The 144,179-nt window shown below is 39.7% G+C and overlaps 1 protein-coding gene across 1 annotated transcript; it reads right to left on the minus strand.

Moving 5' to 3' along the window:
* Positions 1-7,776: 7,776 nt before the first annotated feature.
* On the minus strand, positions 7,777-117,299 carry MOS7 (nuclear pore complex protein-like protein). Its single transcript, XM_089438230.1, has 10 exons — positions 116,752-117,299; positions 114,767-114,918; positions 77,148-77,276; positions 76,701-76,845; positions 47,121-47,182; positions 46,562-46,796; positions 9,083-9,919; positions 8,701-8,808; positions 8,363-8,612; positions 7,777-8,214 (listed from the first exon to the last, which is right to left on the minus strand). Exons 1-10 carry the CDS (start codon positions 117,013-117,015, stop codon positions 7,946-7,948), a joined length of 2,451 nt encoding a protein of 816 aa, XP_089294356.1. The 5' UTR covers positions 117,016-117,299; the 3' UTR covers positions 7,777-7,945.
* Between the last annotated feature and the right edge of the window lie 26,880 nt (positions 117,300-144,179).

The following is a 144,179-nucleotide window of genomic DNA, read 5'->3' on the forward strand; positions in this document are numbered from 1 at the left end:
CTTAAACAGGAAAATTTAAAAAAATATATATATGCAAATATCCTAGTCAACAATCTATATTATTGACGTGGCACTGACTGGGCATACCTACATGGCAGGGTGACTGTGCATGTGATTGTTTGACCTCCGACGAATGGTGTGTTGCCAAGTGGCATGATGTTATTAGAGCTTATTTGGAGGAGTTTGATTAGTTAGTTGGTGGCAAACCACATGCTACCTCATGGCCCAGTGAGGGGCCCTCACATGGCAGCCTGAGGGCCACCAAAAATCGGGTTAAGGTCTGAGCAACATCGGGCGGGGGTCAAACCCGCGACCTCCAAGTCGAAAGTCCAAGCCATTGCCAATACGCCATACGAGTAGTGCTTATAAACTATGGTCATTGGCATATATTTAAAGTTTATGTGTCTCGCCATCCGGAAAAAGGGTCAGCCCACGGGGGCCAACCCTTAGGCGTGTGCCATTCATCACGACCACGACAGAGTGGGAATAGGCCAGCCCTTGGGCGCGTGCCACCCAACATGACCAGCATCGAAGAAAAGTGGGGGCCCAGCTCACGGGGGAGGGCCATTGGCCTTAGCCCCGAGCACGTGGCCACCCACATGTCCAAAATGTTCAGTTTTAAGGCCTTATAGGGAATTTAATCCATCTGACAATTTCGTCCGAAATTAGGCGAAATCGGCACTCGGTTAGCGGAATTGGGGGAAATTTGTAGGATGGTGCCAGATTTTGGGGAAATTGAAGTGTGATTAGCATAAAGACTTGGGGAAGTCATAACTTCTTCAGTTTTTTACCAAATCAGGAGAAGAAAGAGGTTAGACAAATATTTTTGGGCATTCTGGAGCCATTGGAACAGGTTTCATAGCTATTTGAGCATTGTAAACTGATGTATTAACATTTTTTATCATAATAGAGAGAGCCAAGCCATTAGAAATTGGACCAAGGAGAGCTAGCCCAGGCAAGGTGAACTCCATCATGTGTTGTGATATTGTTTTGGTGATGTTCATGTTTGTTATATGTTGTTGTTCAATCATTTGTTTATGTTAATTTGTACATGAAATTTACATAAAAACACTCAAAAACTCATGTTAAACTTGCAATTAACATCATGAATCCTTAAGCACTTTTACATATTCTGAAGAGTAATTTAGCACAGCAAAACTAATTTTCCCATTTATATCATCGACCAAAAACACAACTATTTGAGGACAAGAATACTTTACCTATAAAATTTTATGTCCAAAGTTTTAAAATATGTTATATAAGACAATAAACCATTAAGACAATAAGTTTCAAGAAAAAACAATATATAACACAATAATATGAAGAAATAATTGATAAAGATTCTACGCAGGTAGTCTTGGATGATGCTTTTTAGGGAACTCCTTTTATGGGTGGTGAAAAGGGGATACTTCATCTTTCTACTCTCCATAATGTATCTTTTAATGATGGAGTTGGCCAACAATCAGGTAACTTGTTTTAATTGATGGCACTCAAATTGGTATTAATGTTGGCTTAAACACATGGAGTAACTCGCATACAAATATGTGAGGATTTAGTTCATGTAATTTAATGGATGAGACAAGAATCAACCCTAAAAAATTTCATGTTTATCCTTTTATACTTTATGTCATGTCTTCATTGTTAACCTTCACTCATATTTCATTTGCACATGTCTACATGGATAGAAATAAGTCGACAAATGGCATATCAAAAGTAGGGTTAGAGTTGGACAAAGAATTTGGAATGGCATTGAGAATCATCAAGGACAAAAATATAAAGTCGTCCTTGGCTTGATTATAGATTCAGGTAATCAAAGGGTCCTACCACAATGTCGACCTTTGATTTTGTGGTCAAACCCTCTAATGACACAAATCCACAATCGAGTTAAACTCCTTGGATATAAATTTTACTAACTTTTAAAATCATTTTCTGATTTTATCATGCAAATAATGGATGAAACAAATATGGAATGATAGCTCACACATTCTAGATGAAAAAAAAATAGTAATTTTGGGAAATTATGAGGGGGAAACATTTCTTTTCATGGAAAGGGATAATGACATTATGTATGCAAGTTTTTAAAGGTGTTATAAGGGGCCTAATACATATCTTATTTTGTATACATACTTTATGAGGCGAACAAGAATACTTTAAAACACTTAGAAACTAATTCAAATTTTATAAATAAAATTACACGACTTTTTTCCTTCAAAAAAAAAGTAGATGTGTGTTTACAAACTTTATTGTATACAATCAAGATAATGCTTAGAACATTAAATTTTAAGATTTAATTTTTAATATTTTAAATTGATTTTCACTTGGTATCAAATTTGAACCAAAATTTGTGAAGTATTTGAATTTAATCGAGTTAGTTTGTTAAGTTGTGATGTGGCTATGTTGTGATGTTAGCCATTGTTCCAATGGTTTTCTCTAATTTAAATAAACAATGACCAATGGAACAACATAGAGGCATTCCATATCCCCAACATGAAGGGGAAATTCTACTCGATAAGAAAAAATAACCTATCATTTTGGACTTGAAAAAGTCACTTAGTTGACTAGTTTGTAATTTAAGCAATCGTTGTGATACATAATGACTTTTTTTCTACAAAGTAATTTATTTTCATTAATTAGCATTTCAAATCACTTAGTTGACTAGTTTAAATACAAGCAATTGTTGTTCATTGCGAACTTTTGGATATTTAGAGTAATTTTTTTTTGCTTAGATTAACACTTCAAATTAAATTCAAAGTGCAACTAGATTTCTTACAACAAAAAAATTGGTTCTTTGAAAGCTAACCTCACAACATTAAGATTTGTCACACTATCATTCGTTATGTCAAAGGGTTATAATCATTGAAACCCATTCCCTAATCCATTCTACACAGCATAGAATAAAGCATGTTTTCCAAAATGATCCAAAAGTGACATTAAATTCTAGAATGAATTTGTCTCAATAGTTCCACTTTTGTAAAGGATGCACAAAGAGTATATACTATGAACACGTGATTATAAGAAATTGAAATTCCATTCATTGCGGCTTAAAAATAAGACTAGCTAAGGAAAAGGTTCAGTTGCTAGTTACATTGAACCAAAAAATACAGATTTCTAAGTTGTGCATATTTATGGAAAACCAGGGACATATTGACCAATAATTGATAATCCACCCTCTAAATCTACAAATGCATGCATATAAAAAAAATCAAGAACAAGTGTAGAAAGAAGAAATCAATTCTAAAATTTGTATTGCCTCTTTTATATGGCAGAAAATTCATAAACCACTCTAAAAGTAGAAATGTATGCATGTGTTACAGTGAGTGTAAAGCTTGATAAACTAGCTTAAGTGGTTGAGTGCTTTGAGATTCATATAATATGTCTCTTGGTCAATTCCCCTTGTCCATTGTCTTTGTCACGTACCCCACTCAATGTTCGCACTAGTCTAGACATCATAATTATCATTAATGGGTTGCATTAGGTACAATCTATGAAATGTGAGAAGTGCCCAAAGATTTCTGCAGAAGGTTTTCCTTGGGAATTAATATAGATAATACTTGTAAGCATAGAAAGCTAAAAAAACTTATAGAATTTATATTTCCTTTCCTCACTTTTAGAATAGTGTTACAAATAGCATGAGCTTTGAGCCTCGTATCTATATCATGATTTCGTTATTCAACAAATATAAAATCAAATTACCCTATTAACTAAAAACAAAAACCTAATTGAAACATTTTCTCTCTCGCACAATTCTTTAATGAAACATTTTCACTCTCCTGCAAATCTGTAATAAGTAGTTAGAACACTTCCTTGCACTTAAATATGATATAAAAGGGAATTGGATGAAAAGCATCAAACAATGTGAGATACAATAACAAAGGGGTGAAAATGCGTACCAAGATATAGTCACATGTAGGTTACTCCACATAAAATGTGTACATGTATGTGGCCTTCACTCCAAAAGTATAAACTAAAGAATAAGACCATTTCTAGATCTGCGTAATCTTTATGTTTGGTTTTATACATGGCATCGCCTTAAACGGATAGGTATAGCTTAGGGTTTATTTTTGTAAGATGTAGAGGAAAAAACTTTAGAAGTACAAGCTTGAAGTGATATCCGTGGTGAACAATTATGATCAATCACATATCACTTATAAAAAATTATGGAAATTAGATCAAATAATACTATTTATCCAAGCTGTTAAGAACTGATTACGTGAAGACTTCGAAGCTACGGGTTAATTGGATTTTTTGAATGGGAATGAATGATGTTGCAAAGTTTTTGAAAGATAGGCACGTCTAGAAATGAGCACAAGTCTTCATAATGACTTGAAAGTTTACCCGAGAAAGTTTACCCAAATTTTTGGGAAATAGATTAGAAAGTTCACCCAAATTTTTGGGAAATAGATCAGGAACAGCGATAATATATATTTAATAAACAAAAAATGGAAAAAAGTGGAGAACATGTTCACCATTAATACCTATTAATATAAATAAGGATTTAATAGTAATCCAAATAAAATGGTTATTAGTAGGATTTAACCATATACAGTTAATTGTTGCAAATATATCCTTAATAAGATAAGAAGAAATATAATGGTGCACACACATTTAACATCTTGATTTAATTGTAAAAACCAGAAAAATAAATATTTGCACCTCTTATTTTTGTACAAAATATTTGCACCTTTTATTTTTGTACAATCTTTTTACAATGTTACAATACAATATAAATCCTCAATCCATTAACCCTAGATTAAAATAAAACCATAGTTTCTTGATTGGAAGTACACCATCCTAAATCCATCTTAACTTTGGATTTATTAAGTGTTGAGAGAGATCAAATTTCTCATGGTGCAAACCTCTTTTTTTAGTGCAAAACTTGCGGAAATGTTATCACCTCGAGAGATTTGATCCCTCTCGGTGCTTAATAGATCCGTAGTTAAGATAGATCTAGGTTGGTATATATATATATATATATATATATAAAGGTTGATAGTTAAGATAGTCTACTTGAAGCCTTGTTATTAAACTGTAAAACCTAATAAGCTCCTCTTCTATACCATAAAACCCAATAAGAATATATATCTTTGTCTTTGAAAGAGTCAAGGATATTAACTACCATTCATTTAATTTAATTTGTAATCTTATCATTTGATCTCCTAAATAAAACTCGATAACAATTGTATATAAATTTTGTTATTATGAACATCTAAGAGACATTTCAAGTGAATTTTCATGCGGAGGTTAAAACTAATGGTTGACAGAGTCTAAACTAAGAAACTCTAATAAATTTTAATGCGAACAAAAAATATAAACAAAATGTAGAACTGCATGTACCAAATTTTATTTTTTTTCGTGCTCGTGTTTCACTTCAGACTCGACGTTAAAATTTCAAACATATAAAATAAAATGAATAAAACACAGAACAACTTTAAAAATTCTAATTTTTGAAGGTTATGTAACAAAGTGAGCAAGCTTTTTCTTCCCAAGTTTTACATGCATCTACAAAAGCTATAAAGTCTTGTAGTGTGCCTTTATTGAGTGGTTTTCTTTACCAAATTGGATATGAAAATTGTTCAAGCTTGTGATATTTTTTGTGGAAGTTGGGATTTATTTTGATCTAGCTAAAAGTTTTTATTGCAATGAATGTCTCACATTAATGAAGAATACCTTTAAATGGGCTACATTAGAAAAGAATATCATGGGCAAAACCATGGTTTGATAAAACATGAGCCCAAAAACCTCCATCCATAAATTTACTATTTTATCTCAATTTTATTTTAATTATTAACTATTAATTTTTTATCTTTATTTTTTAATTTAAATTTTAGTTTTTTAATGTACTGAAGAATACCTTTAAACGGGCTACATTAGAAAAGAATATCATGGGCAAAACCATGGTTTGATAAAACATGAGCCCAGAAACCTCCATCCATAAATTTACTATTTTATCTCAATTTTATTTTATTTTTTTTATTTTTTTATTTAAATTTTAGTTTTTTTAATGTAATTTGACCATTAGAATAAAAATACCATGGTCAAAACCATGCGCTACAAAACCTAGACCCAAAAATCATCAGTAAATTTACTATTTTATCTCAACTTTATTTTAATTATTAATAATTATTTTTTATTTATTTATTTTAATTTTTTAATTTAATTTTTTATGTAATTTAACCAAGTAAAAATGTTTACATAACATATATATACTTATAAGCCCAACATTTTAAAAATATCCACATATTTAACTTCTACACATCTAACACCTATACATCTAGCGTCTAATGTCTACACATCTACCCCATACTGGGCAGTAGAGTGCCTCTCGGCGTGATCACCATGGACCACACAACCATGTGCTTTGAAACTATCAAAAAGAAGAAAAAAAACACCAAGAAAAAAACGCTCAATAAAAACCTCCATAAAAACCTATCGATGATTTTCACTCGACCAACCGCTTTAAGCCTTCAAACAAAGGCTATTGTCCCCCTTGTGACTCCCTCATTATGTCTAGTGCAACAAATCACCCATGGAACTATCATGCAAGGAATATAGCAGATACCCAAAATTATTAACATAAAACTATATGCATCAAATTAATATTATAGCAATTTTTCTTCTAGCCGTATAACCAAACCCTTCAACCTCTAGCCCAGAAGTGAGGGTAAGATATTCCCCATGCCTCAAACTTAATAACAATTGGCTCACGAAGAGAAAGACATGTTACAAGAATTTGAACCCGAGAGGCTAGCATAACACATCTCCTTCCTAACCACCTAAGTCAGTCCCAACTGGAACTCAAATTGAAAGACATGGAAATGGACTTTGATCTACTTATGCGTGTATGGGTCACAATATCATTTAATATAATGTCTTTGGGTGAAACCACATGTTCAACTGCTAACTCAAGTTGAATTGAAGACTTCCCACTAGTGAAAAACTCCTTACCCATCACCAATGGATCCAACCCCTTGGCCTAATTTTTTCCTTATAATTGTACTCAATATATTTTATTATGAAAGGGTTTAGATTTTGACTAGATCAACAAGGAAAGGCCCAATTTACCTATAATTTAGAATAATTTCAAAATCAAACTGGACTCTGAAAATTTAAGCCAACATGAGACCATTGAAAAGATGAAAAACAAAGGTATTCACCCGACTTAAGAGGTGACAACCATTAAAATAAAAGATCTCATAACCTCTGGAAAATGAAACAAAAGCCATTAAATTTGCAAATCAATGACCCAGCTAGGGCTCGATGAATGCAAATCATGCAAATATATCGATTCACAAGGGTACACCCCTCATACAGAGCTGGGAAATATAACAACGGCCATTAAACTTGCAAATCAATAAATCAACTAGGACTCGATGAGTGCAAGCCAAGCAAATGCAAATATTCATAAGGGTAGATCGATCGTAGTTGGCAGTGTGTGGGCTCCAATGGGTTACCGTGACATTGTAGCCTCGTAGAAATATGAACAATTGAGGGCATGTGGAATGTCATGGGGATGACATTAGGAGTGGCTGACCCTCACCAAAAGTTCCCGCAAAGCTTCTAAAGCTCGTTGAACTGCTTGACATGCTCTTGGTAAGTTTTCTGCAAGTTCCAAAGCTTCCAGAACATAGAGAACCTTAAAAATGGGTTTCCCCAACTTCTTAGGTGCAGTTCCTGTGCAACTAGAGGAATTGGCTATTATCTTTCGCCACCATGATCCAGTATATTGCATTTTAATGCATCAAGTCTTCAAGCATGATTATGAAAATTTCAGTGACATTTGTAATGCAATAAAAGACCATTCCATACTCTTCCTATTTTATACAAAATATTGTACAATTTCCAGAGCAGCTTTAGGTACCATATCCAATATTATAATGATACCACCACTTAGGCGAGTATTGGTTCATTACAAACATGATATAAATGAATCATTATATAGACCTTGCTAGCCTCCCATACTTTCTCGTCTCTTAACAGCATCTTCCACAAGTTTCACCTTTCTGGTTGAGTCATCAACAATTTGGGAAAGCTTTTCAACAGCTGTTTTCAAGCGTGACATTTGAGTGTCTGGCATAGGCAGCTTCCTTCTCCCAACTGTTTGGATTGGTGATTTCTTCAAATGTGACTGGGATACTAGCATATATCGTTCAGAGCGTGCATTTAAAACATCGATAGCTGAATGCAGGTAATTCAAGTCCTCGCTGTTTATCATATCTGTTATGAAATGTAGAGATAATAAATGATCAAATTGAGTAGGAAAAGGTGTATAATTTACCAGGATCAACAATTAGGTTGTCACATAAACAGATTTACATTATATGGAAGGATTTCCCCTGTTTCTATAACAACAAATAAAACATACCAATCTGAGATTTGAAATCACGCTCTGCAGCTGTAAGAGGTGCTTCCTTCACTCCTGGTAAGTTGCTAAACTTCTTGAGGCGTTCCTCTAGCTGTCTGTTTACCTCAACAGCCTTCACGGTTCGCTCTCTTAGGTAGTTTTCATTCTTTTGAGCACCATGGAGCTTCTCCTTCACTTCCTGCAAACGCAATTGCTGATCATCGACAACTTTGTTTAGCCGAAGGCCATGATACTTGAGTTCCACATACACCTGGAAAGATCAACATAACAAGTCAATCACTTGCAATATACTCTTCAATTTTCAAATAGTAACAGAAAGTATCTTATTAGCCAGTTACCTTATGTGCATATTCAACGTATTTTTCATGGAGTAGTTTGTAATGATCATGAAGAATAGAGCGGCCTTCAATAGAGTCAGCAGTCAAAGACCGGCCTGATGATGAAACCTATTTAAACAAAAACATGACCTCATATTAACAAAAATCATCAGAGGTATTACCTAGCAGTTGAAAAACATAAATTTAACAGATTTTTTTTATCAAGATTTTGAACATAACAAAGAGCACACAAAGAGAAGATGTCAGGAAACACAGAAAGACTACAACAAAACTGGCATGCAAGTTGCTACAGATACGGAAGCACTGCAAATCATAAATCTGGTCCATAAAATGAACACTGGCTTGACAAATATGGAGCAGCACATGCTAAGATGCAACTTACTTGAGGAATAGGAATGTCTTTTGGCCCAAGCAAAAGTTCTTTACTCATAATCTCCATACTTCCCATTTCAGAAGCTTCTAGGCTCTGATCATTTTCTTTAGAGCAGTCGATTTGAAGAGGGTGCAACTCTCTCTGAGTCTTCATCTCTATTACAGCACACTCGCAAGCAGAGGTAAGCGCTAAGAGCCACGATTTACCAAATGAATCTAGGACGGTAGTGACACCAAGCAATGGTGTAGGGATAGAATCTTCAGTTGGACATGTATCCAACACAGGAAATACAGAAGGAGCTTTACCAGCAGAACTTCTATCTGCAGTCAGGTCAGAGAATGGAAGCCAATGCAACAGTATAGCATCTATGCCCCCTCCATGGTAGCAGTAGAGTCTTTCTGGAATAATAGGATCAGTTAAAAGGGAAAGTGGTGCAACTTCTAGTACAGTTTTTGGCAGGGCAAAGTCAACCACAGACAACTGCAGCAAAGGAGGTGGGTGCCATGACCAAGAATTGTCCATTACCTTGTTTTTCCTATCAGATGTTTCTACACTCGAAGTGCTATCATCTAAAGTATTTCCTAACTTTGCCTCCACAACCATGGCAACTGAGAGCAAGTTGCCATCATTGTCTACTTGTAATCGAGGTGAACTCCCAAAATTCCAAACAGGTTGCAACTCATCTGCAAGAGCAAAAATTCGCATTTGGCCATCACTCAGGCCAATTGCTAAAATGCTATCCTTACTGACTGTGTTGTACAGAAAACTGACTGCACGCACATGCTGTTCTTTAGTTTCATCACTGCCACTGCTTGCATTGCCACCTAACATAATAGAAAGAGGCCCCTGCACAGCCATAATAAAATTGTTTCAGATAAATCAAAAAATGACAATGAGAGGTGCATAATTTTTTAAATAAACCATGCAAAGTGACTTCGGCCAAAACAAATCTTCATGTCACAGACACACATCACTAAATAGTACTTAACAAATTTTAACATCTCAAGATTATAGTATATTCGACTCCAGTGCTGAATTCTCATTGATATTAGAAGATATTACATATGGTAACCAGCTCTGTATTAGTCTTCACTAAAAATGCCAAATTATGGAATAAAACATTGGGATAAAAACGTTTACAAATGCATTGATACAGAAAACCTGAGAATTAAGATTCTTTAAAAATGTGGAATATTATTATAATAGATTTAGACTGAAATTAATTTTAGTATACTATGTTACCTACTATAATTTAAAAGTTGGAATTGCCCAAGGGTCAGCCTAGACTTGGATTAGAATCGGTCAATGACTCAGTTTATGAACTGCTTTACAAATACATGAAATATGAAAATTTTTATAAAATTGCAATACATATTCATGTACATCAATACAAACTCAAAACTCAAACCATTTGAGACCGGATATGCAAAGTCCGCTCATGTATGTACCATGTAAGGAAGAATATAGAAAAACGGCATCAACTGTAATACATGTCAAGAACAAAATGCATAAACAGTGAGACTTTAAATGGCCACTGGTATCCAGAAAACAACATGCTACAAGCTACTATATATCAATTATCACATGATAAATCATCAAACTCATAACCACCACTAGGAATGGGACCCTCATCATGAAATATAGGATCATCCTCTAGATCGAACCCAACAAACTCGTCAAGGACATTGTACTAGTAAATAGTGTGGCTAGTGCCTACCATGCCTAGAGCTACTAGTGGATCATCATCCAAATTCATCAACCCCAAATCATTGTTAGCTTTTGGGTTGCTCCAAGAGTGTTTACACCATGCTAAGGTGCCTTCATGTGATGTGGTGTAAATGATGAAACCATAGCCTCTTAGTTGCATCATAGACATTTTGGTTGATGACATTTGGAGAGTTTTCTATATGTGGTTTCTTAAACTTGAACTTGATGCTAGATATGGCACAATCCTTGATAAGGTAGTTATCTTATATGCCATTCATGTATTCTATATGGTGTGCATGTTAAGGAGGATGGTTGCTTGCATGGGTATTGGATGTACCTTGGAGGAAGAGTGTTTGGCCCTCCAACTTTTTCAACCCAACTTTGTTATATTAAAAAAATTTAATACAAATGTCTAGGGCTCCCGTACAAGGGATCATGACCCTCACACAATCATTGATACAAGAATACAACTAGGATTTGGTGTCACTCATTTGACAACCAATCTATCCTGAACAAAGTACAATTGACCTACTTGTTGATGTAGTCGACTCCTTAGCTCCTTTCAGTCCATGTACCTTGAACACAATTATTGGTCTTTCAACTCCCAATCTGCCTCTATTAATGATCACAGTCCTTTAGGTCACTAAACACGACTCCCAACAATATTGCCCTCTAGTTGCTACTTATTCCATCAAATCATCAACACATAGGATCTTCTATTAGTTGTTCACAACTTCGTTTGTGAACAGCTCTTTGGCTACCCACTTTTGTCTTCCTCTACTATTACAATGAAGACAAGTCAATGGCACGAAGGTTTCCCACTCTCATTGAACATGTCCTTCTCTTGTACAGTGAACTAGGGCTTGTTTACTAGCCCTGTCCACTCCTTCACATTAAGGGATCAACCACTAGGCCAACCAATCTGCCTCTACTAACAAACTTGAAGTCATTATCAAGTCTTGCACTTAGGGCTCCTTTCGGAGACCTACTAAAATCCTCCAAACATCTCTTAAGATGCCCAATCAAATTTGTCCCAACTAGACCATCACCTAGCAACAACATCAAACTATGGAACTTACATACCTCAAGGAAAGGATGTCATATCTTCTATTGTACTTGGCTCTGAGCATGCACCATGTCTAAGGTATTTCGACCCTGGTTAGGGCACCAGACCAGCCCTCTGTCTAGGCCTAAATACCTCTGCAAAATCTGCATTGTACCTTCTTAACTAGCCCACCTTTCCTTCATTATTGATCGGCATTCTCCCAACCATATGCTTGCTCGATTGGTCCTCCAAAAACAGACTTTCGGCCTCCCAAACAAGCCACTACAAGGTTCGACCCTCCTTGCAATTAACTCAGAAAGTCTCGGCCCTTGCTCCTAGAAGAATACAGACCAATCATATGACTAAATTTGCTCCCTTTCCACTTCGGCCTGCTCCCAATCCAAAATTGGCTTAGACAGTCTCAAGAATACACCAAAACAAATCTCCTTTCTTCATTTGCTAAGCTCCTTTGATCTGCAGCCCAAATGAGAAGTATCTCCAATGATGTGTGCTCTTGTGATGTGCCTAGATTGAATGACAAGGTCTCATATTTATATGATTTTATGGATGTAACAAACAGCCCTTAAGGGGCACCTCTACAAGCCTAGTCGACTTGCTCTTGGTGTCACTTTAGCCCACAAATGCACATAAATAATTCTTTTTTCCCATCTGATCCCTTAATCCATGGATGCCTTAGGATATGAGTGTTCCACTTACCTCCATGACCAAACCTCCAAAATACCTCATGGATTCACACCCATAACTTTGGGTGCAAATCCCACAGCTTGGGTACTCCTACCCACAAAGCCCATGTGGGTCAAATTCCTCCACAAGCATGTACCCTAGGGTTTGGAGTACCTCCCAAGCTACCAATCTCAACACTCCCTCTTAGCGAGGGAGGTACTTCCACCACTAGGAAGTAACTCGTCATCATTATCATTGATGGTGACACTAGCCCAACTCCTAGTGTTCACTACTGCAGCAAACCCTGTGGCATGAATCTCGCCTTTCTTGGGCGTATCACTGCCATAAGTAGCCTCCTACTTCTTCTTCTCCTGAAATGCTTTCAGGCCATCCCATTGTTCCTTCTTGCCAGTTGTAGAAGCACTATTGCTTCCTACTAACCACACGCTCTTCTTGGGCTCCACATTCTCCCTCTAAACCAACAAGCCTTCGTTAGAACATGGCTCTCTCTGAGCCTCTAGAACCTGGACCTGCTCCTACTTCTTCTTCTCATGATCTATAGGCTTTCCCATCAGTCTATAGACACCATGCTCCCTAACTCCAATGAATACTCCACAAAGTTAGAGACTTTAGGCCTAAGCTTCGCTTTCCCATCCTAGAAAATCACGTCAAACCCCTTCTGCTCGATCAGTGAGATGGACAATATGTTATATCTGAGCTCTAGTACATACAGTACATCCTTAACTTGCATCAACTGGCCTGAATTTGTTCTTAATGGCATGACACATGATCCACTAATCTCTTTCTGACTCTTGTTGCCCACCATCATGTGCAACTTCGAGTCCCACTCAGCTAGAGTCTCAAACACATCACGTGAACCTGTCATATGCTTCGACACACCACTGTCCATGTACCATGCAGTCTCATCGATGGCACCCTCAAAGAAATGAGAAATCGGAGCAAAATCTTCACTCTCCAATCTTCTAGAGAGATCATCTATCTCAGTACAAGTGGCGACACCTGCAACCTCATTCCCCTTCTTCTCATTATCTCCCTACTTCTTCGAACACTTTGTCAAATAAAAACCATACTCGCCACAACCGAAACACTTCAGCTTACTCAAGTCCTTCTTTTGCTTACACTTTATTCTCGCTGCAAGAGCCACATCATCATCAGAAGCCTTCTTCATCGAATGAAGATCCTCGTCTTGTAATTCTTCCTAAATGAAGTCAACCTACAACATGTTCCAATCTGGTAGGCTTCTCTCTAGCAACGATCCCTTTGATGAAGGGCTTCCATTCCAGGGTAAACCCCTGATGAAGATCCTCGTCTTGTAATTCTTCCTAAATGAAGTCAACCCACAATATGTTCCAATTTGGTAGCTTCTCTCTAGCAATGATCCCTTTGATGACAGGCTTCCATTCCGGGGTAAACCCCTTTAAAGCAATCGTCACCTTCTCAGAATCTGAAACAATCTCTCTGATGGTGGCAAGCTCATCTCGAACATGAGACAATCTTGTCAAATATGATGCCACTCCTTCACCATCCATCATCTTGGTGGCCTTCAACTTATCCTTTAATACCAACAGTCAGTTCTCGTTTTATTCTAGAACAGATCCTGAAGAGTTTTCCACATCTCATGGGCAGTGTTCTTCCCGCACAGATGAGGTATCAAAGAATCCTTGACACCATCTAGGATGAGTTAGCTTGGCCTTCTTATCTATCTCTTCGTACACTTCCAGATCTTTAGGGTCAGTCAGTTTCTTGATTTCTTTCTCGGCAAAGTCCCAAATCCTGTTCACCATCAAAACCAACTTAATCATTTCTTTCCACCAACTATAGTTAGACAATCCTTCCAACCTATCCTCATATCACAGACCAACCAACTACTTCGCCTTTGCTATTAGTCCTTCAACAACAATGGAACCAACTCCCTCTTGACCTGTACTCATTATGCACACTCTGATTCACTAGCCCTTCAAAGTAGCTTTGATTCCATGTTGAATTTCCACGTCACTAGAGAATCTAGGTTTGGGTCTTACAATCTCTAACACAACCAACTCAAATGCCACAACAATGTTGAGAAATCCATAGAGTGGCACTTACATGATTTCTCTTGTTATGACATTATCGTGTGATGTTTTTCATTATTATAATTTGTTCTTTTGAATTATCTTTTCTTATCAACAAGACTAATGCCAACCAACGAATAGAAAAGAACACAAGATGTAGGCATGTTTCCAGGGCAAAACCCCACCGTAGGGGAAAACCCAGTCAAAATTCTTCCTTCAGTAGATTCAAGATGAGACGACCAAGACCCTTACAACTTAGACTCGAGATTACCTCCATCCATCAAGTCAACCTTGTCATTCTTTAGTTCTATTGCTCCTTTAGCAGTCATTCTTCTTCACACTTTGATCCTTGCAATGGCACCGAACTTGTATCTTGAGATAGCAATGATCTCTTAACCATCCTTGTGTGATAGCACCGAATTTACTCACTGAGATAGCACTGAAAGTTGTCCACTATGATAACATCGAAGTTTATCCATCAGCATCAAAACCTTATCACTGTGATAGCACTAGCATCAAGACTTCATTACTGTGATAGCACTGACATACTGAAGAACCGAGACTTCATCACTATGATAACACCGAGACATTCACTGTGGTAGCATCGACATATATCCACTGTAATATCACCATAATGTATTCACAATATTAGCACCGAAATTGTCTATGAATTATTATCCGAATTCGTCACTGTAATAGGACCGAATTCTATCTCTAAAATTGTCGAGTTGTTGTACAGTGTACTGTAATTTGAGCAAAGGTCATACGCCTATATAGAGTTGTTTCCATATTGAAATGAGCTGACATGAGCATATGAAGAGATGTGTCACTGTATTAAGCCGACATGAGATTATTGAGGGAGGCCGACTTGATGACGAGTCCTTCGACAGCAAGGAGACTTTGATGGATAGAGGAGTCTTCAAACAAAATTGACTTTGACAATAACCTAAAGCCTACAGTGGAGGCTTGACCTATAACAATTGACCCAACCATGAAACCCATGCTTTAACAAGTCAATTAAAATAATAATAAAATTCTTTTTGCTTTCTTTTGACAAATATATTACATTTTGACTTCAAGTACAATTATGAAGATTCAACCTAGTTACATTCTTCAACACTCCCTCTTAACTAGGGAGGTATTCATATTCGCATATAACCATAGAGGTACATGGAAGATCTCAAAACACATCATCTACAAAGAAGTTTAGGCACCGCAATGCCATGGACTAGATTCCTAACCAAGGCAATCTATCTAGGGGGGACTAAGATGGACTCAAGCTTTCAGCCTCTCTAGGTACCATTAGGCCGACTTACTAACGGTCAACCCAGGGATCCAAATGTGTATCCGAGGTCAAAGTTCTATGACCAACACCACCCTCCCAACTTCGAGACCTAAACATCAACACAAAGTGTCGGCCAGATGTCCTCCCAGGAAATGCTTCACTCACAAAGCCTCAACAGTCCAATCCGGCAAATTAAGGATAACAAATCTCTCCCGATCAAACTAATCAGTAACCAGCATGCTATCAAAACCTTCGAGAGATTTCCCAGTACAAACACAACCCCAATAAATAATATATTTTCACATGTTCATAAACCAATACAAACCTTCAGGGTCTTTCGTACAACTAGATGTTGCTTCTCAATTTTATCATCGTAGGCCATCAACCGAATCTTTGATAGAAGATTCCTCAATCATATACTTTCCTTTCCTACTTCTCATGCAGCAACATATTCTTTAATCAAATCCTGCTTTTCTTCCTTCAACGGTGCTTCAAATGTATTCTCCAATTTCCTCTTTCCATCATGACTATGCCCTCCCTCTTAATCTCAGGGAGATCTCTTTTATCCAGGCTCCCTCTTAACCCAGGGAGATCAACTTCCACTTATTGGAGAATCTTTCATGGCGTCCATCCTTCTTATTAGAGTCATTAATATGTCATACTTATCACATCAACTTTACTTACGATCATCTTCACCATCTTTGAAGATGATGTACCTGCACAACTTAGATAGCAAGTAAAACTATAGAAGCATGAAGTTAGCCATATCAGAATCTTATAATAACGGAAGCATTAGACTTTACAAACATAGTCAGCAAGAGACTATATTTCAACTTCTTGCTCGGGTTTAGTTAAACCCTAAATTACATTAACAACTCAAAATATTAAACTTATCTAGGGTTTCAATGACAAGTTATTTCATATAGAAAACCCTAGAAACAATTCAAACAAGTAATGTGTCTAACAACCATCAGAATTCATATGTTAGACTCCTCACTAGGATTTCATACATGTCCTAGATTTCATATATGAGCTTCAACAATCAAAATTGGTCACAGCTTAATCAACAACATAACTAGCTTCTACTAGGGTTTGATGTACACCCTAGATTTCTCATTTACACAATCTCAACAATCACTATATAGATAGATTTCAGATTGTCATATCACACATACTAGAGAATTTAACTACTACTAGGGTTTAGCTGCAAAACCCTAGATTTCCCAAACAGCATCATCCTAGAATATCAAATTCAAACAAGGGCTTAGATTAAACACTAAGACTTATGACCATCAATAATTAGGTCAACACACATATCTAGGAATTCATTATCATGCATAAGCATATCATATGTCAGACAACATTAATACATTAGACATATACCGACCTAGACCAAGCTAGGGATTCAACCAATGGACACATATATACCTAGGGTTTCATTCCTAGGAATAATAACGGTTTTGCTTATAGACCCAACCAAACCCTAAAGATCTAAGGTTTCATAACATAGTAAAGCAAACCCTACTATACCAAAACTCCAAAGGTTTGGGATATTAGACACCATCATCCAACCCTAACAAGTTAAGGTTTTCATGATCATATTGAACACCCCAAACATGACATTGTCATTAGAAACTTCAAATAGCATTTCCTAATAACCCTACACAAGCTAGAGTTTCACATATTAACATTAGTATATCCTTAATTTAGGGTTTTCTAGAGAACCTGTCTAGGGTTCTATAAGAACAATCAAGGATGTAAAGAGGGTAGATTTATCAAGTGATGAATCAACCTAAACAAGAATCTTTATGATTCAAGACAGCTAGACATAACGATGTTAGTAATGTAATGCAAACCTCAAAAATAAGATGACCATACTTTTAAGAGAATCTTGTAAGGTGTATAGTCTAAGACATACTTGGAGATGTTCCTTGGCAGGCCTTGTAAGAATTCCTTGAAGTGTTCTCTTTGTATTAAGCCATCATATTTTATACCTGTAGTACATACTTACAAGCACAACATGTGATGCCAAGAACATGATTTAATTTCTCAAGTTAGATCTTCTACATGATCAGGGAGGATGGAATCCTATGATATCGGAGATCGAGTTGTTCATTCTTTCAATCAACAGTATGTCTTTTTACTTTACATCCTAGATTACTTTCAATCAACAGTAAACTCTAGAAAACAGTAATATGAGGTTTTTTGTATGATATCTAGGGAGTACTATCTTTATCCTAGTTTAGCTATAAACAAGGACCATATGAACCATTTAAGATTAGATACTTTGAAAATTTATGAACATACGTACCTTGAATTTACACACCTTTGATTTCATTAGACTTGTTGCAAGTGCATTTTATTACGTGACAATACTTACTTGATTTCCTTGAGTTGGTACCTTGTACTTGAGCTCGTACAAGATTTGTATTTTCTTCTTCAGTTCTTAGTCCTTGCAATCATAGATACCTTAGATCATTTGTAAGTCTTCGTAGGTAGCTATATCGAGTTCCGTTTCTTCAATGAAAGAATGTACTTCTTTATTGCTTTGACCTTATCAATGCTTCCGCACTTAGTGCTTCAACTATAAACAATTCACTGAGCCTGAATCCTTCCTCTGAAATCTATGGTGAAGTAACTGCTGAGATTTTTCAACAAACTTGATCACCCAATCTCTGAGATGAACCAAAATGTATCATTGTACTTCCTTTTGAGATTATACGAATTAGTCTCTCTGAAATTTATCGAGCTTCTTGACTGTGATTTTACCGACTCTCACTCTCTGAATTAGGTTTGAATTTGTCACCTTGAGATATTCTGAAATCCTCCTTCTTCCGCTGACTTGATCTTCAATACACACAGAACCTTTCACTAAGAATACTTCAAAGATTGTATAAGTGGTCTTCAAATTGCCTTTGACCATGACCATAGCTCTGAACCATGTTGAGAAATCCAAAGAGTGGCAGTTACACAATTTCTCTTATTATGACATTATCTTGTGATGTTTTTCATTATTATTATTTGTTCTTTAGAATTATCTTTTCTTATCATCAAAACTAATGCCAAGCAACAAATAGAAGAGAACACAAGATGTAGGCACACTGCCAAGGCAAAACCCCACTCTAGGGGAAAACCCAGTCAAAATTCTTCCTTCAGTAGATTCAAGATGAGACGACCAAGACCCTTACAACATAGACTCGAGACTACCTCCATCCATCAAGTCCACCGTGTCACTCTTTAGTTATATTTCTCCTATAGCAGTCATTCTTCTTCACACTTTGATCCTTGCAGTGGCCTCAAACTTGTATCTTGAGATAGCAATGATCTTTCAACCATCCTTGCGTGATAGCACCGAATTTACTCACTGAGATAGCACTGAAAGTTGTCCACTATGATAACATCGAAGTTTATCCATTAGCATCAAAACCTTATCATTGTGATAGCACTAGCATCGAGACTTCATTACTGTGATAGCACTGAGACACTGAAGTACTGAGACTTCATCACTGTGATAACACCGAGACATTCACTGTGGTAGCACCGAGATATATCCATTGTAATATCACCGTAATGTATTGACTATATTAGCACCGAAATTGTCTCTGAATTATTATTCGAACTTGTCTCTGTAATAGGACTGAAATCTATCTCTGAAATTGTTGCGCTGATGTACTGTAATTTGAGCGAAGGTCATACTCCTATATATAGTTGTTTCCATATTGAAATGAGCCGCCATGAGCATATGAAGAGATGTGTCACTGTATTAGGCCGACATGAGATTATTGAGGGAAGCCGACTTGATGATGAGTCCTTCGACAGCAAGGAGACTTTGATGGATAGAGGAGTCTTCAAACAAAATTGAATTTGACAATAACATAAAGCCTACAATTGAGGCTTGACCTCTAACAATTGACCCAAACATGAAACCCATGCTTTAACAAGTCAATTAAAATAAGCTTTCTTTTGACAAATATATTACATTTTGACTTCAAGTACAATTATGAAGACCGAACCTAGTTATATTCTTCAACAAACAAGACTACTTTGCACAGCAGAATAAACACAACAATAAATCAACTAGTACACAATAGACGACATTTTAACTTTTTCAACCCAATTTGTTATATTAACAAACTTTAATACAATTGTTTAGGGCTCACCTACCAGTGATCATGATTCATGACCCTCACACAATCACTAATACAAGAATACAACTAGGGTTTGGTGTCAACCCGTTGACAACTAATCTACCCTGAACAGAGTACAACTGACCTACTTGTTGATGTAGTCACCTCCTCAGCTCCTTTCAGTGCACATACCCTGAACACAATTGTTGGTCCTTCAACTCCAATCTGCAGCTCTTTGATCTACCTCTATCAATGATTAGAAGTCCTTTAGGTCACTAAACACAACAACAAACAATACTGCCCTCTAGCTACTCCTTAGTCCATCAAGTCATCAGCACATAAGGTCTTCTAGTTGTTCACAAGTTCATTTGTGAACAACTCTTTGGCTGCCCACTTTTGCCTTCCTCTATTGCTACAATCATAGTATTCAAAACCAGAACCGGTGACCAGACTGGTCCCCTTAATAAAACTGGGTTTCAAACTGAAACCATTCAAACCAGGACTAGTTAGATCCCAATGAGCTAGTTTTTAAAAAACACATGAAATAATTAAATTTTTAATGAAAAAAACTATTTTTAAGATTTAAACTATGATTCCAAACCAATAGAGCCAAAATATGCAAAGGTTGCTCATATATATACCATGTAAAGGTGAAAATATCAAAATGGCACCGAGTGCAATACATATCAGCAACCAAATATATATTAAATGAGGCTCTAAATGGCCTCTAGAGTCCAAAACAAAGCCTACAAGCTATGGTACCACTGGCCTACTACAAGTCTACATATTATAATATTAGTGATCAACATCATCACTTGAAACTTCTCGTCATGATCAAACTCAGTTGGTTGAGCCTCGACTCTCAAACTTTGCAACTGCTTGAGTCACAAACTTCTTTATTGGTTGAGTGACTTGAGTCTCAAACTTTTGAAGGTATTTTGCCCTAATATGCCTTATTACTTCATTTGGTGTTTTACATGGCTTTACATGGCCTCCTATCCCAACCAAGTGTTGCCTGAACTTGTTAATACCCCCTCCTTCAATAAATTTTTGGCAATATTTGCAGATCATTTTGCCATCAATCATATCACAATGAGCCCATGCAATATCCTTGGCTTTTGGAGGCATGGTGGCTACTACTTAGTTCAAATTCTTTATTGTTCCACTACTCCAGCAAAAACTCAACAATCTCCAAGCTCACAATGAAGCTCATAAAAACTCCAAATGAGATGTGTAAGGCAAATGAGAGGGGAGACCTCCTTTATTGGCTTGAAGGGGTTATTTTTGGAGGGAAACAACCCTTAGCTTCCCTCAAAGCCACCTCAAAAGCCAAAAAAATTGTGTTCAGTGGGTCTGCGACTAGACAAGCAGCGAACCAGTCGGTTTAAGATGAAATCGGCTCATTTATGGGAAAGCTAGCCAATTTATGCTTGGTTTGACTAAAAAGTCAGCGAGGAGGGTTGTTAGACCCGATTTTTCTACCAATCGGTGGGCTTTGATTAATGAACCAGCCGGTTTGACTGGTTTACGATTCAAACCGGTCAATTTTGAATACTATGGCTACAACGAAGGCAAGTCAAAGGCACAAAGGCCTCCCACTCTCACTAAAGATGTCCTTTTCTTCAACAATGAATTAGGGCTTGTTTACTCGCCCTCTTTGTCTGCCACTTCTTCACTTCAAGGGATCAACCACTAGGCCAACCAATCTGCCTCTCCTAGCAAACTCAAGTCCTACACTTAGGGCTCCTTTTGGACACCTACTATAGTCCTCCAAACAGCTCTTAAGATGCCCAATCAAATTTGTCCTGACTAGACCATCACCTAGCAACAACATCAAACTATGGAACATACATACCTCAAGAAAAGGACGTCATATCTACCACTGTACTTGGCTCTAAGCATGCACCAGGACTGAGGAATTTTGACCCTAGCCAAGGCATCAATCCAGCCCTCCACCTAGGCCTCAATACCTTGGCAAAATTTGCATTGTACCTTCCTAACAGCCCGCCTTTCCTTCCTTATTGCTTGGCCTTCTCTCAGCCATATGCCTACTCATTTGGTCCTCCAAAACCAGGCTTTCGGCCTCCCAAACAAGCCACTATAGGGCTTGGCCCTCCCTGCAATTAACTCAGAAAGTCTCAACCCCTGTTCCTAGAAGAATACAGCCCAATCATATGCCCAGATTTGCTCCCTTTGCACTTCGGCCTGCTCCCAATCCAAATTCGGCTTAGGCGATCTCAAGAATACACCAAAATAGGTCTCCTTTCTTCCTTCATTAAGCTCTTTGATATGCATCCCAAATGAGAAGTATCTCCAATGATGTGTGCTCTTGTGATGTGCCTAGATCGAATGACAAGGTCTCATATTTATATGGTCTCATGGGTGTAACAAATAACCCTTAAAGGGCACCTCTACAAGCCTAGCCAACTTGCTCTTGGTGTCACTTTAGCCCACACATGCACATAAAGAATTATTTTCGCCTATTCAATCCCTTCATCCATGGATGCCTTAGGATTAGTAGGTCCCTTTTAGGGTGTTCCACTTGCCTCCATGACCAAATATTTAAAATACCTCAAGTGTTCACACCCACAACTTTGGGTGCAAAATCCACAGCATGGGTACTCTTTCCCACAAAGCCCGTGCGGGTCAAATTCCTCGACCTCCGTGTACCTTAGGGTTTGGAGTACCTCCCAAGCTACCTATCTCAACAATTCAACCTCTGCAGATAAATCAATCTCCCTTTTGTCACTAAGAATCTAGAAATCACTCTGAAGAATCCATCTCCAACAAATCAATCTCAATCACTATTGATCCCTACTGTTGGTGTCTCCCACGCTATCATTGTTCCCTTGTTGTCACCGCAAAGTTGTTACTCGAAATGTGTTCTCCAAAAGCCCCATCAATCTCCTCTTATAAACTCTCTTTGACGAATCATTAGCCACGATCTAACTCCAATCGATGGCTAAAGATCATATCAACTTCTAAAAAAACTTTTCTAGAAGTCTCTAGAGAAAAATCGATTTGTCTCAATTAACCCCGATTAATTAACCCATTTCCCTAAGATAGACTTAAGAAAATAATTAAAACTGGTTAATTAATTTAATTAAAACAATTTCACTTGGAAACTTTTTCTAAGTATTGGAGATAATTAATCCACTATGTTCCTTAGTCTGATAGACACCATTTAACACTAGAACACCTATCCAAGCTACAAAAACTAGCATATTGAAGGAGACAGATCCAAATGAGCCAAGGTAGATCAATGGATAGATCTAGGGCTTGATCAATTGGATAACTCCAAGTTTATCATTATATATGAAATTCCTCAGTTGGGCCATTATCCCAAGATGGGAGTACAATTAGTTGAGGTGTTGCTATATGAATGGGTCAATGAAGCATCCTTATCCACCGACTATCAATCACATCCCATAACATCATCAATCTATTAAAACTAGTGGAACCCTTGTCTGCATAATAAGCATGAATGGTCTCTTTGGCCCTATCCATGGCCTCATACAAATAAGCCATTGCAAGCTTATCTTGATTCTCCATTACCAATCTCAAAACATTTCCTATAGGTTAACTAATTAAGCACACTTCTTCTACTCCTTGCCAAAAGGTGTCAGTGTACACCATTTTTGCAATGGCTCTCCCATCTTGTCTCATGTTGTATCTACAATCACACGACTCATTAGAAACAAACATTTGCTTCAACTCAAACTAAGATTGAAGAAAAGACTGAATAGTAATGAAGTTGGTGGCAAAATGTGTGATTAAAGGATGCCGCCACTCCCTATTTTTGGTGCATCTCCTCATGAGGCTAAGAATAAGAGCATGGTTATATATGAACTTGGGAATGCCCCTAGTAATATCAATCACCTTCTTGATGAAGGAGAATTTCCCCATATCCTCAAGCATCAAATCAATACAATGTGTTGCACATGGAGTCCAAAAAAATGAGCAATGTCTATCCACAAGCATCTTGCCAGCAACCATATAATTAGTTGCATTATATGTTATGACTTGCACCACCTTTTGCACACCAATCTCCTGGACGAACCCATCTAATAACTCACTTATCAATGTTGCATCTTTTATATGTGTTGATGCATCCACTGATTTAATAGACATGGAACCTTTAGGGCAATGTACCAAGAAATTTAGAAAGGTCCTACCATTCCTATCTGTCCAGCCATCAGACATCACTATGCATGCAGAGACCTCCCATGACTGCTTCAACTCCAATCTAGAATTGATGTCCATCTTCTCTGCTTGAAGGATTGGCCCCCACAACTCCTCAAATGTAGCACTTTTTTACACTGGCCCACAATAGCAATAGCATCACACATTGGCTGCCAAAATGGATTTTTTTGGGTGATGCTGAGAGGTAAGTCACTCCAATACAGACACCTCCCCATAACTCCATCTTCTTGCTTCACTTTTTTTTAACTACGGACTTTATTGAAGGTTGTTCTCCACATCTGTTTCATGGAACAAAAATGATGACCTCCCAGTAAAATCAGCAGGTGAAGTTGTGGAGCCCCTTCCCACTACCCTCGAGCTTAATCTTGAAAGCAAATAGCCCTAAAGATTTGCCTGCATGTTCGACCTTATCTGAAGTTGCCTCTTCTTTCATTTTGTCTTTATTCTCGATTGCTTCATATGCAGCTCTTATAAGTTCAGAGCTAGAATTCTTACAAAGCCCAACATCATGTCCAGGGATTCTATCCAAGATGGTATTTCAATTGGTTAACCCCTCCTGTCATCTTGTCCCAGCACATTTTGCAAAAGATATTGCCAATTTGCCCACTATCAAGTTCCCCATACTGCCAAAATGGGTCTGAGGGATTTGGCACATTTGTAGTGAAAGTGTGGAAGTGTTTAATGGACAGCTTCAAAATTCAGTCCAAAGGCACCAAAAAGACAAAAAAAATGGCATTAAACCCCCACTACACAAAAAATAACATCCTCATTTTAAAAAATCAAATTTTTACTATATTATTTGCAATGAAAAATGGCAATAAGAGGCTGCATCAGAAAGTTAAAAAGAAAAATGAAGCTTGTTCTCCAAATATAGAGAAAACCCTTGCATTGGTTCATGGGCATGATATTAAAATTGGCAACTAGGGCCAAACTCCATGTTAGACATCTTATTTATGGCAACTGATATTTTTCTTGGATCCTTCTCATCGAGAGGTGTAGGATTGATCTAAAGATCATCCAATTCCGATAAGTATTCATGGAGATATGAATTTATTTGTGTTATGGGACAATTCGTCATGGTCGGCCAGCGACCAAATAACCCACACATGTGTTCAACATTGTAGTATAAAAGGAGGTGACTTGATAGTCATTTCTACACACTTCACTCTTGATTTCTCTCCAATTGTTCTGGGTTTTAGTGGCAAGAGAAATCTAGAGATGAATCCCTAAATGGAGGAGGAAAGGAGGCTAATCTAGCTGTCCTAGCCGCAGTCCTAGAGAGAAGATCACTGCTTCTCTACGCTGCCCTAATAGGAGATCAAACCACAGTTATGAAAGGGACCTATACGCTGACCTAAAGGAGATGTCCTTACCTTTAACGCAGTCATGGAAGGAGTGTTAACGCAACTATGGAGGACGCTAAACAAGCTGCCCTAGCCGCAGTCCTGAAGCCTACCTAGCCGCAATCATATGATGCCCTAGCCGCAGGCCACTTCAAGTGACCGAATTGATGGATGGAGGGCCAAGTCTAGGGCCGAGAGGGCAGGCTACTAGGCCAAGTAGAGGGAAGCTAAACGCTGGAATTTGAGTGGTTGTTTGGGCACGTTGAGGAGGCTGAAAGCTACAGCAAGCTAGGCCGCAAGCCATAACAAGTTGTTGGACTTATTCCATGGCTGCGTTGAGAGGATAATGTGGCATGGGAGGAGCCTCTTCAAGGCTGGCTGCTAGAGGGCTAGTCTTGCTGTGTTTTGGGTGCAGTCACAGCAGCAACAATGGGACAGCAGCATGATGGGACAGCAGCAATGACATGTGGCAGCAAAAGCACATTGGGACAGCAGTAGCAATGCTAAACAGTGGGACAACAGCATGGTGCTGCAAGGGACAGCAGCATGGTAAGTGGTACAGCAGGTCATGGTGCTTGTTGGAGCTTGGTACTTGGGACAGCAAGCTATGACATGGCACAACAATGCTAAACAGTGAGACAGCAGAATGGTGTTGCAAGGGACAGCAGCATGGTAAGTGGTACAGCAGGTCATGGTGCTTGTTGGAGCTTGGTACTTGGGGCAGCAAGCTATGACATGGCACAACAATGCTAAACAGTGAGACAGCAGCATGGTAAGTGGTACAACAGGTCATGGTGCTTGTTGGAGCTTGGTACGTGGGACAGCAAGCTATGACATGGCACGGCAATGCTAAACAGTGGGACAGCAGCAAATGCAATCATGGTGGAGCATGGTAGATGGGACAGCAAGGACATGGTGCTTGCATGGGACAACAAGCAATCATGGTGTAGCAGTATCATGTGTGCAGCATGGTAATGAGGTCCAGCATAGTGATGATGGGTGCAGCATGATGCAGCACAGTGAGGTGCAGCATGATGACGAGGTGCAACACTATGATGGGTGATGGAGTCACCTGGGAGAATCAGTTGAAGCAGCATGTCTTCAACTGAGTTCAGTGACCTCATGTATCAGTATCATCCTCTTAGATATGATCTATGCTCTTATTTAAGATAAGTCAAAGTGTTAACTTCTGTTGTAAATGTAGTCTCTCTCTCTCTCTCTCTCTCTCTCTCTCTCTCTCTCTATGTTGAACTATTGAAGAACATATAAGAAGAATTGATCAAGGGTTTCCCCACATTGAGGTTTGTCCCTGGCTAGCACCACATCTTGTGTCCTCTTGTCTTGGCTTGTCTTCTGTGATCTATGTTTATGTTCTATCTGCAATTTACTTTAATGTTGATGTGATTGCTAAGATATTGAGCTAACTGTAAAATTGAAATAAATTGCTCTAAACATAGAACATACCTAAAATTAACACATGAAAATCATAGTAAATGACAAAAAAACAAAGGAAAATGTTGGTAGGCAAAGAGGCAAGCAAGCATAAACCTGAATCTATGAAAAATATCATTAACATAGGGGTATTTAAGAACATACCAGTGAATGGAAGAAATGAAATTTGTCTGAGTCCTCACTAATCTTAAATCTTGGATCCATAAAAAAAATTTGGTTGGTGATGATAATGTTTGTTTGATCATCGATCCCTCCTTGAAATTCACCACAAAGCTCCTCCCCTTCCAACTCCAAGACCAACAGAGAAAAATGACAAATAAAAACCCAAAATATCCTTTTCAAAGCAGTGGACCTGCACGCCCAGCGATATTTTGTATGGTTCCACGATTTTTTGGCAAATTTTCAGCAATATTTTGAAAATATTGCAATATTTTTTGTGCAGTTTTTCGTTGCCTCGAAAATATCGTGATCAATGTTGCGGGGGAGTGCCCCCTTGAACCCGCTCCCGAGCCGCTCCCGCCCGGAGCGCGGATTGGGAGCGAAACTAGAGAACAAAAAAAATGTTTTAAGAAATTTTTTTGTTATATAAAGGCTTGGAGGGCTTTTTTAAGTCATTGTGACTTGAGAGAGTTGAAGGAGAGCCAAGGAGCGAGGGGCGAGCGCCGAGGAGCAAGGAGCAAGCCTGTTGAGGTAGGTTAGTAACTTATTAATTTAGTAGGTTAGTAACTTAGAAACTTATTTCTAGAATGATGAATCTAAATAAATAAAATTAATAAATAGTAAATACATTTTTAATTTTCTCATTCCCATTCCCATTCCCATTAAATTTTGCAGATTCAAAACTACAAATTTCAAACATCATGGACCTGGTTATATTTCTTGGCATTTTCTTCTTCTTGGTTCTTTTTCTGGTTATTATGGCGCTGGAGAGTAGGGAAAGGAGGGGTCAAAATGAAGAGTGGGATGAAAAAGGAGGACAGAGTGGATTTGATGAAAACCCCGGTGAGGAGTTGGAGGAGGGTGAACATGATTCAACAACTGAAAAAAACTAAACAAGACCAAACCCCATTGTGGAAATATGTTAACAGGCCTAAAGCAGGGAAAGGGGGTGGAACCACTAAATTTCAATGCCCCCATTGCAACAATAATTACACAGGTTCATACACCCGTGCCATAAAACACCTCTGCGGGAAAAGGCCATGGGATGGAGATAAACAAATAGGAATCAAAACCTGTGCCACTGTGTCAGCAGCAGATAGAGCCAAATACATAAGGGAAGAGGAGGAAGCCCAATACAAATCTAAAAAATCAAGGGGTTTCTTTGAACCAAGCTCACAATCACAAGCACAAAGAACTCCTTCATCATCCTCCCAAGGCAATGGATATGGAGGCATAGGGTCACCAGCTTTAAGGCGTAGAACCATATCAGATTTCCTTGATGAGGGGTGTAGGAATGATGTGAATTCAAAAGTTTACAGGTTTCTCTATGCATGTGGGATACCATTAAATGTTCTTCGCTCACCTTATTGGCACGAAATGGTTTCTGCCATAAATGATGCCCCTAAAGGATACAAGAGCCCTGGGTATGACAAGGCAAGAACCGTTGGACTTGATCATGAAAAAGCAAAAATATCACATTCTTTGAATAGAATGACAAGTTCTTGGACTGACCATGGGGTGTCCATTATATTTGATGGATGGACAAATTTAAAAGGCAAGCCATTGATAAGTGTCCTTGTTGTGTCTGTTAGTGGTGCCATCTTTCTAAATGCATATGATTACTCAGAGAAGTTCAAGACCGGCATCAACACTGCAGAAGCATTACTTGAAACAATTGAACGTATTGGGCCATACAATGTCATCCAAGTCATCACTGATAATGCTCCTAATTGTAAGTCAGCGGGAGCAATTATTGAGGATAAATACCCCAACATATTTTGGTCTGGGTGTTTGGTTCACACATTGAACCTTTTGATGCATGATGTTGTTAAGAACAAAAATGAACAATACAAATGGATTGGTGATTTGTACAAGAAAGGCAAACAAATGATAAAATTTATTACAAATCATAGCAATACCCATGGCCTTTTCCACAGTCACTCAAGATTGGAGTTGTTGAAGATTGTGAGGACTAGATTTGGTAGTTATTACCTCACCTTCAGGCGCCTTTTGAAGGTAAGAGAGTCATTGGCTAGCATGGTATCAAGTCCACACTGGCAGGTATTAAAGGAAAGGGCTACAAATGCAGCTGACAGGCGAGGTTTTGAACTGGTGGAGGAGGCCGCTCTTGATGGTATGTTTTGGGCAAGTGTGAGGCAAGTATTGGATTTCACCAAGCCCATTTATCATATGATTCGGTTTGCAGATACAGATAAACCAGTGATTGGCGAGGTGTATGAGCAGATGGATACCATGTTGGGGCAAATAAAAGATATTGTTCATAACAATGATCCTGACTTGTACAAACTGATTCACGATTGTGTGTGTGTACGGTGGAATAAACTTAATCTTCCACTACATTGCTTGGTGTATATCCTTACGCCAAAATACCACTCTACATCTTGGTTGGGCCAATGTTAAATTATGGTATGTTCTATTCTTATAACATTTTACTTCTTTTTCTTATTATATTCCACCGATTAGCAATCACATGTACATAAAGTAAAGTGCAGATAGAACATTAAACGATCGACAGAAAACAAGCCAAGACAAGAGACACAAGATGTGGCGGCTAGCCAGGGACAAACCCCACAATGTGTGGGGAAACCCTTTGATCAAATCTTCTTTTATCTTCAATAATTCAGCAGAGAGAAATAGTACAATAAATCTGATTCATATCAGCAGTAGCAAACCCTAGATCAATAGCATCAACATTAGCGGCTTCATTATCAAACTAGGGCAGATCATATCTCACAAACCGACAGTCGGATTGACTTCATTCCACCACCAAAAGTTTCGGCTTCCAGAGGAGGTTCAGATGAACCTACAGCGCAGTTCAGATGAGGAGATCTTCTAGGCCACGCAAGTCAATCTTTACTTCTGCAATTGCAGCTTCAGTTTCAGCAGTTTCCGGCTTCAAACTAGGGCAGTCGATATCTTGCAAACCGTTCGTCGGATTGACTTCATTCCACCACCAAAAGTTGCGGCTTTCAAAGGAGGTTCAGATGAACCTACAGCATAGTTCCAAAGAGGAGATATTCTAGGCCACGCAAGTCAATCTTTACTTCTGCAGTTGCAGCTTCAAATTCAATAGTTTCCGGCTTCACATGTGTGAGAGAGAGACCCATTTCAGCGCAGTAGAGAAGAGACTCATTTCTGCGTAGTAGAGAGAGAGAGAGATGTGATGATATGAGTGAGTCCAAATGAGGAAAAGTCCTCTTATATTTATACACAACGTTGGTGGGTGAATAGATGCGACTGTTGGGCTTCTGAGCCTACATGAGTTGTAGGTCGACTTGATAATAATTCCATAATCAAAATAAATTCATATCTCCATGAATACTTATCGGAATCGGATGATATTTATATCAATCTTACACCTCTCGACGAGAGGAATCTAATAAAAATATTATCAGCCATGAATAAGATGACCCACATGAAGTTTTTCCCTGGTTGCCAATTTTAACACTCCCTCTCAACCATGGAGAACTTCATCTGCAATCTGTCTATCGGTCGTTACTATTCATCCATCAAATGCACTGCCCTGTACAGCCTGACCCTTGCCCTGGTCTACTCTATTCTGCCTGTTCTGCTTTGTCTTGTTCTGCCCTGCACTGATCTGTACTGTTTTGCTCTGTTCTGCTCTGCTCTTGCATTGTTCTGTTGTGCTCTGCTTTTGTCTGAATTATGAAGAAGAAGAAATGATTGAGGATGTATCATATTGACTCAAAGTCAGTCTCAGAGTATGTACCACTGGTCCCAGACCAGTCTCAACCAACCCAAAGTCAGCGTCATAGTGAGTACAACTCCAATGGTCCCAGACCAATATCATCCTCCACTGACTCAAAGTCAGTCTCAGAGTATGTACCACTGATCCCAGACCAGTCTCAACCGACCCGAAGTCAGTGTCATAGTATGGTACAACTCCTACCACTAGTCCCAGACCAGTATCATTGATCCCAGATCAATGGAGGTCATCCTAGCGTAGGGAGTACGGTAGTTACAATGATGCGTCCATCGGTACTACTATGGTCCCTAACTTCATTTCCTTGCTCATTGATCAGATGAGAGGTACTTCCCATGAGTCCCAGATTGCATGGGTAGGATGCCTCGACAGGAGAATTAATCAATCCTGTCCTCACAGGAGAACACATCAATCCTGCTACAATTGCCATGGAGAACACATCAATCCAGGCCTCACAGGAGAACACATCAATCCTGCTACAATTGCCATGGAGAACACATCAATCCAGGCCTCACAGGAGAACACATCAATCCTGCTACAATCTGTCTTACATCGGGTAGAGATTTGTAATGAAGGTGGGCAAACCTCTGATGCCAAAGTTCAGACTAAAGAGTTGTGTCACAAGACATGACACCTAGTGGACTTCCATCAACCTGATATAATGAATCAACACTAAACCCAAGAGTAAAGGCATCTTTAACATTTTTTTCCATATACGTACCTTGCCATCGCTGAAGGTTACCTTGTAGCCTTTGTCTTTCGTTGCTGAGATGGACATTAGGTTCTTTTTGAGGTCAGGTGCATTTAATACATCCTGAAATTTCTAGCCTTCTTGAATGCTTGTCCTCTTCCTTAATTCCCAGCTCTCCTCTTACCTTGTTTCTTCTTGAATGCATCTAGCCATTAATTCCTTGAAACCAGGAATTACATTATAGTTCAAAAGAGTAGTCCTGAACACATACCATTCAGATGGTAATCCTCCGAGAGTTGTGAGTGCCATTTCTCTGTCAGTAATGGTTTCCCCAATAGATAGGAGATCGTTCTTGATCTCGGTGATTCTTAAGAAGTATGCTTGCATACTTTCATCTTTACCCTTCTTGATTTCCCTCAACTTATTTCTAAGAAAGAAAACTTGATTTGCATCATTAACTTTAAATAAACTCACCAGTCTGTCGTAGATTTCCTTGGAGGTGTCTAGATCAGAGATGTAGGCCACCAAGCGCTTGTCAATAGAGTCCCGGATGATCTTCTTTGTTTTGACTTCTCCATTTTTCCATTTGTTCCAGGCAGCAGCAGATGCATTTGATGAAGGCTCAACAATATTGCCTCTTACATGGTCCAGCACTCCTTGATCTTCAAGGGTTAGATCGATAGACATCTTCCATCCGTGATAGTCAGCTTTCTCACGGAGCTTGTCTTTGGCAGGAAAGAGTGTTGAGGACCCCATAGTTCTTTTAGGATAGCCTTGCCAATCTTCTCTTCAATGATTGCTCTTGCTCTTGCTCGGGCTTTGTCTTCACCTCAGCTCTGATCCCATGTTAAATTATGGTATGTTCTATTCTTATAACATTTTACTTCTTTTTCTTATTATATTCCACCGATTAGCAATCACATGTACATAAAGTAAAGTGCAGATAGAACATTAAACGATCGACAGAAAACAAGCCAAGACAAGAGACACAAGATGTGGCGGCTAGCCAGGGACAAACCCCACAATGTGTGGGGAAACCCTTTGATCAAATCTTCTTTTATCTTCAATAATTCAGCAGAGAGAAATAGTACAATAAATCTGATTCATATCAGCAGTAGCAAACCCTAGATCAATAGCATCAGCATTAGCGGCTTCATTATCAAACTAGGGCAGATCATATCTCACAAACCGACAGTCGGATTGACTTCATTCCACCACCAAAAGTTTCGGCTTCCAGAGGAGGTTCAGATGAACCTACAGCGCAGTTCAGATGAGGAGATCTTCTAGGCCACGCAAGTCAATCTTTACTTCTGCAGTTGCAGCTTCAGTTTCAGCAGTTTCAGGCTTCAAACTAGGGCAGTCGATATCTTGCAAACCGTTCGTCGGATTGACTTCATTCCACCACCAAAAGTTGCGGCTTTCAAAGGAGGTTCAGATGAACCTACAGCATAGTTCCAAAGAGGAGATATTCTAGGCCACGCAAGTCAATCTTTACTTCTGCAGTTGCAGCTTCAAATTCAATAGTTTCCGGCTTCACATGTGTGAGAGAGAGACCCATTTCAGCGCAGTAGAGAAGAGACTCATTTCTGCGTAGTAGAGAGAGAGAGAGATGTGATGATATGAGTGAGTCCAAATGAGGAAAAGTCCTCTTATATTTATACACAACGTTGGTGGGTGAATAGATGCGACTGTTGGGCTTCTGAGCCTACATGAATTGTAGGTCGACTTGATAATAATTCCATAATCAAAATAAATTCATATCTCCATGAATACTTATCGGAATCGGATGATATTTATATCAATCTTACACCTCTCGACGAGAGGAATCTAATAAAAATATTATCAGCCATGAATAAAATGACCCACATGAAGTTTTTCCCTGGTTGCCAATTTTAACAGCCAACCTGCACTAGGGGGTGGGGTTAGGACCAAACCCCATTTAGATGAAGAGGTAACTAGAGGATATTTGGATGCATTAGAAAAGTTGATACCTGACAGGGAGGAATCTGCTAGTGTCCGCCTTGAAATAGGCAGATACTTTAGTGGCACTGGTTTGTTTGGTACCTTCCATGCAATGGAAGACAGAGACAGATTTGATACTCTCACATGGTGGGAATCATATGGCGGCCAGGGACTTTTGCCAAAATTGGCAAAAAAAGTTCTATCACAGGTTGTAAATACTTCTTCTACAAAGATGTGTTGGAGCACCTATAGCTTCATACATTATGTGAAAAGAAACAGACTCAATGAAAACCTAGCAGAAAGCTTGGTTTATGTGCACTACAACTTGAGGTTGTTGAGTCATTACTGTGATCGGGCTTATGAGGATCCAACATATAAAATTTGGGACAACCACCCAGAGGATGACAATTTGGAGGATGGCACTATACATCTTGAAGAACTGGAAGAGGAACTTATAAGGGATGAAGATGAAGCAGCTGCAGCAGCCATGCCCCCTCCACCATCCAGTAGCAATGCTCGAGTTCCAAGTCTTGTTCCTTTGTTGTCGCCACCTCCATCTACACCCTCACATAGAGGGCATGTGCCTTCTAGTTCTGGTCGTCGATCTGTGCGGGAGACTCCTAGAAGACCATCACAGCCTGCTCATACAGTGGACTCTCGTGGCAAGGGCCACATGCAGTAGTAGATAATAGATTTACAGTTTACTTGTCTTTTCTAGTTTCTATTAGTTTTCATAACTATTGAGTCTTGAGTCCTTGACTCTTGACTCTTTCATATCATAATGATATTTTTTGTAAACAATATATGATTGTGACAATGAAAGTTTGAAGTTTGAAGTTGGTAATTATAACTCATTAGTAATGATTGTGAATTATGAATATGATGCTTCATGAAAGACTAAAGTTGTTTCATTTCATTTCATAATTCATTCTATAACATTTCATTTCATGTTAACAGTTAGAAACTTAGATATTATTTCTTGTAATGGTTAAAATTAGCTTACAAGTACAACTTTGGTGATCAATGATGATAAATGTTATATATTGAATTTTCAATTTTGAAAGCTTGAAGTTGAAACTTTAAGATTGAATTTGATGAATCATGATTCACGAGACTCAATATGTTGCAGTTGTAATATGTATGTTACTAACTTGTGGACGTGGTTGATGTAGATTATAACTTCTAGATGATTGATGTGATATGGTTCAATGATCAATCTATGTTTTTTATGTTTTTTATATCTAATTCATCATTTTACATGTTTTTGTTGACATATATGTATCAAAATATAAAAAACTATATATATTTTAAAAAAATTGCTCTGGGATTCGCTCCCAAACCGGGAGCTTCTGAAAAGGTCGCTCCCGCTCCCTACTTTCGCTCCTGCTCCCAAGTAACATTGATTGTGATATTGGCGAAATTTCATGAAATTTTGCAGATATTTTCAACACTGGGCAAAATCACGGTTCAATATATTGCAAATGAATGGTCAAATATTGAAGTTCGCATCAGTAAACAACTACATGCAATTTAGCTCACATGTCTAAATAGTGATATTTTGCAAAATATACAATTTTTCAACCTCTAAATTTGGTGGTTTTCTAGGCAGATCTTCATCAAAGCTCAACTCATGAGCTTTAGATTGAAGAATCAGAGATGCTATCAATTTATGCACTAGTTCATGTTCCCTACTAATATAATTCCCAAGACATAAGATTGATGAAATATATAAGAGCAAATCAGATCTAAAGGTGGTTATGTCCATGAGTTATATATGTTGAAAACACTGAGAGGGGTGAATCAGTATTTCTCTTCAATTAGTATTTTTAACATCACAGAGCATTAATTATCATTAACATTAGATCAACATAAATCAAAATCACATGAACAATAAACAACACCATTCAACAATGCACAAACATCAAGATAGTAGACAACATATTTTTAGGTGGAGACCCTTCCGGGGGAAAAACATCGAACGGTTCTTAATATTTTTCTTCAAAAGAATTTACATCAAGATTTACAGCTCCAACTGAAGGAGGCTCCAACCCCCTGGTTTACAGGCCATAGCCTAAAGGACACTCCAACGCCCTGGTTTACAGGTTCCAACGACCTGTTTACTAACAGCAACTAGAAGGACGCTCCATCACCCTATGCAGGCTCCAACTTGCCCTAGCACCACCCTGCCACCCTAATCAGTGAGCAGACCATGTTTTATATATTTTTCAGACTGGATCCACCTATGCTCAATATCAATACAAAATGAACTGCAAGACAACTTTTATGCCAACTTTTGTTCTAATCAAATACCAAACCCTAGCAGCATCAAATCTCTGCTCAAACCCTAGTTGTAGCATATCAATAATTCAGTAGCATACATAAAACCATTTCAACACTGTCACACTTTTGCTTGTCAGTCCTGCAACCATTTTTTCATTTAATCTGCATACTTACTTCATGTCCCAAACTTGTACATCATCTAGCTCATAACCTTTGCTGACTCAATACATCAATAGCATGCTTTGATAAGTCAAGAATGAAACCCTGGGTGCTTAATTCCAACCTCTGAATGTCAACAACACACTCCTTCAACAACTAATAATCAATGAGGCTCCTTGACGCTGTCACTGCACTGTTTCTGGTTGCTTATTGGAACAATGTCAAAATCTGCTAAACACATCCAGGTTCGCATAGCCATGGCCACTCACATAGTTGATCAAGCACTAGCTATATATCACAGTCCTCATGCTAATACAACAGCTCAATACCTCTGCACTAAATTCAACAATAACACAACAGCACAGCAATAATGCATATACTGCTCTGCTTACTGCTCAGTGTCAATACCAATGTTGTAATTCAGATGAAACCAGTGTTCCACGGGGTCGCGTCCCCCCACCTAGGGGTCGAGTTTCCTAGCTCCCTCGCGCTCTGGGGACTTGGGGACGAGAGGGGGACGTTTCCCCACGCTCCCAAAAAACAGGGTACGGGAGGAAACTTGAAAGGGGTCGTTTCCTCCAATTGGGGTCCTTTCCTAGGCGAAAGGGGCCTTAAGGGGTCTTGAGGGGTCGTTTCCCTAGGAAAAAATCGCAATTTTTTTTTATGAAACAAAAAAATCATAATTTTTAATATTTGTTGACCGACCGGGAAGGGTTTACATTATGTTCATTTCACATTTCATTTTCAGTTTGCTCCTTCGTTGAACTGAACACTGCCGCCATCGCCAAGCAGCGTCCTGTCTGCTCCTTCGTTGAACGAAACGTTGTCGCTGATGTATCAGACTTGACTTTTATATTATTCAATATTCAATGTTCATAGTTGGAAGTGGAACATCAATATGGTTTAAAGTTTAAAGTTTTAAAGTTTTAAACATTTATAATTATAAAATTTATTTTCATTATGCAGTGTTAGTAAGTTAGTAGACTAGTAGTTACACTGTACAGTTACAAAATTACATGTATGATCAATGTTACTTGGGAGCGGGAGCGAAAACAGGAGCGGGAGCGACCATTTTCAGAAGCTCCCGGTTTGGGAGCGAATCCGGGAGCGATTTTTTAAAAATATATATATTTTTTATATTTTTTAATTTTTGATACATATATGTCAACAAAAACATGTAGAATGATGAAATAGACATAAAAAAACATAAGTTGATCATTGAACCATATCACATCAATCATCTAGAAATTATAATCGTCATCAACCATGTCCACAAGTTAGTAAAATACATATTACAACTGCAACATATTGAGTCTTATAAATCATGATTCATCAAATTCAATATTAAAGTTTCAACTTCAAGCTTTCAGAATTGAAAATTCAATAACATTTATCATCATTGATCACCAAAGTTGTACTTGTAAGCTAAGTTTAACCATTACAAGAAGTAATATCGAAGATATTTCTAAGTCCTAACTTCTAACTGTTAACATGATATGAAATGTTAAAAATTTATAAAATGAAACATGAATAATGAGATGAAATGAAACAACTTTAGTCTTTCACAAAGCATCATATTCATAATTCACAATCATTACCAATGAGTTATAATTGCCAAGGCCCAACTTCAAACTTCAAATTTTCATTGTCACAGTGATATAATGTTTACAAAAAATATCATAATGATATGAAAGAGTCAAGAGTCAAGAGTCAAGGACTCAAAACTCAACAATTATGAAAACTAAAGTCTAATAGAAACTAAAAAAGACAAGTAAACTGTAAATCTACATGTGGCCCTTGCCACGAGAGTCTCCAGGAGTATAAGCAGGTCGTGGTGGTCTTCTACGAGTCTCCCGCACAGACCGACGACCAGAACTAGAACCTCCACGCGAGGGTGTAGATGGAGGTGGCAACAGCAAAGGAACAAGACTCGGACCTCGAGCACTGCTACTGGATGGTGGAGGTGGCATGGTTGCTGCTTCATTTTCATCCCTTACAAGTTCCTCTTCTAGTTCTTCAATATGTACAATGCCATCCTCCAAATTGTCATCCTCTGGATGATTGTCCCAAATTTTATATGTGGGATCCTCATTAGCCCGATCACAGTAATGACTCAACAACCTCAAGTTGTAGTGCACATAAACCAAGCTTTCTGCTCAGTTTTCATTGAGTCTGTTTCTTTTCACATTATGTATATAACTGTAGGTGCTCCAACACCTCTCTGCAGAAGAAGAATTTACAACCTGTGAAAGAACTTTTTTTGCCAATTTTGGCAAAAGTCCGTGGCCGCCATATGTTTCCCACCATGTGAGAGAATCAAATTTATCTTTGTCGTCCATTGCATGGAAGTTACCATACAAACCAGTGCCACTGAAGTATCTGCCTATTTCAAGGCGCACAGCTGCACATTCCTCCCTGTCAGGCACCAACTTTTCTAATGCTTCCAGATATCCTTTAGTTACCTCTTGATCTAAATGGGGTTTGGTCCTAACCCCACCCCCTGCTGCAGGTTGGCCCAACCAAGATGTAGAGTAGTATTTTGGCGTAAGGATATACGCCAAGCAATGTAGTGGAAGGTTAAGCCTATTCCACCGTTCACACACACAATCATGAATCAGTTTGTACAAGTTGAGATCTCTATTATGAACAATGTCTTTTATTTCCCCCAACATGGTATCCATTTGCTCATACACCTCGCCAATCATTGGTTTGTCTGTATCTGCAAACCGAATCATGTGATAAATTGGCTTGGTGAAATCCAATACCTGCCTCACAGTTGTCCAAAACTGCCCATCAAGAGCGGCCTCCTCCACCATTTCAAAACCTGCCATGTCAGCTACATTTGTAGCCCTTTCCTTTAACACCTGCCAATGTGGACTTGATACCATGCTAGCTAATGCCTCTCTTACCTTCAAAAGGCGCCTGAAGGTGAGGTAATAGCTACCAAATCTAGTCCTCGCAATCTTCAGCAACTCCAATCTCGAGTGACTGTGGAAAAGGCCATGGGTATTGCTATCATTTGTAATAAATTTTATCATTTGTTTTCCTTTCTTGTACAAATTACCAATCCATTGGTATTGTTCATTTTTGTTTTTGACAATATCATGCAACAGAAGGTTCAATGTGTGAACCAAACATCCAGACCAAAATATGTTCGGGTATTTATCCTCAATAATTGCTCCCGCTGCCTTACAATTAGGAGCATTATCAGTGATGACTTGGATGACATTGTATGGGCCAATATGCTCAATTGTTTCAAGTAATGCTTCTGCAATGTTGATGGCGGTCTTGAACTTGTCTGAGTAATCATGTGCAGCTAGAAAGATGGGACCACTAACAGACACAGCAAGAACACTTATCAATGGCTTGCCTTTTACATTTGTCCATCCATCAGATACAATGGACACCCCATTGTCAGTCCAAGAACTTGTCATCTTATTCAAAGAATGTGATATTTTTGCTTTTTCATGATCAAGGCCAACAGTTCTTGCCTTGTCATACCCAGGGCTCTTGTATCCTTTAGGGGCATCATTTATGGCAGAAACCATTTCGTGCCAATAAGGTGAGCGTAGAACATTGAATGGTATCCCACATGCATAGAGAAACCTGTAAACTTTTGAATCCACATCATTCCTACACCCCTCATCGAGGAAATCTGATATGGTTCTACGCCTTAAAGATGATGACCCTATGCCTCCATGTCCATATCCACTGCCTTGGGAGGATGCTGAAGGAGTTCTTTGTGATTGTGAGCTTGGTTCAAAGAAACCCCTTGATCTTTTTGTTCTGTATTGGGCTTCCTCCTCTTCCCTTATGTATTTGGCTCTATCTGCTGTTGACACCGCTGCACAAGTTTTGATTCCTATTTGTTTCTCTCCATCCCATGGCCTTTTCCCGCAGAGGTGTCTTCTAGCACGGGTGTATGAACCTGTGTAATCAGTGTTGCAATGGGGGCAATGAAATTTAGTGGTTCCACCCCCTCTCCCTGTTTCAGCCCTGTGAACATATTTCCACAATGGAGTTTGGTCTTGTTTAGTTTTTTGAGGGTCATGTTCACCCTCCTCCACCTCCTCCTCACTGGGGTTTTCACCCATTTGACTTTCTCCGGCTTCTTCATCCCCCTCTTCAGTTTGGGGCCCCCTCCGTTTCCTACTCTCCAGCACCATAATAACCATAAAAGGGACCAAGAAGAGGAAAATGCCAATAAATATCGCCAGGTCCATGGTGTTTGATGTTTGTAGGGTTTTGATTCTTGAATCTGCAAATTAATTTAATTTATTGGGATTAATTAATTTAATTTATTAATTTAATTTAAATACATGATCTTTAAACAGTTAAACTCAAACAACTAAATTAAATCAACTAAATTAACTACCTAACCAGCTAAACTAACTAGATTACTAAGTTACTTACCTCTGCAGGCTTGCTCCTCACTCCTTGGCACTTGCTCCTCGCTCCTCAGCACTTGCTCTTCGCTCCTTTGCTCTTGCTCCAGCTCCAATCCTTGCTCAATGAAGTTATAATGAATGTTTTTTGGCCCATTGGGCTTATAAAACAAAAAAAAAATTCTAAATTTTTTTATTTTTTCGGGTCCGGCGAATTTTTTTTCCGCCGAACCGCTCCCGGAGCGATTTTTAATGTCCGGGAGCGATCAGGGAGCGATCGCTCCCCGATCGCTCCCGGGCATTAAAAATCGCTCCGAGAGCCCGGAGCGATCGCTCCCTGTGTCGCTCCCTAACAGACCAGGGAGCGTAAATTTTTTTAAGGGAGCGCGGTCCCGAAAATCGCTCCCGTCCGGGAGCGATTTTGGGAGTGCGGTCCCGAAAATCGCTCCCGTCCGGGAGCGATTTTGGGAGTGCGCTCTCGAGCCGCTCCCGCCCGGAGCGCGCTTCGGGAGCGGGTTCGAAGGCCGGGGGGGGGGGGGGGGGGCGCTCCCCCGCAACATGGTGTATGATGTATGATTATAATTTATATGATAATGATATGAATGATCATGCTTTTTGTTTTAAATTTGTTTCAGTTATATGATTCATCGATTTATATTTTATATTTACAAGTTTTTAAGATCCCGACATCCCCCCACGTTTCCTAAAAATTGGTGGGGAGCTTTTGCATAGGCTGCTCCTGCATATCCCCGCTCCCTCGCCTCCTCGTCCCCGATACTTGGTGGAACATTGGATGAAACCCTAGCTCAACATCCAGCCGAGGTCAACAGCACATAAAAACCTAGCAGTGGCTTCTCAACAATACTCTGACCAAAGGCATTCAGTTGTACATGACAGTAGCCTCACATTCTCATCAATACATTACACTGTCCTGCAATTTAACTTTGCATTCTTGAATACACCTATTTTTAATCAATTCTGAGCACTCAAAACTCTGTTTACAATTCTAGCCAAATAGTATTCACAAATATCTTCCTTCAGCCTGATTCTAGAAATGAGCAGATGAAGAATCTTCCTCACTGTGTTCTTACTACTTTTTGTTGCCTTTGATAAATTGTCTTTTATAGTCCCTTATTGCTACAGCTCAACAATGTGTAACAGAATACATACCTTTGACAGTGATACTAGAGACTGTCACTAATCAACAGTGTTTTACTACCTTGCTGATCTGAAGTAATGTGCTTGGAGATGTCCTTATCTTAGTCATCTTGCTTCAAGATTAGCTGTAACTATTAGCCTTCTGCTCTTATACAAATGCTTCTGCCCTTATATGTCTCAAGACTCTGCTGTACAAGAGAGATTCAAAAGATACCTTATGACAATGATCTGGTCCTGTGCAAATTAGAACTTAGATTTAACACTGTCACTGTCTAGAATTTCATCTGCTAATCAACCAAGGAAATTATACCCTTATACCGGGTCAGGTCAGAGTCAAATGCTTCAAAATTTCTACTTCAAACAGCTTCTACGGGATATGCCCATGCTAGCCTCGGTCAATTCAATAGTGGTGGACATAGGTCCTGTCAGTTTAGGCACTGAGTTCTTGTCTCTGGACAGGATACTTACTAATTTCAAGGCCAGCTGAAAGTTCTCCAGTCTTAAGTCATATTCCGCAATGAATCCGCACTCACAAGAACAGATTTTGATCTGTGCCAGCCAGAAGAGAAGATGTACAGGAACTTGAGACACAGAGATTATCCCTTTATCAAGCCGTGAGACAGCCCAAAAAAATTGTAGTATACATCATAGTTATGGATAGACTTTGGCTTGAGGTGTTCTGTTTTGCACCTTTAATAGTCATCAACCATGTAACACAGATAGACAAGTAACTTCGCTCTGTGCACAGAATAAACCTTCGAACAATGCTTCAGAAATCCACCTTGAAATACTTGCTGCTTGCTGATCTCTGTTTAAGGCCGGATTAGGAGCCTCAGGGTCTGCACATTTTTCTCTAGGAGTGCCTTTGAAAATTGCATGAGTAACTTCAGAAAATGATCTTGGGTCTTCCTCAGGAGGTCCGAACTTTCCTGCCTCATAACTAACTCGAATGTGCCTTACACGAAACAGAAATTACCTCAGAGCATGCTATGTAACCCAGTAAAAATCCAAAAACAAAAGAGTAAATTTTGGCGTGCCAAGAGCTCTCTCCAAAAGGATTGCTCCTTGGTTACACATGACTGCACTTAGGCCGCAGTGGTCATTTATTTTGATCAGTGTTTTTGTACACATCCCAGAAGAGGAGCAAATCACCTTACCAAAAGAAAAACCAACAGTAATTACATCCACAAGCTACCTCAGATTCAACCTGGTATGTATGATTGTTCTAGGCGGCAGAGATACAGAATTCCCTTGCCTCAGAATCAGTGAAGAGCCTCAGAAGAACCAGCGAAAATCACAGAAAAGATGTATCAAAAAAATTTCCAAGAACTGGCCTCACTCCCTTAGATCTGTGGGACTGAACTGGGCCTCAGAGTTAATGCAAAAGATTAGGCGTTGAAGGCTTGAAGCTTGATTCTTTGTGGAGGATACCGAGCTCTTTATATAGTAGTTGAAGGGTCACAATAGGGGAGCCGACCTGTGCTTTGGAGGAGCCGACTTCTCAAACTTAATTTTGAATTTTTTATTATGGAACCAAGATTATTTTAATTTTGAAATCATTTGGAGCCAAGAATTCACTCCAATTTTGGGACAAATTTTTTACTTTTTGAGGGAGTTTTAAATTTTACAATTTCAATTCCAAATGGAGACAAAAACCCCTCCTTTAATTAATTTGAATTTTAAATTCTGGCCCCTCAATAAAACACTTTAGCCACAAAACATATGACTTGATTTTTTATGAAATCTCCCTCCTAATTTCATGATTTGAGCATATTAGTCAAGTCAAGACTCAATGATAAACCGCCACATCATCTCCTTTTGGGGATGTTGACCACTAGTTGGGGCTCTGATCTTCTGAAGGGCATATCGTGCAAACCATAAGGAGCCACGAGGCGTGCCATATACCGTTGGAATCGGCACAACAAGGAGCACCATATGACAATGATCCTGACTTCAAAAACCTTGATATCCATGGTCATTTCTGTCTTCAAAGGCGGGGCTTCTAGGGCTGCTCAGGGCATCTTGACCATTGTAGCTTTAATCAATGCAATCCAGATTCCAGACAAATATTAAGAGCGTTCAAGGATTGACGTTGTCATCAATGACAACACCATTCAACAATATATTTGTATCTTTGGTATGAATATCAAATTGAGAATGGGTTAAACTCTAAGTTGCACTGAAATGGATACAGCAAATTTTCAAAAAATCTGGATACGAATCTAGAGTCTATATTTAAAAATACATATTCATCATCATGAATTCTACATAAACAAATTATCATCATCAATTCAGTATAAACATTGTCATCATCATCATCAATGATTATTATAACATTCAAGTTGGCACCTTTGATTAAAATGTCAATACCCACTCACAGTTTAAAGGAATATGAGATTGTTTTCAGAGTCACATCATACTTCATGAAATTATATATTTTTCTAATGAATTTGACAGCACTAACACAGAGGCAACATAGTGAATTTGACTTTGTAAATAGTATGTTGCACAGTATCTTGGTCTAGACTCTAAAGGAGTCATGACATAGAAATATTGTTTAGTATCACCGAATATAATGTAAATTTAATCATTGTAAATAACAGCATCTACACATTATAAATTGGACTGTATTCCAGTAGCTACAACAGGAGATGCTCTGAAATTCATAGAAAGAAGTAAGCTGGATTTATTTATTCACAACCTAAGATCATATGACCAAGAATCAAGATGCCACAATTTAAGCAATTAAGTATTGTGAAGTATGATACTAGTAAATGCTGAGAAATTTAACCTAATGCAAAGAAACTGCTTCCACCAGCCAACTTTGCAGGTAATAACTTTCCTTCTTGATTTCATACATACCTTAGAGTTTCCATTCCAAATTCCAGGTTTCCATCCTTTTGATCTGGCATTATTGAAAACTTGTAGGAAAATACCTCTATCATGTCATGAATCCTTTTTCAAGATAAATGTTCACTTTCAGAAGAGTTGTAATCAGTGGATATAAGGTTTGCAAAGAATTCAGCTGGATTTACATGCTCTGGACAAACAAACCTGGAATATATTCTTGCAGTAAAGTGCCTAGAACATTGAAAACCTGGAAACATATCCATATTTTCTGGAAACATATCCAAATTTTCTGGAAACGGATCAAATTTTCTTGAAACTCATTTGAAATGTTTCCAATCTCAGGCTGGCCGTTTCCTAAAAAGTGAAACATGGCGGAAACATTTCCATGTTGTTTCCAAGTCATTTCGTACGCGTTTCCGTATCTGAAACATAGAACGGCGTTTTTGGGAGTTAGGAGCAGTGTTTCTGATATCCTAGCTTAAACCATTTCTACTATCTTCTTGCAATGTCTCTCATTGCATAATCTTTAATAGTATATCTTGTGACTCTTGTTGTGAAGCAATAGGAGGTAGCACTAGGGTCCCAACCCTAGAAAAGACATGGAGAGGAGAGTTAGCCTTGTTCTTCTGTGATCCATGATGGGTAATATTGTAGCCTTGTTCTTGTGTGATGAGCTAGGGCAAGATCACAGAGTGCTAGATGAGTGGCCTTACTTCATGAGTACAAGAATTTTGAGGTATTGTATCCTTGGTGTTCCATGGAGGTTTTGATGCTTGTGTTAATGCAACAATTGAAGACCTAGGGTATGAGGACTCAAATCCTAGGATGGACATGAAGACTTAAAGGCTAGCAATAGAGTTGTCCTATAACTCTTGAACTTGTGTGATGTAAGTTGGCTATGATTTATACCAGTGTTGTTAAAAGCGCGATTAAATCGCACTTTTTTCAAAAAAGCGCGCTTTTTTCCCTAAACCGATTTAATCGCGCTTTTTATGGGAAAAAAGCGCCTAAAAAATTTTTTGCCGCTTTTTTCGAAAAAAGCGCGCTTTTTTCGTAAAAAAGCTCAGGGGTCCCTGGCAGCGCGATTTATAATGAAAAATGAAAAAAAATGAATATTTTTGTACCAAACGCTTTTTTCCCGCTTTTTTCCGCTTTTTTCCCGCTTTTTTCCGCTTTTTTCCCGCTTTTTCCGATTTTTTCCGCTTCATTCCCGGCGCCGATTTAATCCCGCTCGCGCTTTTAACAACATTGATTTATACACCCCAACAAAGGCAACAGCACCAGTGTGGAGACCTAGAGCATGGTAAGATGGTTTGCCTGAAGAATCTGGAGCTTCATGTGATGTCATGCTTGATAGAGATTGGTGAGATGCCTTGCTGAAGCAAGTAGTTGTCATATGATATGATGATGTACTTGGAGAGCATTGAGGACAAGTCCTAGCTTGTGATAAACTAGTCGACCATATGTACCAGCTTATCACACACTATTGGTATGTATCTGTACTTCATTCTTATGTTAATATGGTTAATATGTATTATGAACTGTACAATGCTGCAATAATTTTCTGCATTTGCAGATCTGATTTACAGCTAATTTCTCAGAAGATTTGAGTACCTAGTCATGCTAGTTTACAATGCTAATTTAATACAACAGTAGGCAGATTTACTTGGTTGAATTGACAAGTAAACAGAAGCTAACAGGGAATATTTGTAGCTGGTGCAAATAGGACATAATAAGATCAAATTCAGGTCTAGTTTGTACTTAGGGATGTGCCCTTAAGGGCTGGGAATCATCTCCAATGATTGTATATGATTGGATGTTTGTCTCCTTGAGCTGCCTAGTTGATTGGTTGATGGGGAAATGATTTATTTACTGTTGTAATTGATAAACCAGATTCATCCCCAAGACTGAAAGTTAATTAAGAAACAGATTCAAGAAACCCTGAGAAAGTAGGGTTGAAATATGAGTTGAAAAAAAAGGCCAATAATTCATAGGAAGCCCTCAACTCATGGATTTCTTACAGGTTTAGCTTGCCAAATATAGCATTTTCAATCTACTTGAAACAATTTCAAAAGAATAAAAAAGGACCAAACCAGTCATTATCAACACAATTTAAATGAAGTGCTACATGTAACTGTTACTGTATGTGATCTTTTATGAGATAAATAGGGAATGGTATACCTGTAATGAAACAGAAGCATCGAATGGAGCATACGGACGAGCCTTTAGGCCTAGTGAAGCACTTTTTTCTCGTGTTAGATCATTGGCTGAATTAACTAATTCTGGAAATATTGATTCTAACCAAGCAACAGCAAGGCTGACATTGTTTGCATCCTTGGAACCAATAGAATTAGACTGTAGACCCAACATATAAGCATCTTTATAAATATCTTCAATAGTTGAACTGTTGTAGATGCTGTGCAATGACAAAAAACAGCTGATTTAATACATGCTTGACTTCCACAGGTTGAACAGTCCCATCAAGTTTCATATATTTATCTAACATCAAAGTTGTGCTTGATCCATAATCTCAAACAGAATCATAACAAAATGTAGAGTTCATTGACAATGGTAGTCTCAATATATTGCAGAACGCAATCAATCTAGCCAAACCCCTACTTTTACAGGACTACAACATCAAGTCAGGCACCAGCATACACCATGAAGAGATTCTATATACATTTAAAAATAACTTGTCAACCTTATGCATTCAAAGAATGTGTATGACTATGAAACATACCTTCCAAAAGGGACTACTGGACAAAGAGCATAAACAGAGCAATTGCTAAAAAGAACAAACACCTGCAGCAGAGAACAAAGCACTATAAGCTCTAGAAGATACAATTTCTACTCAGCTTGGAAAGACAGCAAAAACAGAAACTGAATATCAGGTGAAATTTCAAAACTATTCATAAAAATGTTCTTTAGAACAAAAAGGAGAAGGTTAAATTGAGCTAAAAATACCAAAAATAAAGGTAAACTACAAAATACTTTATAGCTATTATTTGTGGATTGAAGAAAAGAGGACAGCACTTTCGTGTCTGAAATGTTCAATCATAATTTGGGAAAAGAAATGCCAATAAGGATCTAAATTAACATCTTATTAGAAAAGAATGTTATTGGGATCAAATAAAACCTATCAGTGATTTGTTCATAATTAGAGAACAACTATATCCCAGTCCCAAACAGCTTTCGTGGACCTATGTGCAAATTAGTTGAAAATGTAACCAGAACACAATCCAAATTCTAACAGTCACTGATTAAAATCTGTAAAGTTAATTGTAATTTTGTAGTTTTGCAGTAGAAAGACTAAGGTACTGCCTATCCTTATATTAAACAAATAGGGCACAAAATCAGCCATTTATAGCAAGTCAGAAAAATCCTATACAAAAACAATTCTGAACTAGGAGTTTGCACAAGGCATATGCCACAAATTTACAGTCATAGAATTCAAAAAATAATTCATAGTTCCACCCTCGCAAAAGTGCAGTAATTGTAGAAAATCTGCTGCAGGTTAACCCGATAATGCAATATAAATCAAAGCAGAATACTAGAACCTAGTTCTACTATCAATTTGCGGAAGCTTAAAAATCGAGCTGAACAATATAACCAGAAGAAGAAGAATCAATGGCACAATACACATGAAAATACTTTGGGGAAAGCCTCAGCTAAAAACCCCACATTATTGTATTATCATACATGGTGGAAATACATAGGAATTATACAAAGCCTTAGCTCTCACAGCTAGCCAGCTCTCAGTACAATCCTCACAGATGCTCACAGGCAATCTTGGCTTCTCTCCAGCGTTCCTTTTGCCCTCCAAGCTCCTATTTCCTTGCACTATTCCTTGTGGATGATTTTCCTTCAACCAAGTGGATGATCTCTCTCCAAAACTGCGCAATCCTCAGGGATAAATCCTTGACTACATGCATCAGTTTTCTCTTTGAGAAAACACATGCAACTGATAGTACATTGTCCTTGACTTTAATCTGAACTGGGTCTTTCTCATAATAGACATGCATGAGTTTCTGATGAGGGAATCTTCAGTTAACTGGAGTAGCATTAGTTGAGTGCATGCATGCATCAACTGATTATTAACTCACCATTAGTTCCTCAAATAGTTTGGAACTAATTTAATTGGACTTAACTCAGTAAATTGAGTTAACTAATTACAATTCAAATATAACTCAATCTTATCTCCTTAATTTAAGGGATAACTCTTGCATGACTTCAAAAAGACTTCTAACTTGAATTTCTCCAACTAATTAATTTAAAATAAATTAATTAATTATTTCCAAGTAGCTGTTAAGACTAAATTCGATTTTAATTCACAATTTAATTCAAGGACAAATTAAATTGGAATATTCTTGTTGCCATACTTCAACACTACCTCTCAACAAGAAAGGGATTATCTGCCACCCCGATCATGTCTCTATGGAACTCGAAATTACACTTTGACAATGTCGTTATCAAAATGTCGACATCTTGCTCCTCTGTCGAAATATACTGCAGCAACATGATCCTCCTCGCTACACAGTCTCTGAGATGATGATATCGGATGTCGATGTGCTTGGACCTATCATGAAATATTGGATTCTCAGAGAGTGTGATACAACTCTGATTATCACAATAGATCACAGTTGGATCCATCCTCTGATCAAACAAACTAACTAGGATTTTCCACATCCAAATGGCCTCACATGCTGCCTGACTTGCAGCCATGTATTCTGCCTCTACCGAGCTAAGTGCAACTGACCTCTGTTTCCTGCTGTACCAAGAAACTGCCACTGACCTAAGGTTGAAAATCCATCCTGATGTGCTATTCCGATCTGATGGACTCCCTGCCCAATCTGCATCAGTGAAGCCCTGTAGCTTCACTCCCTCTGTTTGTCTGTACCATAATCCATACTGAGATGTGCCTCTGAGGTATCTCAATACATGCTTTGCCGCCTTCCAAAACATCTTGGTAGGCTGAACCATTGCTTGACTCAGCTGGTTCACCGCATAGCACAAATCTGGTCGTGTGTTCACTAAGTACATCAGTGAACCCACAAGTTGCCTGTACACAGTAGCCTCTACCACTTCTCTTGAAGTAGCATCCTCCTTCCTCCAGTTACCTGCTAGAGGAGTCTGCATGGGCTTGCATTTCTCCATGTGGAATCTCCTAAGTATCTAGTTGGCATACTTGCCCTGAGACAAAAACAACTCCCCATCCTTCTGCCACACTTCCATGCCAAGGAAGTAATGCATGAGACCCATGTCTTTCATCTCGAATTCTCTTGCAAGGTCCTCCTTGCAAGACACAATCAACTAATCATCACCAGTCAACATGAGATCATCAACATAAAGTACGATGATCAACAGTTTACCTTTCACCACAATGTGGTACAGGTTCACATCCGCTTCACTCTTTGTGAAGCCCAACCCGGTGAAGTAGTTGTCTATCCTGGTGTACCAAGCACGAGGTGCTTGCTTCAGCCCGTACAACGCTCTCTTGAGTCGGCACACATGCGACTCACGATCGAAGGTCTCAAAACCTTTCGGCTGCTCAATGTACACCTCTTCCTCAATCTAGCCATTGAGGAATGCAGTCTTCACATCCATTTGATGGATCTTCCAACCCATCTGTGACGATAGTGCCAACATAGATCTGATAGATGAAAGCCTTGCGACAGGAGCAAAAGTCTCATCATAGTCAATCCCCTTGACCTGTGAAAAGCCACGGGCAACAAATCTTGTCTTATGCTTTTCCACACTACCATCAGCAGCTTGCTTTACCTTGTAAATCCAACAGGAACTCACAACTGACTTGTTCTCCGGTCTCGGAACCACGTCCCAAACACTGGTACGAACTATGTGTCAGCTTGTTGGGGCCTGACCCAGGTTCGGAGTTAATTAGCCAAACAAATCCCGGTACTACTGGCCCTTTCGGCAATAGTCCACGAAGCGCGGACTGAGATCTCACCCGAAGTAGTATGAGAGGGTGCTAGAACCAGGTTTCCGCACCATGGGGATGTTTGATGAGATCGACTGATCCTTTGTTTGTTACTTCGCGCAGGTGGCTTCGCACACCTTCCGTTCCTTGCGGCCTGATAACTTGCCTTCACGCAGCCCTAACCAAGGGTTGTGCCATGCTCTGCGCTATTACCCGAGATCTTATTTATCTTCCAATATTATAATCGCCTTCACTTACTTAAATGTCTTAAGTTATACTTAACAATACAAAACATTCATATAGGATCGCGCACTAAATAAACAATATATTTGCAAATATTCAATCATGCATTAACCCAAGAACAGATACACAGAATTATAACCAAACTTCTCTTTAGTGATTTTCCACCGGTTACATACTCGACCTACCCTGCGCACTCTGCTGCAGGGGTCCGCGCACTCAACTGTGAACTACTAAGCCTTTGCGGACTCAGCTGCAGAGCCTTCTCCTACTCTACGACCCACAGACACACTTTACACTTTGGCTCAATCACTTAGCCTTCTCATGCTCCTATTCTCTCGATTCTATCTCCTTTCTTTTACACTTAGAGTATCGCTCTATTTATATAATCCCATGGTCCGCGGACCATGGGTAGGTCTATCCACCCGACTTTACATTACAAAACTAGGGTGGACAACCCTGTGACTATCATACTTTCGCGCCCCGCGCCCGTAATTCACGGAGCTTTTACAACAAGATTTGGTCAAAACTTGGGCTTTGAGCCGCAAAACATGCCTTGGGGGGATTCCCATGCCCAACAGGCCCCCAACACAAACATCGTGACTCGCCCTCGAGTCACTCTGTCGGTGCGGAGTCCCTCCAACTGTTCTCGAACTGCGGCAAGGTCAGCAGTACACTGAGTTGCTGCTTGTTGGATCTGCTGCATTCGTTGTTCTAAGACCTCTGTGTCGGGAGTGCTTCTTTGCATCAATGTGTGCATCCCCTGCATTTGTGCGAGCTTGCCTTCAATATCTGCTGTGATGGTGAAGGCCTCGTCGATCCAAGGCTGGACGCATGCCTTTAGGACTGCTTCCTTGTGTCGTGCCGCATCCACCTACTCTTTCAGCGTTTTAGCTTGCTGCATCCGCGCGGGCCTCTGAGTGAGGGCCACCGTCTACGCAGTTCCTTTGACGCTGTCGTATTGCTGTTGGAGTTCTCGCACCTCTGTCTCTAAGCGCTGGATGTTGGGGTCCTCCTGCAGATTTGTGAGGACCTCAAATGATTCTTCCAACATACTAGTGCAGTCTCGCACTGCACTGTCAATTTCCTCCACTCTTGCTGTGATAGCACTAGCACGTTGTTCTCTAACTTCCATGGGGGTGGACGGCTGCGCCTTTAACCGCAGCTCGGCAATCTGAAGGTTCAGCTCCAACTGAACCTTTGTCATTTCTTCCCTTGCCTAGCGGTCCCCTGTTGCTAACTTGTGGATCCACGCCTCTGCTAGGATGGCCAGCTCCAAGACGCTTTGGCAAGCGTCGCCTATCACCTGTACCAATTGTTGATGTTGCGACACCACTTTGTCGCACTGCAAGCTCAGTTGTTCCATATTTATTTCGTGCTAACTAAGGACTTGGAGCGCACGCCTCTCCCTAGCTCGCAGCTCTGCAATTATCCCATCTTGCAACACATATAAGGTCTCTGGCAGGAGTGCAGCTATATTGATACCAAGACCTTTCAGCGCGCTAACTGAAGGATTGTCGGCCTCATTTGTTGTCACTAGTGCCCCTTCCAGCAGCACTATGGTATTTGTCATCCGCACACGCAAAATCTGCTCTATTGTCGTGGAGCCGATTGGAAGGCTGGTCAAAAGGGTACCAACCTGAGGAGGGCACACCTGTAATTCCTGCAACTTCCGGAGCATACCCCACGGTCAGGGCTTGCACGGCCTCCTCGGCGGTTATTTCTGTTATCATAACATCCTCAGATGTTGCCATTGTATCTGTGCAGAGATCTATCACTCGCGAACTCAAGGGCTCAATCAACACTCGGCACTCAACAATCAGGGCTCTGCTCAATAGCTCAATTCACAAATGAACAAGTGTTGTTTGTTGGGCAGCCCTTTGTAATTTATAGCGGTTTTTGAATTCGAATTCGACCGTTCCCCTCAAATCCAGTTCATTAATGCTCCCTTGGCCGCAGATTTTCCTAAACCTTGCCCATAAACCGCGTCTTAAATGTCTGTCGCCCACTCCATTTGGTCTCAAGTCAAGTATCCCATCACGAACAGTGACTTCAACAGTCACTTCCTGGCCAACACACGCAGCAGCGTAGCCTCCTTTGCACGGTCGTAGACCTTGTGACTCTTTGCTTCTGCGCCTAGCTCCAACATTACACAGCTCCCGGGCAAAACAGTTTATAGTCCCACGCTTCCTTTCAACGCCTGGAGCGCTAAGACTGTCCTTCCTTCGACTAGTCACGTGGTCGCACCACCCATGAAAAGTTTCATCTTATCGTCCGTCATGTTTCCTAGAGAATCCCCACCTTTTATTGTTACGGTCCACATCGCACACTTTACCATTTGCAACGCACTACCCTGGTCACTATGCTTAGCAATGTGCGGTCCAAGCCAAGGCATCACACTGATCAATTCGCGGAAATAGGCCTTAAACCTGTCATCGCGATCGTACACATCCGCCTTTCCACCCTGGTCTTTTTGCCGAGAAAATATTCCTTTATCTCGTCCTCCATTTTCTTGACTTCCGCATCCGCCAGAGTGTTTTTCTTCCTTAACTTCTTCCTTAACTGTAGCCTTTCTTCTTCGAGTTCTTGGAGTCTAAGATTTCCTTATTGGATTTCTGCTTCCAAGGTTTCGCGAACCATCATATCTATCGGTGTTGTCGGGCGCGGTCTAAGTTCCCCAAGTACTATAGGGCTTACTGCGGTTGCTTCATACTCCAACCCTGGCGGTGCCTGCATGGTCAGGGTTTTGCACGTGGTCCTATAAGCCCAAAGAACTGCTGGTACACGCAGGTCCATTCAATCTACTTCACATGGTGGACCTTGTTCAGCACGTCGCGCACTTTGCTAAACGCTTTTGCGTGGATATTCTTCTGCGCACTTGGTCTTTCCATAATTCGTGGTTCAAACCGGAGAGGTCGTTCACGCCATTGCCTTGCCTGCACCTGCTTACCGCTCGTGCCTCTTACCGTGTGTACTGTGTGCATTCCAGTAGGTTTCGCACCATATGCTTGCATCCGCCCGGACAGGTGGGTGCGCGGGTCAGTTCGTCTATCATACTTATCTTTCAATTGCACCTGAGGCTTCCCAAACCGCATGAGCATCATCCCTTTGCATTCACGCCAGTCCTCAAAATTTCTTTGGTGTGTACCCTACCATCTTACGGGCGTAGCGCGCAGCACCCATTTCAGAGCATCGAAACACTGTTGTTCCCGTACTTCTCTTTCAAATTTGTTCAAGAAGTCATCCACCTCACTTAACACGTTATACGTAGGCAGGTCCCTTACCTCCGTTGCTATGTAGCGCAACGACCTTGTCATCATGTTACAGTTGAGCGTGGTTACCTCGTGTAATTGGTTCTGCCATCGTTCTATCTCCTCGTCAGAATCTGAGGTGCAGAAGCTTTCACGCTCCCAAGAGATTCGGCCATCCGCAATTGGATTTACCCAGTCTTGCTCCCGCGCGGTTATCTTGTAGATGCAATCTAGATCGTTGCCGTTGTCGTTGTCACGCATTGGTTCTGTGTAGCGCGATCCTTCTGCAAGGTCTAAAGGTACCACCATGCGGAGTGACTTTTTCTCAAAGATCATCTTGCGCTTCTTTAGATTTATTACTCCATTCATATTAGTGGCCCAATCTATTCCCAATAGCGCGGGATAGGGATTGTTGTCATCCACAATCTCTATCACTTCGAAATCTGCTAGCGCGCTTGCTCCTTCGATGTCTATTGTGATTCCCTGCAATCTTCCCATAGGTAGGATCTTTTGCTGGTTCGCCATGCGCAGTTGGATAGGAGACCATTGCAGCATAGGCCTACCCATGCACTCCAATGTCTGCTTTGGCAAGACATTCGCGTAGAATCACTTGGTCCATCTCATATTCCCCAATCTGTGCGATCAATCTTATCTCCCTTCATGTTCGCATCGTGTGCTTCCCGAGCTTTCGAATTACGCATGGTTCTCCTGGCGCAGTCCCATCACATCTAGTTATGAGTTCTTGCAGCCCCTTTACAGCCTTGCTGTCGCGCAGCAGCTTCATGCATATCTTCAAGAACGTAGTGAGCATCGATGGGTCCATTTCTGGCTCCAATCTATCTTTACTTCCTAAAGTGGAGGCATCAACAAAGTCTCCTTAGCACGCTCCAAATCAAATTCTGGTTCCTTCGTTGGACCCTTGCAAACCCAGGTACTTTCTTCAGGCTACTTACCTTGGCCATCCCCTGTCGTAATACCACTTCGGAGGACGATATTTACATTAGGGTCTTCCTCACGTGGCTCAAACCTCATCATTTTTAGGCTCTGAGTAGGGGGAGGTTGGAGTGCTCCTTTATTGCGCAACCTCGCTATCAGTGTTGGGCAGTCCTCTATCTCATGATCAAACTACATACAATATAAGCATGATGGTCTCGTTGGATTTGTACAATCGCGGGCATAATGCCCCGATCCTCCGCAATTGTAACATATCAGCTGTCTGCGACCTCTTCCTGGTCCCATTCCACCTCGGCCTCGTCCGCGCCCCTGAAATCCAGTGCACGCCATTCCTGCATTTTGATCGAGGGCCTGTGTTTCAACCTGGACTCTATAGGTAGGAGCAGTGTTGCGGGGGAGCGCCCCCCCCCCCTCGCTCCCGCTCCCGATCCGCGCTCCGGGCGGGAGCGGGTCGGGAGCGCGCTCCCTAAAAAAAAATTCGCTCCCTGCCTTTTCGGGAGCGTTTTCGGGAGCGTTTTGCCTTTTTTGCATTTTTTTTTTTGTAGTAATGTTCGAAATGCAATTTTTTTTGAAAGAAACAAATAGTTTTTGAGTGGGGCAACTTAATGATCAAGTCTAGGCCCTAGTATTGATATGCTATTCATGGTAATGTTAAATTCTTAAAGTAAAAGTGACATTTTCTTTAATTTTCATTTTCATCCTTTTACTTAAATTTTTAACATTACCATGAAATGACTCAGGATGTTTGAGAGTGGTTTCGTCCTCATTGGATTTCATATGGAGAAAGTAGAATTTTAGATTTCATTCAAAATCCAGCAGACTTATCAGTTTTTCAGGATTTCAGGATTGGGGGATTGCAATGTTTCCATTGAATTTTGTCATGTATTAGGGTATGGAACTCATATTTAATCAAGAGTACCAATCCCTCTATGTACCTTGATGTTAGTGACATTGGTTGTCGAACTCCTCTATCATGACCCTTCTAAAAATGTACGCATCACTCAAACAAAATCTTGACTTGACATGCTATGCTTTTTCTATCTTATGTTAATGCTTAGAGGGTGATATTAATGACAAAGATCCCTATACAGATACAAAGGTAATGACAAAGATACCTCTGGATATTAATGCTTGGAGGGTGATATTAATGACAAAGATCCTGATTTTGCAACAAGACTAAAAAATTAGACATTTCTCGTGGTGGCAAGAGGCCCAAGCATAAGAAATAGATAATAGATTTACTTCTCTTCTCTAGTTTCTAGTAGCTTTTATAACTATTGACTCTTTCATATTTATTATGATATTTTTTTAAACAATATATGACAATTTAAGTTTGAAGTTGGCAATTATAACTCATTAGTAATGAATTATGAATATGATGCTTCATGAAAGTTGAAAGTTGTTTCATTTCGTTTCATTTTATAACATTTCATTTCATGTTAGATATTATTTGTTGTAATGGTTACACTTAGCTTACAAGTACAACTTTGGTGATCAATGATGATAAATGTTATATATTGAATTTTGAAAGCTTGAAACTTTAAGATTGATGAATCATGAGACTCAATATGTTGTATGTTACTATGTTACTAACTTGCGGACGTGGTTGATGAAGATTATAACTTCTAGATGATTGTTGTTATATGGTTCAATCTATGCTTTTTTATGTTTTTTATATCTAATTCATCATTCTACATGTTTTTGTTGACATATATGTATCAAAAATTAAAAAATATAAAAAATATATATATTTTTAAAAATCACTCCGGGATTCGCTCCCAAACCGGGAGCTTCTGAAAATGGTCGCTCCCGCTCCCGCTTCCGCTCCCGCTCCCCGCTTCCGCTCCCGCTCCCAAGTAACATTGGGTAGGAGTCTGATCCATCATTAGTTCATAACTTCTACAGGTGCGCTCATCATGTCCTATTGACCTGCAGAAATTACAAAACAATTGTTGGGAATTCTGTGTATACTTCTGTAATAGATGACAGTTATCTGTAGCATGCTTCCCTCCTATCTGACAAATCGCGCACCACAATGCAGGCGCTGCGCTTGGTCCTACTTGTGCCTCCAGTCTCAATGGCATTGGTCCTCCTCCTGCGAGGTAATTCGTGAACACTGGGCAGTGGTCCTTGTCGTGCCCCTGGCCCTTGCACTTTACGCACCATACCTCATCGCGCACTTCTGGACGAGCTGTCCTGTCTTGTTTCAAACTCTGCATCTCAAGCATAGTTTTTAAAACCAAAACCGGTGACCGGATTGGTCCACCTAATGAACCGGTTTACCGACCGGAACTAGTCTAACCAGGGTTGGTTTGGTCTAAACGAACCAGTTTTAAAAAACTACATTAAATAATTAATTTTTAATGAAACAAAACTATTTTTAAGATGTAAAACCATGATTCCAAGCCAATAGAGACAAAATATGCAAATTTTGCTCATTTATATACCATGTAAAGGTGAATATATCAAAATGGCACCGAGTGCAATACATATCATCGACAAAATAGCAAAATACATAAGAAATGAGGCTCTAAATGGCCTATAAAGTCCAAAGACAATGCTGCAAGCTATGAGGCCATTGCCCTACTACAAGTCTACAGTGTACACATGATCAATCATCAAGTTCATCACCAGGATCATCATCAGGAGCTACACAGACATCATCTGGTTCAGAGTCTGAAGATGCCTCAGCCTCATCCGCAACCTCAGTATCAATGCCACCAATGACAATAGAAGTGGACCTAATAGAAGCACGAATTTGTCGACCTGCATGACTAGTGCCTTCCATTGGTTCTTTGCCTTTCCTTGATGCCGCTACTGATCCTAGTTCTGATGCCACCACATAATCTGCGTCATCCCCCGCTAAAGCCATGTCGATATCAAAATTAGCCTCAAACACAGGTTCTTCAGTCTCCTCCACCCATTCTGATGTTGGATCAATATCGTCCAACACAATGGGATCTAGATCAGGATTTTTGCTCATCATTTGGAGCTCCGATTACATTTATTGTTTACCCCCAAACCATGAAATCCTGAAAACCATTAAGTCTGCTGAATTTTGAGTGAAATCTAAAATTCTAGTTTCTCCATATGAAATCCAATGAGGTCAAAACCACTTTCAAACATCCTGAGTCATTTCATGGTAATGTTAAAAATTTAAGTAAAAGGATGAAAATGAAAATTAAAGGAAATGTCACTTTTACTTCAAGAATTTAGCATTACCATTAATTGCCAACATTTTTAGGGTTGAAACACCCTTAGTTTCCCCCCAAAACCCCTGAAACACAGTCAAAAATATGCTTTTTTAACTTTACGGTGGGCGTGCCTAAAACCGGTCAGTTTAGGACGGAACCGGCTGGTTTGATACAAACCGGCCGGTTCCGTCCTAAACCGGCCTGTTTTCACCGGTTAGGGCAAAAAAATGGAGAAATGGGCATTCAAACCGGGTTTTTTGGCCAGTTTAGACCGGCCGGTTAGACCGGTAACCGGATTTTAAAAACGGTTTTTAAAACTATGATCTCAAGGCACAAGTTTTTCAACTGCACGTGAATCTGCTGGATTCCCAGGTTAGGATCTTGTATCGGAGTCTCGTGCAATCTCATTGCGACCTCCAATGCCTCAGCGTGAGTGTTTAGCCTTTGTTGTGACAGTGCATTCTGTAGATGCAGTGTTAACGAGGCTACAAACCATTCGCGGTGTTGCCCGTCTGTTAAGGTCATGTTCGCTTCGCGGATTGTGCACTTTAGTCTTTGATCCAACTCCCACGGGGTTTTGCCTGGTAGCATTGAGATTTCCTTGAATCCAATGATCGATTGTGCCTCCGACTTTGGCCTATTAAATTCTTTGTTTAGCGCAATCTGGATATCTGTTATCCCCACATTCAGATTGTCATTAGAATGCCTAATGTACCAAGTCAGCGCGCGATCCTGCAGAGCGCTGACCAATGTTGCCTTATATTGCCGTCCATGACACCCTGCGCTTCCCATACCGCTTTTATCATGAACCAAAACTGGTCTGGATCTTCATTCCCTACTCCCTTGAACACTAGTAGCTTTATCGCACTGGCCATACTACTTCGCGGTGGTGGCGGAGGTGGTATAGGCGAAGTCGAGAGTGAAGATGGTGAAACTGGTGGTGGTGTGGGTGGGGGTGGTATGCGCGGAATTCTTTGCCTTATCAGGTTGATCGCACTTCTTAGCAAAACCTTCGCGAGCTCTTCTTCGCCCCCTCGCGGAGGTGATATCAAGGGGTTAGTTTCTAGTTCTGTGCTACCTTCGTTTCTGTAGATTCTCCCATTCCGCGTAGCCCCAAACATCAATTTATTCGCATAACCCGCTTTTCACACAATAACATTTTAATCCAAGTGTTCAAAGATTTAACATACTTACCTTGCAGTCCCTTGAGGAAGCGTCGTTCTGCCTCGCTATAGCTGACTGAAGTATCTACCGCGAATTCAATGATGAATCCTCTTATGATTCGATCCAGCCAATGATCGACAGTGCGCACGATCTTATCTTCCAATGCTTCCAGTCTGCGCACCAATTCTGGAGTCCACACAATAGGTTTGTCGAGTTTACACCTTCCTTGGCTATCTGTTAGCTTCGTGATCCACTCGTACAACTCAGTGGGGAAGGATCCAAAGAAAATTTCGTGGATCTCCGTATACAAGTAGTAATCAAACCACTCTTCCTTTGATAGCCACAGATTCCTGTTTTCCTGCGCCACAAACTCGTGAATCTTTCTGTCCAACCACTCTTCAATTTCTTTCTTGGTCGGATTCCAGTGATACGACATCAGACATCTCTATGCAGATCCCGGTCCCGGCAACAAAACCATTTGTTCGCTTGTTGGGGCCTGACCCAGGTTCAGAGTTAATTAGCCAAACAAATCCTGGTACTATTGGCCCTTTCAGCAACAGTCCGCGGAGCACGGACTGAGGTCTCACCCGAAGTAGTATGGGAGGGTGCTAGAACTAGGTTTCCGCACCCTGGGGATGTCTGATGAGATCGACTGATCCTTTGTTTGTTACTTCGCGCAGGTGGCTTCACGCACGTTCCGTTCCTTGCGACCTGATACCCTGCCTTCGCGCAACCCTAACCAGGGGTTGTGTCGTGCTCTGCTCTATTCCCCGAGATCTTACTTATCTTCCAGTATTATTTAAGCGCCTTCGCTTACTTAAATGTCTTAAGTTATACTTAACAATACATTCATATAGGATCCACAGTAAATAAACGGTATATTTGCAAATATTCAGTCATGCTTTAACCCAAGAACAGATACATAGAATTATAACCAAACTTCTCTTAGTGATTTTCCACCGGTTACAGACTCGACCTACCCTGCGCACTCAGCTGCAGGGGTCCGCGCACTCAGCTACAGACTACTAAGCCTCTGCGCACTCAGCGGCAGAGTCTTCTCCTACTCTACGACCCATAGACACACTTTACACTTCGACTCAATCACTTAGCCTTCTCATGCTCCTATTCTCTTGGTTCTATCTCCTTTCTTTTACACTTAGAGCCTCGCTCTATTTATACAATCCCATGGTCCGCGGACCATGGGTAGGTCTATCCAGCCGACTTTACATTACAAAACTAGGGTGGACAACTCTGTGACTCTATCATACTTTCGCGCCCCGCACCCGCAATTCGCGAAGCTTTTATAACAAGATTTGGTCAAAACTTGGGCTTTGAGCCCCAAAACAAGCTTTAGGGGGATTCCCATGCCCAACACTATGGAGGCATACTCCACCATAGCATCAACCCAAACCGGCTGTTGCATTGCTTCCTCAAAGGAAGATGGCTCGGTCTCAACACATTCCCCAGCAAGGGCCATGTATCCAGTGTACCTCTCAGGTGACCTCCTCTGTCTGCGCTAAGAAGATGGTGCTCCCACATTCTCTCTCGCATCCTCCAACAATCTGTCAACTTCTCTTGTGCGCTTCCGTCCATTTGTGGAAGACTCTACTTGAGTGGATGTCTCCACTCCTGGAACCTCTCTAGTTGGAGCTCCCTCTCAAGGGAAACTCACATGGCCTTCTTCTCATCAAACTTGAGATCTCTGCAAACCATTGTCCTCCGACTGGTAGGCAAGTACACCCGATAGTTGTGAGGTGTATCAGTGTACCCCACAAATATCCCCGACTCTGCTATCAGCTCAAGCTTCTTCCATGCATCCTTTGTCACATGGCAATATACCGATGAGCCAAAAATCCTGAAGTGACCCACATCTGGTCTCTTACCAGAGAAAGCTTCCTCTGGTGTCTTCATTCCAAGTATGTGATGTGGGCTTCTATTCTGCAAATAGACCGATGTGTTGCATGCCTCAACCCACAAGTGAAGTGGTAGGCCTTGGTCATGCAGCATTGCCCGTGTTGCCCCTACAATAGTTATGTTCTTACTCTCGGCCACACCATTCTGTTGTGGGTTATGAGGTGTCGTCAACTCTTATTTAATTCCTTCCGTTGCACAGAAGTCCTTAAACTCTTGAGAGACATATTCTCCATCGTTGTCGCTTCTCAAGGCCTTGATCTTCTTCCCTGACTCTTTCTCGACCAAAGCTTTAAACTCACAAAACTTTGTAAAGGTTTGGTCCTTCTTCTGCATGAAACAAATCCAGCATTTACGAGAATAGTCATAAATGAAAATCACATAATACCTTTGCTTCGTTGTAGATGCCATTGAGAATGGTCCACACAAATCAGTATGGACTCGCTCTAAGATAGCCTTTGCTTGACTGTCTCGATCATTAAAGGAAGACTTGGTGTACTTTCCCAAGGTACAACCTTTGCATGCGTCAACTTGCTCAAGTTTACCTTTGGGAAGTCCTGTAGATATCTGTTGCATTATCTTCAAAGCCCCATGATGCAAATGGCCCAACCGCCTGTGCCACAACTCACCAATGTCTTGGCTTTGCATCAATTCTGCTTTCTTACTCAATGTTGCACAATCATCTACCTCTAGTTTATAGAGATTCTTCACCTGAATTCCTATCCTCTTGGTCTGACCCATGTCTATGTGTCTTAGGAACGTCTTTCCTTTACTGAAGACAACATCATTGCCTTTGTCCTCCAACATCACGACCGATGCCAAGTTCTTCTTCAGTCCAGGCACATACATCACATCTGTCAAAGTGAGAGGAGCTCCATGCTCCCTCTGAAAAGCAACCATTCCCACTCCTGAAACACTATACCTTCTGTCATCACCCATCTCTATGCGCATCTTGAGGTCCTTCTCCTCCAAGGCACTGAATAACTTTTTATCACCGATCATGTGGAATGAGGCTCCACTGTCAAGATACCAGACACAACCCATCATCGATGACACCATGTATGCGATGAGGGTAAAGTCCATTTTGAACTGAGAGGCTAATGCCTCACCTTCTGATCCTTTCGAGGATCCCTTCTTGGACTTATTCGATGGGCAATTAGTGACATAATGTCCCATCTTGTGACAATTAAAGCATCTTACTTTAGACATGTCACCCTTCTTCCCTCCATGAGAAGAATTTGATTTGAAATGGGAAGCCTTCCCCTTCCCTTTCTTTGCCTTACTTGCTAAGGCTAGATTTTCTTCATCATCATTCTTCAATGAAAAACCATCTCATGTGCTCCCCCTGATCTCCTCCTGCATAAGATCCGACCACAGTCGTTCCCAATCTGGCAGTTTCTCCCTTCCATTCACAGAGTCCTGGCAGCTATTCCAACTCCTTGGAAGGAGAGCAAGGCTCACCATATCATCATCGGCAGTAGTTATTCCCACACTGCCAAGCTCATCTCTGTAGGTGGTGAGCTTGTTCAGATATGTGGAAATAGTATCGCCCTTCTCCATCTTGATTCTTCGAAGCTTATCTTTGAGCGCCAATTTCCTCTGGTCGCTACTCTTCTAGTAGAGGTCCTTTAATGTCTTCCACATTGAAAATGGAGTATCCTTCCCATGGAGACTCGAGACAATATGGTCTCTAACTCCTTCAAGGATGATCCATCTCGCCTTCGCCACACACTTCTTCCACTCAGCCAACTCTTGTAATACAGCCTCCATTCTATCTTTCCATGCTATGTAATTCAAGCTACCTTCCAAGGCATACTCGAGTCTCAAGCCATAGAACGCCATTGGCCAACCTTGAAATATGATATGAATTCGATTTGCACCTGCAACTCCAAACTCCAAACTTCAAACTTCGAATTCTCTTCTCAGTATACTATTCACAGCTACGATACCATGTAGAAAACTTCTACAAATCTAGCTCTGATACCATGTAGAAAATCTATTGCAAGTTAACCCGATAATGCAATATAAATCAAAGCAGAATACTATAACCTACTTCTACTATCAATTTGTGGAAGCTTAAAAATCACGCTGAACAATATAACCAGAAGAAGAAGAATCAATGGCACAATACACATGAAAATACTTTGGAGAAAGCCTCAACTAAAAACCCCACACTATTTACTATCATACATGGTGGAAATACATAGAAATTATACAAAGCCTTAGCTCTCACAGCTAGCCAGCTCTCAATACAATCCTCACAGATGCTCACAGGAAATCTTGGCTTCTCTCCAACCTTCTTCTCTGCCCTCCAAGCTCCTATTTCCTTGCGTTGTTCCTTTGTGGATGATTAGCCTATTACCAAGTGGAAAAACTAGCCTTCAAAACTACGCAATCCTCAAGGATGAATCCTTGACTACATGCATGAGTTTTCTCCATGAGAAAACACATGCCACTGATAGTACATTGTCCTTGACTTTAATCTCAACTGGGTCTTTCTCATAATAGACATGCATGAGTTTCCAATGAGGGAATCTTCAGTTAACTAGAGTAGCACTAGTTGAGTGCATGCATGCATCAACTTACTGTTAACTCACCATTAGTTCCTCAAACAGTTTGGAACTAATTTAACCAGTGTTCCACGGGGACTCGCCCCCCCCCTAGGGGTCTAGTTTCCTCGCTCCCCCGCGCTCCGGGGACTTGGGGACTAGAAGGGGACGTTTCCCCACGCTCCCAAAAATGAGGAAACTCAGGGGGACGTGCCAGGGGGGCGTTTCCCTTCCCTGAGGGGGCGTTTCCTTGCTGTACAAGATGTTTGTACTGGCACTGAGATTTTACCGAGATATCCCAGGACTGTTGTGTATAACACAGTCCCTTCGTCCGAGATTTTCATCTTCTAATCATTGTTATATTATGCTGTCCAACATGCTTAAATTGCTACAGAAGAACCACCGAGATCAGATGTCAAGACTGTTATAGACAGCCTTGGATTTACCACGCTGTCATCTACAGCTACGTGCCATTAATGTGGGACCTTGTACCTGAGTTTATAACTTTGACTGCGGCTGCCACACCTGTCATTTTTCAACATGAACAGTTCTTCTTTTAGCTGTAAGTTACATGTCTCTTAGACTGCGTAGAAGTTTCCCTGATCTGCGTGTAATTTCCCTTCATGACTGTGTTTTAAATTTCTTTCCTTACTGCAGCTATATGACAACGGATCTGCGTGGCTGCCATCTATGCTTGCGGTTGTATCATGTCAATGGATCTAGTGCGTGGCTCATCCTCATCAGCAGCATGGATATCCTCATGACTGTGTATGACTGCGTGGTGTATTATATGAATGCCCAGCATATATATTCAATGTATATATTTCCAGCGTATATGCCATGTATGGACTCCATATTGCATAAAAGTGGTTCCATATTCATATGACATGAACAGCATTTGACATGTGAATAGCGTCTAATATATGAACATCGTTTGTATACATATCACACCATGAACAGCCTCATGAACATCGTTTAATATATGAACAGCGTTTGATATATGAACAGCGTCTAATACATATCTCGCCATGAACAGTATAATGCATATCTCACATGAACAGGCCTACGCTATGCTTTGCAGCTTTTCAATTCAAACCAAATTGGCAAATTGTCATAGTGGACTCAATTAATAAATTATATTTTATATTTATAAATTTTTAAGACCCTGACGCTCCCCCATGTTTCCTAAAAAATGGTAGGGAGCTTTTGCATAGGCCTCTCCCGCACTCCCTCGCTCCCTCGCGCCCTCGTCCCGGAACCTTGGTGGAACACTGAATTTAACTGGATTTAACTCAGTAAACTGAGTTAACTAATTACAACTCAAATATAACTCAATCTTATCTCCTTAATTTAAGGGATAACTCTTGCATGACTTCAGAAAGACTTCTAACCTGAATTTCTCCAACTAATTAATTTAAAATAAATTAATTAATTATTTCCAAGTAGCTGTTAAGATTAAATTCAATTTTAATTCACAATTTAATTCAAGGACAAATTAAATTGGAATATTCTTGTTGCCATATTTCAACAGTAATTGTTGATGTGAGAAGTATCAGAAGGTCTTCTATAATTGCTTGGTGTCTTAGCATGTAAAAGACATTAATTTCCACTTCTAGTGATTTATGTCTTCTTCCCTAAGTTTAACGTAGGAAAAGTACAATAATTAAAGTCAATTAATTATTGTGGACTATTGGGTTATTTTCAAAGTATAAATAATTTATTTATTTAAATGAGTTAGAAATAATCTCAGTCGTTGATCTTCAAGATGTTTCTAGAAGGCAAATTTAAGATGTTTCTAGAGGGGAGATTGGGGTTAGGGATTTGGACTCAATGAAGATTATAAATGGAGGCTAGCAATGGAGAAGAACACACAACAAAGAGCACAAGTGTGTGAGCGAGTCATCACGAGAGATAGTGCTTTTCTCTGCAGTGCAAGTGGCTCAGTGACAAATGAGTGGAAAAAGAACTCTGGGTGGGTTTGAGTGAATCCGGGAGGGCCAGGTTGGAGGAGATTACAAGGCTAAGTTGCCAGAAGGAGATCATGTTTGGCTAGAGGAGGTCGTATTGCTGGAGTGTTAGGGATTTTCTAGTGTGCATTAGTGGTAAGGCGCAGATCGAGTTGCTAGAGGGCGCAGATCAAGTTGCTAGAGGGCGCAAATCTGATTGCCAGAAGACGATTTCTTCAGAACAATCTCATCTGGAGGCAGATTTCCTTGAGGTCAATTTACCTGGGCAGCAGGCCGAATTCATTTTAAGGGAGTCGAGTTGCAGGTTCTAGAATGCATTTTTCCTTCTATCTTTGTGGGTCGAAAAACCCAGATTTTCTAGAGAATGAAATGACAAAGAATTGTTTGTGGGTTAATTAATTTCGCAATAAGTGATTGATCTCTTTGTTTTATTTCCACTGCATATTTTTAATTCTAGAAGTTAAATATACTAGTGATTTTATTTTTCGATGATTCAATTATTATTTGGGTAAATAAATAATAAATTGGGGATAAATGAAATTGCCATGAGAAAATAAATTTGGTTGGTATTAGAAATTTAAGACAGTATCAGACCATTATAAAATACTTTGAAAGAGAGATCTGAGATCACAAGGGTTTGCAGTAGAGAGTTTTGCTTTTTGCAACAGCAAAATTATTTCTAAACAATTTGCAGTTGGGTTTTTCGATCGTGGTTGATCTGCAAAGATGGCATCATTAAACAGATTGAGATATGAAGATAGGTTGGATGAGGTATCAAATTTCAAGCCTTGGAAGGAGCAAATTACATGGATTCTGAAGATGAATGATCTCTGGGATTTAGTAAGCAGAGATGTGCAAGCTCTTTCAAATTTGGTACAAATAGCTGAACATGGATAAGAAAGCGAGCTGAATAATTCTAAACGTTGTGAAGGATCACATAATTCCTCACATATCAGGGAAAGATTCCAGCAGACAGATGTGGGTAGTTGTGACAGGTCATTATCAGAGTACAAACAAGAACAAAAGAATGGTGTTGCGAGAAGAGTTAAACAATATAAAAATGGGCAGATCTGTCAATTTGACTTCCTATCTCATGAGGGTCCAGTAGGCTCGTGATCAGCTTGAAGCTATGGGGAAAATTTTGTATGATTCAGAGCTTGTCAAAGTTGCTCTGAAGGAGTGTGTGAAGCAGTGGTCCACTTTTGTGGATAGGATTCTTCCTCGTCAACAGCTTCTTGATTAGAGCCAGCTATGGGACAGTTTCACCCAAAATGAGATGTGGGAAAATTCATTAATCGGAGGTCAGGGAAAGAGAGGTGAGGAAAAGGACGAAGTTGCTTTTGCTGCACAAGTGAAAAAGGGCAAAGCGAAGGCCAAGCAGAACCGAAGTGCAGAAGCATCTTCACAGAACAAGAAGGAAAAGGACATGAGCAAAGTTAAATGCTTTGCTTGTCATAAGTTCAAGCATTTTGCCAGTCAGTGCACTGGCAAAAAGAAGGGCAAGGGTAAGATGGCTATGGCAGTGACTACGCAAATGGAGGAGATGGTGGAGAAGTTTAATAAAAACTTTGCCCTAGTATCTTCCCTTTCTAGAACTGTCACAAGAGATGCCTGGTTCATGGATAGTGAAGCATCTCGTCATATCACAGGTTTGTGAGACTTCTTCACCAACATGACCAAGGGGCTCAGAGATGTAAATGTGGATGTTGGTGACAAGACCAAGTATGCAGTCGAGGGCACTGGGATTATCAAGTTCTAGATGGACTCGGGTGGCATCATGGAGGTGAACGAAGTGCGATATGTATCGGGTTTGGAGAAGAATTTCCTTTCAGTTTTTGGCCATGAAAGACAAAGGACTAGAGCTCAGCTTTATGGGATGTGAAGTGGTTGTTGGGCTGAGGGGGGCCAATTTCATCTATAAGCAAGTGATCAGTAGAAGGGAGACAAATCCCTATTTATTGAGAGGAAAGCGGTGAAAGGTCTCATCCATGAGAGTGACACCCAAAGCGAGAAAAGGCATAGGAGGATGGGACACCAACACTATAGAGCTCTTCTAATGGTGCAGAGGATGGTTACTAGTTTTCCAAAGATTTGGGTGGAGCAGGATGGAGTGTGTAAATGGTGTGTGCTTGGCAAGCAAGCCAAGAATGTGTATCCTCATAGTGAGACCAGGTCTAAGGGTGTACTAGACTTGGTGCATTCTAATATATGTGGTCCTATATCTGTGACGTCGATCACAAGGTCCTTATATTTTGTGTCGTTCGTAAATGATTATTCCAAGAAGACTTGGATCTACTTCCTGAAGACCAAGGATGAGGTCTTCAATTGGTTTCAGGAGTTCAAGGTTGTTGTGGAGAACAGGCAGGACGGAAGATTAAGGTGTTGAGATCAGATAATGGGGGCGAGTACACCTCCAACGAGTTCTTGGAGTTTTGCAAAAAGGCACGAATCAAAAAGGAGCTCACAGTACCCTACAAACTTTAGCAAAATGGGGTTGCTGAGAGAAAAAATAGAACCATCAAGGAGGCAACGAGGGCAATGATCTATAATCAGGAGTTGCCTATGTTTTTGTGGGCAAAGGCTTGTAATACAGTTGCGTATGAGCGCAAAAGAAGTCCTCACAAGGCGTTGGAGAATGTGAATCTTGAGGAGCCATTTACGGAAGTGAAACCAAATGTGAGTCACTTGTGCAAATTCGATAGTTCAATTTATGTCCATGTGCCTACAGAGAAGAGAACTAAGTTGCAGCCCTTATCTAAGAGGGGCGTGTTTGTTGGCTACAGTGAGGTCTTCAAGGCCCACCGAGTCTACATTACAAGACAGAGAAAGGTGATAATAAGTCAGGATGTTAGATTTGATGAGGATAGGACCCTTAGTAGATCTCATTAGCAAGAGATAGCAGCGGTAGAGAAGAAGGAGAAAGAGGCTCCTAAAGGTTGAGAAGGGACCAAGAGCACCAGCAAGGACACAGCCAACAGATTCAAGGGATAAGTTAGATAATTCTTTGAGTTCTACGAGGCATAGGCCAAGATGGGCCGAACATACATTGAGGGATGTTGAGGAGTATGTGCAGGATCCTAGCAACACTTTCTGACAAAGCAGACCACTGACCAGATATTCCATTTATTTGGCACTATCGAGTAGCGTCTACAAATCTAAGTCATCCACTTTTGAGGATGTTATAAATGAGCAGGTTTGGAAAGATGTCATGATAGAGGAGTATTGCTCCAACATGAGCAATGATGTTTGGGATATAGTGCCAACACTGGAGGGAAGTCTATGGTCACTTCCCGATGAATCTACAAGATCAAACATGCAGCGCATGGCAATATTGAGAAGTGTAAAGCAAGGTTGGTGGTGAGAGGGTTCTCCCAGAAGGAGGGAGTGGATTACGAGGAAACATTCGCACACATCGCCAGACATACATCTATTAGAGCAGTTATGTCCATCACTTCAAAGATGGGTTGGAGGATACATAAGATGGATGTGAAGATTGTTTTCCTCAACAGAGTGATTGAGGAGGAGGTGCACATTGAGGTGCATGTTGATTGAGGAGGAGGTGCATGTTGCATATTAAGTGACTTAGAAATAATTTCAATCATTGATCTTCAAGATGTTTCTAGAAGGAAAATTCAAGATCTTTCTAGAGGGGAGATCGGCGTTAGGTATTTCAACTCAATGAAGATTATAAATGGAGACTAGTGATCGAGGTGAAGACAATGAAGAGCACAAGTGAGTGAGTAGGTCATAAGGAGAGAAAAAGAGAGTGATTTTCTCTGCAGTACAAGTGTCTCAATGACCAATGCACAAAGAAAGAAGAAGTGCGAGAAGGATTGAGCAAATCCAGGAGGGTCGAGTTGGCAGAGAATGCAAGGCTGAGTTGCCGAGAGGAGATTGTGTTTGTCTGGAGGACGATGAGTTGCTATAGTGTTGGGGTTTTCCCAATGCGCACTAGTGGCAGGGCGCAAATCAAGTTTTTGGAGGTTGTAGATCTAATTGTTGGAGGCCAATTTCTTTAGAGCGATTTCATCTGGAAGCAGATTTCCTTGAAGTCAATTTACAAGGGCCAAATTCATTCTGAGGGAGCCAAGTCGCATGTTCCATATTGCATTTTTCCTTGTGTCTATGTGGATCGAAAAACCCAGATTTTCCAAATAATGAAATGATGGATAATTGCTTGTGGGTTAAATAATTTTGCAATGTGTGATTGATCTCTTTGTTCTATTTTTGCTGCAAATTTTTAATTCTAGAAGTTAATAGTACCAGTGATTTTAATTTTCAATGATTAAGTTATTATTTGAGTAAATAAATAATAAACTAGGGATAAATTAAATTGTCGTGAGTAAATAAATCTAGCTAGTATTAGAAATTTAACAGTAATCACCATCGATACCAAAAAATCCGGCAATGTCAATTTTTCAACACCAAAACTAATTTATTATTCTCAACAATTTTATTTTATACCCAACAAATTGATTTTTTTGAATGTTGTTGAATAAAAAATACACTAACATTTAACTTAAATAATTTGCAACAATTCCCACTGTATGTAGAATAGATGGTGATGGGGTGTACTGCTAAGGCACTCTGTGATGTGAGGGTCGCCAATTTGAAACTTCGTGGGAAAAATACCAATCGTATGGCCCAAGCCGAGTGCGATCCCCAGGTGATTTTGATGGCTTAGATGCCCCTAAGTCCCAATTTGTCAAGCCAAATGTCAAGCCTGCAGCTATCATCTTAGACAACTTGACAACAACAAAAAATTGCAACTGAATTTTACTAGAAAAACAATCACAAAACATAGTAGAAATTTGCCCAATAAATTCTCCTTCACTTTTCTATAACTCAAGAAAAAGATGGCTTTTTTTAACAAGGAAATCGACCCATAGAGAATACAAAGAAAATATAATAGTGGAACCTAGCAACTTAGCCCCCTCAAAAATTCGCCTTGCACTTGTGATGGTTGTCCTCCACAATTTCAACACCACTATAGAAATTTGGCCTCCTCTAAAGTCTAGTGTCAACCCCTCAGCCTTCCCAAACTCTCACCACGCCTACTAGAACTCGACCTCAACAATTTCGGCCTCCTCCTCCATGCATCACGCCCTCGGCCTGTCCACAAATGAGTCTTGACTCTTGACCCTCCTCTTGTGTGCTCAACCTACAAACCTATGCTCACACGAATCTTGTAAATGCACACCTTTCACCTTTGTTCAGTCTTAACTTTTAAGTCTCTCGCTTGAGAAAATCACTCTCCCAACAATGAATGTGTCTTCACCTCTCCCTTAGGCTTCTTTTATAATTTTCATTAAGCCAAATCCCTAAACTGTTAATTTTATAAGCGCCAATCAGATTTACTATCTCATGTAATTATTTTAAGCCCAAAATTTTCTTTTACTAGTAAATTTTATTTTGTTGTAAATTTATTTTTTGAAAATTACAAACAGCAATACTTGGACTTTTAACAACAATTTTTCAGTGAAAAACAAAACAAACAAACAAAAAACCCAAAAAATAAGAAAGGACATCAACACAATTTCACCCTCCAACTTCTCATGACATTCAATTAACTCAGAGAAATCACTAGACTCCCTAACCAGGGAAAATGGGCCACATAAAGTACATATAAATTATAGCAAAACCTAAAGAATTTTCCCGCAAAAAATTCCAGCCTCCCAATCAACTTTGTGGACATCCTTCAACCTCATATGCACCCCTCATGCTCCCTAATCTGCTAGCTCATCCACATGTGTGTCTCCCTTAGTTGTGTGGCCTTTTCGGATTCAAAAGTGTAGCTACCCTGCTAGTTTCCTTGCTACTAAAATATTTTTCCTGCTATCGTTTCTCCTTTCCTCAACCTTGTGACTCACTTAGAATAATCTGCAATTCAAAAAATCTTTCTCTAAATTTTTCTCACTTGAATAGTTACAATATGCAATGTGTCGTCATCCTCTCCCTTGGCTCCTTTATAATTCAAGGCCTAATCCCTAATCTCCAAAGTGATCAACGACCAAGATTAAATCCTACCTCACTTAGATCAACGACAGAGATTGGAAACAAGTCAGTTATAATTTAATATTTATCCTTAGACAAAACATTAATCTAAGCCTACATTAATCATTTTAATTGATTAATGTACTTTTCCTAAGTTAACTTGGGAAGGAGATCATATTATTTGCTTCTCTTGAACAACCACCTAGAGAGACTTCTCTTCCACATGTTAAAACACCATGCCTATGCGGAAGACCTTCCAATGCTACAAAACTCAACACCCCCTCCTAGCAAGGAAGGGATTTTCCATCACCCCTAGCTTGTCTCTGAAGAAAACAAATTTCCCCTTCACTAGAGATTTGGTAGGAATACATGCTACCTACTCTCTTGTGGAAATGTACTACAATCTCACAACACCTCTCTAAACCCTGTCTCTGACGAAGTGGTATCTAATCTATATGTGATTGAACATGCCATGAAAAATTGGATTCTGCAAATGCTTGAAGTAGCTTAATTTATCACAGTGGATCACCGTAGGTCCCATCTCAAGACCAAATAATCCTTCGAGCGAAGCCATACAGCCTCACAACCCACCAAACTCATTACCATGTACTTGACCTCTGCTGAGCTAAATGCCAGTGGGTGTTGCTTCCTACCAAGCCATGAGATCATTGTTGACCCCAAGCTAAAACAACAACTAGATATCCTCTTCCTGCCCACTGCATTCCCAATCCAATCCAAATCTATATAGCCCTACAACTACACTCCACCAACTTTGACATATCTCAGTCCATAGCAATGTTGCACGAAGCGGGAGCGAAGCGGAAGCGCGGAGCGCGGAAGCGTCATTTTCTAAAAATCTAGGAAGCGAAGCGTCCGCGGAAGCGTCTGCTATATATATATATTTTTTTATATTTTTTTGCATTTATACTCAAAACAAACATCCCAAATACCAAATTAATTGTAGAAGACATGAAAACATGCATATTTTTGCATAAATCAAGATAGATATGGCATCCATGATTCCATTGTAGTTACTAGTATGTACAACAATCATCTATATTCTAGCTATTACAAACATACATCAAATTTTTAAGCATATTATAAAACATAAAACATTTAAGCATATTATAAAACATAAAACATAGAGCATATTATGATTTATCTAGCAAGTGAGCAACTGTAGGCGTCTGTGCATTAAAATTGATAAATTTCTTGCTTAAATTGTAGTTAGTAAATTTTAGAACAAATTCGAAATTTAATTTGGATATTATATTCTGTTTTGGGCATTACATGAATTTAGCAATTCAATTGTAAAATTAAATGGGAAAATTTTGATTTAAGCATTACATAATATCATCGAAACTCTGAAGTGCCTTGATCGAATTTCTATGTATGTGATGCAAAGTCCTTATCCTTGTAATATCATTGTTATGCGTCAAGACTTTGACAGTGAAACCTTCTCACCGAACCCTTATCATTGAGACTGTGTTAGGTACCAAGATCTTCTTATTGTGATGAAAACTTTCTCACTGTTGTGATACCAAATTTGTATCACTGTAGTTATACCAAAATCTATTGATGACTGTTCTTACTGTTGACTCTTGAGGCACCAAGACTGTGGTAGCACAAAACCTTTAATCTGCATTACCTTACTGTGGTACCCAAATTTTATTTCAGAGATAATTCGAGTTTCTGTGACTGCATCGAAACTGTGATAGGAATAACAAGGTAGCATCGAAACTGTGATAGGAATAACAAGGTAGCATCGAAACTGTGATAGGAATAACATTGAGTCACTGTAATACATAACAGAACTGTCTCCATTGCAATCCGCATTCTCAAAAACCAGGAAGCGCATTAAAATTTTGGAATCGCGCTTCCTAGGGCGCTTCCGGAACGCTTCCGTACGGGACGCGATTCCGGCCTAGGATCCGGGGGGGGGGCGCTTCCTGCAACACTGGTCCATAGTCCACTATACCACGAACACACCTCAACACATGCTTCATTACCACCCAATGAACCTTGCTCGACTTCACCATAAACTGGCTGAGTGTATTCACAACAAAGCATATATTTGGTCTAGTATTAACCAAATACATCAATGACCCAATCAACTACATATACCATGTGGGATCCACCAATTCACTCCATCTAGCATCAATCTTCCGCAAGTTAGCGATCATAGGTGTGAACATAGGCTTGCGATCCATCACCAAGAATCTCTTCCAGACCTCAACTGCATAGTTGCTCTTCCTTAAGAAAAACTCTTCTAGTTGTTGCTACACCTCCAACCCAAAAAATAATGCATCAATCCAATATCCTTCATCTCCAACTCCAAAGCAAGGTCCTCCTTGCACATCCCAATGAGCCTCGTTAATCCTGTCACAAAGAGATTGTCAACATATAATACCAAGATAAGCAGCTCACCATCAATAAGTACATAGTACACTTAGAGTCTACCTCACTCTTGGTGAAGCCCAATCCAAGTATGTACCCATCAATCCTAGAGTACCATGGGTGCGAGGTGCTTAATTAAGTCCGTATATGGCCTTCTTCAATCTGCATAAATAAATGGGACTCCTTCACATGCACCGCAAATCCTTGAGGTTGCTCAATATACACCTTCCTCAATTACCCTATTGAGGAAGGCAAACTTCACATCTCTTTGATGAATCCTCCACCTTATCTCTAAGGCAAAAATATAATTGCCCTAGTAAATGCATACCTAGCAACAAGTGCAAATGTCTCCTCATAGTCCACTCACTCACTCTAAGAGAACACTCTCGCCACGAACCTCGCTTTGTACTTCTCACCACTACCATATATTCTTGAAGATCCATTGATAAGTGAATAATAACTTCCCGCCAGGCCTCGGTACATCTCCCACACATCATTCTTCGTGAAGGAACTATACTCTCCCACACATCATTCTTCATGATGAAACTATACTCTCCCACACATCATTCTTCATGATGGAACTATACTCTCCCACCATGGCATCCCCCCAAACCTGTTGGTATGTTGCCTCCTCAAATGTAGAAGGCTCGAACTCAATGATGCTACTCATCAAAGTCTTATAACTAGAAAATATGGTCGGTGGTCTAGACTCTACTCTCCTTGAAGGTGCTACTAAGAACCTCCACATACTCCTTGCATCCCTCGAGGTTTGCTCGACCCATCTTGGCCTCCTCCTAGGAGAGCACGAAGGAACATCTCGCTCTGCCTCCTGATCAAAAGGTTGTGACCTTGTTGCTAGTGTTCTTGGTTTGTGCTCAACCTTTAGAGCGTCTCGCTCCCGATCCTCTACCATTACTGGACCTATCTCATGCGACTTCCTAAATGTTCTACCCTCCTCAAATCTGACATCCCATCTAACTACTATCTTCCTTTGCTCCAGAATGTAGGCCCTATAGGCCTTTGAGATCTCATTATATCCAACAAAAATCCCTCTCTCAGATGAGGGCTCCAGCGTAGTCTATTGGGATTGACTTTTGGCAATTACCATCTGTAGCAGAGGAGTAACACAGTGAGTAGACCTTGATCCAAATAACACATAACTGTAGCAGAGGGAAGTTCAAGCAAAATTTGGATCTTCTTGACATATCAATCACTAAAGTTTTGTGCAATGGTTTGGCAGAACACATAGCATCTGCCAGTAATCAAAATACACAAAGGGTATGATCAAAGAACATCACCAGCGTGTTTGGGGCACCTAGTGTGTTGAACTTGGTCGGATTTTTTTTTTTACAAAAATACAAATATGTAGCAGATAAATTGTAATGACAGACATCACAGTTGTTGATGTTAGAACATCTATCACATCTTAGCACATATGCATCCTCTGTTATGAATCCATTTTGGGATCTGACAGTTGCACAATTATGAACATGTTGTATAACTGATTATCATGAATGATCGATGACAAGAGGTCAGGGTTTGATTTCTTGAACAGAGACAAGTACAGCAGTAGTAGGCAGTTGTAGAATGATAAGCAGAGAGCACATTGACAGTGGGAGCTACACTACAAGATCAAAAGATGTATAGAGACAGGAGAACTACACCACAGAACGAGCAGCAGTAGGAAGATCAGTCACACTTTGCCATCGCTGTCAAAGGGGTAGAGGAACTTGGAAAAATCAAGAGAGAGAAAGAGGTGCATATGATGCAATGTGACTTGTCATGCTAGGTGTGTTGACATCAATGACAAAGGGGAGATTGTTGAATATGTTGTCATTCACGTCAAAGTGAGTATAGTTGTAGGTCATTGATGTGATGATGTCCACAAGATAATACAGGTGATGATGATGGTGCAGGTAATGATGATGTCCACAGGATGATGCAGCTTGATGAAACCCTAGCTTCTGAAGAAATTCAGCCTAGAGAATTTTGGCCCACCTCTCTCTAGCAACTTAGCCCTGTGTCTTGCCCTCCAACAACCTCTAGTCCTCAAGAAATTGGGCCCCAGCAAATCAGCCTTTCCAACAATTCAACCTCATTCTCACTTCAGCAATTTGGCCCTGCAATCTCCAGCAATTTGGCCTCCTAAAAATGCTCTCAAATCAACTTGCACTCTTCCTCCTTTGTGCTACAGTCTAGTTGAGCCTCTCACTCTAAAGAAAATCGCTTTCTCCACTTGTCCGTCTTCACCTATCCCTTAGGTTTAATTTATAATCTTCATCAAACCCAAATCCTTTCATTTCTAAGTCATTTAAACATTTTCATTATTTATCCTTAGAAATTGACTTAATAATCCACAATAGTTAATTGACTTTTATTATTGTACTTTTCCTAAGTCAGTCTTAGAAAAGAAGACATAAATCACTTACTCCATCAAGCAAGCACCTAAAGAGGCAATAAATCATCTCCTACATGCTAAAGACACTAAGCTTATCCAAAAGGCCTTCTGAAGCCATCACATGCTTCAACAACAGAAGCAAAGACACATACAGTTTTCTGAACCCCTTTGGTTTGAGACTATAATCATTTTCTCGCATATAAAGCAATTTGCTCTGGACCCTGGTCATAAGATCATTTCTCAGCTTCCAAAAAATAAAGATCAATAATTTGGATTGTTAAAAGCACAGAACAATAATTAACTGTTAAAATGTTAAGCAAATATGGACAATAGAAAAGAATATATCTATATGGACACCATACATACAGTAAATCTGTCCCATAAATGTTCGCCTCCAAAAGCAAATGCCACAGGACGTATTGCAACGGCACTCATTAGATTCTGAAGAGTAGCTGGCTGTAAATGGTACTCTTGCTCTGGAATCTCCAAATTTGATGATAAGTCGAACAGTCTGCAAAAAGTATTTAAAATTATTTTGCTTATTTAAATAGTCCGTAACTGTCCTTCTTAGCGTATTAACAGTATAGAGCAACTTATAAGGTCATAGACTAGCAGCCCTCGAAACACAGATTTTTGACAACCTTATAACTTAATTGCAACGTTACCAAATTTATAGGCAATTGAAGCCACATATCAATCTAAACTTTAATAGAGCAACTGTTTCAATACACAAAATTGATTGAACCTTGCTAGTAAAACAGATCTTTATTTGCTAGATAGAAGCTATCAAGTAATGAAGAGAATAAAACATACCTGAAAACGCAATCGGAGGAAAGAATCCCCAAATGTGTATCACTGTGAGGATGCCATGTCACTTGTAAAATTCGCAAAGCTTTACTGTCTTTGGAAGAGTAAATTCTTTTAGACCCAACAGCAATTGCTCTGCAGATAATTATCAGTTCCATTACTTTCCATCAGGACCAACATCAAAGCAAATATTATAAAGTATTTTTATACTTATAGAGCAACTGAGCATATAGATTAATGTAGGCCTGCATAATGATGGACCTTCTAAATCTAGATTTAGAACTAATAGAACTTCCATCCATACTGTCCCACTGGAAGAAATAATTGCTTTGACAAGGAAATAGTTCCAACTTTCAACTACACAATTATCTGCTAAACTAATGTCCTGACTCCAGAATCACGATAAACAAGGAAGAACTGCTATCTAGTGATCTTTAGATTTAGCATTAGGAATTGTATCTGATGAATGTACGTAATTAAGTGTGTGCATGAAGCACTAACCCTAAAATGTTACATAGTTTTTTTTCCTTTTTTATCATGATGAATCAGTAACTCGTTGGCGAAATCTAGACGAGGCCCAAGATCAAACCTAGCAGCTGCCACTATAACACCAATAGTATATCCAAAGCCCATAAGCCAGATATACCAAGAATCTATGACTGACCAAGAGCCGAGAGAGCACGAGGGTAGCGGAGCCTACTTCTTGAGCCTTATCACTATGGGCCAAAGATGTCCAGATGTGGGATTTGAAAACGGGTGGAGGGGACTACATCCCAATGTGCCAATCACTCCGTCATCCCCATTGTTATCAGAACCGGACCAGTCATCGAACCAGTAGCCCACCAGAGAACTAGTCAAAACCGGACGAGAACGGGTAAAAAAACCGGACCAAAAAAACAGTCAACCAAAAACACATAAAATATTCAAATTTTAAAGAAAACCACATATATTCATGTGCATCCATATGAATCCAAACCATTTACACACAAATAAGAAAATTTTCTCATTTATAGAGCATGTAGGGGTGCACATAACCAAAATAACACTGAGTGCAATCCATATTTCAATCAGAAATACATCAAAAAACAAAACCTAGAGGACCTCTAGCATCCACACAAAAAAACACCGAGTGCAATCCATATTTGAAGCGAAAATACATTAAAAAGCAAGACCTAGATGGCCTCTAGCATGCAAAAAAAAAATCATGCTACAACAAATACCTACATATCATCAAAAATCTTTGCCTATATTGGGATCTCCATCATCAATATCATCCTCTAAGCATTAAAATAAGATAAAAAATGCTTAGCATGTCAATTCACGATTTTATTTGAGTGATAGGTACATTTTTAGTAGAGTAACATGAAAGAGGAGTTCAACAAAAAATGCCACTAACATCAACGTACATAGAGAGATTGGTGCTCTTAACTAAATGTCAATTCGAAACCTATTAGTTTTTGTAGCATCAAACAAGTGTTCTAGTCTCGGTTTCTGTCTAAGAGACTAAGGAACATGAGAACATCAAAACCCAGAAAAGGTTTCGTGAGATAAGCTTGTGAAATGCCTTAATTAAATTAATTAGTCATCATTTAATTTTTTTCTAAGTCTAACTTAGGAAAACTGGTTAATAAATAGTAATTAATTGATTAAAGTTGAGAAAGCTCTAGAAACTCACATGGATCGAGTTTTAGATGGTCTTAGCCCTTGATAACAATTTAATCATGGTCGTTGGTGATCCAACAAGAAATTATAAGAGCAGGTCGATGGGGAAGTAGAAGACAGTTGTGAGACACAGGGAGAGCGAGTTCCTTGGTAGATTGAGCTATCAAGTGCAGTGATTCAGCAGGAAGTAGAGTTCGAGCCAGAGAAGGAAGCATCAATGGTTGAGGGAAGAACAACAGCAAAGCTCCAAAGGATTATTTCAGTGTCGAAGAGTCAACAGAAGAGGTCGAAATACTTTGCAAAAAAGTCGTCCAAGTTGAGCGAGTAAACCAAACACCCGTTGGAGAGAGAGATCGTTTCAGTGGTTGAAGGTCGGGAGAGAACCCTGTTACTGCTCAAGCTAGCAGGGATCCTAAAAGGGACTCTTAAAGGGACAATTGCTAGATCAAGGGCAACAATGGAGACTTAGCCCACTATCACCTCAGATAGACTCCCTACTCTTTATGGACTTTCAACGATGGGAGGAGACCCGGTATATATAAAGTCACTTGGGAAAGATGAATCAACAAATGGATGTGAAGTGACCTTAATGATCATTTTCCTAGAAGGAGGTTAAGAATGGAGCTTGCTTGCTCTTCAAGCAAGGTACTAAGCTTTCTAGGAGAAGGAGGTGAGGATTCAAGGGTTAGGTTTAAGGAATATGCCTTGTAAAGGAGTTTCCCAATCCCTAAAATCCTTATTGAACTTGGTTTCCCAAGTGGTTCTTGAAGAATTAACTTTTCAAAGGTATGGAACCACATGGAACCAAGTGGACCCAGCCTAGGTTAAGGGGAGGGAGTTTAGCAACTAATGATGATCTTAACCCAAACAAGGAAGGGGAAAGGATCAAAACAAGAATTTTCAATTAGAGGTGTCAAATTGATCCTATGAGGTACTAGCCTAGGGAACACCAGGGAAAAGTTTGATCTAAGAGCTAGGGCTTGGGGTATCTCACAATCCCATAGTCGGAATTTCTTCAAATTTGGAGACCTTGAGGACACAACAGCGCAATAGAGGCTAGGAGATCGAACCTTTTCTATGACTACTTTGTCGGGAAAGTGATGATGCCCTAGGTGGCCCAGTGTGGCTAGACCTAGAAAAGAGGGGGAAAAGGTGAGGAAAAAGGTTTTAAGGTGATCACCTTATGGTCAATCAGTGCCTAATTCCTTTTGGGGATATGGAGTCAAGAAGAATTATGAAGAAGGATCTCATTTCTAGCTCAAAGAGGCTCTAAGGGCAACTTCGTCCAATGTTAGGGCAAAAAATAAAGTGACCTTAAAGCGTTTATACTTCACTTGCAAATGAAGATGGCTTATCAAGATAACTTCAATCTCTATGACAATTCGTTAGAGATATGTTATATAGAAACATAATTCCACAATCAAGCAGTAAATGCATGCAGTAATTAGCCCCAAGATAGTGAAAATCCCATGACCAATGCATATGACAAAGTACAAGAAAATAGAAACAATATTGCACATACATGTAAGAGAATATATCCAACCATCAATACATTTGCCAATAAAGAAGCTCCAAGATAAGAAAATCCAATCCAAACATCAAAATTCATCCATGCTCCAATTAGTCCTCCAAGAAAGAAGTGTGAAATTCTCAAGAGAGAGAATGATCCAATCCAAGTGACAATATCAAATGAATTCATGTCTCTCTTACTTATACACTCATTAGGAGTTTGAATTACCTAATTTGAGCCCACATTAGCCCACCAACTAAAATAATGTGCAAATAACTATCTATTGGTTACAAGCCCACCAAAATAGCTCATAAACAAAATAATAAGCCTCCCAAGAGGTCAAACAATCAGTAATGCATGTTGTTGGGCTCCCTGAGGGGCCTGATGAAGTCCATAAGTGCTAAAATGATGGATTGGACTTCCAAAAGTAAGGAGACAAGGGGTTGGCCCCTTGTTCTCCACATAATAAACATGTGGTGCTCCCAATGGTTGTGAGGGCACACAAGTGACCTCATGGGTCTTCAAGTAAGTCGAAGATGCATGTAGACCATCTATAAGGGCTCAGATAACAGTGTAAGTGATGCCACATCAACATACAAGTCCTGGGTCATCTGCCAAGTGCATGGTACAACTGTGGGATTAGCTGGGCAAAGGGGAACCAGGTGCATCTTCCTTGTCCAATGGGTGAATCTAGAGCAATCTCTGAACATCTCTGGGGACCCATGGAGTGTTGTCTACTATTGTGGAGGCTCATGGCTCTCAACACACACCCTACATGTGCCAATGTAGCCCTCTGGAGGGTTAGAACCCCATATAGGGAGACCAAACCCAAGATGGAGACCACCTACAATCCTGCATAAAATCCAATGCATCCCCTAGCCTTCCAGTACAATAAGTCATCAAGGAAATAGAGTAAAAGAGCTTACAAACCATGAACAACAAGTGGGGACTTCATAATGGCATGCCCTTCCACAATGGGCTTTGGCATGTGCTAATATCTCCAAGCTCGAAATGGGGTTAACCAAGTATCCTCTTAAGTGGTTTCTACTTAGAAAGGAGATAATATGTCTAAGGTACATCCTTCAGAAGGTGGTGGCATGTGGTGGAGGGATGAATGGAGTAGGGAATGAAAAGGGGCAGCCCTAGGCCACATGTTGGTGTACAAGGGTAGCTAGTAAAGGGGAAACCCACACTTGGGTATATAATGTATAGGAGGGAGCAATCGTGGTACATGAGGTGCCCCGGCCTTGATTTTTCCACCCTTCTTTATATTTCTTTTGCCTTTTATGATTTTTTTTAATCAATTGCTTGGGGCTCAAGGGGTAAGAGCATGATGTGTTTGATATAGCAGCAGATACCCCCTTTAAGGTAGGGTGGTTCATTAACCACCAGGGGTTGGGACAATCATGGGTTCCTGAATGATAAAGGAGACTCATCTAGGGCATGTAGGAACCAAGGTGATGGCCATGATGATGTATTAGCTTTTGCCCATGTGCTAAATGTGTTTTCCCCGACCATCTTTTGCATTTTGTGGTACATTTTCCTATTGAATGTGGCCAATTATGCTTTTACTTTTCTTTTTCAGCTGCATCAACCTTCGGGGCATCATTCCAAGCCCGACCCAAGGTGTGGGCAAGGGGGTGGGGAAGGCTAGCCCTATGTGGACCCATTGGAGGAATGTGGACCCAGGTGGGAAAAATGATGAATGGGGTTATAATGAGTGGAAGGGGAGTGATATATATGGATGAGGAAGCGAGACCACGCAACCAAAATCATGGTTTCCCATGTAGTACCATCCCTAAAGCCCAAGGGTCAATAAAAGAGATCCCATGGGACTAGAGTCCAAGGTTAACATCCAAAAGAGGTCTAGGGGACAAAAGCACAGACCTAACCCACTCTTTCAGTCGAATCCCCCCATTAATCCATGCCCATAAATGTCCATGATAAGCAAACTAAAATACTTAATTACCAAATGACAAGGCATAGCTTTAGATTCGAGAGGCCCACCTTCAAACTACGATCATGAAAAATGGGTGAGGGACCACATGGCTAGCTCAGGTAGCAAAGATATGGCACAACGAGCTAGTTGATGGTTGCAAAGGACTGTTCGTTGCCGGTTGAGGACCATCTTAGAGAAAAAAATTCTCTTAGGGATATCACCCACAAAATGGTGGGTAACACACCCAGAAGGCAGAACAACTCATTTCCAATTACACAAGGTGGCTAAACGGCCCAATTGGAGGCAATTCTAGAGGTTGTACAACTTGGCTAGGCCAGCAGTGCAAACAGCCAATCAGGCAGTGCGAGCAGGCTAGGAGGCCAAATTATTTTAGCGAATGGAGAATTTTGTCCTAAATATCCTTGGCAAGATTTTTGTCGGATGATTGCCAGTTTGGCATCCAAATTTATGTACTCAGGTTTTGTTGTTGCATAATAAAAATAAACCCTCATCTGTTGCACCAGTTTTCCCTTTGGGGTTTTCCCAAGGACATTAGTCCAATAATATGTGTCAATTTTATTGTGTGAATCTATTTTCTCAATTCCAGTTTATTTTCCGCAACGTAATTTTGTTATGAAGAATAGCAATGTGATTTATTCAGTATTAATCAAAAAATTAACAAACTTCTAACCGGTTAGAAGAGTAAATTCCAGTTATTGCGATTTCAAGGAAATTTCACATGGTATCAAAGCATTGAAGATCAAATCAGAGGCTTAGTAGCGAGAAGGAGAAAATTTTGCAATTTCAAAGGGAGTTTTGAGCAGAATTTCTCAGATCTGTGCAAGCCTCCAAGAAATGCGAATTTGCAAGGGCAAAAGGTTCAATTTCCAATTCCAGGAAAGAGGAAAATTCAATCAGCCTCATAAGTAGATATTTGCAGGTTGTGGATTTGCCAGATAGAGGGTGCCAGTGAGCAAATTGGTTAGTTCGTTGCGCAGATATGAGTGCAGTTGGTTTGAGCAAGTTTTACAACAACAAATCAGCACTAGGTGGAAGAGAAAAACACACAAAAAATTATACTCAGGATACCTTCAGTAGAAATCTTAGATTTGTCCGGTATGGCCGCAGAAATATTCAACATTCAAGAGGCTATGGATTTGTCTTCCATATTGGAAGATGAATTCGCTCAAATAGCTTTCCTCTCTAGCTCAATTTCACAGGGAGTTTGGTGTATAGACAGTGGAGTGTCAACTCATATGAAAGGAGTTAGAGAATTATTCTCCAACTACAAGAAGGAGTAGATGGACTTTCAGATTCAGATGGGAAACAAGAGTAAATGTACTCCAATTGGAGTAGGTACCATCGAGATTCAAAGGGAGTCTAGTGAAAGCACCAGTGTTACAAATGTGTTGCATGTGCTCAGCTTAGATATGAACCTTATTTCAATATCCCAGTTACAGGATAAAGGATATGATGTCCACTTTGTAGAGAAGAATATGTTCATCAAACACCAAAAATTGGAAGAAGGTGAGGCAGATTAGAGTTCGTAGCAACATATTGTACAAGTTGAAACTCGATTCTCCAAAGGCAATAGTTAGCAGCAGCAACAATGATTGCAATAGCAGTGGAAGAGACCTGAATGAGCTATGGCATAGGAGAATGGGACATCTACATCATGGAGCACTTAGCATGCTCAAGGAGACAGTAACAGGTGTTCTAGAATTAGGCACTAAACACGACAATGTGTGCAGGTGGTGCATACTTGGGAAGTATGTTGAGGTAGTGTTCCTGAGAAGTGACAATAGATTAAATGATGTGTTACAACTTATACACTCAAATATTTGCGGTCCTATGCCTACTATATCTCTCAGAGGGTACGAATACTTCGTTACCTTCATCAATGACCATTCTTGGAAAACCTGGATCTATTTCTTGAAGACCAAGGACGAGGCCTTCAGTCGCTTCAAGGAGTTTAAGGCTCTAGTAGAGAATACGACAAGGAAGAAGATCAAGGTACTTCGCTCAGATAACGGAGGAGAGTGCACAGATAGTGACTTCACAGGATTTTGTGCGAAGGAAGGCATCAGGAGGGAGGGGACAGCTCCATACAATCCACAGCAAAATGGGATAGCAAAGCAGAAAAACATATCAATAGCTGGGATTGTAAAGGAAATGTGATATGACCAGGATTTGCCCAAGTTCTTATGGGTAGAGGCATGTAACACAGTTGTGTATATCTAGAAAAAGGTTCCTCACGGGACGTTTGGGAAGATAACACGAGAAGAAGTCTTCTCAGGAAAGATGCCAGAAGTAAGTCACTTCAAAATCTTTGGCAGCGTATCTTACTGCCATGTCCCAAATGAAAAATGCACTAAGTTGGATCAGACTGCAAAAAAGTGGTTCTTCGTTGGGTATAGCGAAACCTCAAAGGCATACAAGATCTACATTCCTAGTAGCAGGAAAATTAAAGTGAGACATGACGTGAAGTTCATGGAGGACAAAGCCTTCAAGTGATCTCGTGAGTTGCCAGCAGATGATCAGAATGAGCCAACAAGAGCTCCATTGGTCCAGCAGTAGGGGCAGCCACACGGATAGTCACAAGGATCTAGTCAATGTTGTTAAAAGCGCGATCGGGATTAAATCGGCGCCGGGAAAAAAGCGGAAAAAATCGGCAAAAGCAGGAAAAAAGCGGGAAAAAAGCGTTTGGCACAAAAATATTCATTTTTTTCATTTTTTTTCAATTTTTTTAATATCTAAACCATCTACAACATAAAATAAATACATTGACACATAAATATGATAAAAAAACTAACATATAAGATGTTTAATATCATTTCTAGCGCTAAAATGATAAAATCACACATAACATTGAATCATGTCCTGAATAGTAAGTCTTGACTCCTGAGTCCCAACTCAGCCTCAAAATATCAACAAAAAATATGATAATGTATCTCATCATGTCATAATGTCATATACAATAAAATGAAAGTCTAATCCTATTGATTTCCTCTGCCCCTCTTGCGAGAAAATGCCACAGCTTTCCCTTTCCCTCTAGATGTAGATGCTGGTGCCCGTGCAGGTGGAAATGGCAGTGGAGTCTGATGTGCTCTAGACGTTGAAGAACTAGAAGTAGGAGCTATAGGAGGTAGACCACGTCCTCTACTGGTGGCAGGGGTAGCCCGGGCAGGTGGTGTCACCTGGAAACATTACAATCTCCCAATCCTGAAATCCTGATAAGTCTGCTGGATTTTAAATGAAATCTAAAATTCTACTTTCTCCATATGAAATCCAATGAGGCTGGAACCACTCTCAAACATCCTGAGTCATTTCATGGTAATGTTAAAAATTTAAGTAAAAGGATGAAAATGAAGATTAAGGAGAATGTCACTTTTACTTTAAGAATTTAACATTACCATGAATAGCATATCCATACTAGGGCCTAGACTTGATCATTAAGCTACCCCACTCAAAAATTATTTGTTTCTTTCAAAAAACATTGCATGAAAAAACCCAAAAAAAGTTATAAAACTATGCTGTCCTGAGCCCCCACGATTTTTTCGTTAAAAATCGCGCTTTTTTCGAAAAAATCGCGATTTTTTGAAAAAAGGGCAATTTTTTCAGTAAAAATCGGCAAAAAAAAAGTAGGCGATTTTTTCGTATAAAAATCGCGATTTGATCGGCAAGATGAAAAAATTGCGATTTTTTCATTAAATCGCGATTTTATCGCGATTTTAACAACACTGGATCTAGTACAATCACCAGTACCAGCATGACCTTAGGTGCAAGAGATCTTGTGAGTTCGCAGCAAATGGAGCAGTAGAGGCATGATGAGGAGTTGGTCAATCCTCCCACCACTAGTGGACATACCAGCCGAGAAGTTTGTCAAATGCTTAGGGGCGTAGAGAAGTTCATAGGAGCTCCTAGGACAAACAAGAGAGAACGCAGACAGCCAAACAGGTACCAAGCATTGGTGGCACAGGTTGTAGAACCTTCCAACTATCAGGAGGTCGCACAACATCAGGTGTGGATAGATGCCATGGTGGAAGAGTATAGCTCCATCATGACAAATGATGTTTGGGAGGTAGTGTCGAGGCCTATGGGCAGGTCAGTTGTGGGTTTGCGGTGGGTTTATAAGATCAAGTATGTTGCAGATGGCAGCATGGAGAAGTATAAGGCTAGGTTTGTGGCATATGGGTATGTGAAAAAAGAAGGCATAAATTATGAGGGGACCTTCGCCCTAGTTCACATATATACTTTTATCTGGTCAGTTACATCTCAAGCAGCATAGGTGGAATGGTGGATTCACCAAATGGAAATCAAGACAGCATTCTTTAACGGCATGACAAAGGAGGAGGTATGTATTGAATAGCCAGAAGGATTCAACACACATGAGAGAGGCACGCATGTGTGCAGACTAAAGAAAGCTCTATACAAGCTCAAACAGGCTCCCAAAGCGTGGTATGGTCGGATTGACAGCTACTTGCAGCAGATGGGATTTCTCAAGAGTGATGTAGATCCCAACCTTTACCATTTCAAGGTATAGGGTGAGCCACTCATCCTAATATTGTATGTGGATGACCTCCTTCTGACTGGGTCATCAGGGCTCATAGAGGACTGCAAGAGGAACCTGGCAGCAGAATTTGACATGAAGGATTTGGGGTTGATGCATTACTTCCTAGGCTTGGAAGTATGGTAGAAGGATGGGGAGATCTTCCTTGGTCAAGGGAGATATGCTACAAGGATTCTAAAGAGATTCAAGATATAGGACTATAGACCTATGTCTACGCCTATGATTATGAACTAGAGGAAGATAGATGCATCAAAGAACAAGGACGTTAACCCAACCTTGTATAGACAACTTATCGGTTCCCTCATGTATCTAGTCAACACTAGGCAAGATATTTGCTTCGCAATCAACACTCTCAATCAATTCATGGTGGGACTAAAGAGAGTGCATGTAGCAGCAACGAGGCACATTTTGAGGTACTTGCATGGCACAATCGAGTATGGATTGAGGTATACTCAAGATGATGGTGCCAAACTATGTGGATTCACAGATGCAGATTGGGCAGGCAGTTCAATGGATAAGAAAAGCACATCAGGGTGTTGCTTCAGCGTTGGATCAGGGGTAGTATCTTAGTGCAGCAGGAAGCAAAAGTCAATGGCATTGAGCTCTGTAGACGCAGAGTATATGGCAGCTAGGACAGCCACATGTGAAGTTGTATGGCTTCGGATGCTGCTAGTAAGCTTTGTTCAGACAGAAGTTCGAGGCGACCAATATCTATTTTGATAATTAGAGTTGCATCGGGCTCTCTCAAAATCCAATGTTTCATGTTAGGTCGAAACACATAGACATCTGATATCACTTCATCAAAGATTGTGTGCAGGGTGGAGCAGTCCAACTACAACATGCTCCCATAGAAGAGCAGGTTGCAGATATACTCACGAAAGCTCTAGGGAGAGATAAGTTCGATTGTTTCAGAGAAAAGATGGGTATAGTGGAGAACCCTTTTCAGTAGAAAGAGGATCAGTGTCAGTAGGCGCAATCAGATCTTAAGACATAGTTGCACACTGTTACGAGAGGGGCGCAGTGACAGTTGGGCGCAAACAGTTACTCAGTAGACAGTTGCAAAGATTGGTTGAAGTCAAAAACTCAGGAGACAATTACAGAGCCAGTATAGGGACACCGTGGATCCGTAGATTATTTCTCAATTGTAGTAGTTGCAGCAGTAGCAACATGAGATTAGATGCAGTGCACGTAGTGTTGGCAGTAGTGCAGTGTCAGCAGTAGCACAAACGCAAGGTGATTCAGCTCCAGGGCTAGCAGATGAATCAGAGTATGCTCAACAGCTTGATGGATAGTGACAAAGACTTTTGAAGACTTTTATTTTCTTGACCATCTATGTGGATGCTAGTGCTTGATCCTTAGTTATGGATTATAAGGGAGACCTACTAATTGAAAAGTCAAACCCTAGGATGGAGTAAGGGTGAGAAAAACCCTAGCTTTCAACACCTATCACGTTATGAGGGGATAAAATCTTGAAGAGAGCTTAACATGAAAATTCATGTTGAAAATACTGAGGGAGGGTGAATTAGTATTTCTTTTACAATTGTTATTTTATACCAGTTAAGATCACTTAAAAACCAGAACACAAAATGAACAACAAAAGAATAACTTTATTAATAAGAATGGGGAGGACTCCAATCCTCTTTTTACATCAATCAATTTACACAACAAGACTTGTAAGTTCTTTAGGGCTCCAACCCTAGATAAAGACTCCAATCTTCAATTAAACCAGGTTCCAACCTCTACTTCACCAAGCTCCAACACTCCAGGTAAAGTGTAATCTAAGCTCTGTCAAATGAGTTGCTTTAAGGTTGGAGGCTTGCCACAATACTGAATTTGATCACAGTGCAAATAGATTGCCACAGGTTTGAATTCTTCTGAAATGGTTCTACAGGTCTGCAATTCAACAAGTATGAATAGGAACATTGTTCTAGCACAGGCCTAAAGGTATTTGCACAAGGAGACTGAATAGGAACATTGTTCTAGCACAGGCCTAAAGGTATTTGCACAAGGAGACTGAGAGTTATAGCCCAAAATTGTCATGGTAGTAGCCCAAAATTGTCACGGAATTAGCCAAAAAAATGTCCCAGATTTATCCCAAAAATATTCTACAGGAGCAGCCCGAATTTCTTTAAATTGCCCAAGAGTTCTCACAATAAATGCCCAATAAACCTTCACAAAAATGGCCCAAAATTATCCTCTGTAATAGTAATCTGAATCTTCACTTGTTCTCACAATTCTTCGATTTATCTTATTTGAAATTCGTGATCAAAATGAGTAGCTCGAGCTGGTATTTATACTTGGTGGTAGGTGTGAAAGGACAAATCCCTTTGAGGAGAGCCGACATCTATTATTGAGCCAACCTGTTCATAATTGTTAACATTTATTTGAATTAATTTTAATTTAAAAAATTGTAAAGACAACAAATCCTCCACGTCCTCTTTTTTTGTGTAGCAATACTTTTGCCACTACGATTTAAGAATTCAATACTCTTCTTTCTTTGTCAATGCAAGATATTGGCATTCTGCATAGGTTCAATCAAACTTATAACAGCCCAGTAAGGACTTCCAAACCTCTTGGCGTAGGCTATGCTCCATTCCTTCATGAAATATCTTTTCCTTTAGAGCCTTTGAATCAACTACACACCCTTCTAAAAAAGTTGCCCATTGTAAAGCATCCAAAGAAACAGTTGGTTGCTTTTCTACTAAGTTGTCCATTCTTTTTCTGGTTTCATAGCTTGAGCACTTCCATGTTGGCCATTATATGTGTGTAAATAATTCTCTTATGGAATGACTATGTTGCTCAATAAACAATTTTCACCACAGATATGGGCAGTAGTCTCACAAGAAAATTTTGTCACCATGGAGAATTTTTCCAAACCAGCAGTCCTTAAAGCATAAGTACGTTGAACATGCTGAAATATCTCAAGGTGAGACATGACTTTTCTTTCAAGAGTTGAAGCCTGCTTTCAAGAGTTTCTAGAACTCCCTGGTCCAAGTATCTGGCAATGTTTCTCCATATTAGGGTCTGCCATCTAATGCTCCATATACCTAAAGTTTCATCCATGCACTTAGGGTTTCATTGCTAGGACTTCTTCATAACCTAGGGCTCCTTTCATGTATGTTCATCCATGGCAGCCGGTTAGGTCTCATCATATGCCTTGAATAATCCTAGGGCATCATGTAGTTATCAATAGGGATTGTCATCATTTACATGGGGCTTCAACAATGCTAGTCATCATATTGACATCAATGACAACCTTGTCCAACAATTCATTCAAGGGATTGCCATAAACTCCATTAGTTACTACATGCAATACTTTGCCCAGATTCCATAGAAAGATATTCAATAACACTAGCACATAGAAACCCTAACAACAACCATTCCATGCAATAAACTATTCAAAAGATAATCAACAGCAAGAGTACTTACAAGAAATGCATGAACAAATCATTTATTATCCCAAAATGATGACTCCGCAACAACAGAAAGCCTCCAAAAGCAAAATCTCCACAAGTATACAAGACACTTTCAGCTGAGCCGAAATCCTCTAAGGAGGCCAAATTCTCCACAAGTAATGATGAGATACAATAATGAGGTGCCCTCTATTCATATGAGGTCTACCTCAATTAAATTTAGCTAATGAAGCCCCTAAAACAAGTTTGACATCAAATAAACCTTGGGTTACAACCCAACCCACTAACCCAACGCTAAAACATGTCATAAATGCCAACTCAAGCGAAAGCAACTATCCACTAGCAATTGCCCCTAAAGGTGCAAAGATACACCAAAGGCATAAAAGATTTGGGAAGATCATGTTGTCAAAAATAGAACTCACAATAAATACATGCTCATAACTAAATTCTAAGTTCATAACTAAATTTTAGAAATGGAAATCAGTTAAATAATTACAAAAAGTCTTTAAATAACACAAATACTCATAAGTTTTTATTTATAAATTCTACAACTCAATCAATTTAATTACATTCAAAGTAATGATTTACAAACAACAACAAAAATTGTAATAAAAAAAATCAAAATGTAGAGTTTTAAAATAGTAATCAAGAATTTCACAATTTTACATACCAATATTTCCCAAACAACCAGTGGCAATTCGTGCAAACTTTCATTTCTATTATAAGCTTAAAACAAAAATTCTTCATGTTAGCTTAATTTGGGAAACAAAACATAAATTCTTCATGATAGCTTAATCTAGGAAACAAATAAAGGTTGAACCTTATCTTTAATTTGGTTCTACAACTCAACAACACAAACACACTAGAGTCAATTGTTTTCAACCACACAAGTTAACCCCAACATAAGCAATAGAACATCAACTTCTCAATGTCTATTATCATTGTGATAAAAAAATTGTCACAAGACCTAAATGTAAGGAATCTAAGTTATTTCTCATAGATATCCCTCCATTATGATTATTCGGGGAAAATTCTAGAGAAAGGCATCCCCAAGCTATATCTAACACAACTACATCTATTAAAATACCATTTAAGAGCTTCTTTGTGTGTAATCTGAAATTTCCCTCCATACTTTTTCATGAATTATAATTCCATTGACATTTTATTTCCTTGGATATGTCAAAATAGTGAAGGTGGTTATTTAAATTGAATGTAACAACACCAATAATTTCATCCATCATTAAATAGTAAAAGAAATATATTATTAAGTCAATATGATATATAATTTACAATAAAATTATTGTAAAATATCTTGATAAAGTATAAGAATGTAAAATTCCAAACAGAAAGATATTTCGTCAAATAAAATATTTATGCCTTATTACAAACCATTTCAATGACTTATATACTCACTTCAAAAAAGTGCATAAATACACATTGAAACTTTTCAATATCATTTCATTGCATATCATCATCTCTAACTCGGTAAAACTCACAAATAAGAATCACTAAAACATTATTTTCGACCATTTACCCATTCAATACCATCCAATGTATATTAAATATTCATCTTAATTTGTAATTGGTTTTTGGAAAAACATTTGTGGTTTAAAACATCCCATGACTTACCCCTCCCATAAAAATCATGATCATGAAATCCCATTAATCTATGGAACTAGTGTTCAAATTGGCATCCTTACTGTCATTGATTTACATGGAAATATGAAACCTAAATATACAAATGAAACACAAAAGAAGTCAGAGACTTCTGTTACATGTCCTAGTACCAACCCTTCCTCCTTGATGGTCACAACTTTAAAGAAAAAACATGTGTCTTGACTTCATAGGAATTTCTATTGCGTAGCAGAAGCCTCGAGAACATCGTCAATCTCAGTATGCGCTAAAAATAACAAACAAAATCCTTTCACTTTCTCAGGCCTTGTGAAAAAATACGGGGAATTGTTGTGGGCGTCTTGATTGACTCATATTCTCTGAAGTTCTTTGTATTTTTTTGGAATTGTTTATACTGCCCGTTGCTATAAAAGAAAGGCATGTGTGCGGATATTCGTACTTGCCAGATATTATTTCACCGTATTTGGCTCTACTAGCAGAATGGGATCATCGATTGGACGGGTTTTGATCCATGCCATAGCTCTCGCATGGCTGTGGTTAAACATTTCTGCTATTACGCAAGCTTCCTATGTGATGCATACCATTAACGCAACAAACTCAAGCGTTGACCAGCGGTATCGAACAACCTACCATTTTCAACCTCAAAAGAACTGGATGAATGATTTGTATATTCCATCCTATTCAAGTTTGATTTCACATTTAAGTTTTCTATTTTGGGATTTAAATAGATCTTCTAACTCTCTTTTCGTTTGTGGAGCTAAGGAAAGAGCTCTCAAACACAGCTAAGAAATGGAAATTCCTTCAAAACAAAAGGATTTGCGTACAAATACAGAAATGTCGGCCTACGTAATGGCATGTAACTCGGTTGAATCACTACACATAGTAGACTTATCATTCTGTCCAAAACAAACCCTAAATTTTCTATATTGATAATAAAAAAAATCGAACTCCAGCATCTTAGCGTTTACAAACAAACACTGAAATACCAGTCGAATGAGCCCTGACAACATTGTTGCTTAATTAATTTAACAGTAAAGCATACACACGAACACTTTAAAATTCTAAACAAGATGCTGAGAACTTTAAATCTTGTTTTGAAACATAAATTAATCACAGGAGGTTCGTCAAAGCCCAGAAGGCTTCAATATCAACCCCAGACTAAGAAAATTCCTATGGTACTATCGAGTGTCGGTTTTCCTCAAACCTGGTCGATCATTCCACAATTTCAAAAATTAAGAACCGCCAAATGATTATGGAGATGCATCGGTGAAATACAGAGTTGCGAAAAAGAAAACAAGGTAGAAAATGGAGAACAATGAATGACGATGGAAATTATCAAGAGTGTGAATGCAACGAACCAGGTGCATGAGTTCTATATCGACTTAGTTCTCATCACCAAAGTTTGAAGGTCCCTACCAGGTTCTGTTCGCCATTAGCCGACTAAGCCATACAAAACTTCTGCATTTTTATGGTGATTGTGTGCTATAGGCACCTACTGCGGGTTCAATAAACCGACTCTTTCCACAACCTCTAATTTTGCGGCACCTTTCGCATATTTCAATAAACAGACTCTTGCCACGACCTCTCAATTATGATACTTAAGGCGGATTTCAACAAACCAACGATAATGCAGTGAAACCCAAGGCTTCTACTTTGAGTAAATATTATGATTATGATAAATTAGACTCTATGATAAGCCAACTTCTCTTTTGACATTCTATAAATGTTCCACTAGAAGACGCATGTAACACAAGAAAATAAAAAAATAAAACAATTACAGAGAAGAGTCTCTAATCGGCCGAATAGTACTTAAAAATGGCAATTAATTGGTATATTGAAGAGGTTACAAAACTAGACATATACTTCTGACCGTTGTTCGCATTGACTCTTCCCTTTTTCATTTTCAAATGAGTGTGCTACAAAATATTTCCAAAAGTGCCATGATTCTGAACTTATGCAAATAAAGTATCACAATAATATCATATTTATATATGGATTGTCCAAAGTCTATTATTTTCTAAAACCCTATATCACGTGAGTATTTCAATATTTCAAACCAGAAAAGCTTTATTATTCTCTTAAATCTCTATCATGGGAGTATTTCAATATTGCAAACAATATGGAAATCTCATTATTAACAGAGAATAACTTCTGATCTTAAAAATGTTGGTACCAATAAATATTGAGGCGAATTATTCTGTATCTTGGTTTTATCATGTAATTTGGTTTCTATGTAGGCACATCCTCCATGCTTCCAAATAATAAATTAGGTTTACAAATTTAATCACTGGACCCATTTGCATAAATTGGAGACCTTGAGAGAGGGTCTCAAGGTACAGAGGAATTTGCTCTCGAAAAAGCTTGAGGAGTTTGAAAGGGCTCTGGAATGTTTGCAGTTGTATTTGATTCACAAAGATGGGAACAGTGCCATTGTGCAAGTTAATTGTGCAGACGAGAGGCCAGTTTTCGTGTTGGGAAAGGCTGGACATGGTATCAATTGCACAATACTCTCCTCATTGAGTGCAGTCGTCTCAAGTCGGCGTTGCCTATGTATTCCTAAAATGGAGTCAAATCAACGGTCGAAAATAATTACAGTTGTTCTTCTAACCTGTTATCACCCCAAGAAACTCTCCTAGGTTGTATATCAGAGATGCTCGGGAACATTACAAACTCAACAAAAATGTTGGAAAATGGTGGATGAATGGAAGGAATGCTGCATATTCAAGCCAGACAACCACTTCTACTATGCTTAACCCCAGACATGGGTGAACACCCCCAGACTACAAGGCTTTAGACCACCAATTACTCACAGTTTGAGGAACAGGTAAAGATGGAGAATACTGATCACACTAGCAGATGCACAGGACCCTGTGATGGCCAACTGCAACCAGCAAGGAGGTCTGCAAATCTATTTCCTAATGCACAGACAGGATGACAGCTCTCTGCGATTAAAACAACAGAAACCTGCATACATATTCAATAATACATGCTAGATTCTAACACAAAGGTGGGATGATAGCCCCTCTAATGCTAAAAATCAAAAGCACATGAAAAATGCATAACAGGCACAACCTGGAACAAAGAAGAAGTGGAAAGTGAGCAATTAACAGGAAAAAAAGCTTGCATTAGCAAAAAATGAAGACCAGACGCTGCAGGTATCACAGTAGTTACAGTCTCCAGAAGTTGAACTTTACATCAAAATAACATTCATCAACCATCATTACATCTTGTTTTTGGGTATATATGGAGTTTGTTTACAAAATTGCTCTGTTGTTCTATGCGTGGAGGGGTCATAATGGACCACCAACCACATTTACAATCTAATATGGGTCTCTGCTGCAAACTCTGTGTTTTAATAAATCAATTTGACATTCACTGGTACTTTGTTGTCCTTCCTGAACAGGTGGAGTATTGTTTGAATAAATTTCAATAACTGTTGTAGGCATTGAACTGCTCGAGGATCGTCCTTTCTTTCTCGGCCATGCTGCTCTTTGAATGTGGTTGCTGAGGATTCAATGCGCAGAGTACTGAATCATGGCTTCCTTCCTCCTTCGCGTGCACAGGACAGGCCAAAAACACAGAAACCGCATGGCAAATGAACGAGGGCCTGGGAATGAATGCTAGCCGTTGGATGAAGCGGACGGACGGCTGAGATCTCATGGCGGGAGGCGATGGGAAGACGCGGGGCAGAGCAACTACGAGCCGTCGGATCAGATATATGAACGACAGAGATCATTTGACGGAGGATATCGGAAGATAGGGGAGCAGGGAGATCGAGGACCGTTGGATCTCGGGATGGACGATCGGATGGTCGACGGGCGCAGAAGCTGCGGGGAAATTAACAGTCGGGAAAGCGGTTTTGGGCGGATGGCGGTTTCCCCGCATCGCTCATCGGAGGTAGGCGGTATCTGTATGCGGGGGCGCGAGCACGTTCAACGAGCGACGCATGGCTGGTGGGTCCGGCGAGAAACCGCTTTCCCCGCAGGCTATCGTTCGCGCAGTTTGCAGTGGCGGGAGTAGTGTATATCGTCGGATCACGGCGGGGTAAGATCGGATGGCGGTAGATTAATGCACACGTTTGCTGAATGATGTGACAGGGGAGGGCCTCGGCGGTATTGATTTTTATATGCGCGAGGTTATATGACCGTGGTCACATAGGTTTAACCTTGCGCTCGGGACCCGAGGGGAAAAAAGGGCTAATATGGGATTTATATAGGATTATAGAAGAAAATAGCAATAACGGGTTAAGGGAGAATAAAGAGCGCGGAAGGGGAGGAGGAAACGAAGGTAGCGAGAGTTATAAGGGTATAAAGCAAATGAATGGGGAAGGATCAAATGAACCGTTGTAAGCTCCCTTTTTGCAAAAAACACATGGTCACAATGTCTCTGACCCGGCAAAAACCAAATTATGTAGTAGAGCTAACATAACCAACGATAGAAAATGAAAAGGTAGACAAAAGTCGGTGGTGAGCTCTTCCAAAAGAGAACACCTTCGGTGTAATTAGAGACTAAGATCATATGAGCATCTATGTGGACCAAACTTGGATGTTAAGAGCATATTAATACTTTAAACTTGAATCACCTTCCAATATCTAACCAAACCAAGTCCCATAAAGGTGTTCCCTACCTTGATAGAGATGGCTAATGGTCAACCTTATTAGGTGCTTCCAGTCCTCGAGGGGAAGTGGCATTTCCAAGGTCAACCCCTCAATGAATAGGTGTTAGAGTAAATGTATAGCAATGGAGGCGAAAAGGCTTTATGGCCAAGTGCCACAATCAAGGGGGCCAACTGATAGGGAGTCCACATCCTGAGTGTATAGATGTAAAGGAGGGAGAAATCGTGGAGGCATGGGCTACCCTGCTCGGCCTGCTTTTTCTACCACTCTAGTGCGCCTTTTACTTTTTCTTGATAATACTTTGTATTACTGCATGGATCAAGGGTTAGAGCTTGCTCTTTATGATGTAGCATTTAATATTACCCCTTAAGATGAGAGTTCATTGCTAATCAGGGTTGGGACATGCAAGGGTTCCTTTTGATGTAATGGAGCACCATGTGCTTAGGAATCAGCTGATAGCCAAATGAGGAGGGTAGAGTTCATGTTATGCTTTTGCAAGTATGCTAACTTATGTCCCGACCATTTTTTGCATATTGATTTTCTTATTTCTATTTCATTGTGGCCAGATTATGTTTTTCTATTCTTTTAGCTGCATCAACCTCCAGGGCAATGTTTCCAAAGGATTGTGGACATGAAGGTGCCAAATCCCAATGAATCAATGACAAGTTAGACCCAAAGAATGGAGATGGTATACAGGGCTTGTAATGTGATATGGGAAGTGTCAAGTATGGTGTAGGAAATAATGAACACACTATCCCAATCCAGGTTTTTCAAGTAGTGCCCCTCCTATAACCCTAAGGCCTCAAGGGAGGTCCCACTAGATTAGGGCTAAAGATTAAATCATTAAACCCCCTGTGATCCAGATTCTCTCAACTACCGGAATTAACCAAGATCTTTTACTTCTATGACGTTAGCAGAATTACATGTGAAAGAATATGAAAAACCACATGAGCATACTTTAAAGAAGAGGAAACATAAAGGTAACCATCAAATCAAAGGACACACACAACTTGATAACGGAGTTCGTCCAGTGTGGACTATGTCTTTGAGCCAGGTGTCAAGAGTGGGAAGGGCGCTTCATTAATTGTTGCAAGATGATGATGAGTAAATGATGCATTCTTTGTCAAATACAAAGATGAACTTCCTTAACTAGAGCGGCATGTCTCTCCACAATACGTTCTTCTATAAGAACTCTCACTCATATAAGGTCTCCTTCAACATGACAAAATATCAAACTCTCACATGAAGTGGCATACAAGGATCCTCCAACAAAATGACAAACAAGGATCTCAACATCAAATCATCATCTCGGCAAAACTCAAAAGAAGACATGGCATCAGTGCATTTTATACCTCCACTTTCGAGGATGGCCTAAAAATGCACACCTCTGCTGAAGAAACGGATTGCACAGTTGAATTCTTGGCGAAAAATCGTGAAATCTAGCTGTAAACTTGACCCCTTCTAACTCGATCAAATTTGGGCTCCTTGGGAATCTCAATGATTCCTCAAATATTCTCTTCTGTGATTTGACTTAAATTCAACTGCTTAGACAAAGAAACTAATCACACCATAACATTCCTTGCAAAAAACTGAGAAAAATGAGTATAAAGTTGGCTTGGTTCTAAAACTGTCATTTTCGGGCTTCCAAGGAATCTTTCAGATTCCATGCATATCCATGCCTCAAGGTTCCACCTTCATCGTTTTGCCCTCAACATTTTTCTTCTAAAAAATCCGCTACTTAGATCAAAAAACCGATCATGCCATCGGACTCCTAGCAAAATTCTGGGTCATTTGAATATAAACTTGGCATGAATTTGACACCTTCGATCACTGGGTCCAAGAGAATCTAAAAGTTTCCTCCAAGATTCCTCTAGATCATGGTTCCACAAATCAAGGTTCCACCTCCAACATCGTTTTGCATCATGGTTCCTCCGCTGCTCGTTCTGCCCCGCGTGGTTCCTCTCGACCTCTCCTCTCGATGGAAGGGATGAATTGGGTTTAAATAAAAGTAGTGAGGCAATGATAACAAAGTTAGGACCATTGGGCTAATGGTTCCGCGCGGTAATTAAAGAGCGTAACGTTGGCGATGAGTTGGGACCAAGCCCCGTGGGTGGCATTTTTCGTTTCATTTTATTATTTTGTAACATGTGCTATTTAACATACTAACAAAACCCACCTTAACCATATATGATTTTTAAATTGATTTTGTTTCTACATGGTTTTTGTCTTTTATGGGAGTTTTAATGTTATCTTTTTGTCTCTTTGCAGGGATAAGGAACCAATGACAAAGTGCCAAGTGCCAATGGCTAATAGGCCACTTGTCGACTGCCATGTAATCCATGGATCCCACCTACTAACTGGGATGCCATGTGGCACGTTGTGGGCCCCCTTTTTATTTGTCTTGTCAAACTTCAAACTGCAATAAGTTAGTCATACTGACTCGGATTTGAGTGTCGTCTGCGCCATTGGAATCATAACGACGAACACTACAACTTGGCGATGTTCCCATCGAATTTTGAGCACTTTGATTTTTACAGTTTCCTGGAGCCACCTGGATCTTTCCTCCCCACTGAAGAGCCTTTGGTCCTCCAAAAGAATAAACACGATTTGCAATCTATTGTACTCCCTCATCTGCATAACAAGTTCCCTAATAGGCCACACTTCCTTCTCCTTCACCTTCGTCCTTCGAAGCCACAAATGATGAACCGACACCTGCATCTTATGCAAACCTGTAGTACATCTTGCAAAATACATGATCTTTTACAAAACATGACCCAAGCAAAACCCCATGCTTATCAAGAGTTTATAACACACTCTTGGGTCAAGTTTACATCAAAATCATAACAAAAACCAATACCCCAACTATCAACAAAAAGGCCAAAAACGTCATCATGCTGCTTTAATAAGTGATGGAAAGCACCTCATTACTTTTACAATCGTGTCGCAACACGTGATTTTCAAGATATGGCCATGTTCAACTACTTATAAATCCCCATTTGTTACCCAACTAGGTCAATGGGTCTTCTTCCCGTAGTCGCTTCCCTTGTTGATCAACTTCATTGTCTGGTCCTTCTTCTTTCACAGGTTCTTTCTGGTCCTTTGGTCGCTGCTCTGGATGGAGCTCCCAACATGTAGCTCTTTGATGCCCATGCTTGTTACAATGGCTGCAAAAATTCTTCTTCCTCCAGACCTGCTTAACCTTCTTCCTTCCCTAATGTGGAGAAGGGTTTATATGTCTTGTCTTTTTCCTTGTTGCCATTCTCTTCCAACACTTGGCAACCACATGGTTATACAAGCCACAAAAACTACATGGTTTTCTATGCCACAAGTTTTGTTCACTATTACCAATTTGCTTGTAATCAAAATGAACTTTAGAATACTGAGACTTTTTATACCTTGCTTTAGCTCTCTCTTTGGAATGCTCACTTCCATTTGGAAATGACCTGCAATCACAATCACTGGAGGATTGTGATGTACTCTCAGCATCCTTCATTGTCTCGGACTTGTCACCTAAAGATTCTCCTGTCTCTTCCTTTCTGACATAGCCCAATCCTGCATGTTGTGGTAATTCCACCACTTGGATGGGATTCACAATGCCTTGCCCATTAGCTCTTAGGCCCTTGCCTTCATATCCCATCTTCTTCATTAATCTTGAACCAATGCATGTAGTGTGCTTTTCAAAAGCACCCAAATCATCATCATCATGTGAAAATGAAACTGAAGAATTACTAACATTGTTTACCTCTAAAGCAATTGATGATCGCTTTGTTAGGCCCTCGTCGCACTTCAACCTTTTCAAGGCCTTTTTCGTGGCTCGTAACTGAAGTTGCAATGTTTACTTCTCCTCTTTTGCTTCTTGTAAAAGTCTCCTCAATTCAGCATTCTTTGCTTGAAGGCTCTGATTGATCTCTTCATTTGAATGATGAGAAGAAGATGAAGAAGTATATTCAATTAAAGATGGAGATAGAGCATCCTCCTTTGCCCTCTCTTCCTCCTATTCCTTTTTGCCAATTTCTCCTCATAATCTGCATACGTTATATCTACCTTGCTTGCCATCTTGTAGAAGGCATCATAAAGATCTTTGTTCTTCTCGACTTTCTTTCTTGTTGCACGTTCAATCTCTGGTTATCATTCACACTCGCAATTCACATCAGCAAGAAGACCGCTCTGATACCAAACTTGATCTAGATTCTCTCAACTACCGGAATTAACAAAAATATTTTACTTTTGTAAGCAGAATTGCATGTGAAACAATATGCAAAACCACATGTGCATACTTTAAAGAAGAGGAAACATAATGGCAACCATCAAATCAAAGAACACACACAACTTGATAATGGAGTTCGTCGAATGTGGACATGTCTTCGGACCCGGTGTCAAGAGTGGGGAGGTCGCTTCATTAATTGTTGCAAGATGATGATGAGTACATGATGCATTCTTTGTCAAATACAAGGATGAACTTCCTTAACTAGAGTGGCATGTCTCTCCACGAGACGTTCTTCTATAAGAACTCTCACTCATATAAGCTCTCCTTCAACATGACAAAATATCAAACTCTCACATGAAGTGGCATACAAGGATCCTCCAACAAAATGACAAACAAGGATCTCAACATCAAATCATCATCTCAACAAAAATCAAAAGAAGACATGGCATCAATGCATCTTATACCTCCACTTCCGAGGATGGCCTGAAAATGCACACCTCTGCTGAAGAAACGAACTACACGGTTGAATTCTTGGCGAAAAATTGTGAAATCTAACTATAAACTTGACCCCTTTCTGACTCGATCAAATTTGGGCTCCCCGAGAATCTCAAAGATTCCTCAAAGATTCTCTTCTGCGGGTTGATTGAGATTTGGCTACTCAAACAATGAAACCGATCACACCATCATGTTTCTTGCGAAAAACTAAGAAAAATGAGCATAAAGTTGGCTTGGTTCTAAAACTATCATTTTCGAGCTTCTAAGGAGTCTTTCAGATTCCATGCAGATCCTTGCGTCAAGGTTCCACCTTCATGGTTCTGCCCTCAACATTCTGCGTCTGAAAAAACTGCTACTCAAATCAGAAAACTGATCACACCGTCAAACTCTTGGCGAAATTCTAGTTCATTTGAGTATAAACTTGGCATGAATCTGACACCTTCAAAAATTGGCTTCAAGAGAATCTAAAAGATTCCTCCAGATCATGGTTCCACAGATCACAGTTCCACCTCTAGCATTGTTCCGCTTCATGGTTCCTCTGCTGGTCATTTTGCCCTGCGTGGTTGCTCTCGACCTCTCCTCTCGGTCGAAGGGATGAATTGGCTTTAAATAAAAGTAGTTAGGCAGTGATAACAAAGTTAGGATCATTGGGCCAATGGTTCCGTGTGGTAATTAAAGAGCGTAACGTTGGTGATGAGTTGGGATCAAGCCTCGTGGGTGTCATTTTTCATTTCATTTTGTTGTTTTGTAACATGTGTTATTTAAAATACTAACAAAACCAACCTTAACCATATATGATTTTTAAATTGATTTTGCTTTTACATGGTTCTTGTCTTTTATGGGAGTTTAAATATTTTTTTTGTCTTTTTGCAGGGATAAGGAGCCAATGGTTGAGTGCCAAGTGCCAATCATTGATAGGCCACTCGTCGACTACCATGTAATCCATGGGTACCACCTACTAACTAGGATGCCATGTGGCACGTTGTGGGCCCCTCTTTTTGCCTTTCTTGTCAAACTTCAAACTGCAATAAGTTGGTCATACGGACTCGAATTTGAGTGTCATCTGCGCCACTAGAAAACGAACACTACAACTTGGCAATGTTCCCGTTTAATTTTGAGCACTTTGATTTTTGCTGTTTCCTGGAGCCACCTGGATCACCTTGGTAAGGTGAGAGGACAAATTTACAACCAAGATCGATCAATCTTCCTGATCATTCCTTTATCCATACTAAATGCCTAAAACAAACAAGCATAAGCAACCGATTGCAAAATGACCAAAGTACCTTTTGAATAGTAGCACACCTTAATCCAAGTGGAAGCATCAGATAGTGAAAGGTATGTGCCTAGTGCAAATGGTGGAGGCACATGGCATATCATCATCAAACAGTGAATGTCAAGGGTTGTTGGCTAGTTGGTTGTCTAGCTAGCTATTAAATGTAGAAGAAAATTTTCCTCTTGAGGGGTTAACCCATTTTGGTGGGTAACATAGCCCTGAGAATTCCAGCCTGTGTGGCCCAAATAAACTTAGTTTGCTTGTTGTCCAAACTCACCCTGTTTGTTGCCCCTAAAACTTGATTTGTTCGGTCTCTTCTCTTGTTGTCAGTTCGACCTCCTATTTCTCAGCTAAAAGCCCAGTCACTTGTGCCAAATCGATCTACCTCTCCAATAGCCTATTTCCTTCTTTATAATTTCGGACCTAATCTCCAAAGTGAAGAAGGGCTGAAATTGCATCTCCACACTTGAGATCTACAATCACGATATAATCTTTTGATGACTTTTTAACTTTATAAAAGTTGGCCAACAAAGTCAAAAATTTAATTAGTGACTTTATTATGCATAAGTTCCAAACTTAGGAGCTAATTAAATAATTTTGCTGTGAGAGAATTTAGGTAATTCACTGCATGTCATAAAACTTGACCAGTACAAAACCACCTACCAACCTACAATTTAAACACTCCCTCTTAGTGAGGAAGGTGTTCCACACCACCCCTGACTTGTCTCTAAAGAACACAAATTTGCCCTTCATCAAAGCCATGGTCAGGATGTCTATTACCTGCTCATTCGTAGGTACATACTGTAGCTTTATTATCCCCTTTTGCAAACAATCTCAAATGAAGTGGTACCTGATAGGAATGTGTTGCTACTTGTCATGAAACACTAAATTCTCCAAGAGCTTGATACAGCTCTAATTATCAGAGTGAACGGTAGTCAGCTCCATAACCTAATCAAATAGTCACATGAGAAGCTTCTAGAGCCAAATTGCCTCACAAGCGGCCTCGTTGGCAACCATTATTCAGACTCAGCATAACTCAGAGAAACTGACATTTGCTTCACTGAAGCAAGAAACTGCTCTTATCCCAAGATGAAACAACACCCATAAGTGCATTTCTTGTTAGTGATATTGCTTGCCCAACCAGCATCGGTGTACCCTCCAACTTCACTCCATCAATCTGAGTATATCTCAGCCCATACTCAATTGTACCTTGAAGGTATCTCAACACATACTTTGCAACCACCCAATGAACTCGTTTTGGCTCTACCATGAACTAACTAAGTGTGTTAACTGCAAAACAAATATCTAGTTTGGTGTTGACCAAATACATGAGAGAGTCAATCAATTATCTATAAAATGAAAGGTCTACTGCTACTGATCTGGAAGCATAAATCTTCTTCCAGTAAGTCACTAGTGACATAGACATGGGTCTGCAGTCCTGCATCCTAAATCGCTTCATGATCTCAATTGTGTACTTCCCTTGTCCTAGGAAGATCTCTCCATCTCTATGCCACACCTCCAAACCGAGAATATAGTGCATCAACGCCAAATCTTTCATCTTGAACTTTGCTACTAGGTCCCTCTTACATTCTACTATGAGCATCAATGTTATCAAAATAGATCAATCCAACCGACTGGAAGGAAAATTCGTTCAAACCAGTGAACCAAACCGTTTCTGGTCAGTTTGTTACCAAACCAGCCTTTTTTCACTAAACCGGCTAGTTTGGTATCAAACCAGGCCATTTTGTACGATGCTACCAAGGATCATTTGAATGCAATTAAAAAAAATGATTTATGATAGGGGAAGCCTAGCATTTGACCATATTGTCCTGCTAATGCTATGCAATTCATGGTGATGTAAAATTATTATCCTTTTACTTAAATTTTTAACATTACCATGAATTGACTCGGGATGTTTGAGAGTAATTCTGACCTCAATGGATTTCATATGGGGAAAGTGGAATTTTAGATCTCACTCAAAGATCCAGCAGACTTAACAATTTTCTAGGATTCCAGGATTGGGGGTATTGCAATGCTTCCATTGGATTTTGTCATGTACGAGGGTATGGAACTAGCATTTAATCAAGAGCACCAAGCCGTCTATGTACCTCGATGTTAGTGGCATTGGTTGTCAAACTCCTCTATCATGACCCTATTAAAAAAGTATCCATCACTCAAATGAAATATTGACTTGACGTGCTACATTTTTTCTATCTTATTTTAATGTTTAAAGAGTGATATTGATGACAAGGATCCCAACATAAGCAATGATTTTGATGATATGTAGGTATTTGTCGTAGCATGATTTTTTTGGATGCTAAAGGCCATTTGGAGCTTGTTTATTTATGGTTTTTCAATTTAGAGATGGCTTGCACTCGATGTTATTTTGGTTGTGCACCCTTACATGCAATATAAAAGAGAACTTTTACTTATGTGTATAAATGGTTTGGATTTATATGCATGCACATGTATATATATATATATATCAATGTTGTGAAAAGCGCGAGCGGGATTAAATCGGCGCGGGGAACGAATCAGAAAAAATCGGAAAAATCAGGAAAAAATCGGAAAAAAGCGGGAAAAAATCGTTTGGTACAAAAATATTCATTTTTTTCATTTTTTTTAATATCTAAACCATCTACAACATAAAATAAATACATTGACACATAAATATGATAAAAAAAACTAATATATAAGATGTTTAATATCATTTCTAGCGCTAAAATCACACATAACATTGAATCATGTCCTGAATACTAAATAGTAAGTCCTGCTCCTGAGTCCCAACTCAGCCTCAAAATATCAACAAAAAATATGATAATGTATCTCATCATGTCATAATGTCATATACAATAAAATGAGGTCTAATCCTATTGATTTCCTCTGCCCCTCTTGCGAGAAAATGCCACAGCTTTCCCTTTCCCTCTAGATGTAGATGCTGGTGCCTGTGCTGGTGGAGATGGCAGTGGAGTCTGATGTGTTCTAGAAGCTGAAGAACTAGAAGTAGGAGCTATCGGAGGTAGACCACGTCCTCTACTGGTGGCAGGGGTAGCCCGAGCAGGTGGTGTCACCTGGAAACATTACAATCTCCCAATCCTGAAATCCTGAAAAACTGATAAGTCTGCTGGATTTTAAATGAAATCTAAAATTCTACTTTCTCCATATGAAATCCAATGAGGCTGGAACCACTCTCAAACATCCTGAGTCATTTCATGGTAATGTTAAAAATTTAAGTAAAAGTGACATTCTCCTTAATCTTCATTTTCATCCTTTTACTTTAAGAATTTAACATTACCATGAATAGCATATCCATACTAGGGCCTAGACTTGATCATTAAGCTGCCCCACTCAAAATTATTTGTTTCTTTCAAAAAAAATTGCATGAAAAAACCCAAATGACCAAATGAAAAACCAAAAAAAAAATTATAAAATCGTGCTGTCCCGGCAACCCCGCGCTTTTTTCGGAAAAAATCGGCCAAAAAAATAGTCGATTTTTTCGTGTAAAAAGCGCGATTTAATCGCGCTTTTCACAACACTGATATAAATAACAGTATTGCACATATCACTATAATATTGGAATTATCGCAATATTATCATCAAAAACCACCTTGTCGATTTTATTGTTGGTATTTATTGCGATAAATTCCCTTAATTGAAAGTATTGCAGTGAATTCAATTTATCGCTATAATTTAGGTAATTATCACGATACTTTCGAAATTATTGCCTTGCTCTATCAATTTCAACTTATTAACAACTTTTTCTTTTCTTTTTTTCTTTTGACCCTGATTTTTTAAAAGAGAGTTAGGGGATTGAGTTGTGAGGATACTCTATCTATTTCCATCAAGCAAACAAGGAGACATCCACTGTTTTCATTTCCCATGATTCATCTCATGAGATACATAACCTAGTAATTAATGGTAATATTAAATTCTTAAAGTAAAAGGACAAATTTTTAACATTACCATTAATTGACTCAAGATGCTTTAGAGTGGTTTTGACTTCATTGGATTTCATATGGAGAAAGTAGACTTCATATCCCACTCAAATTCTAAAAAACTTAACAATTTTTAGGATTTCGGGATTGGCGAGATTGCAATGTTTCTATTATAGTTTGTGATGTATGAAGGTATAGAACTAATATTTAATCAACATCACCGAGCCCTCTATGTACCTCGATGTTGGTGTCATTGATTGTTGAGCTTCTCCTTCATGACTATAGTATTAATGTACATTTAACTCAATTATTCATGACCCTAGTAAAAATGTACACTTCACTCAAGCAAAATCATTGATTAGGATGTTAAGATTTTTCTATCTTATTTTAATTCTCAAAGGGTGATCTTGATGAGGATCCCAATATAGGCAATGGTTTTGATGTTATGTAGTTATTTCTTGTAGCATGATTTTCTTTGGATTTCAGAGGCCATTTAGTAACTCTCTATTGATTATTTTTCATTCAAAGATGGCTTGCACTCAATGATACATGAGAATTTTTGCATAATTGTGTATAATAATTTGGATTCATATAGACACATGAATTAAATGTTGTTTTTAAAATTTGAATATTTTATGTATTTTTTGGTTGACCAATATTTTGGTCCAATTGAGGATGTTGTGACCATTTTCCATCAAGCAAACAAGGGTAAATTTGTTGTTTTCATTGCCAAGATTCATCTCATGAGATACATTTATTTTTGTTTTGATATGATTTTGCATCATTCTATTAAATCTTATAAATCAAGACAAATATCATATTTCAATATCAAAGTTTGATGCATCACTTGACATCTTATACATCTTAATAATCTTATACATCGATTTTATTTTTATATTAAGTAGCAATGTGTTGTTTGATGTTGATGTTGTTTTAGAAGTTAAAACATCGAGAAAAAAATTATTATTTTTGTATTTTTAAAGTTTCCCGATAATTTCCGATATTTTCCCCGTTATTGCTGATAATTTAAATTTTGGACCCCCGACGATGAACTGCCAATAACAATAAACATAACATTCATATATATCTGTGTGTGTGTGGTTGTCCGATTTTTTGGTCCCATTTTTCTACTGGTTCCCGGTTCGAGGGCTCTACCAATTCGATGACCATTCTGGTTCTAATAACATTGATGAGCATTTCACAACCTTGAGAAACAAGTCATCCACATAAAGTACCAAAATGAGAGGCTCACCCCTAACTCGAATGTAGTACAAGTTTGGTCTGGTTCACTCGTGGTGAAGCCCATAACCTACAAATAACTGTTAATCCCATACCACACCCTAGGAGCCTACTTGAGTCCATACAACTCTCTCTTAAATCTGCACACATGGGAATCCCTCCCATGCATCTCAAAGCCCTTTGGCTACTCAATGTAAATCTCTTCCTCGACCACACCATTGCGGAAGGTTGTCTTCACATCCATGTGGTGAATGCTCCAACCCATCCACGTTGCAATAGAAATCACTGCCCTGATGGATGAGTATCTAGCTACTAGGGCGAAGGTCTCATCGTAGTCAATCCCTTCCTTCTAAGAAAACCTCTTAGCCACAATGTAAAAAATCCATGAAAATCTGCAATCACTCTAATGAAAAAATTGAAAGCTAGTTTCTTTTCATTAGGACACAAATTTCCTCTACGTATTTGCATCATAATAGGAATAGAAATAAACACAGTCACTCAATAATCAAGACACAAAAATTTCTAGGGAACCCAACTGGGAAAACCCTTTGCTTGTTTAAGAATTTTATCAATAGAAGAATGAGCAAAATATCTGTCATAATACAATATTGTCTCAACAAAAAACACACTCGTTCTTCTTGCTTGAACTAGGCTTGGAACACATGCAAGTAGCCTAATCATGCCTCCCTATTTCTATGCACATAGGCTGCCCCTATTATTTAGGGAATTCTCCCTAAATCATTGCGCGAATCCCACGGGAAATTCCTCCTCAAATCTGCGCACAAGCTTCTCTTTCATGCTCTTCCTCTCACAAGCTCTCACACAAAAACCTATGCTCTCTCTTGCCTTGTCTCACCAACTCGTGCTCACAAAACAATGTTGTACAATGTTGCTTTCGTCCTCCTTGTAAGCAATTCGCATAGGCTAAATCTAGCAAGTTGTATTTTAGGAAGTAGACTAGTGATTGATGAGTTAAATAAGTCAAACTGACTCTTGTAACTCGTCTAGTCTCAATTTAGAATTGAGACTCAATCACTCATCCTTTCCCAAATCTAACTCGCACTAGAAGACAACCACTGAGCCTTCCACTTTTGCGCATTAGACAAACTGCTTCATGAATTGTCCTAACTTATAAGAATTCCTAAATTTTAGGAACTCATCCTAACTTTTAGGAACTCGTGCATGCTAAGGAAAACTACTTCTTGGTCTCTTTGACTAAGGCACAAGTCAAAGAAGGACCTTTCTCGCTACTATTTTCAACACTCCCTCTTAGCGAGGAAGGTGCTTCTGGAAGAACCTTGTCCACCTAGATTTGTCTCCAACACTACCACGTTTTCCGTTGTTGTAAGTTTGTAACTATTCCCTTTGAACTGGAAGACTTCCCTACTTTCCTCTGCGGAACCTAATCTAAAGATATGTTCTTTCCCACCATGTTCTGTGAGTCCATCACTTCAGTCATAAGTGCCATGTACCCTGTGTACCTTTGTGGTTGCTTCCTTTGGCTAGAAGTGATACTGGAATATTCAAATCTCTTTTGATCTCCCTTAACCAAATCCTCTGCCCACTTGGCAGGAACTCTTCCTATATTGGGAGTCTCTAACTGAGTGGCTGCCTCCACTCGCCTTGGGCTATGCTCCTCATCATCTTGTTGGTCAGCCCAACTTCCAACTATCTTAGACTCAAACTGAAATATTGGCTGAGGTTCCATCTTGAGAGCTCTATCCTGCTCTCACACAACCACCACTTCTCTACTTTGAGCTCTCCCTGCCTTGTTGCTCAAGGTTGCATCTTGTTGCTCAAGGTTGCATCTTGCTCTACCTACAACTTGCAGAGATTCTTCACCCTCACACATATCTGCTTCTTACATGCAGATATTGTAGCCTCAAGAAGCCCAATGGATGTGTCCTTTCAGCCTACATGCAGATTTTCAAAATTCACATGTGTGGCCACAAGAAGAGTTTTCTGGGGCAGATTGCAAGCCGAAAATTTCAAAGTTCAGGGACAGTTTGACCAGTGTTGACCAAGGTGTTTTTGACCAAGTTTGACTTCAATTTTGGGTGGAAAAGTTTGATTTTTGTAGGCCATATAGTTGGACACAAAAATTGAGAATTTCTGGGCTAAATCACAGAACGGAAGTTGCAGAAATTTCAAACTCTTGACCAGCGTTGACTGAGACCTTCCAAGCACCATTTGACTTCAATCTTTTGGGGAAATTTTTGTCTTAGCAAACCGCAACTTTTGGCACAGAAACCGAGGTTTTATGAGCACTTTGATTGCAGACCAAATTGCAGGTTGACCGTAGAAAATTACGACAGTTTTCTCTCTCCTTTGACCAAGTTTGACTGGACTATTTTGGGTTGACTTTGACCTCCTGATCAAGCCGAGTTTGACTAGGGAAGACTGAGTTGATTTGAGGACATTCTATTGTTGCTTTGACCAGCGTTGACTTTCTAGTCAAGGATGTTAACTGCTGTAGAAAATTGCAAATTTGACAAAGTTGTTTTAATAGTGATTTGGCAAGTCGATTTTGACTTTGACTTTTGTATTTGTACTCTCTCTCTGTTGAACATTTGATATAATAATAAGAAGATTTGATCAAAGAGTTTTCCCCATCTTGGAGTTTTCCCCAACATCTGCCAAATCAAGTGTTCTCTTGTGTTGGCTTGTCTTTTGCATATTGTTTCATGTTCTATCTACTTTACTGTCAATGTGATTATTGGTTAATGCGATTGCTACTGGAAATCTAAATTGGAAATTGGCATTGGGCTGCTAATGAAACATTGAGGTAATTGTGCTAAGCATAGAACATACCATTGTTATCTAAATTCAAAGCCTCTGCCCATAATAACATTAGTAACTCCTAGTCGTGAAGCATAGCCTTGGCCATACCAATAATGGCCCTATTCTTTCGTTCTGCAACCCCATTCTGCTAAAGGTTGCAAGGGACTGTCAGCGCTTTTTTGATACCCTCACTTGCACAAAAGTCCTTGAAGGCATACGAGGTGTACTCGCCTTCATTATCAAACCTGAGTGTCTTGATCTTTCTCCCGGTCTGCTTTTCTACAAGGGCTTTGAACTCCTTAAACCAACAGAAAACCTCATCCTTATTCTTCATGAAGTATATCCAAGTCTTCCTGGGGAAGTTATCTATGAAGGTCACATAATAATGGTATCTACTTAAGGACAATGCTGACATGGGCCCACACACATATGAATGAATTAGGTCCAAAATGCCCTTGGCCCTAGTATTGCAACTCGAAAACATGGCCTTAATATACTTGCCTAGTGCGCAATCCTTGCACACATCATATTGTTCGATCCTAAACTTTAGCAATCATGTCAAAATCTCCTTGAGCACATTAAGTGCCCCATGGTGCAGATGGGACATGCTCCTATGCCATAACTCCTCCAACTCTTGGTTGCAACCCACTAGTCCCTACATTGGCTCAAACTAAAGTATGAATAAATTACCCTTTCTGACTCCTATCACCTTGGTTGTCCTGGAATCTTTAGGCCAAATGTACAACTTGCCATCCTCAAATGTCACAATGTAACCCTTGTCTTCCAAGGTTGCAACAGAAATCAAATTTCTAGTCATTCTCAAAACATACAACACATCTTCCACCAACAAGGGTTTACCAAACTCCCTCTGAAACTTGACAGTGCCAATTCCAGTTACCTTGTACTTAGCATTGTCCCTAAGTTCTATATAGAAGTCCATTTCCTTCTCCTTAGGGTTGTTGAAATACTCCTTAACTCCCATCATGTGGTAAGAAGCCCCACTACCAATGTACCACACGCTAGTGGTTTTTGAAATCAAGAGGCAGGCACTGACTAAAAACTCACTTTCAAATCTGACTGCAAATTCATCCATTTTGGTTGTTGCAGCAACCTTCTTCTTCTGTTTGCCCCTTTTCTTGTTAGGGTACTGGCTAGCGAAGTATCCTGGATGGTGACAAGCAAAGCATTTTATTTTGCTACGGCCTTTCTTCTTCTCTTCTTTATAAGTCGACCCATCACTGGACCTTTTCTTTGCCCTTAGTAACTAGGGAAAGATTTTTGTCCTCCTCAAACTTCTTCTTCTGGTCACCACGTTGAGCCCCTTCTCTAATCTTTTCTTGTATGAAGTCGCCCCACATTCCTTCCCAAGCAGGAAGATGCTCTCCACCCACGATGCATTTCACAAACACGTCCCACTATTTTGTAAATCCATTTAAGGGTATACACACCAATTTTGGTTCAAGGATTATATCCCCTACAACTACCATCTCATCTCATAGTTGAGTGACCCTGGTCAAGTAGGAAGCTATGCCCTCACCCTTGGACATCTTTATGCTATATAGTTGGTCCCTTGGAACCATTTTCGACTCTTGGTAGTCTCTCTAGTATAACTTGGTGAGCACATCCCACATTTCTTTAGTTGTCTTCTTTTCGAACATGCGTGGAATCAAGTGGTCTTTAACCCCATCCAGAATAATCCTTTATGCCCTCGTTTCTTTCACCTCATGAAGGTCTAGGGAAATTGGATCTAAAACTGGTGGAAATGTTGTGGTGTTGACAAAGTTCCACAATTTGTTGTCCTTGACAATGGTTGTGATCTGAACCCTCCACTGAAGATAGTTCAAGGACCTTTCCAATCTATCTTCATATTGAATGTTGATAGCCATGGTGTATTGAACCCTTAAATCACTTGTTTGTTGAAAGCTTGAACTCCTTTGAGCTGGTACCTATGTCAAATGCCCTGGTTTCATACTCAGAGACTACTGCTTTGATACCATGTTAGATTTCTTGAACCCAGGTCAGATTTTGTGCCCAATAAAATTATACTCAAAATAGAAATAAAAATCAACTTTCAGATCTTAATTTTATGACACCAAATACACTTGGTTCCCAACTCAGCATGCACACCAGAAATAAAATAACCAAGAAACCAAGCAAATAAAAATATTCTGACACAGTTTTACCCTAGAAACCCCAATCTAGGGAAAACCAACAAAGTTCGCGCTTCTATTCATCTTAGAAATTTCAATTACAGCAAGTGTACACTTCAAAAAATTACAACAATAAAAATACTCAGCAATTTCCCTGTCACAACCTACCTTGTGTCGCCTATTCAACCAGAAAATATTGTTGTACGGCTTCAGGAAATATGGGCCAACTATTTTAGCTTGTTTAGCCCTGGTAATTAGCAACCATGAGAATTTTGGCATATAAGGCCCAGATAAAGTCAGTCTGCTTGTTGTCCAAACTCAACCTGTTTGTTGCCCCTAAAACTTGACCTATTCGTTGTCTTCTCTTGTTGTCAGTTCAACCACCTATTTCTCAACTGAAAGCCCAGTCACTTGCGCCAAATCGATCTACCTCTCGAACAGCCTATTTCCCTCTTCATAATGTCTGACCTAATCTCCAAAGTAATGGAGGGCTGAGATTGCGTCTCCACATTTGAGATTTACAGTCACGATATAATATTTCAGACCTTTTTAACCTTATAAAAGTTGGCCAATAAAGTCAAAAATTTAATTAGTGACTTTCATAAGGTCCAAACTTAAGAAATAATTAAAAAAAATTGCTGTGAGAGAATTTGGTGATTCACTGCATGTCATGACACTTGAACAATGTAGAAGCACCTACCAAACTACAGTTTCAACAATACCTTGAATGAGGAGGGTGCATTGCATGTGAGGTGTTCTAGGTTTTGATGGTATGGTTCCCAAGAAGATAGAGGTGCACACATGAAAGTGACTATCATGTATAGCATGTATGCATATTCATAGTGTGTTCTCTTCAGTGAGGTCCACTATCGTAGGCAGTGTTATCCATGCATGAGGGGGCATCCTTCAAGGCTCTTTAGAGTGAAGGTTTGACACTATCAAGTGGGGCACATCGCTTGTATGTCTAGATTCAATGTAGCCCTAGCCCTTTATTATTCTATGAAAGGAAAGCATTGGCCTTCACTATGATGGGTAGAGTTAGACAGTAGGCATTTTGAGCGAGTTGCATTACAAATTTCTTTCCATTAATAGAGAGCATTGTGGTTGATTGCTTCAATTTTTGCTTGCTGTCTTAAATTTTCAGAATGATGTATTTGTAGATCTAGCATTCTTATTGACTGTTTTGATAAGTGATTAATCAGACTTTGATTCCTAGCTTACAGTTTTGCTTTAGGAGTACAGATCTGCTTACCATGTACTGAAAATTTCATTATTACTGCCCAATAATCTACATGGATATTGTAGGTGTAGCCTTTCTTAAACGAATTGAATATCATCTTTAAAGAAAAGAGTTGAGACACGCTGATCCATACATCAGGCCACACATTCTCAGAGCGTCAAAGAGATCAGCTCCAAAGTAGAGCACCTCTCACCTGTTAGACTACCTTCCAGAAACAAAGGAGCAACAAAAGAATCAAGATCCATTCGAAGCTTCATTCTTTCGACATCGGATGCTAGGAGTATTCCTCGCTTGTACATTCCCCTAAGATAATACATTTAGGCTCCCCAAGGGTTCTAGCGGACTCCAACAGCGAGCCAGTGCTCACTTCACCCCCCATGCCCTTAACCATCAAACTCAGGACACTCGCTTAATGTTTTGTATCATCGTCCCTTTGTCAAGGTTTTATACATATGTTCTGATGATCTTTTTATGTAGATTTCTTTCTTTGTATCACTTTCAGCATTTTCTAGGAGATGTGCTTGCACTCCCACTTTGTATTCATACTAGTTGTACTCTTCAGTCCTATTGACATGCTTGTGTGGTAACTCATCAAACATTAATGCAATTATCTTGTCTTATCTTATTACTATCATAAAATATGTATGACAGTATCTTTGGATGTCACATTTATAAAATAAAGTATTAAACACCAATTTCAATTATGACCAAATGCAACTACAAGACTTTTAATAAGTACATCTAACTCCAATTCTCAATAGCATTTGTATATATATTTTCTGGAAGCTTCTTCTTAGATTCCAAAACCGGTGCCTCTGAAGGATATTATAAATGTTTCATTCTATCCCACATTTCTTTTCCAAAATACTAAAAGAGATGATAGAATTAACATAGAGAGGAAAGATTCGGAAATTTTTACTAGTATACATACAAAGGAAACCAAGACAAACCCAATGAACATACCTGCAGAGACCATCATCAGCAGGAGATGCTATTCGGTCATTCAAATACAGAACCATTATGCTTCCATCACTGGCAAGGACCACAGATTGTCCAGTTCTGCCTATAGCCAGATAGCGAACAGGAAAGTTCACCTTCATGTTGGGTCGCAATGTCTGCACAAGGCACCAGTTTTCAGCAGTCCACCAATTACATATAACTAATATAACTCAGAAAAGCATTGGCAGTAAATAAATATTATATAATATACAGTTCTCAGACAAAAGCACTACACAATTGATAAAGCTCCATTTTTCCATGTGCTACATTTTGTTGATGCCAAGGGATATGTGAACCCAAAACCTGCAATTTTATGTGCAACGAGGCACATATTTTCTCAAGGTGTCTCAGCGTGTCTCAGAGAGCTAAGTTAGGGTAGGTCGAATGGATAATTTATCATGCATTTCCAACTTTAAACTTCATTGCATTAACAAATTTTGGTAAGGATGACTTAAAATGAAGTTATACTGCACTCAATTGGTTATGGTTATCTTTTTAAACGCTTGCTGAAGTGCTTCAGAAATATTAGTAAGCAGCACCTTGATTTATTGTGGTAGAAATCAACTCAATCAAATTTGAGGCCGCTTTGCCCTGCTTAGTAAATGTACATTGATTAAATTTGATATTAAAAATGAAATTGTGCTACTTCACATGCAACTGAATCTTTTAAGTGCACTCTGGAAAGTGATTAATGGCCATTGCTAACAGAAGGATATATCAAAATAGTTTTAAAACAGATTTGCTCCAACTTTGCATGTGATTCCATTGAATTTATCCGTTAAGTCAAATATCTCGAACCAAAAATCATAATGCTTGGTAGCTTCTTGGGACAGTGTGATCTATTTTAAGATTATTTATTTTGCTTTACACAAATGTTTTCTGCAATAATTATTTTTCAGGCCATTTCAGAAGTCCTGAGAAGTTAAAGTTAGATGTTGTTATTTCTAGTTTGCATAGGATTCTCTTAGTGATTCCCCTGAAGATAGTCAATTAGCTTTGACAAAACATCATAAATCTGACAGTATCTTAGAGCAGGTGGCAATCTACTTCAAGGGAATTTGTCTCGGCTTGCAGAAATATAGCAAGGTGTTATTTTAGTTTAGTCTTTCTTGTACAGCAATTTAGTCTGTCTTGTAAAGCAGGAGGTGCAAAAGGACCCTTGCTTAAATTGCTGTCATGCTGCAAGCTATGTTACCAGAAACAAGAAATGGAAAATGGGAACGTAATGAGAAATGAGGATAGAGGACTTTGGGGCATCAGAAGCCTGATCCCACCCCCCAAATACTGGCTTACGTTATGCATATAAGTTTTATGAGCAATGTGCTACCGTACTGTCGAGCCAGGAATGGAAACGGAAAGATAAAAAGGTATCGTGGTCAGGTTTCCAGTAACATAGGTATCAAGAAGTGCAAAGCAGGCCAAACTTCTAAGTTTTTTCTTCTATTCTTGAAGTAGGTGTTGAAATCTAGCTTGTGGTACAAAAATTGTATTGGTCTGCTTGAAAATAATTTTCCCCATGCAGTGGCCTTTATAAAATTTGAGAATTAATGCCTAGTGGCCCTTACGAGGGTAGATGTTACACCTCCATCTAAGATAAACTAGGGTTTGAATTATTTTTCATCATCGTGATTCACATTAAGATTGGGAAAATTTTAATGCAATTTATTCAATATTATTTTAAATTAACCTCAATAACAGAATGCAGTGCGGGGAGTCTCAAAATCGCCGTTTCAACTTAAGTTAACCTGAAATCGTAAAGTGAACCTATGGAAACTCACTTTGTGTCAAATGCGCCCAATATTCTGCAATATTTCTGTGAGCAGTGTTATGCACAAAAATAGGGAAAGAAGCTTGAGGAAGTTTTAATTTCCTCTTTTAATTCAAAGCCCGTGATGTGTTGCAAACAGAGATGAAAAACGCAGAGAAGGAAAATGGAAAATGTTCATTACCTTGACCCAAGTAGAGGCCTGTATGGTTTCTTCATGAGGGTGGGAGCAACGGATGTCAACAGAATGAAGGCATTGTTGGGCAGTGTTCCATACAAAGAGTCGCGAATAACCATCCCAAGCCATGAGATTTAAGGGCAACCTGGAAATTACATGGACAGACGATGATGATGAAGAATAATCGTCCACGGTATGGGGAAAGAGTTGTGCCTTGTTAAATATGGGATGTGATTGCAAGTCCACCCACTGTTCCTCCTCCTGCGCCATGGCCGCTTTGCTTTGGACAATAGAGTATGCCCTAGAAGGAGAGCTCCTCACTCGATCGAAATTCAAATGACAACAGAGTATGACCTAGAAGGACAGCTGCTCACTCCATCGATGCTCCTCCTCCTGCGCCATGGCCGCTTTGCTTTGGACAAGAGAGTATGCCCTACAAGGAGAGCTCCTCACTCGATCGAAATTCAAATGACAACAGAGTATGAGCTAGAAGGAGAGCTGCTCACTCCATCGAAATTCAAATTCGTTGCTCGTTTTTACGAAAATGTTTGAAATCTGATTTATCGACTGTTACTCTATATTTTAAAAAATAATAATAAAAAATAAAAATAAAAAAATTGTCAAACAATATGCAAATTTCATAATTGCATAACTATGACCCAAAAATATCATGACAATGGAGTTCATCATTTCGCTGGACTTATTTACTTGCTTATAGTTTGAGGGATAGAATTTGGCTCGGAAATTCGCCACTTCAAACATATCGCTACAAATTTTAAACATTTATTTATCTTTTGAGGCTAAAATTATTAAAAATGGATTGTTTTTCAGTTAGCTCAGGAAGAAGAGGAGGAAAAAAAACAATTTAATGGTTTTTTTTTCAAATTAAATATAATAATGAATTAGTCGTAATATAAATATATTTTTGCATCTAATTCATTAGAGTAGATAAGATAATTATATTTATGTTTAACTAATGACCACAAAGTAAGTCAAAGGGATTGTTTAGTACAGTGATGTCCATACAATACAAGAGAACCAAACGGTCTCCTATAAAAAAAACAATGCATAAAAGGTACAATGCAGGAACATAAAAGATACAATGTACGGAATACCCTGATAGAGAAGATACAGGGGCTAGTCTGAGGATCATACCCATCTCTCCTAACATCTGAGGCTAACTGAAGAATGCTGAAAAAAAACTCCACAAAGTCTGTTGGCCCGATGAAGGGTCAGTGGGAGGTGTGGATGGTCCACTAAATTGTTGTATGAGGGAGTTTGTGCATTGTTGAGGTCTGGAGGACCTAGTCCGTCTCCCAGGGATGGATCTAAGACAGTTTTGTTGTTGAGTTCTCATTTGGCAAGGTGAGGTCCCACGGATCCTCACTGGTCTAGAGTCTGGATATGAAACGGTATCAATCGTTCTCTTTGTGCCCCTGTCTAAAGGTAGTGCCCTGAAAAATGTTGTGATCCTCTGTGTGGGGTCTGGTTTGATGGGAGGCTGAAGAATATGCGCTCAGAACCTAAGAGCCTCCTACATATATAGGGTCAAACATATATGATCGGGATACCTGAAAAACTCTGTGAGGATCTGAGAGTCTTTGAACAAGCAATGGAACCTTCCTCTGATCTCATAGTAGATAGGGCATCAAAAAATGAAGTGCACCTCAGTCTCTACTTCCTGTAAATGACATACCTGGTAAATTCGATATGGCCTATCAATCTGGTGGTCCGTCTCTACCCGAAGTCTATGAGAACCTACTCTGAATTGGCCTAGAGGAATGTGAAGAGCATGCATCCAGTGGTGAAACGTATTTTGGGGTCGAATAATGAGTATGTCTCTCAACTCCAAGAAGTGCTCAACGTAGAAGGCCATCTTTGGGCGCAACTGTTAGGTCCCTATACTGCTAGTGTACCCCCCTTATTGTTATTAGTGCAACCCCCTTATTGTATTGTTGTGCCCATGTAGTCCTTGTGTTGTTATTATTGTGCCCCATAGAAGCTCACTATTGTTATTGTTATGCCCCTATAATATTATTGTTATGTAGGCTCTAATTATATTAGGACCCCTTAGACTCCTAGATATAGAAAGGAGGTCTTGTCATTTGTATCATCGAAGAATTGTTCATTTGTGTAATGTAAAGGAGGTTCCCCCCTCGAAGAGGATTATTTTGAAGTTGTTGATCTATTTCTTCTTCTATTTTATGAGTTGGTTTCATAACATTTGGTATCAGAGCTTTGGATTCTAGGGTTTCGTTGCTTCAAACAGGTCATCAGGGCATTTTCGCTATAACTTTTTTTCTACAAAGTTTCAGAAGCTAAAATTAAAACTCATTTGATCTGAAAGCTTGTTGAACCTTGTGTCCAAATTTCAAATCTTTTCTCGCTATATTTTTAGAGATATGAGTTGAGGAAGTTAGGATTTTTATAGAGTCCAGAATTCCATTTCAAACAGGTCATCATGGCATTTTCGTTATAAATTTGTTTCTACGAAGCTTTGGAAGCTGAAATTAAAACCCATTTGAGCCAAAATTGTGCTACACCTCACGTATGAATTTCAGAACTTGGTTCGCTATATTGTCGGAGATATTATCCAAGGAAGTTAGGGTTTTTGCAGGCTCCCGGATTCCATCTCAAATAGGTGACCTTGGGAAAATCGTCATAACTTTTTCTCTGAGCATCGGATTCAAATTTCCTAAAAAGTGATAGAAATGGGAAGGATTTTAGTTTGTTGGGTATTTTTTTTAGGACCGAAGGTAGAAACAATGACACGTGGCACTTTGTACAAATTCACTCTACTGAACTAGTCTATAATCAGGTCATCGTAGGAAATTGGACATAACTCTTTCTTGAAGAATCCAATCTCGATCAGACCTCTAGGGTTGGAAAGACGACTCAAAGGGTTACCACAATACACAATTTCAGAACTTGGAGATCCAAAATTACAAGGTTACAGTTGTTTCAAGATCGAGCTCTTAAAAGCAAGAGAAAGAGATATGAGGAAGTTTGATGGCAAGGATCTAGTAACTTGGATACTACAGATGGAGCAATATTTTGATCTACATGATGTGCAATTGTTACAAAAGGTATGTATTGCATCTTTATATTTAGAACTAAATCAATTTGTATGGTATAGAGGGATTTGTTCTCGTAAACCACTTGTCACCTGGTCAATTTTCACGGAGGAAATGATAGCACATTATGAGGATACAAAGAGCAACACCTTCTTTAGCCAATTGATAAATATCAAACAAAAGGGTTCAATGGAAAATCACATTGAGGACTTCCAAAAATTGAATATAAGGGTAAATGATATTCCAGAGAAGAGGAGGATTGATGTCTTCATAGGGACTTTAAAGGATAACATCCAACATGAGGTTCACCTTTGGGAACCTGATTCATTGGAGAAGGCATACATGCTGGCAAGAAAACCTGAAAGTAAAATTATGGCAACAAGGAAGCCTACCACTCATAACTATAAGGATGGAAGTGTTGTTGCTCCTAGCCTTCCACAACCTACAAGGTTGACACCACAACAAATGGAAGAAAAAAGAGCAAAAGGGCTTTGTTACAGTTGTGATAGAAAATACACTAAAGGTCATAAGTGTGCTGAGAATAAATTAATTTACATAGATGGGGAAGAGGAGAAAGAAAAGTAACAAGAAACGTCAAAAGAAGAGGATATCCACCAAGAACCAACCCCAAAGAAATAAGAAATGAATCTGACCATACCTTATAATGCTTTGACATTAATTACCACTCCTCAAACTCTCAAGATAGAAAGACATGTCAAGAAGAAAAAGGTAATAGTGTTGATTGATTCAGGTAGTACCCATCATTTTATTTATTGTAAGATAGCGAAGGAATTGAATTGCTTCCTATATCCAGCACTAGACTGTCAAGTAATGGTTGCAAATGGAGGAACCATAAATTGCTCTAGAAAGTGTCATAATATCATGCTATCCATGGGAGCATATGTCTTGAATAGTCCAATGATTTCCATTCCAATGGGTGGTGTTGATGTTGTATAAGGAGTCCAATGATTACAATCTTTGGGAACGATAGCTTTCAATTTTCAAGAACTTTTCTTGAATTTTTTTTGGGAAGGAAAGGAAGTTAAATTAAGGGGTATCGCAGGGAAACCAGGAAAGATAATCAGCTCTAATGGCATGACAAGGCTTCTAAAGAAAGAACAACGGGGCGTAATATGTTCACTACAGGTTCAAACAATGAAATCATCTATTTCTCTAGATCTCCAAAAAGTCTTGGACAATCATTCTAAGGTTCAAGTAGTGGAAGATCACATCGAGCATCAACAACAAGTTCTCCAACTCTTAAAGGATAACCTCACTTTGGCACAGAATCGAATGAAACAACAGGCAAGTCAACATCGCAACAAAAGAAATTTTGATGTAAACGGCTGGGTATTTTTGTGGCTACAAGCATACAAACAAATGTCCCTCTAGCAAGCTAAGAAGGATAATAAATTGTCACCAATATATGATGGTCCTTACAAGATGTTGCAAAAGATTGATACTATGGCATACAAATTGGACCTTCCTACATCTTCCCAAGTGCATCCAACTCTCCATGTTTCATGCTTAAATAAGGTTATTGCTGACAAGCTCCCAGTTCAAACGATATTATTGGAACTTGACAAGGAAGGAAAAATCACATTGGAACCTGAAGCAGTCACGAAATCAAGAACCTGACAGCTACGAAATCAATCAATTTCAAAGTATCTCATCAAGTGGAAGAACTTACTCGCAAAAGACTCCACATGGGAGGATGATAGTTTTACACAAAAGCATCCAGAACTACTCAAGCGTTGAGGACAACACTTTTTTGGAAGAGAGAAGCACATTAGGTCCCTATACTACTAGTATACCCATTTATTATTATTAGTGCAATCCCCTTATTGTATTGTTGTGCCCATGTTGTTATTATTGTGCCCCATAGAAGCCCATTATTGTTATTTTTGTGCCCTTGCAATATTATTGTTATGTAGGCTCTGATTATATTGGGACCCCTTAGACTCCTATATATAGAAAGGAGGTCTTGTCATTTGTATCATCGAAGAATTATTCATTTGTGTAATGTAAAGGAGGTTTCCCCCTCGATAAGGCTTATTTTAAAGTCTTTGATCTATTTCTTCTTCTATTTTGTGAGGTGGTATTTGCGTATTTTTCATAGCATTTGATATTTTGTGAGTTGTTTTAGTAGAGTATAATAGATATCAGGACCTGGTGAAGAAGGCAGCCATCAGTGTCCTGGATATGCTCGTGTAGAAAAGCCTCCAACTCATCAATATAGATCCCAAACAGGGTAGGGGACAATGGACAACCATGTTTAACCCCAATAGTGCTTCGGATGAAATCAGACATCCCATGAGCCATGCGAAAAGGACCAAGGATAGAATCATATAGGCGTGTAATAGTTGTCAATAGGGTCGCCGAGATGCCAACATCTCTAAGTCTCTAGAGTAAGGCTTCCCTCATAACATAGTGAAAATCTTTTTGAAAATATACGAAACAACAATCGACTTTCGAAGAGTGATGTTGTGCCTCCTCAATCATGATGCAGAGGGTGAAGATGTGGTCAGTGGTTTGATGAGCTGGTTGGAAACCTGTCTATCCCCTAGCTCTGAGTTGTCTCTACTCAAGGTCGCCGAGAGCTTGCTATGTAGAACAGTAGCATACAACTTCGAGAACGTGTGGCCCACCATGATCATTCTGTAGTTATTGGGATTTGAGCTAGAGCCTGATTTGTGGATCGAATGGATGATGTGGTGTGACCACGCCGATGGAAAACCTTCATGTACTGCATGGTTAAAGAGATCAGCCAAGTAACTAAACAAAGCACGGAAACCGTGTTTAAAGAACTCTGCTTGGTAGCCTTCCTCATCGGCTACTTTATTGTTGTTCATCACCCAAATGGCCTCTCTAATAACTTTGTCTAAGAATAGGTAACACGAAGGGGGTGGGGAGGTAACATGAATTTGGCCCTGGCCTGGAATATCATAAAGGTTGGAAGTGTAGAGAGAACATGGATGTAGGGTCGAGGTCAGATGGAAGAGGGGAGTGCCTGGGAAGGATGGTATGCCAAAATTGTTTAGCGGAGTGGGCAAGGAAAGCATAAAGTAACTATCTTCTACGAGAGACAAAGAGTCATTTATTGCGACGAAGGAGACGATGGAAAGAAGCTTTGAGGTCAAGGTAGAAGGGTTGAGAGTGGGTGAAAGCATATCGAAGTTCTAGATGTAGAGTTTTGCATTTGTCATCGTACCATTTGTTCATGGGGCAAGATCCAACTTTTTTGGAGGTGGAAGTGGAACGAGTGGAGTGAGAGAAGGATTTGAGTTCTGCTTCCCAAATGGCAAATGAAATACAAGTGTATTTAGTGGAGAATCAAGCAAGGAGAACTGGGTCTTTGATTGGAGCATCTTGCATAGGGTAGAGGAGAAGATGTCAGGGTCACCTTCGTCAAATCAAAAGGTGGTTCGGGGCGGGCCTCGAGGGGAAGGATGGGGTGGAAGGGGAGGATCAAACTGGAGAGAGAAGGAAAGAAGTGCATGATCAGCAAGGGGGATGGGGGAGACTAAGTCATAGTAAATAAAAGGGAGCAAGCTATAGCTAGCGAGGACATAATCAACTACACTCTCACCCCCGCCATATGTCCGACACGTGAAAAAGTGAGAGTCTGGGAAATAGGGGAGACCATTTAGAATTAACAACTCCTATGATTCCCCCAACTGCAACAGATTCTTACCATAAACTATTGTGGGCCCAAATCATCACCTGACATCTAGTGAAGCCCAACTGAATCTAGATCTATCCCTTGGGTACAAAATACATCCTCTGATCGGTCGTGGAGAGGGATATGGAGATCTCTAGTACAAGCATTGAAGTCACATAGGAGGATGAATTCCCCAACAACAGGGTATTGGGTGATGCGGGTGTATAAGTATATAAAGGGGTCTCCATTTGAGCCATTATGGATGGAAAATGGTGAAGAGGTTGGGGGAACGTAACAGACTACAATGTAGATGTCCCTCGGAGCAGAGACTTTGACACTAATATGAATCCACATAAACCTGGAAAACTCATCTTCAACTACCAAAGATACCCTGTTTTGGAGTGATTCACTAGTCAAACAAGAAACTCCACCTAATCCTCTGACCCCTCCCAATCTCCTCGTCTCCTGCCTACAAACTAAGAACCAATGGTAACCTGTGATATTTGGGAGAGGTCGAACATGGCTATCATGAATCTCAGTTACGAAGAGGATGTACATTGATTCGAGAGTGCCATACAAAAGTCCCGACGATGACCAGAAATATCCATTTCCATTCCAACAGTAGATAAAGAAGCCTCTACCCTGTCGTATCCCCAAGCGGGCCCGTCATTTGGAACCTCTAATTCAGGGTTCCCGTCCAAGTGGGAAGGAATCCCGAATGACTACCTGAAGATTCCTGATAATTGCCCATTTCCCTACCTGTCGTGCTGCCATAACCTGTTCTCTGGATTGTTTAAGTTCCACAACCTGTGCTCAAGTGAGGTCCTCATCTAAGAAAATCCTGCTAGGGAGAGAAAACAACTTTTGCTTAGTCTTGAGGGCGCAAAGTCGATCGAATGCAGTCTGAAACTTGATGAAGAGGGTGGAGTCATAGCCTAACCAGGCTATGTCGAGAGCTATATCAAGGAGGCTAAGGGTATCCTGAAGGAACCTAACCCCCACTTCCATAGGATCCGGAGAGGAGTAAGGTAAGGGGAGGCCTCTCACCTTGAGATTCAATTCCCTCGCTCATCTAGTGCGTTCTTCCACAAGTTTTGCTTGCACCACCTCCTCAACTACTGCAATAGGGGTAGGAGTTTTATCCTTTGCGTGAACCACCTATGCCCAAGAATTGATGTGTGTCTCAGTTTCTTGTTTGAAGGTGGCATGTTAGGATCAAATTTCTTCCTGCTTGCTTTTAAGGTCGAGAAGTTCTGCATGCGTAAGTCCATCAGAGATTTTCCTGCTCTTTGTTTTCATGTGATATATTCTTAAGGGATAAATTAGCCCCTTCCACCTCTGAAACTTTGGTAAAGAGGGTGTGTATTTCTGAACAAAGCTTGTTGTTTTCAGTTTCTAAAAATTCTATTTTCTGCGAAATTTGTTTTACTTGCATTGTTCAAAATGAAAATGTCGACTCCATGGTTTTTTCATGGACCCCAGTTTCACGTTGTACCCCTTGACCTTCAACCACTGTTACTACGGGTTCAATCGAAGCTGGAGGCTCTGACAAGATTTCGAGAAATTGTTGACGTACATGCGTAAGTCCATCAGAGACCCTGTAAAAACACTACACTAATAGGGACTGTAACTTCAGTTGTTATACAGTTGATTTGTCAAACACTTAGAGACCTTATGATATCTTGTCCTATCTTATCTTATCAAATTACATAAAATTAAAATTAAATTAAATTAACTAATAATTAAAATAAAATAGTTAATCTAGATAGATTTTGAAAACAATATTTTTGTTCCTTTTAATAAAATTATCCATTCTTTATGGGTTGAGAGGTGCTTTCCAACCTAGTATACTAGAGATGTGTAACATAAAATAATGTAAGCATTTTGATTAGATCAACATAAAATTAAAAATAAAATATGATAGAGATGTGTAACTTAATATAATGTAAACATTTTAATTTGACAAAAATAAAATAAAAATAACCCTATAAAAATTAAATAATAGGAAATAAAAATGACCCATGGTATTAAGAATCCATGGTATTCATGTGGAATATAACCTATTTAAGGGGGGATTAAACTAGTTTAGATCCATCTTAGCTTTATGTTATATCTAGATACATAATTAGTTGTAGAAAATGATGGTGTTGAATTCATGTAGTCTATGTTCTCACTGGGCATTTGTATGGATTTGTTCGGTTGTTGTAACACCCTCCTCCCACATCTATCCAAGCAACCGACCAGGTAGGGAAAACATGCGACGAGAGGCCACTATGATATGATTCGACCTCCTAAGTCACATTAAGGAAACATAACCAACAGAAACACACCAGACCAACATCCAACATCATCAACAGAACCCTCAAAGGACAAGTAATCCACTTAGACAGTCTGTCCCTCGGTCCCACTGTTGTTTTAGGTCTCTTAAGCCATATTCGCTCTCGTGCTATGGGCAAGGAAGCGACCAACAACATAAAGTCACTTTCACATGCTTGCCTGCTAGTAATTGTGGACCAGAATCATCAGTGTTGTGCCAACAACTGTGGACCATAATTGTCAGTGTTGTGCCGAGACTCAGGATCTGAACCACTTTTTCAGGCCCAAAACCCAAGTCACTGCCCAGAATTGAATCATCTCTTCAAATCAGTAAAGTACTAAAGAAAATACTTGTTCAAGACCTTGACTTGATCCTTGCTAGCCATGACAAGCATTTCGTTAAACATGTCATCGACATGTAATCTACAGGTGTAAATAGCAGAGTTAAGTGCAGGGATCTCATACTTATCTGTGAATCGTGATGAACCATTGTTCCCTTATGCCATTTTCTGCATTATCATCTCTTAGGTCATAGACACATTATCCATTCACATCCAAGTAAAAACATGTTGAGATCCATACATAACTGTTGTCATAAAATGTGCATATAACCAGCATAATAGGAACATAAATACAATAAATATATCAACCATCAAATCCATAAATACATCAGTACCTTTACACATGAAAATCAAGGGAATGGATTTCTCATTAATGAATGCAATGAACCAACTGGAGATGGTACTACCACGTTCCACCCGACCGTAGAATGGATGAGCCAAATCTCTCTTCGTCGATTCACCCCCGTGCCATATTCCAAGCATGAATGTGCGATCTCATAGAACACATCAATAAAAACTCATCCAAGGCTTTCAGAGGCCATCCACCTCAACCCATCAAATAGTGATTCCACCTCACGATCAAACATCACCAAAACCATCATCTGATTGGTCTCCATCTAAGCCTTCCTTGGCTTCCAAAGCGTTTGTCCAACCAAGGCTTCCAGAACTAGTAACTCAACCCACATCTTATACAGGGCTTCTAAAGCGATTGTCCAACCAAGGTTTCCAGGACTAGTAACTCAACCCACCAAGTGCTTCCAAAGCGTTTTTCCAACCAGGGCTTCCAGGACTAGTAACTCAACCCAAGCTGTTATAGGGCTTCCAGAGCATTTATTCAACCAGGGCTTCCAGGACTAATAACTTAACCCAAGCTAAGGAAACATGATAACCAACAAAAAAAATCAATGAAAGTAAACCAAAAATCACTGTGGCTATCCAGGAAATGGCAAGGCTAGGAAATCCATTATCGATCTAGGCAATCCCCCATGGCAATGACAAATCATAACCAAGAACCACCTGCATGTGCCATGCCTGCCAAAACTAGTGAAGAAATCATACATGCAACTCAGTACCTACAAGAAAAATTGATGTAGTTGTTAATGTCGATGCCTTCTTGCACTTTCCTGCTCTGCCTTGCCTTCTTGCTCCAAGACTCCAAGTATGTCACACTCTCCAAGAGTGCTCCAAGAAAACTCTAAGTATCCAAGAGTATGAGAGAGAGAGAGAAAGAGAATAATGAGAGAGCTCCAAAACTAAACTAACAAAAGGTTACCAACTGATCCTCATAAGATTTTTTATGAATGAGGCTTCTATTTATTCATTTTCCATTATTTTCCTTCATTTTCCTCCTCACATGAAACATGTGACTTTTCACCTCCCTTTTCTCCTAATTTCCATTATTTTCATAAATAAATGTGTCAAAAATGCCTTTTTGCCTTTGCCAATTTCCTTAGTCATAAACAACCAAATGAACACCTCCTAGGATGTCTTGCCCAACATTCAGCTTGGAATAAGTGTCCCAGTCATTTGTGGTTATTGTTTTTAACTTTATTACATGGAATTATCACCAGGGTTGTTACACAACCCCCCCTTGGGGGACACCGTCCTTGGTGTTCGATCACACATATACCTCAGCAACCTGTTGAAAGAAGACATACTACTCATGGAGCTTTATAACACAACTCGTTATGGTATTTACATCCATACACATGTGTACATATGACAACATCATCAAAATATATATACCAAACATATGCCAAATCATATATCAAAACATATATCAACCATATACTAACATCACATCTAACCATATATATCAAAACATCGTATAGCATAAAGCATATATCAATCACCATAAATTGTATACTAAACCAACATAAGCAAATACTAAACCACCATGAAGCATATACCAAGATATCATAAGCAAATACTAAACCACCATAAGCATTCACCAAACCACCATATCAAAGTTGCTTTGCCTCAATCAGCAAACAAGGAACGATACATAGCTCGGATCTGCCCGCCATCTCCCATGTAGCTTCATGGGGCCAAAAGTGCTTCCATTGCATTTTAACTCGTTCTATTGCTCCCTTTCGAAGCATGAGCACCTTTTTCTACAATATACATTGAGGCTCCAATTGGAATTCTCCATATGGTTCCGCCTGCAATACCGACTAGTCAATTACATGATCAACATCTTTACATACTTCTTAAGCAACGAGACTTTGAAAACATCATGGACTTTTATTGTCGAAGGCAGTGCAAGTCAATAGGCTACTGGCCCAATCCTCTTGGTGATATTGAAGGGTCACCAAAACCGTGGTGCCAACTTGGCACATGATCCAATATGCAAGGAGCTCTTCTTCGGTTTAATGCACAAATACACATGTTCCCCAACTTGGAACTCCTTGAACAACCTGTTCCTGTTTGCATAACTCTTATGCCTATCCTGTGTTGCCCTAAGATTCTTCTTGACTGCCTGCATCTCTTGTTCCATGTCTGCCAACATATCTGGTCCAATCAATACTCTACTAATCGGATCACTCCAACTAGTGTTACAACTCCACCCATATAATGCCTCAAAAGGACTCATCCTCAATGGTCACTCTCGATAATTGTTGTTGTACGCAAACTCAGCCAAAGGGAGATACTCTTCCCACTTACGTTGTTGATGTATCACATACATCCTCAACATGTACTCTATTATCTTGTTGACCCCCTCTATCTGTCAATCCGTTTATGGATGATAAGCTGTGTTGAAGGCCAACTTTGTGCCCAAAACTACAAATAACTCCTTCCAATACTTGGAAGTGAACTATGCATCCCTGTCTAACACAATCTTCTTTGGAACACCATGTAGTCTAACCACGTCTCAAATGAATACCCGTGCCACATTACTAGCTGAGAACATAGACTTCACCGGAACAAAGTGTGCAACCTTTGTTAACCTGTCCACAATGACCATGATGGAATCATGTTGCTTCATTGTCTTTAGCAACCCTGTGATGAAATCCATGGAAATGACCTCCCATTTCCACTCCATAATTGCGATCGGTTGTAGCAGCCCACCTGGATGTTTGCACTCTGCATTCACTCACTGACAATTGAAACATCTCGCCACAAACTCTGCTACATCCCTCTTCAGTTTTAACCAATACCAATACCTCTTCACTGCTATGTGGGTGTCTTCTAGTAACCTGGGTGACCTGAATACAATTTTGCACGAAACTCCCTTAAGATCACCTTATTGAGCTCACTCCTATCCAGTACATATATCCTGTCTCAGAACCTAACCAATCCATATGTTGTAAGACAATATTCCAAGTCTTGTGCACATGCACATGCACCTATACCACTACCTTTACTTGTACCTGTGCCATCACATGTACATGTACTACCTGTACATGTACCTATGCCATCACATGTACTTGTACATGTACTATCACATGTACCTATACATGTACCCGGCTGCAACCTGTACATAATATCCATATATCTGACATCTTGTTGTCCTGCTTGCAAGATCCTGTCCTATAAATCTGTCCCATAGGAGCTCATAGTTGCCAAGTGATGTACTTAAGTCGCACCTCTTGCACTTCCCTGTGACATACCCCAAGGTGCCTGAAACATGACCATTATATAGTGTATTCATCTATATATGCAACTCAAATCCTTCCTAATATATTGATTGGAAAATGCCTTAAGCTTTCCTTGGAAGAAATAGCTCTAAAACCCTAATATGAGCATCATCGTGCTTATGAGATTCAAAACAACGATGATCGCATGTTGCACTGCACTTGACTTGCGATGGCATCGCTCTGTTCACTTGTATACCCGCAATGATCCCAAAAAGGCAACTTTCCTAAAGAGGATGAGAAGCTTCATGATCTGGAAGCTTGTAGTGCGACGAGTTGGAGGTTGTTTGGCATAGACGGGGTCGAATTCTCCCAACTTGGCCTCTTGATCTTATCCCTATGAGCTACCTCCTTGAGATAAGGGCCTAATCCTATCTTTGGAGAGGTTCTAACTCCCTTTCCCAACATATACATTCATTTTCTCCCATTCCTAAATGGTTGGTCTATGCCTATTTGCACCCTTATGCTAATATTTTGCATATATGCTATTCATTTGGCTTGGAGAAGGAGTGCTCGAAGAGCTTAGCTTGGACTTGGATATTCATTCAAGGAGAGCCTATCAACATCAAGGCTTGGTTGTACACTTCCCCTTATTTTCTATTAATATACAACTACTACTTCATTTTCTCTAAATGTGTATGCTCATGTATCATTTAGCTTAACATTCCTTGATTAGTTAAGCGGGTTGCTTTTCACTATGCTACTTGTGTTTGCATGCCTTGTTGTGTCTTGATCTCTTATGCAGGTGCATAAATGGTGAGAGCAATAGAAATGAGCCCGTGATGCGAGTGATTCAAGGTCTTCAACAAAGGAGATCGAGATAGCATCAGAATGAGGTAGGACATCTTCTTCGTCTCTATTTTCAATTGTAACTTAGGAAAGTGTCAAGTAGATTGTCACTTCAGTTGCTAGACCCACTCATTGGGCTAGAGGTATTGACTTTGTCTTCAGAGAGGATTTACCTAGCCAACAAAATGGAAACTCCACTGGGAAGCCTAGGATCCTTTCCATCCAATCCTTCACCTTGTTTTTGTGATGAGTTTGACCAACCGTCCAATCCCAAACTTGTTTGCTTGTCTGTAACTATTTTCACTTTCTAGTAATTGCTTGAAGGCTCTTGATTTGTGCTGCTCTTGAAGATTTTTTTATTTTTTATTTATCTTTCTCGACCATGGCAGTTTTGTCCCTCATAGTCGCAATGACATTGCGAATATGTTGATTACAAGAGCGATGATCATTGATTTTCTTTTAACAGGTGTGATGATAACAGAGGTTAAAGAAAATTAGGGTTTGTCTTCTTGTTTTCAGTTTTTGCCTCCTGTTAGTGGCTTACCAATGTGATTTTAGTGTCCTTGTCTTGCTTGACATGTTTGTATGATTACAATCGCCTTTTAATTTGGTTTTAAGTGTGTTTGGAGCTTGATTTACTTCTAGGGGTTTAGGTCTTCTAGGTCATCCTTCATTCACTCATTAGTCTTCTCTTCAAAGATCGATTACCTTTGTTAAAAGAGTCTTTTTGTGTTTGGACACCTTTTGCAAATCACTTTTGGTTCTTAGGTATTAAGTTGTTTGCATTAGCGTTGAATTGAGTAGATGCTTTGAAAGTCACTTTAGTTCCATTTGGCAAGCAATAGATCACAAAATTGTTTGTTTTGATTGAACTGAAAGGAAGTATTTGCTTTGAATTTTATGTTTCGAAAAGCGAAAACGGAAGCGTTTATCTTTTAAGTAGTTTTTGAAGCATTTGTTGCATTCAAAATCATCAATGTAAAAGAGATTTTCATGATTATTGAAGTTGTTTGCATTCTCTTTTGCTTTTTGCACTAGATTACATTGATTGCATTAAAGTGAAAAAGAAATCATCATTATATCTTAAGGTAGTTTGCTTTAAGGTTTTGTTTTGGCATTGCATTTGCTTATGATATGAAAGATTAGATTTCATGTTTTGCATTTAGCATTGGAAAATTGTCATTGGTACATTGTTGCTTGTTTGATGCATGATTTGTGTGTTTCTCTTCCCTTCATAGGTATCTTTCATCAAATGAAAGGATTTCAATTTCATCATTTAGCTGCATTTTAGGAACAGGTGACATCGTTAAGGCCTTGAAATCAAAACATAATTCAAGATCAAATTTAAAATCTATCAATTAATCTAAGAAGCATTTGAAACATTAACATTCATACTTAGTGGTCTAGGCTAGAGACGTGTTCTGATGTCTATAAAACTTAGCAATTGTCATTCGCTCTTGCATTAGACAACGCTAGCATGGACTTGTGCTCCCCATACCATCAAGTATATAAAGGGAGATCCTTATAGGTTGCAAACCTTTATCCATAGGAAGTCGAGTCTGCCGCCTTGTAAATGTGATACATTGAACACAACATTTAGGGAGATTTCCTGCACGTATGTCAAGTCCTTGGTAAATTTATTTGTTGAGGTGTATATTGTAGTTCATGGTTACTTGGTACTCCTTTTTCCTATAGTTACTTGAGTGGTCATTTCGATCTTTTATGACTCCTTAAATTTGAAAAGATCATCAAGCACTTGTCCTTTCAAGCTCACTAAACCAATGAAAGCAACTAGAGTCACCTTTTAGTCATTTTCTCGACTCTTAAAAAATGAAAAGGCAAAGTTTTTGTTTCTAAAAATAACTATCCACGATAAACATGTCGAATCCAAGCAGTTGCTTCTTGGACCACTATTGAATAATTCCCTGTTAATTTCAAGATTGTTAATAAGCCCTCAACAAATCTCCTTTCCTTTTCTTCTCTTGAGAGGAAGTCATCGTGGCTAAACCATTGAGTTCATCTCACAGTTCCCCTTCATTGTCTGATACTGAAGGGTCCTCCCAAGGAGTTCATCTAGAGCTTCCTCAGTCACTTGAAGATCAAGGTTTTGAACTTGGCATTATTCCCAGTATCCAACCCATGTCTTCTCATCCACCCCCGTCGGATTCTCGGTCACCTCAAGAATCTGATCCTGAGACCCAATACAATCCTATATAGACCCTGAGAGTCCGCAAACCCTTGAGAGTCTGTAGAGGCTTGTTATTCATCTGCCGAATCCATTATTCGATTCTGTTGTGATATCTCCTCAACGTCCTTACAGTCCTTACGATCAACCTGGTATTCCTTTGGAGTTATCTCCTCACACATCTAGGATTCCTCGTCACCAGTTGTTTATATCTATGGAGTCAGAGGATGAAATCCCAACCTCTTCTCTGAATCATTCGGAAGTTTCCGCTACTCCTACTCCTCATGTCGATGATGAACAAGGGGATGAATTTCCTCCAGAAGGCTTTCCTTTTACAGGAATAGTCCCATCTCTCACACTTCCTGAAACTAGTGGACCCATGTTTCCACCTAGTTATACAACCTTAGCTTCATCTTTGTATCAAAATCCCATTTGGTCTTCAAATTCTATGCCTACATCAGGTCCGTTCATTCCAAACGCGACCTCTCGAACTTCTGTACAAATTGTTGTCATGTCAGTTCCCATTAAACCTATGATTCCATCGCAGCCTATATCGTCGTTTCAACCGACCCTTCCAGTACAACTGACTATTTCAGATCAGGTATCAGTTAGTTCTTCTACCCCTCCATCAAGTGGACAAGATTGTGCCACCTCCTGGGGGGAAAATTCGAATATTCCCCTTGTGTCACGTGAAACCAATGTGAGTGGATTACAAATTAACATGGTTGGAGTTAATCAACCTTATTCTGGTGGTATTCCTAACCTTGTTGGCCCATCCAGGTCAAGTAACATCCAGTATCAATAACCTTATATCGCTCAGATTCCACTCCAACAGGCTTATGTTCCATATGGTTCGCAAGCCTTCGTCAATCCGTCTTACATTCCGCAAGCAGGAGCTTATGTCCAGCCTGGTAAATCCGCTATTCCTGGTGGATATGATCAGATTTAATTCAGAAATTACCAATACCCACAAGGTATATCCTAAGGAACTGTCCAAAAACCCTTACAACAGCAAGGGCAATCGTTGTAGCAGCAAGGACAATTGTTACAGCAGCAGGGGAAACCTTTGCAGCAGTCTCAACAACGTTTGTAGCAACAGACCCAATTTGTTTAGTAGCCTACTCGACCTTTGTCCTCGCAAGGCCAACCTTTGCAGCAACAAGGTCAACTTTTGCAGCAGCAAGCTTCTTATGTGTATCAACAAGGTCAGCCCTTGAAAACACAAGGTCAACCCCTATAGCAACAAGGTCAATTTCTTCAGGTTAAGGGTCAACAGGTTCAACAACCTTACAATAGGTCAATATCAAACCTACCCTGGACAAAATCCACCTTATGGTCAAGGTAACCCTCAGTGGGGGCAAAATCAAATCTCGTATGGACAAAATCCTCCATTGTGGGGGAAAATCCTTACCAGCAAGGTTGGAACCCACAGTTTGGGTCTCCTCAAAGGCCCTACATGTCGTTCAATATGAAATTGCCTTTCTTGGCTATGTTGGAGTTGCCTGATGTCTCACAACTCACAAATGATCCTATTTTTCATTCGCCTTACTGGCCTCCGGTTCCAACTAAAATTCCAAGCAATTTCCCTAAATTCGAAGGAAAGTCTAAAGAGGACCTGCAAACCCATGTGATGACATATCACATATGGTGCTCTTCAAATTCATATGTTGACGATTTTATCCGTCTTCGCCTTTTTCAGAGAACCTTAACAAGTGATGCCGCAAAATGGTATATCAAGTTTCTTCGAGCTACCTATGCTGACTTTAACTCTCTAGATATGACTTCCTCACCCACTTCCAATCGTTGGTTCAGTATGAAACTGGCCCTCATTTGCTCACATCCCTTAAGCAAGATACCACGACCCACATTTCCAATCATATCCATGAATGGAGACGTTGGCGTCGCCTCATCAAATTCAAGATTGCTGATGATTTGTTGACTGAATGGTTCACAAAATCATTCGTTAACAAGATTTCTAAGGATATAACTATGGGTGGATGTGTTACTGAAGAGAAAGATATTGCTCGTGCTCAGTATCTAGACTTAGTCTATTCACAATCTGGCACATTATATGAGATGTTGCCTAATGCTCCAAGACCATCTTCGGATCTGGCAACCTCAAAGTCTCCCGATGTACCACCTGTTGATGGTGTAATTGGTTTCATGTCTCAGAATTCCATGAAGGCTTCCTCGAAGCATAAATCTATTTCAAACACTGGTTCCAATAATCCTTCGAAAAATTCGTCAAATCCTGGTAAAACCTTTGAGGTACATGCTTTTCAGTCTACCACAACAGATAAGGCCTCAAAAGGTAAGAAAAAGGGGAAAGGTAAAGCCAAAACCGATACCCCGAAATAGGATCCACCTAAATCATCTGTTGATGATGCTTCTAAGAGAAAGCCAAAATATCCTTACCTCATCTATGAGGAAGATCATTACACCAGGGATTGTCCCCGATGTTCTGAAGTTAACCGCCTATTGAAAGGGACTCCGGTTGTTTTGAAAGAACCTTTTCCATCACAGTCGATGCAATTGGTAGACCAACCACAATCCTCTTCCTCCTCTGGTTCCCAAGTTTTCATGATGCAAGGTTCATCACTTATTTTGATTGCTACTCGAACAAAGGACTATCAAACCCCGCACAAGCAGACGGTGGAGAAAGAAGTCACTGATATACCTTCTACTTCCAATCCGTCCAGTTCTGGTCCACTCCATATTGAGTGCCCTAACAACGAATCTGTGATTTGACCACCTCTCAAAGGTGTACTTTGGAAATCATCTTATAATCTGAATGTTAGAGCTGCACAACATTATAATATTATTGAGGATTTAGCTCAAGCACCTTCGGCGATGTTTGCTTTAGAGGTTCTCCAAACTTGTTCAACGCAGCAGAAATCATTGTTGCTGCTATAAGCATTATTGATCTTGCTGATTCGAATTTAATTACCTTTGATCTTGAAAACCACATTCCTCATCTTCCTCATCATATTGCTTTTCTGATACAGGTTCTCATTAAAGGAAAGACGTTTCAACGGATTGTTATTGATGAAGGTGCTTCCACCTACATCATGTACGTTTCGTGTTGGAAGGCCATTGGCTCTCCTTCTCTTAACCAGTCCCGAACACTTTGGAGACCTTCGATGGCAAAGGCTCCTATCCATACGGTATTGTCACAAACTTGCTGATCACGTTGGAAGGAAACACCATTGAATTAGAAGTGGAAGTTGTAGATGTGAATCTCAACTACAACCTTCTTCTCGGGCGAAGCTGGACCCATGCTATGTTTTGTGTGGTTTCTTCTTTGTTATGGGTGCTTCCTTTTCCTCACGAAGGAAAAATTATCATCGTCGATCAACTGTATTTTTTCTCTTCCAGTTCATCAAATGACATTGTCCCTTATGTGCGAAATATCGAGATTCCATTTGAGAGTGTGGAAGCAAGTATTTTCAAAGACTCTGCTTTAATGGGTACTTTTACTCTCCCACCTTCGAATGTTACTTCGATCAATATGATCTCGGTTTCTACGGATCCTTGGATTATTCCTACTCTAGATCAAATTGATTCAATTAGCGATTCTGTGCCTTTAAGTCCATTGGAGAAAAATTATCAAGAAATTGTCTTGGCTTCGATGACTGCTTCAGAAAGTCATGCTGTTTTTAGTATGAACCTGAATACTTAGGTGCCATCTCCTTGGCTTGGTTCTTGGGATTCTCCGGGTCCTTTGAACGAGACATTCCCCTCTGAAGAGAGTATCGTTGAGGTTATGTCTCTGACATCAATCGCCCATGTCCAAAAGGAAATTATCCCACTCCATTTATCGATCAGATCATCGACGAGTGTGCTGGGAGTGATATTTTCTCATTCATGGATGGTTTTTCTGGCTACAAGCAGATCAACATTTCACCTGCTGATTAACATTAAACGACCTTTATCTGTCCCTGGGGCACTTTTTCCTATAATATGCTTCCTTTCGGTTTAAAAAATGCTAGCGTTACCTTCCAGAGAGTAATGTCTTATGTATTTTACGATATTCGACACATTGTTCAGTCTTACCTTGATGAATTACCAACCCATTCTGCTAAGTGTCATGACCACCCAGATCACTTAAGATCCAACTTTTTGCGAGGTCAGCATTATAACATCCATCTCAATCCGCACAAGTGCATTTTTTGTGTTGAATCTATTTCGACTCTTGGGTTTTGTGGTGTCCCGTGAAGGTATCTGAATCAATCCTTTAAAAGTTGAGGCTATTGTCAACTTACCCCCTCGCCTACCTCATTGATGCAATTGCAAAGCCTACAAGGAAAGGCTAACTTTCTTCATCGATTCGTTCCTAATTACGCTGAACTCACCAAGGGTTTTACTCGTTTACTTAAGAAGGGGATCCCTTTCGTTTGGGATGAAGTTGCCCAGAAATCCTTCGATGCTTTGAAAGACATGCTTATCAGTGCTCCTTTACTGCATCCCCCTGATTATCAACGCAATTATTTCCTATACTTGGCTGCAACTAATACTACCATTGCTATGGTGTTAGTTCAAAATGATGACGATGGAAACGAACATGTGGTTTATTATTTAAGCCAAAATCTTCTTAACATTGAGTCTCGATATGCCCATGTCGAGAAACTTGCCTTGGCAGTAGTCCATGTTGTCCAAATATTTCGACATTATATCCTTTTACGAAAAACCACGCGATTTCCGATTACAACCCCATGACCTATATATTGACTCGTCAATTACGGGGGGGAAGTACTCCAAGTGGGTTTTTATCCTACAGGAGTTTGATTTGGAGTTTACTACTACCAAATCAAGAAATCACTAGTTTTTGTTGAATTGATATGTGCGCTTTTGTCTGTAAGCTCTTCTACTGATTTTACTGAGCAGATTCCCAATGAAACTCTATTTCTCATCAGCACTCTTGACTCGTGGTATGGAGATATTATTGTTTATCTTCAAACCCAGACCTTCCAATCTAAGTTGTCTCGATCCGACCGACGCCACATTCGACATCAGTCCCAACCCTATCGGATTCTTGGTGATACATTATACCGAGTCGGTGTGGACTCTGTTCTTCGCAAATGTTTAACACTTGAAGAGGTTGAACGGGTTTTGAATGACTGCCACTCTGGTGCCTATGGTGGTCACATGTCCGGCTATGCCACTGCTTAGAAAATCCTTCGCACCGGTTATTTATGGCCTTCTATCTTTAAGGATTGTATTCTGGCTGTTCAGAAATGCCATGAATGCTAGATTTTTAACTGCTAGCAGCATGCCCCGCCAACGCCCTTACACCTAGTCGTTACCGTTGGCCCATTTTCTAAATGGGGCATAGACTTCATGACATGTAACCCTCGCTTGGCCAGAGGGCATGGCTATATTATCATCGTCATTGACTTTTTCACTAAATGGGCCGAGACGATACCCACATACAATGTTGACAGTATTATTACTACTCAGTTCCTCTTCAACCACATCATAGCGCGTTTTGGTGTTCCTCAAGCCATTGTAATTGACCATGGATCACATTTTTGTTAGTACATGATGGCAGAGCTGACTACTCAGTTGGGGCTTCGTCGTGATAGCTCAACTCCTTACTATCCACAAGTCAATGGCCAAGTCGAAGCAATTAATAAAGTTTTGATTACTATGATTCAACGCACCATTGGGAAGCACAAAAAGGATTGGCATTTGATGATATTACTAGCTCTCTGGGCTTACAGAACTTTCGCTAAGATGACCACTGGATTCACTCCATTCCAGTTGGTTTATGGTTTAGAGGGAACTCTTCTAATTCAATGTGAGATCCCTTCACTCAAATTAGTTGTCGAACTTCTTCCTAACACCTCGCCTAAAGAGAAGCGGTTACTCTACCTTGAGAGGCTTGACGCAACCCGTTGCATTGCCTCGATGGTAATCGAAGCCCAAAAGAAACGTGTCAAAGCTCATTTTGATCAAACCGTTTCTCCCTGCACTTTTTCTGAAGGCGACCTCGGCCTCCTTTATGATCAGGCTAACGATAAGTTAGGCGCTGGAAAGTTCAAACCTATGTGGCATGGGCCATATATTGTCAATGTATTTTGCAGAAAGGCGCCTATGAGCTAGTTGATTACAAAGGAAATGCATTGTCACAACCCCAAAATGGGTTGTATTTGAAAAAGTATTATGCGTGAAATTCGTGTAATGACTTTTTGTACATTAGTGTGTGAATTCATTAGTGTGTGTGTTTTTTTTATACTTTTGGTGTGTTTGTTTGCTTTGCAGACATGTGTTTTTATGCTTACCTTGTGTTCCACTTGGTTTACAGACATCGTCAAGTCATTATGTCGATTTTGCTAATGGTGCTTGTTGTAGCACATGGAGCTTGTCCTCCATAGCTTGGGCACTTTTTGTCCTTGATGGTGAGTTGATTGACTTACAAGGTATATGCCTCGGTTGGACAACTAACAATATTGATGAATATAATGCAGTCATTGAACTATTGTCAAAAGCAGTTGCTCTTGGCATTAGAGATTTAGTTGTCAAGTTAGATTCACAGCTCGTTGTGTTACAGTTAAACAATCATTATTCAGTGAGAAATCCACAAATATTGTGTATGTATCTACGTGTTTGATTATTGGAAAGAAATTTTGATTTTATCACATATCATCACATTCCACGCAATTTGAATACATTAATAGATGCATTAACCAATTATGTTCTTGATCGACATTTGCGTCATTTATAAAAATGATCATATTATGGACACATAAGTAAGAAATAAAACATACACACACACACACACACACATATATATATCGAGTCTGTTGAAGTTTTTACATCAAAATATTAAAAAATAAAGTGTTCTGGGACACTTGGCTTTCAAAGCCTACAAAATGTGCAAAAGAGCTAGAAAGGCTATTAGCCTGCACGATACTCATGATAGCACGAGATTGCTCTAATCACTCAGCCTAACAGCTGACGCAGTCGTGCGAATACTCCCATTGTGTGTCTCTGCTAGCGCAGTGGCACCTCGTCTATAGTAGCATACTTCAGAACTCCCCGAGTAACCGCTTCTAGGTTGTGCTCCATCTCAGTTAAGGGGTATGTCCCTTCCTCATAGCCAGCGCCCACTATATGATGAGTATCCCGTCGTGCTATTGGCGTCATGCGAGGTGGTCTTTTGGGTCCTACATCTACACATTTATCATAAGTCGAGTCTTAGTTTACACTTTTACAAAAAATCATAAGACTTGAAAAAATCCAAAAAACAAGTCTCTACTTGCATCAGTTAATTGTTCTCCAAGTGGTAAAGGTAGATCTGGATCCCATCGGAAATCTGTGCCAACACATGCATAGTCTTCCACCATGAGTAATTGGCGCTACAACCAAGTAAAGAACTGTGGAGGGTAGTGCATATGTCGACCCGTCCCTCCTCGAGGCATGAGTTGACTCCACCTCACTAACCTCGGGTCTTGGGGGCAGGATCTAGTACCTCTGCCCACTGATACCAGAGTAAGGGCACCCGCTCTAGGAAGAAAGTCATCAATATCGAGCCGAACCAAAATTGTCTCAGGTTCCCTTGCTTCCCTTTGGTTAGCTATCTTTTTATATTCACCAGAAGGCCTCCACAATAGTTGAATATGGTAGGGGTTAGAGACTCAACTCCATACTGGAATTGGGATTTTGAACTCTCATGCAAGGATTGCATCCCAGATACATGAGCTATGGTGAATAGGATGGTTCATAAAGGAAGTTTGTTAGTGATTGTGGCGATCTTCACCTTTCCACCCCTTGTCATCTATGCACCTGGGCAATGCCTCCTAATCAGAGCACAAGTACTCTCACCACCTGGGCGAGATCCGAAGAGATGGACTCTTTCTCCTCTTCAAGACAATTCCCCGATAAAAAATATGTTTGATTCTTCTATTTCCAGTTCCCGACCTTTGATGATAAATATCTCTCGATCCACATCCCAAAGACTGATCAAATAGAGCGACAATTCCATCTGAGCCCTCAGTCCTATGGCCCTGAAGAACTTCAACAACCCACAATACTTCAAGGCATTGATGCATTCTGGTTCTGGATTGCTTGGTGATCTTCGCCCTCATGGCCTCTTTCTTTCCATTCTAGAACCATGATCTCCTGCAAAACATCATTTAACACCAATTAGAACCTTTTTCATGGATTAAAATCAAGAAATTTTGCTTTAAAAGGGTTTTTTCTTCAAAAAAAATTCTCCTCGGTGCTATCGTGCCTAGTTTTATAAACAAAGCGATGTCATCGCAGGTGTATTTAGCTCAAGAGTGATTATTGCGAGCCCGATGACCAAACCCACAATGATCATCGGTGCTAAAAAATTTACAAATCCCCCCTTTTAGCACATAAAATTCCATTAAAAATGCATGAAAATGTGATGAAATTCAAAAGCAAGGATAGACCTCTTACCTGCTGCAAAAAGTTCATGAAATGGTGCCCTGAATCTCCTGCAATGGTCACTTGAAAATTGATCAAATTAGGGCACAAATGCACTTTTAGAACTTACTATGGTAAAATGGTAAAAAATAATGTTACTTTTGGTTATTTATAAGTTTTGAAGTCATTTTTGTCATTTTTTTTTAACAATGTTTATTATTATATCTCGATATTAGTGATGGGTGCATTTCTTTGTGCAGTTATAGGTGCTTTCGGTGGACAGTGATTATTTTTTACTCATTCTCACGAGTTGTTGTTTTATCTCTTTTTCGGACTCGTTAAAAATAAACGAAAAAGGAACCCCCCATGAGTCATCTTTAAGCCCTTTTATGACTCTCAAAACTAAAAAGATCGTCGAGTACTTGTCATTTCAAACTCATTAAATCAAATGAATTGATGTCACCTCAATATACATTTACCCTTTTTTCGAGCTGAGATTGACTTTTTACGAAAAAGGTACACCTTGATCGACATGGTCAAGAGGTTCTCTTGGATATTGTTTTCTACCTTTTCAGGTTCGAGAGACAAATTACAAAAAGGGACATGATGGAGTTTTCTTTTTCGTCTCTTTTTCAAACTCTCTAAATGTGAAAAAGACACCGAGTTATTCTTATGTCAGACTCGTTAAAATTTTACGACAAAAGACTCGTCACCATGATGAGACCGAGTTTCTCCTTCCTAGGACTCGTAAAACTTACTAGGATGGATTCATTCGAAGAATGAACTTACATGACAAGCATATGTTATCCCCTTCAAGCTTGTGATAAAAATAATTGGGTACTCACTAGAAATAGCGGGGAAAAATGAAGATGAAACATCCTTTGTATAGGCAGCGACATGACACTCTTATGCTTTCGTGTCGGGTTTGGGATATCCTTACCCAGTCACTAGTCCTCCCGGGTTTGGGCGATCCATTTTTGCCTCTCATTTGATTATTCCATTTTGTCATCATGACCTTTAGTCCTTTGTTGAGTCAAATGCTACCACACTCTGGAGTCATGTCGTTAGTGTTCAGGAGAAGTCCTATCTGCAGTTATTTACCTATACATTTTCTGACCCATTGTTACAGTCTTGAATTTTATTCATTTCATTCCACTTTATTACTTGCTTCATGTCAATGATGGGGGACTCATCATTTCCCTCCTTCGACGAGTCACTCCTTGTTGACTTCAGCTCATTATCTAGGAAGATGACTTTGAAACTCCCTTTCAATACCTTAGAACTTGTATGCCCTAATGGCAAGTTCTTCACATCCAACGACAAGTCTTCATCATTGGCCTCCATTTGGATGATTCCATGAGTGTTCGACTTCAGTTTCATTATCACATTCACGAATTGTATGGTAGTACCTTGAGATCCATTGTCATTATTGGTGGTTTCTCTCGTACATGTTAATGGTCCACATCATTGGCCGGTAATCAGGTGGTTTTCTAGCATGTTCGACTTCAACACATTTATTCGCATGTTAGAATTTGTACTTTGATTGGGTCGGGATGGAGTGCAATACCATGAGGTTTTTTTATATGACTCAGGCTGCGTGGAGTTATATGTTATTCTTAATTGTACACATGTTTTCGCTATATGGATGGCTGTGACCATACCGCGGGACTTTACATTTATGGTGATCCTTCTATATCGGATGGCTGCGACCATACCTTGGATCTTAGATTCACAGATGATCCTTCTCATTTGGATGGTTGCACCCATACCATGGATCTTTCCATATAGTCCTTATCATTCAGATGGTTGCGTCCATACCGTGGATTCATGATATCAAATATGTATATGTATATACGTCCTTGATTTGTAGGTCTCATGATGATGATTGTCCTCCTCCTTGCAAAAGCTCATAAAGCATCTTAGCCATCACTCCTTATTCTGCCTTCATGCTTTAGGGGGCATCTGTTACACAGTATTTTGTCGCACCTCCTGCACTTCCCTGTGACATACCCCAAAGTGTCGGAAACATGACCAGTATACAATGTATTCATCTATATATGCAGCTCATATCCTTCCTAAGACATTGATTGGAAAATTCCTTGAGATTTCGTTGGAATAAATAGCTCTAAAACCCTAATTTGAGCATCATCGCGCTTATGAGACTCAAAACAACAATGATTGCCTGTTGTACTGCACTTAAGTTGCGATGGCATCGCTCTGTTCACTTGTATACATGCAATGATCCCAAAAAGGCAACTTTCCTAAAGAGGATGAGAAGCTTTGTGATCTAGAAGCTTCTAGAGCGGCAAACTGGAGGTTGCTTGCATAGATGAGGTCGAATTCTCCCAACTTGGCCTCTTGGTCTTATCCCTATGAGTTACCTCATTGAGATAAGGGCCTAATCCTATCTTTGGATAGGTCCTAACTCCCTTTCCTAGCCTATATATTCATCTTCTCCCATTCCCAAATGGTTGGTCTATGCGTGTTTGGACCCTTATGCTAAGATTGTGCCTATATGCTATTCATTTGTCTTGGAGAGCTTAGCTTGGACTTGGATATTCATTCAAGGAGAGCCCATCAACATCAAGGCTTGGTTGTATGCTGCCCCTTATTTTCTATTAATATACAACTGCTAGTTCATTTTCTCTAAATGTGTATGCTCATGTATCATTTAGCTTAACATTCATTGATGAGTTAAGTAGGTTTCTTTTGAATATGTTACTTGTATTTGCATGCCTTGTTGTGTCTTGATCTCTTGTGTGGGTGCATAAATGCTGAGAGAAGCAAGAACAATCCTGTGACGCGAGTGATTCAAGCTCTTCAACAAAGGAGATTGAGATAGCATCAGAACGAGGTAGGCCATCTTCTTCGTCTCTCTTTTCAATTGCAACTTAGGAAAGCGTCTAGTAGATTGTCACTTTGGTTGCTAGACCCACTCATTGGGCTAGATGGATCGTCTCTATCTGCAAAGAGGATTTACCTAGACATCGGTGGGGGTGGTAATAAATATTGGGTAACATATAATACTATAATATTATATTT

This window comes from Pinus tabuliformis, chromosome 9 (genome assembly GCF_031772625.1).
Source record: "Pinus tabuliformis cultivar Carrire ecotype Pingquan chromosome 9, CPIR1, whole genome shotgun sequence".
NCBI classification, from domain to species: Eukaryota; Viridiplantae; Streptophyta; class Pinopsida; order Pinales; family Pinaceae; genus Pinus; species Pinus tabuliformis.

Bases quoted from the DNA above. Each gene is read 5' to 3' on its own strand.
- MOS7 (XM_089438230.1), bottom strand. From the start codon at position 117,015: ATGGCGCAGGAGGAGGAACAGTGGGTGGACTTGCAATCACATCCCATA. The intron at 47,183-76,700 runs GTATGTATGGTG...TCTCTGCTGCAG, and splicing joins ATTTATGGGACAGATTTACT to GTGTTTGTTCTTTTTAGCAA. The intron at 8,809-9,082 runs GTAAGTTGCATC...TTGTTTAAATAG, and splicing joins AAGACATTCCTATTCCTCAA to GTTTCATCATCAGGCCGGTC.